General features: G+C 38.3%; 3 protein-coding genes, 2 long non-coding RNA genes and 1 pseudogene across 9 annotated transcripts; 3 read left to right on the top strand and 3 right to left on the bottom strand.

Annotated features, from left to right (window-relative positions):
* Positions 1-43,284: 43,284 nt before the first annotated feature.
* On the bottom strand, positions 43,285-46,174 carry LOC117274224 (uncharacterized). Its single transcript, XR_011412175.1, has 5 exons — positions 46,007-46,174; positions 45,856-45,925; positions 45,204-45,368; positions 44,402-44,463; positions 43,285-43,520 (listed from the first exon to the last, which is right to left on the bottom strand). It is a non-coding gene; the product is annotated as an uncharacterized lncRNA (long non-coding RNA).
* Positions 46,175-51,336: 5,162 nt separating this feature from the next.
* On the bottom strand, positions 51,337-58,243 carry LOC138900825 (uncharacterized). Of its 3 annotated transcripts, none has more exons than XR_011412138.1 (4): positions 57,797-58,243; positions 53,381-53,554; positions 52,581-52,744; positions 51,337-51,607 (listed from the first exon to the last, which is right to left on the bottom strand). XR_011412138.1 is itself a non-coding variant. In XM_070188449.1 (3 exons), the coding sequence occupies exon 1, from the start codon at positions 57,123-57,125 to the stop codon at positions 56,097-56,099; it is 1,029 nt and encodes a 342-aa protein (XP_070044550.1). In that variant the 5' UTR covers positions 57,126-57,386; the 3' UTR covers positions 51,337-51,607; positions 52,581-52,744; positions 53,381-56,096. The 3 variants fall into 3 exon arrangements, 1 of the variants encoding a protein (XP_070044550.1); XR_011412139.1 differs by having other exon boundaries at positions 53,381-53,551; XM_070188449.1 differs by lacking the exon at positions 57,797-58,243 and having other exon boundaries at positions 53,381-57,386.
* An 837-nt stretch (positions 58,244-59,080) lies between these two features.
* On the top strand, positions 59,081-112,683 carry LOC104093684 (class V chitinase-like; annotated as a pseudogene).
* On the bottom strand, positions 94,982-96,759 carry LOC104093300 (uncharacterized). Its single transcript, XR_011412239.1, has 4 exons — positions 96,591-96,759; positions 95,617-95,703; positions 95,327-95,394; positions 94,982-95,250 (listed from the first exon to the last, which is right to left on the bottom strand). It is a non-coding gene; the product is annotated as an uncharacterized lncRNA (long non-coding RNA).
* LOC138900774 (class V chitinase-like) lies at positions 107,141-110,207 on the top strand. 3 transcript variants are annotated; one of them, XM_070188327.1, is made up of 4 exons: positions 107,141-108,347; positions 108,908-109,075; positions 109,532-109,692; positions 109,784-110,207. In XM_070188327.1, exons 1-4 carry the CDS (start codon positions 107,177-107,179, stop codon positions 109,820-109,822), a joined length of 1,539 nt encoding a protein of 512 aa, XP_070044428.1. In that variant the 5' UTR covers positions 107,141-107,176; the 3' UTR covers positions 109,823-110,207. The 3 variants fall into 3 exon arrangements, with proteins under 3 accessions (XP_070044428.1, XP_070044429.1, XP_070044430.1); XM_070188328.1 differs by having other exon boundaries at positions 109,781-110,207; XM_070188329.1 differs by lacking the exons at positions 108,908-109,075; positions 109,532-109,692; positions 109,784-110,207 and adding an exon at positions 108,541-108,651.
* Positions 112,684-124,877: 12,194 nt separating the features above from the next.
* On the top strand, positions 124,878-125,462 carry LOC104100431 (uncharacterized). Its single transcript, XM_009607657.2, has one exon. It carries the CDS (start codon positions 124,878-124,880, stop codon positions 125,460-125,462), a length of 585 nt encoding a protein of 194 aa, XP_009605952.2.
* The last annotated feature ends 18,717 nt before the right edge of the window (positions 125,463-144,179 follow it).

The following is a 144,179-nucleotide window of genomic DNA, read 5'->3' as shown; positions in this document are numbered from 1 at the left end:
ACTGTAAAGAAGTGAATGAATATGAGACAAAGTAAATATATGAAACAAACAAGTATATAATACGTAGGACAATTTTCCTCTTTACAATTTACTCAAGCTCTCAACTAGCAAGTTTCCTCCGTAACCGGAGCATATGAATAGATATAGTAGATTTCATCAAAGAGGTTATCATATTCCAAACCAGGGAAAAACCCTCAGATACACTGGCTTCTTACCAAACGTTATGCACGATTCCATGAGGATAATAAATATATAGGAAATGCCAAGGCGTACATCCCGATCCAACATAAAAGTAAACTGTGCACTGCCGAGGGTCGAACGACGCGAACCATAGATGCATCTATTAACCTGCCGAGGCGAACTGCCCGCTCCCATGAAAGTGTGGTACATAAATCCTGCCGAGACGAACGGCCCAATCCTATAAGAGTGATAGAAGGAAATACCCCGCTCGCGAATCATAAGTGTGACGCGGTCAAATATAAATTTAAGGAATCTCCCCGCTCTCGGATCATACTTGGGACGCGGTCAAATATAGATTTAATATTAAGATGATATCTCTTTCTTGATTCTTTTAAAAAATATGGGAAATTCAGCTTGTAGCCTTTTAAGGAAATTACCCGCTCGCGAAACATACATGCGACGCGGTTACAAATAGATTTCTTAAGCTATTATAGCATTACTCAATCCTTTTTGAAATTCCAAAGTTCAAATGAAACCTTTTAAATCTTAAGTTCTTCAAATTTCCATTCTTTCAAGACAATTATTACTCAACCTCAATCTTGCTTTTTCTCAAGGCAAACAATAATGTAAATCGACAGCAATGTTAACAAGGCTTTATGTAAACCTAGACAACCCGGACATAGGCATAACTAGTAGCTACGTACAGACTCTCGTCATCTCTTGCATATGTAGCCTCCACAATTAGAAGCATATATTAATTTATTTCACCTATGGGGTTAATTCCCTCTTATAAGGTTAGAAAGGAGACTTACCTTGCTCCGAAGTTCCATAACCGGCTTCCGATCCCTTCAAACAACTTGAATCGATGCACAACGCTCCAAAACTAGCCAATGATTATGCAAACCCATTAATATATACTCAAATACTCAATATAATCTAATTTATAACAATTTCTAACCCCGATCGAAAAGTCGATAAAAATCACCCTCGGGCCCACGTGCCCGTATTTCAAACCATTTCGCATATAAACTTTACCCATAACCTCACGAACTCAAATATATATTTTATTCTCCATTTCATGCCCAATTTCGTGATCAAAATCCAAGAATACTAATTTCTAGGTTTCCTACAAAAACCCCATAATTTCTACAAATTTCCATGTCTAAATCCATATGTAAACCATGTATTTAACTCACAGTGCGCGGGAATTACTTACCTCATAATAGATGATGAAATCCCCTCTTCAAAAGCTCCAAATATCGCCCAACCAAAATGAAATGTGGAGGAAAATGGCCAAATTCCGTATATAAAACTTCACTGCCGAGGTCCGTCCTTCTTCACGATCGCGAAGGCCAAAGACACACTGCCCCCAATTTCCTCTTCACGTTCGCGTTCCTCATGATGTGTTCGCGAAGATTTTCGCCCTCACTACTTCGCGTTCGCATACCCAGCCTCGCGTTCGCGTAGGCCACACATCCTTCGGCTAGTCCTCTTTTCCTTCTACGCAATCGCGACTCCCCACTCGCATTTGCATAGGTTCCTCAAGTTCTTCACCGCGTTCGCGTCTCAACCTTCGCATTCACGAAGGCCAAATCCCAGCAGCCTCAAAGTTCCTCTTCGCGAACGCAGAACTCCTTTCGCGTTCGCGAAGAAGGAAACCAGATACCATATGCAGTAGCAGCATCATCAAATCATTCCGTTTTAGTTCGAAACCACCCCGAAACACACCCGAGGCCCCCGGGACCCCGTCCAATCATACTAACCAATCCCATAACATAATACGGACCTACTTGAGGCCTCAAATCGCACCCCATTCCAAGCTTAATAAACTTTAAAATTCAAATTTCTACAATTGATGCCGAAACCTATCAAATCACGTCCGATTGTCCTCAAATTTTGCACACAAGTCACATTTGATATTACGGACCTACTCCAACTTTCGGAATCGGATTTCGACCCCGATATCAAAAAGTCCACTTCCGGTCAAACTTCTCAAAAACCTTCAAATTTCTAGCTTTAGCCAAATGACTCCAAAACGACCTACGGACCTCAGAGTCCACTTTTGGATGCGCTCCCAATACCAGAATCACCATACGGAGCTATTCCAAGACTTGGAATCCCAAACGGATATTGATAACATCAAAATGCACTTTAACCCAAATTTATGAAATTCTTCTAAAATGCCAACTTCCACTATAGGCGCCGAAACGCTCCCGGGTCATCTAAAACTCGATCTGTACATACGCCCAAGTCCAAATTCATCATACGAACTTGTTGGAACCTTCAAATCCCGATTCTGAGATCGTTTACTCAAAAATCCAACCTTAATCAATTCCTCCAACTTAAAGCTTCCGAAATGAGAATTTTCTTTTCAAATCAACTCTGAACTTTTGAAATTTCAATTTCGACAACGCGTACAAGTCATAATACCTGAAATGAAGTTGCTCATGGCCTCAAACTGCTGAACAACGTGCTAGAGCTCAAAACGACCGGTCGGGTTGTTACAGCAGAAGTCTGCAAATGTAGAGCTTTCGTCACATCTACGAAGGTGCAGATGCGGACACTTCATTGCAGGAGCAGAATTGGACTATTGGCTAGGGTCGCAGTTGCGAAAATGTTTGTGCAGAAGCACGACCACAGAAGCGGGAAAACGATCGCAAAAGCGATGGAAGCTGAGTTTGGGCATGTTCGCAGAAGCGGAGGCTGGGCCGCATGTGTGAGTCCGCAGAATCGGAAACTGGTTCGCAAATGCGAACAAACGCTGGGCATAACCTATAATTTCAAAGCCTTGGTTCTTTTTCACATTCTCGGATTTTGGAGCTCCGTTTGGGCGACTTTCGAGAGGAATTTTTCCACACGACTTGTGGTAATTATTCTTGACTCACTTGTCATTATATTTTATGAATTAATCTTCATTTTTGGCATTGGATTATTGATTTGTAAAGAGAAATTTTAGGAATTGTTTATAGTTTCATAAAACAAATTTTTGAGATTTGAATGTCGATTCGGAGTCGGATTTGAGTGAAACTAGTATGGTTGGAGTCGTAACTGAATGAGTTATCGGATTTTATAGGTTTCGTCGGATTTCGAGACATGGGCCCCACAACCCACTTTTCGAGCGGAGTTAGGAAGTTTTATAAATTTTTAAATTGTAAGCATTGGAGTATATTTTGATTAATTTGCACATTGTTTGACCAGTTTCGAATCATTTGGCTTGGAATTGAGGATATAGGAAGGCGTTCGGAGGTTGATATACACGTAATGGAATTTTCGGTGTATTGTTTAGCTTGCTTGGCATCAGATTTGGCTTGTTCGAGGTAAGTAACATTTTAAACTTGATATTGAGGGTATTAAACCCTGAATTACGTGTTATGTGATTGATGTCGAGGTGGCGCGCATGCTAGCTGACGGGCGTGTGGGCATGCACCACGTGAGTTGTGATTTAGTCGATTCTGTGGAACTGTGTAGCTGTCTTATTTGTACATTTTTACTATACTCTATGCGTTGGGGCACTTGGGCTGAAAGAGCCCCTCCCGAGTCTGCACACCCACAGTGAGCGCAGTTGATATTATATTGAGGGATGAATCTTCCCCGGGCATGGATCTTGCCTAATTATTTATATTGAGGGGTGGATCTTCCCTGGGCTGGATTGACCCTATATAATACTGAGTGATTGCAAGATATATATATATATATATCACTCAGTATTGTACAGTACTGAACGACTGTGCGCGAGTTGTCATTTATATTGGGTTGGATTTGCCCTGTACAGTGCCGAATATTGAGCGTGATGAGTAAAAAAGCGAGATAGTGAGATTGAGTACTCTGAGAGTGTGAGTACATGAGTTCATCATTGTGCTGCATTGAATTAGACATGCATACTTGATATGTAGTCATAGAGAAGTATTTTTTCTCATGCCATATGATAATGGAATTCTTATCTGTTATTAAGGTTTTTGAGAAAAATCACAGATTTCAGACTTACTCATACTTTTGTTGATTTCGGCAAAAATTTTGAGTTTTACTGTTATACCTTAAAAGAAAACTTTTTTTTTTCGAAATTGTATGCGAGCTGAGCATTTATTTATTGAGTTATTCTTGTACTATCTTTATTATATTGTTATGAACTGTTGCTAATTATTGGAGTTGGACTCTGACCTTTGTCCCAGCTCGTCACTACTTTCAACCTAAGGTTAAGTTTGTTACTTATTGAGTACATGAAGTTGGTTTTACTCATACTACACATCTGCACCTTGCGTGTAGATGTTAGATGCTGATGTTGCTGAGCACGGCAGGAGCTGGATCTGAAGATGTACCAGCGTTCCAGTCATAGCTGCCTCTTGATCTTGGTAGTTTTAGTAATTCATATCTATTTATGTACATTCAGACAGATGATGTATTTATTTCATACTAGCTTTGTAAACTCTAAATCTTAGAAGCTCATTGTGATGACCCAAAAGGTCATCTTTAAATTTAATAATTATTTCTATGTTCTGAGACCTCAAATAGCACTATTCATCATTCCTCGACTTGTGTGCACAGTCCGTATAATATTTTGGAAAGTTTTTATATGAAACATTGATTAAAATGTGAAATAGAGCCTTAAAACTCAACTAAGTTGACTTTGGTCAATATTTTTAGCAAACAGACTCGGATCAATATTTTGATAGTTCCGGTAGGTCCATGTCGTGATTTGGGACTTGGGCATATGTCCGGAATTTAATTTGGAGGTCCCTAGCTCATGTTATGACCATTTAACGGAAACTAGAAATTTAAAGGGCTAAAGATTTTCAAAGTTTGACCACGGATTTGATTTTTTGATATCGGGGTCGAAATCTGATTCTGGAAGTTAAAATAGCTCTGTTATGTCATTTATGACTTGTGTACCGAATTTGAAGTCATTCCGGATTCGTTTAATACATTTTGGCACGAGTTTTGTAAATTAAAAAGTTTTAAACTCAAAAATTCGAATCAAGGTGAAAATTGTAATTTCAGCATTGTTTGACGTGATATGAGACCCCGAGTAAGTCTGTATTATGTTATGGTACTTTTTGGTATATCGGACGGCGTCCCGAGTACCCCGAGTGTGATTCGAATCGAAATCGAAACAAAAATTGGACTTAAACAAAATCTGGAACTTTGCTACTTCTGGTGCCTTCGTTTCTGTGAAGCCTTAGCCGCAAAAGCGAGAAATTCCTCGCAGAAGTGGCCTGGGAAAGCTGGGCAAAAAAGTCGCAGGTGCGGAAAATTAAATGCACCCGCGGAATGGAAGAAATTGGAATTTTTGTAATACTTTCCAAAAATGAAAAGTTAAGATTTGAAGGTCCATTTGATATCAGAATTTGATAATTTTTATATGGTTGGGCTCGTCTCGGAATAGGTGTTCGGATTTCGTAAGATTTTTTGAGATTCGAGACGTGGGCCCCACTGTTACATTTTAGATAAATTTCGGATTTTAGTCCGAAAAATTAGTAAATTCATATGGAATTAATTCCTACGATTTGTATTGAGTATATTGAATTGTTTATGACTAGATTTGAGGATTTCGAACACGAATTCGCGAAGCAAAGGTTTATTGGATTCTTAAATTTGGTTGCAAAGCAAAGTAAGTGTTGTGGTTAACCTTGACTTGAGGGAGTAGGACTTATTTATCTATTTACTACGTGATTTAATGTGCGGGTACAACGTATATGTGAGGTGACGAGTACTTATGCGTTGTGATTGAGTCAAAGCATATGGGTGGAATTTGTCTATCGAGAATAATTGCCTATCTAATTAAGATATTCCTGCATAAGTTTATTATTGATTATTTGATCATTATTCATTTAATTATTGTTGAATATTTTGGAAAGTGAAGTCGGTATTCTGGTACTGAATATATTGATAAGTTTATATCCCCATATTTAAATACTTTTCTGAATTTATATGATTATTTTCATGATAAGGAAGAGTATAAAAGCATGAAGGGTGATGTCGTGCCATTTTTATTATTTATACTATTATTGTCATGGTGAGAAAGAGTGTAAAAGCACGAAGGGTGTTGCCATGCCATTTGTGAGTGTAAAAGTACGAAGGGTGATGCCGTATCATTTTCAGAGAGTGTAAAAGCACGAAGGGTATTGCCGTGCCAAAAGAGAGTTAAAGCACGAAGGGTGATGACATGCCAATTATTATTATTTATTTATATCTTTATGGGAGGAATGAGAGTAAAAGCACGAAGGGTGGTGCCGTGCCATTTTTATATTATCAACTGCTCATTTTATTGTTGATGAATTAATTGGGTGCTACGTGACACCTCTCCTGCTGAAATTTCTATATCATTCCCCTTCGCATGTTCCCTCCCAAATTTATAAATTGTTATTTATTGTGTTATTGTTGTTTCATATTTGTATATACTTGTACAGGTTATTTACATACGTGTCTTGTCATAGACTCGTCACTACTTCATCGAGGTTAGGCTCAATACTTACGGAGTATATGGGGTCGGTTATACTCATACTATACTCTGCACATCTTGTGCAGATTTTGGAGTTGGTCCCAGCAGCGTACCATAGGCTTTCTCGGATTCAGCTACTCAGAGGAGACTTGAGGTATAACTGCACAGCGTCCGCAATTCAGAAGTCCCCTTCTATCTTATCTTAGCTGTGTATTATCTTCCAAACAGCTTGAATTTTATTCAGACCTTTATTTGTATTATCCTAGCAGCTCGTGCACTTGTGACACCAGATTCGGGGATGTATTTTTATGATTCGGTTGTTGTGGTCTTCTGCACTTTATTTCAGTAATTGACTCCGCTTAATTTAAATTGCTTAAAAATAATTAAGATTATTTTAATGTTGGCTTTCCTAGCAAGTGAAATGTTAGGCGCCATCACTGTTCTAAAGGTGGGAATTTCGGGTCGTGACAGTTGGTATCAGAGCACTAGGTTACTTAGGTCTCACGAGTCACGAGCAAGCTTAGTAGAGAATGAAGGATCGGTACGGAGACATCTGTACTTATCATTTAGAGGCTACGAAGTTTAGGAACAATATCACTTCTTTCTTATTCTGTTGTGCGATTTTATTCTATTATCAATGATTGAACCATTCTATTCTTATTCTCTTGCAGATGGTGAGAACACGTAATACATCTACCGATGGACAGGCACCAGAGCCCCCGATGACAACTATGACCAGGGGTAGAGGTCGAGGCCGAGGTCGTGGTAGAGGCTGGGGCAGAGGCAAAGGTAGAGCTCAGTCTAGAGCTCGAGCAGCAACACCTGTTGTAGAACCTCAGGTGAATCTTCATGAGGAGGTTCTAGTTCAGACTGTACCAGCTGGACCAGTTCAGGTCCCGGGAGGATTCATAGCTGCTCCAGTACTTCAGGATGCTCTAGTCTGTTTAGTAAGTCTTATGGAGGGCGTGGCCCAGAATGGTATGTTTCCAGTGGCACCAGCAGTCTCACAGGCTGGGGAAGGAGCACAAACTCCCACTACTCCCGCTTCGGAGTAGATGGCTCCCCAGTATCAGGCTCTAGCAGCCCCGTCAGTTGGAGTAGTTCAGCCAGTTGTTGCGGCACAGGCCGGTGATAGGCTCGCCATGTCTTATGTGACCTTATTGAGACTGGATAAGTTTACTAAGCTCTTTCCAGTTCACTTCAGTGGTACACCTTCTAAGGACCCACAGGATTATCTTGACTTCTACCATGAGGTGCTGCGGAACATGGGTATAGTTGAGACCAGCGGGGTCGATTGTTTTGTATTTTAAATAACGGCCGCCAAGTGGTGGTAGAGAGATTTTATGTTGACCAGACCAACTAGGTCACCTACACTGACTTGGGAGCAGCTCTCACCGCTTTTTCTATAGAAATTCCTCCCCATCACATTGAGAGAGGATTTCTGCAGGCAGTTTGAGTGTCTCCAACAGGACAGTATGATTGTTACTCAGTACGAGACCCGTTTTGTGGATCTAGCCCGTCATGCTCTCCTTTTACTTACTATTGAGGGAGAGAGAGTGAGGAGGTTTATTGAGGGACTTACTCACCCTATCAGGCTTCAGATGTCCATGGAGACCGTAAGTGAGATTTTCTTTCAGGCGGCTGCTAATGTTGCTAGGAGGATCGAGATAGTTATTGCACGGGAAAGAGGTCAGGGGTCTGATAAGAGGCCTCGGTAGTTTGGTGGGTTCAGTGGTACCTTGTCTGGAGGAAGGGGTAATTTTGGTAGGGGTCATCCTCCCCGGCTGTTTCATTCAGCGCTCCAGGCATCCTATAGTGCACCACCAGCTCCTATTAGTGCACCTCTGATCCAGGGTTTCCAAGCTGGTTACTCAGGTCGATAGGGACAATTTCAGGGTCAGCAGTCATAGTAACCAAGGTCCTGTTATACTTGTGGTGATCTAAGGCACAATGCTAGATTCTGCCCCAGGTCTCAGGGCAGCATGCAACAGCATGGTTCTCATGCTATGATTCCATCATCGGTTGCTTCACCGCCTGCTCAGCCAGATAGAGGTAGGGGTCAAGCAGCTAGAGGTGGAGGTCAGACCATTAGAGGTAGAGGTCATGCCGTTAGAGGTGGAGGCCAGCTATTAGAGGCCTTCCCAGGGACGCAGTTCAGAGTGGTGGGGCCCAACCCCGATTTTATGCTTTTCCAGCTATGCCTGAGGCCGAATCATTCAATTTCGTGATTACAGGTATTGTTCCAATTTTCCATAGAGATTCTTCAGTTCTATTTGATCTAGGATCTACTTATTCTTATGCGTCCTCTTATTTTGCTTCATATCTGGGGATGCCTCGTGATTCTCTGAGTGCTTATGTGTGTGTGTCCACTCCGGTGGGAGATTCTATTATGGTATATCATGTCTATCATTCGTGTGTGGTTACAATTGGGATTCTTGAGACTAGTGTGGATCTTCTACTTCTTGATATGGTAGATTTTGATGTCATCTTGGGTATGGATTGGCTGTCACCTTATCGTGCTATATTGGATTGTCATGCCAAGATGGTGACCCTATCCATGTCGGGGTTACCTCGATTAGAGTGGAAAGGAATTCCTGGTCATTCTACCAGCAGGGTTATATCTTACATGAAGGCTCAGTGTATGGTCGAGAAAGAGTGTCTAGCCTATTTGGATTATATTCGTGATTCCAGTGCGGATGTTCCTTCTATGGACTCAGTACCAGTTGTTCATGAAAATCCAGAAGTATTTCCTACAGATTTGCCGGGGATGACACTCGACAGAGATATAGACTTCTGTATTGATTTGGCTCCGGGCACTCAGCCCATTTCTATTCCACCATACCGTATGGCCCCGCCGGAACTGAAAGAAATGAAGAAGCAGTTACAAGACTTGCTTGATCAGGGATTTATTAGACCTAGTGTCTCGCCCTGGGGTGCACCAATGTTATTTGTAAAGAAGAAATATGGTTCAATGCGAATGTTTATAGATGATCGGCAGTTGAACAAGGCTACTATCAAGAACAAGTATCCACTACCAAGAATTAATGACTTATTCGATCAACTTCAGGGTGCCAAGGTGTTTTCAAAGATCGACTTGAGGTCTGATTACCATCAGTTAAATATTAGGGCATATGATGTCCCTAAGATAGCTTTTCGGACTCGATATGGTCATTACTAATTCCTAGTGATGTCATTTGGCCTGACAAATGCCCTAGCAACATTTATGGATTTGATGAATCGGGTGTTCAAGCTCTATTTGGATTCTTTTGCAGTTGTATTCATTGATGATATCTTGATTTACTCCAGTAATCGAGAGGAGCATGACCAGCATCTTCGAAGTATGCTTCAGACTTTGAAGAATAATCAGTTATATGCCAAATTTTCAAAATGTGTATTTTGGTTAGACTGAGTTGCCTTTTTGGGACATATTGTATCGGCAGAAGGCATAAAAATGGAACCTAAGAAGATTGAGGCTGTTTAGAATTGGCCTAGACCTACTTCAGTTACATAGATCCGGAGTTTCCTGGGTTTGGCAGGTTATTATCGTCGGTTCATGGAGGGGTTTTCATCTATAACAAGCTCATTGACCAGACTGACCCAGAAAGGTGTTCCATTCGGATGGTCTAACGAGTGTGAGTAGATCTTTTAAAAGCTCAAGACTACTTTCACTACTATGCCAGTGTTGGTATTACCCACAGGTTCAGGATCTTATACGATATATTGTGATGCATCTCGCGTTGGGCGTGGTGCAGTATTGATGCAAGATGGCAGGGTGATTGCATATGCGTTGTGGCAGTTGAAAGTTCACTAGAAGAATTATCTTGTTCATGACTTAGAATTGGCATCCATTGTTCATGCACTGATGATTTTGAGGCATTACCTTTATAGTGGCTCGTGTGAGGTATTTACTGATCAGTGTAGCTTACAATATCTGTTCAAATAAAAGGATCTCAATTTGAGGCCTAGAAGATGGTTGGAGCTGTTGAAGGACTATGATATCACTATTTTGTATCACCCCGGAAAGGCCAATGTGGTGGCCGATGCTTTGAGTAGAAAGCCTGTGAGTATGGGCAGTCTTGCATATATTCCGGTTAGTAAGAGACCGTTAGCGGCAGATGTTCAGACTTTGACAAATCAGTTCGTGAGGTTAGATGTTTCAGAGCCCAGTCGGGTTCTAACTTGCACAGTCACTCGGTCATCTTTATATGAACGTATCAAAGAGTGGCAATATGATGATCCTCATTTGCTTGTCCTTAAGGACATGGTGCAGCACGGTGATGCCAAACAGGTTGCTGTGGGGGAAGATGGAGTTCTACGGATGCATGGTCGTATTTGTGTGCCTAATGTGGATAGGCTTTGTGAATTAATTCTGGAAGAGGCCCATAGTTCCCGGTATTCTATTCATCCAGGTGCCGCCAAAATGTATCAAGATCTAAGGCAACATTATTGGTGGAGGAGAATGAAGAAGGATATAATTGAAAATGTAGCTCGGTGTCTAAATTGTCAACAAGTCAAGTACGAGCATCAGAGACCTGGTGGTTAGCTTCAAAAGTTAGAAATTCCTGAGTGGAAGTGGGAGCGTATTACTATGTATTTTGTTGTTGGACTCCCACAAACTCAGATAAAGATCAACGCAGTATGGGTCATTATGGACAGGTTGACCAAGTCAGCACATTTCATTCCAGTGACAGTTACCTATTCTTCAGAGTGGTTAGCTAAAATTTACATTCGTGAGATTGTCCGTCTTCACGGTGTGCCCGTGTCTATCATTTCTGATCGAGGTACGCAGTTCACTTCGCACTTCTAGAGGGTTGTACAGTGTGAGTTAGGCACGCAGGTTGAGTTGAGTACATCATTTCATCCACAGATAGACGGACAGTCAGAATACACTATTCATATATTGGAAGATATGCTTCGCACTTGTGTTATATACTTTGGAGGTTCTTGGGATCAATTCTTGCCACTTGCGGAGTTTGCCTATAATAATAGCTACCAGTAGATCATTCATATGGCTCTGTATGAAGCATTGTACATGAGGCGATGTCGTTCGCCAGTTGGCTGGATAAGCTCAAAATTATTCAGGATCGACTTCGCACAGCTCAGTCTAGGCAAAAGAGTTATGCCGATCGTAAGGTTCATGATATTGAATTCATGGTTGGAAAAAGAGTATTGCTCCGGGTTTCACCTATGAAAGGTGTAATGAGGTTTGGAAAGAAGGGCAAGTTGAGCCCTAGGTATATAGGACCCTTCGAAATTCTTAAAAGGGTGAGCGAAGTAGCCTACAGGCTTGCATTACCACCTAGTTTATCAGTGGTTCATAAGGTGTTCCATGTGTCTATGCTCCGAAAATATCATGGTGATCCGTCCCATGTGTTACATTTCAGCTTAGTCCAATTGGACAAGGATTTGACTTGCGAAGAGGAGCCAGTAGCTATTCTAGCACGGCAGGTCCGACAGTTGAGGTCTAAGCATTATCCATCAGTTCAGGTGCAATGGAGAGGTCAATCGATTGAGACAGCTACCTGGGAGTCCGATTCGGACATGCGGAGTAAATATCCACACCTTTTTACCAGCTCAGGTACTTCTAATTCCGTTTGAGGACGAATGTTTGTTTTAGAGGGGGAGAATATGATGACCCAAAAAGTCATCTGTAAATTTAATAATTATTTATGTGTTCCGAGACTTGAAACAGCATAATTCATCATTCCTCGACTTGCGTGCGCAATTCGTATAATTTTTTGTAAAGTTTTTATATGAAATATTGATTAAAATGTGAAATAGAACCTTAAAACTTAACTTAGTTGACTTTGGTCAACATTTTTAGCATACAGACCCGGATCAGTGTTTTAAAAATTTTGGTAGGTCCGTATCATGATTTGGGACTTGGGTGTATGCCCGAAATTTAATTTGGAGGTCCCTAGCTCAAGTTATGACAATTTAACGGAAACTAGAAATTTAAAGGTTAAAAATTTTCAAAGTTTGACCACGGATTTGACTTTTTGATATCGGGGTCGGAATCTGATTCTGGGAGTTGGAATAGCTCCGTTATTTCATTTATGACTTGTGTGCCAAATTTGAAGTCATTCCGGATTCGTTTAATACGTTTCGGCACGGGTTTTGTAAATTAAAAAGTTTGAAACTCAAAAATTCGAATCGAGGTGAAAATTGTAATTTCATCGTTGTTTGACGTGATATGAGAGCCCGAGTAAGTCTGTATTATGTTATAGGACTTGTTGTATATTCGGACGAGGTCCCAAGTACCCCGAGTGTGATTCGAATCGAAATCGGAATAAAATTTGGACTTAAACAAAATATGGAATTTTGCTGCTTCTAGTGCCTTCACTTCTGCGAAGCCTTGGCCGCAGAAGCTGGGCAAAACGCTGCAGGTGCGGAAAATTGAACGCACCCGCGCGTCCGCAGAAGCGGACTCGGCGATTGCAGAAGCGGATGGCAGAGCAGATGCGCATTTTCCTCCGCAGATGCAAGGCTTCGTCTGGCCAGGACTTCTTCGCAGAAGCGGCATTTTCAGTCACAAAAGCGCGCAGATAAGACAATTTCATCGCAGAAGCAGAAAATTGGAAGAAACATAAGAATCGAAAATGGCCATTTTTCTTCATTTCGTTTAGACTTATTAAACCTCGGTTTATGGGCGATTTGAAGGAGTTTTTCAAAGGTTCAAATTGGGTAAGTGTTCTATAACCAAAAGTGATTATATTTAATAAATCCATGTCTATATTCATCCTTTATTTCGGATTTATATGGAACAAATTGGAATTTTTGTAAAACTTTCCAAAAACGAAAATTTAAGTTTGAAGGTTCATTTGAAATCAGAATTTGATAATTTTTGTATGGTTGGACTCATCTCGGAACGGGTGTTCGAATTTCATAAGTTTTTTCAAGATTCGGGACATGGGCCCCATTGTCGATTTTTTAGATGGATTTCGGATTTTAATCCGAAAAATTAGTAAATTCATATGGAATTAATTCCTACGATTTGTATTGAGTATATTGAATTGTTTATGACTAGATGTGAGGATTTCGGACACGAATTCGGGAGGCAAATATTTATTGGATTCTTGAATTTGGTTGCAAAGCGAGGTAAGTATCGTGGTTAACCTTGACTTGAGGAAGTAGGACTTATTTGTATAATTTGCTACGTAATTTAATGTGCGGGTACAACGTATATGTGAGGTGACGAGTACTTATGTATTTTGGTTGAGTCAAAGCATGCGGGTGAAATTTGTTTATCAAGAATAATTGCATATTTAATTAAGATATTCATGCATAAGTTTATTATTGATTATTTGATCATTATTCAAGAAATTATTATTCATTTAATTATTGTTGAATATTTTGGAAGGTTAAGTCGGTATTCTGGAATTGAATTGATTGATAAGTGTATATCCCCTCATTTAAATACTTTTCCGAATTTATATTATTATTTTCATGGTAAGGAAGAGTGTAAAAGCACGAAAGGTAATGCCGTGCCATTTTTATTATTTATACTATTATTATCATGGTGAGAAAGAGTGTAAAAGCATGAAGGGTAATGCCGTATCATTTTCATAGAGTGTAAAAGCACGAAGGGTGATGCCATGCCAAAAGAGAGTTAAAGCACGAAGGGTAATTCCGTGCCAATTATTATTATTATTATTATTTTATCTATTTATGGGAGGAATGAGAGTAAAAGCACTAAGGGTGGTGCCGTGCCATTTTTATATTATCAACTGCTCATTTTATTATTGATGAATTAATTGGGTGCTACGTGACACCTCTCCTGCTGAAATTTCTATATCATTCCCCTTTGCATGTTACCTCCCAAATTTATAAATTATTATTTATTATGTTAGTCACGTCCCAAACTCAAGGAGCACGACCGGCGCTCAACCGAGTAAACCCGGCCGAGCAAGCCTGTTAGATTTTATTCTACCCAAACTCATTCATGAAATAAGAGGAGATGTACTCCATTAATCAAACATTAAGAAGATTTCATTAACAACCCCAATTTTCTAATTCCATTATTCAAAAGAGATTCATTTACGATTTCAAAAATATTACAAGTTCATAATTATAATGAAAAACATGTTTGCCAAATACCAGCATTTCTAGTTTAATTTCCCACATCAAAAACCACCCACAACTTGTCTATGGAGCCTCTAAGTACAATGGAAGAAAAATATGAAAAGCCGGTAACAAAGCCCCGACTATAACTCAACCACAAAGTACATGAGCAACAAAGGATGCATGGCCCCGAAATGGAGTGGGGATCACCAAGCCAGTTGAAGAGAGTGTACCGCTATCTCTGATCAATGCCGCCTTTTTGTAGAATCACCTGCATCCATTAAAGATGCAGCGCCCCCGGCAAAAGGGACGTTAGTACCGTCGAATTATACTAATATGTATAGCTAAAAATCCTCTTTCAAAATAGAATATCCATATAAGAAAAGGCAACATATAGAAACAAATAGTCACAATCAACAATATCCAAATGTCCAATTAAAATATAATAATTATCAAAATACGAACTTCATATATAATTTTTGGTTGGGAGATCACAATACCGATGTTCACAATACCAATGCTATCGTACTTTTAGCACGGAGTCCGATCACGACCCAATCGGCTAGGCTATCTCATTAGAGAATCAACCACAATTACTATCAATACCAATACCACCATAATTTTAGCACGGAGTCCGATCACGACCCGATCGGCTAGGCTATCTCATTAGAGAATCAACCACAATTATTATCAATACCAATACCACCGTAAGTTTAGCACGGAGTCTGATCACGACCCGATCGGCTAGGCTATATCATTAGAGAATCAACCACAATTATTATTAATACCAATACCACCGTAATTTTAGCACGGAGTCCGATCACGACCCTATCAACTAGGCTATCTCATTAGAGAATCAACCACAATTATTATCAATACCAATACCACCGTAATTTTAGCACAGAGTCCGATCACGACGCGATCGGCTAGACTATCTCATTAGAGAATTAACCACAATTATTATCAATACCAATACCACCGTAATTTTAGCACGGAGTCCGATCACGACCCGATCGGCTAGGTTGTCTTATTTGGAGACATCAACCAAAAACTTAATTTCAATTATAATTTCTAGCACAATCACCACCATGTGTGCGACATGGTGTCCGATCACGACCCGATCGGCTAGGTTGTCTTATTCGAGAAATCAACCCATTTATATCAATCAATCTTATCCCAATTAAGAGGAATAATTTTACCACATCAATCTCATCCCAAATAAGGGAAATAATGCACAAAAATAACATAGGTGCAAATGTATTTACCTCATCATCTTCCATATTTTATAAATCTCCACTAGTGTTTTCAATCAATAATAACAACAATATTTCCTTGGCTCTTTTGGCCATTCACAAGATTTTTCATTCAAGGCACGGTGGCCATATTTGTTATTCCACACTTTTATTTCTTCCCTCTCATATATCATCATCATAAATATCAACATACATATAATATTTCGGAAATCACAACTTTAAGTTCATTAGAAATGAAAAATTTAAGCACCATAGATTTCTTTCTGAGAAGTGGAGTAAAATGATTGACAATTGATGCGCAAGTTAAAATCATCAGCAAATAACACACCATTTATTCTTGACACATTTTTCCCCACAAAGGGAAATACACAATTTCCACTCACGAATATGTAAGAACGCAAAACACATTGAAAATACTTACAAATCATAACGCTGTTAAAACAGCCACATATGATCATGACTTGAGTTTATAGTCTTTTAGCCAATTCTATTTTCAAAATCAATTCGGAATAGTTGAATCAAAGCTCATTTCATAACATTTCTCACATCATTTCATTTCATTGGATTCATTGGCCACAAGTATAACTTTCACTTATATCAATCATCGCATTTCATACTTCTTTTACATCTTTATAGGTTATCAACAGTAAGACATTTCCAATCAAGGCTTTAGGTACACATATGAGCAATTAAGAGTCTTAAGCATATTGAGTTTTCTCATACAATTTGGAATCATAACCTTCATTTGAAACACAACTCAAAGACATAGCATTTTAATACACGTATCATTCGTGAACGCATTCCCAAAGGATAACATAATGTGTTAGGAACATTCGGAATATGTTTTGAATACTTAATTCTTGACAATTTGCTTATTCGGGACAATCAAATTTATTGGAAACAACTCGGAACATAGAATAAGGAACTTGAGACAACCATACTTGAAACTTATGAGAACATCATTGAATTAAATTCTAAGAAAGTAGTTTAGCCAACATACCTTGATGGAGCTCTTTAGTGCTACTAAAATCACCTACTACTCTTACAACTTCAATCTACATCAACATAATTCAATTGGACCAATATTAGTAACAAATCCCATAATAGGCCATTTAGGCATTTTATTAAATACCTAGTAGGCATGAATCTTTATATATCTTACCCATAGAATTAGTTCATCCAATTACTACCATTTACAAACAATTAATTCCACCATCATTCTTAAACAATTCATAACTTCCAACATAACATACATGACCATCCATCCACACCCAACCAATAAAATTCTATCAAATAATTACCTTTCAATTTCTACAATGGATATGTATTTAAATTGAGAACTTATGGCTTCCAATCACCATACCATAAGTTCCAATACTTAATTCATACTCATATTCCCATAATATATCCATACATGAAAGTCTAAGGGTATAGGATTACCTTTTGGAAGAAATCTTGCAAAACCCTCCTTTGAGTTCTTGAAGAACTTTCTTGAAGATCTATGTATTTTATGGAGGATTGTGTTAGTCTTAGGGTGGAATTGATGGAATGAAACATAACATTAGTTGGGATTACTCACCTTGAAGATGGGGGGAGTTGGAGGTCTTGAGAGAGTAGAGAAAAACCCCAAAGTTTGGCAAAGAAATGAGTATATAGCATTTCGGGCACCACAGGTAGCACCGAGGGCTCCCTGTGGCACTGGTTCCAGTAGCTGAAAGAAATCCCAGCGCCAGGGACAGCGCCCCGCGCTACCCTAGGCGCTGGCGACGGGAAATAATTTTTTCCGACAGGGGAATGGATATAATTCTCTCATACGATATCCGAATTCGACGATTCATTTTGCTATGGCTCCATAATTTCAATACGGATCTAACGCTTCAATCAAAACTGAATTTGGAGCTCATTTGATTAATGTGATACCACTTATACTCGAAGAAGCGACGTCATTGAAATACTTTTGATGTCCAAATAATGTGGTTCCACCCCTATAGGTCTCCTTTGATACTCGAATACGTTATTCCCGAATACCGTTATTGCACTTTAAAATATTAAATCATTAGGAAATTTTAAAGGGGCCTTACATTCTTCCCCGCTTAACATCATTCGTCCTCAAATGAGGGTCAAAGTCCGTCATTAGCATTCAGTATTGCCCAACTGTTAGTTCACACACACCAGGAGTTTCAAAATTTGGCTAACTCCCTAAATTTCCAAAAAATATTTTTCAGAGTCTCCCCTGTAACTGGGCCTATCCACCTGTCAGAGTAACACCAAAACAACTCCTAACAACACATCCACAATCTAATAAAGTACCACAATGCATATATCAATATCATTAATCTCAACATTACAAGCACTGCATTATCAAAATGATATCTGGACAGGAACTGCACATTTTTAAATTATAACACCTAGAAAGTAGCTTTCAAATCACAATCATTTGACTATACGCTCGAGTGAGAACATTTTATTTCATTAACACTTTTGGCCCTCAAGGTAGCCTTTTCGACTTACAGACTTCGCCATTACACATTAATGTAGGCAATCCCAACTTCCAGTATCATCTAACAAGGATGAAAATTAGGTACCTCTCATAATCTAACTATCGATTAACTTCACCTTCAATAACCTCAACCGGAACGGTATACAAAGGATTTCCAATTACTTCCTTAGACATAGGCCCATGAAACACCGGGTACATGGAGGACAATAATAGGAAAATATCATACTCATAGTTTGGCCTATTTCCTTCGAGATTTCATCAGGCCTAATGTGACTACACATACTTTAGCTTCCTTAACAATTCACCTAATATAATCATAGAGAAAATCTTGAGAATAACCTATTTACTTTCTTCAACTCTAGATCCCTATGCCAATCACCTAAACTAAACCTTTGGCGACCTCCAACAATTACTCTAAGGTATTCTAGCTTGAATATGACCATAAAACTTCCTATAACATATATTAGATCACGTGATGATGCTTCTTATTTTGCATGTTTGAACCTTGAACCCCCATAGGTTACTATAAATTGGAACAACGAGGTCCGAGATTGGGCTGGAATGTTTTTTTAAGATTCCATCAATGTGCTGAGCAGAGCATTTCAGGAGGTTATATTCTAAGAGACATGAAGGATACTACCAATAGTGTGAACATGGTTAGTCATTATGATGACATCATTGATTCAACACATGAGGCATGGAGTTGCCTAGTAGGCATTGATAATGTAGGGACCATGTTCATTATTCTGAGATTTAAAGAAATGAGTCATTTTAGACATGTGGCATATGGGAGGCATGGTCGGAAGGATAAAGACATTAGCGTCACTTATTCTTGGAAGACTATGAGTCATGATAAGGACAACAACAATTGTTTCATTCCTTATGTACCTTGTTTGGTAATAGTAGGCCTCAAAGTGAGATAGCCAAGTATGTGACACCAGTGGCCTCTTGGAATGTAGGGAAAATCAGTTTAACTCGAAATGAGAATATTTTGGCACCCCGAAGGTGATTCGGGTTTCAAAATGCATGAAAATGCATTATGCTCTTAACAGTAACTAGCATAAGGAATCTATGCCACAAGCCTATGAGGATGAAAAATAAAAGTTGAACACTTGTGAGATTATTATCTTTCTGATAGCTTAACCTTTCACAATAATTGATCCTGTATGAGAGGACTAGATATACAACAAACTTGTCTTTAAAATCAATATGCTCATCATATGTGCCAGAATCTGAAATATCCACCTGAAGTGGGGAGGAAAATTCTTTGTAAGGCTGCTTAACTTTCAACCACACACGAGTGAAATCATGTAGATAGGACATCTTAATGTTTGGATGAAATCATGTATTTGTTAGAGAGAATGAACACTTTGCTATGAGCTAGACATGTTTCTACCATAACAACTCTCAAGCTGCAATACCAGACCACTTCATGGGCAACTACAATACTAGGAACAAAATGCGTTACTCACTAAGGCATGATCTAGGTGGACATGAAAGTCATACTGAGATGGGCGAACAAAAGATCTTCCTGTGACGAATTTGTGAAAATCTCAAATTTCCTAGAAACTTTTATGCGGACAAGTGTCCCCTTTCAATTGACAGGTACACATATGATAGGTGTTGAGATATGCTCTCATGTTACTAGACAGTGAAAAGGATTCATGATAATATTCACAAAGGAGTGAAGTGATTGTTCAAACCATAGGAGCCACAAATATCGGAGAGAGAAAGAGTGGCTCAAGAAGGATCTCACCACTGGGTTGCTTTACATTGGATTTGATACCACATAGGTAAACTTTATGACGATGCATGCATAAGCACAAATGAGCAGATGTTATCCATTCGAATCAAAAGGTTCTGTAAGAAATTCATCAGGTATAGTCCCTTGTTGAGAATTTAGGGAAGCAAGTGGGAAGTATTAATCCTAGAGTTATAACTCAATTCAAGGACATAATTATAGAGCTCAATTCCTCAAGAGGTTGTAAATAAAAGAATTTGTGATAGAGTGGCTTCACGAATAATTTGTCTCGTTTAGAAAGCAAGTACATGCAATGTTTTGTGATTCAGTGTCTTGTTAACACCGTGTTTATGAATGCTCTTCAATATGGATGTTCATATACAACAAGGAAAATAATGTGGTGTTCATAATGATGTACTAAGGAATGACTTACTTGATGACTTTAGATTGACAGGGCAGTACCTTAATTGATGCCCCTCTACTCCACATCCAAAACATACATTAGTACTATAGTGACATACCCCCCGAATGACATCTCATACACTTCACACAACGAGGATGGGGTCCGCTAAACTAACTCGCCCCACTTACCTCATATTACCCTTTTTGCATACATCATAAGCATTCCCCTTAGTCTTCCTCCAAGCCTTCATGGCGAGAGTAACAATCTCTACAACAACTCATTGTATGAACTTTTGGAATTGCCCAAATCTACCACCCATAACACACTTCTGAGCATACTCAAAACATGACGCAAATTATTTACGCCCGCATATCGGGCAGACCGGGATGGGTGTATCCAACCAAAGGGCATTTGTTCTTCTTATGCCCCCTCCTTCCACCTCCATGAGATATTTCAAGAATCATCCAACATAAACCCGAGTGGCTCTTCTATCATATCAAACATTCTGGCTCATTGATGCCAATAATCCTCTTTCATTTCTTAGGGGCTCTTACCAGATTATCCGGTGGCACAGTAACATTAATAGGAACAACGACACTTCCCCTAGCAACTAGTTCTTCCAATACCTCTTCACTGCCTCGAACCCTTGGGTTACTCATATGGAAAATAAGACATGACGAGGAATTTAGCTTCCTATCTTGAACTCTATCGCACGATATGGAGTATCAAAGAAGTGTGACATTCCTAAATGTCCATGTAGCCTCCTCATTATAGATGTGGTCAACAACACACCGATAAGAAGGACTCTACCAGACACGACTCCGAGACATCCTAGGACACTTTAAAACCTTAGGCTCTCATAACAAGTTTGTCATGCCCCAAACTCAAGGAGTGCGACCGGCGCTCAACCGAGTAAACCCGGCCAAGCAAGCCTGTTAGATTTCATTCTACCCAAACTCATTCATGAAATAAGAGGAGATGTACTCCATTAATCAAACACTAAGAAGATTTCATTAATAACCCCAATTTTCCAATTCCATTATTCAAAAGAGATTCATTTATGATTTCCAAAATATTACAAGTTCATAATTATAATGAAAAACATGTTTGCCAAATACCAGCATTTCTAGTTCAATTTCTCACATCAAAAACTACCCACAACTTGTCTACGGAGCCTCTAAGTACAACGAAAGAGAAATATAGAAAAGACGGTAACAAGTCCCCGACTATACCTCAACCATAAAGTACATGAGAACCAAAAGAAACATGGCCCTGAAATGGAATAGGGCTCACCAAGCCAGCGGAAGAGAGTGTACCGCTATCACTGATCAATGCCGCCTGTTGTAGAACCAATTGCATCCATTAAAGATGCAGCGTCCCCGGCAAAAGGGACGTTAGTACCGTCAAATAGCACTAGTATGTATAGCTAAAAGTTCTCTTTCAAGATAGAATACCCATATAAGAAAAAGCAACACATAGAAACAACAAGTCACAATCAACAATATCCAAATGTCCAGTTAAAACATAATTCATACACAATTTTTTATTGGGAGATCATTAGCACCGATGTTCACAATACTGATGTTTATAATACCAATGCCACCATACTTTTAGCACGGAGTCTGATTACGACCCGATCGGCAAGGCTATCTCATTAGAGAATCAACCACAATTACTATCAATACCAATACCACCATAATTTTAGCACGAAGTACGATCACGACCCGATCGGCTAGGCTATCTCATTAGAGAATCAACCACAATTATTATCAATACCAATACCACCGTAATTTTACAATGAAGTCCGATCACGACCCGATTGGCTAGGCTATCTCATTAGAGAATCAACCACAATTATTATCAATACCAATACCACTGTAATTTTAGCACGGAGTCCGATCACGACCCTATCGGCTAGGCTATCTCATTAGTGAATCAGCCACAATTATTATCAATACCAAATACCACGGTAATCTTAGCACGGAGTCCGATCACGACCCGATCGGCTAGGTTATCTCATTAGAGAATCAACCACAATTATTAACAATACCAATACCACCGTAATTTTAGCACGGAGTCCGATCACGACCCGATCGGCTAGGCAGTCTTATTATGAGACATCAACCAAAATCTCAATTTCAATTATAATTTCCAGCACAATCGCTACCATGTGTGCGACATGGTGTCCGATCACGACCCGATCGACTAGGTTGTCTTATTCGAGACATCATCCCTTCTATATCAATCAATCTTATCCCAATTAAGAGGAATAATTTTATCACATCATTCGCATCCCAAATAAGGGGAATAATTCACAAAAATAACATAGGTGCAAATGTATTTACCTCATCATCTTCCACATTGTATAAATCTCCACTAGTATTTTCAACCAATAATAACAACAATATTTCCTTGGCTCTTTTGGCCATTCACAAGATTCTTTATTCAAGGCACGATGGCCATATTTGTTATTCCACACTTTTATTTCTTCCCTCTCATTTATCATCATCATAAATATCAACATACATATAATATTTCGGAAATCACAACTTTAAGTTCATTAGAAATGAACAATTTAAGCACCATAGATTTCTTTCTGAGAAGTGGAGTAAAATGATTGACAATTGATGCGCAAGTTAAAATCATCAGCAAATAACACACCATTTATTCTTGACACATTTTCCCCCACAAAGGGCAATACAAAATTTTCACTCACGAATATGTAAGAACGCAAAACACATTGAAAATACTCACAAATCATAACGTCTGTTAAAACAGCCACATATGAGCATGACTTGAGTTTATAGGCTTTTAGGCAATTTTATTTTCGAAGTCAATTCGGAATAGTTGAATCAAGGCTCATTTCATAACCTTTCTCACATCATTTCATTTCATTGGCTCCATTGACCACAAGTATAACTTTCACTTATATCAATCATCGCATTTCATACTTCTTCCACATCTTTATGGGTTATCAACAGTAAGACATTTCCAATCAAGGCTTTAGGTACACATATGAGCAATTAAGAGTCTTAAGCATATTGAGTTTTCTCACACAATTTGGAATCATAACCTTCAATTGAAACACAACTCAAAGATATAGCATTTTAATACATGTATCATTCTTGAACACATTCCCAAAGGATAACATAATGTGTTAGGAACATTCAGAACATGTTTTGAATACTTAATTCTTGACACTTTGCTTATTTGGGACATAGAATAAGGAACTTAAGACAACCATACTTGAAACTTATGAGAACATCATTGAATTCAATTTTAAGGAAGTAGTTTAGCCAACATACCTTGATGGAGCTCTTTAGTGCTACTAAAACCACCTACTGCTCTTAAAACTTTAATCTACATCAACATAATTCAATTGCACCAATATAAGTAACAAATTCCATAATTTAGGCCATTTAGGCATTTTATCAAACACCTAGTAGGCATGAATCTTTATATCTCTTACCCATAGAATTAGTCCATCCAACTACTATCATTTACCAACAATTTATCCCACCATCATTCTTAAATAATTCATAACTTCCAACATCACATACATGACCATCCATCCACACCCAACCAACAAACTTCCATCAAATAATCACCTTTCAATCTCTACAATGGATATGTATTTAAATTGGGAACTTATGGATTCCAATCACCATACCATAAGTTTCAATACTTAATTCATACTCATATTCCCATAATATATCCATACATATAAGTCTAAGGGTGTAGGATTACCTTTTGGAAGAAATCTTACAAAATCCTCCTTTGAGTTCTTGAAGAACTTTCTTGAAGATCTATGTATTTTATGGAGGATTGAGTTAGTCTTAGGGTGGAATTGATGGAATGAAACATAAAATTAGTAGGGAATACTCACCTTAAAGATGTGGGGAGTTGGAGGTCTTGAGAGAGTGAAGGAAAACCCCAAAGTTCGGCCAAGAAAAATGGTGTAAAATGAACCTCGAAATGAGTATATAGCATTTCGGGCGCCACAGGTGGCGCCTGGGGCTGCCTGTGGCGCTGGTTCCAGTAGCTGAAAGAAATCCCAGCGCCAGGGACAGCGCCCCATGCTACCCTGGGCGCTAGCGACGGGAAATGATTTTTCTCGACACGGAAATTTGCATAACTCTTTCATACGGTGTCCGAATTCGACGATTCCTTTTGCTATGGATCCATAATTTCAATACGGATCATCAATAAAAACTAAATTTGGAGCTCATTTGATTAATGTGATACCACTTATACTCGAAGAAGCGACACTGTTGAAATACTTTTGATGTCCAAATAATGTGGTTCCACCCCATAGGTCTCCTTTGATACTCGAATACGTTATTCCCGAATACCGTTGTCGCACTTTAAAATATTAAATCATCAAAAAATTTTAACGGGGCCTTACAATATTATTATTGTTTCGTATTTTTATATACTTGTACAGGTTATTTATGTACGTATCGTGTCATAGTCTCGTCACTACTTCGTCGAGGTTAGGCTCGACACTTACGGAGTACATGGGGTCGGTTGTACTCATACTACACTCTGCACTTCTTGTGCAGATTTTGGAGTTGGTCCTAGTGGCGTACCATAGACTTGCTCGGATTCAGCTACCCAGAGGAGACTTGAGGTATAACTGCACAGTGTCCGCAGTTCGGAAGTCCCCTTCTATCTTATCTTAGTTGTGTATTATCTTTCAAACAGCTTGAATTTTATTCAGACCTTTATTTGTATTATCCTAGTAGCTCGTGCACTTGTGACACCAGATTCGGAGATGTATTTTGATGATTCAGTTGTTGTGGTCTTCCGCACTTTATTTCAGTAATTGACACCACTTAATTTAAATTGCTTAAAAATGGTTAAGATTATTTTAACGTTGGCTTGCCTAGCAAGTGAAATGTTATGCGCCATCACGGTCCTGAAGGTGGAAATTTCGGGTCGTGACACTCATGATTTGTACTACCGGTCTTTAGGAATTCTTGTATAACAGTTCAGTTGTATTATCATTTTTTTCTCTTAATAAATATCATTTGAACGGGTTTGTTGTTAACTGAATTACCTAGCTGGTTGGGTTAGGTGCCATCATGGCTAGTTAAATTTTGGGTCGTGACACACACACACATATATATATATATATATATATATATATATATATATATATATATATATATATATATATATATATATATATATATTTCATCACCTTGTTTGCTACCTTATCCATGACTTTTCTTTCCCTCTTGCGTCTAGTATTGCTGACCACGCTTAAAAATATGGTCGGATATCTTTGCGTGTGATTCTTGGAGAGAATAACCTTATTTTGTTTGCGTTTTCAATTTTTATATGTACTTGGCTAGTTTTTGTAAGGCTATGATTAATGGCTAGAGATTGGTAAGTTAGGACTTATTTGGAACATTTCTGTAAGATTCCCTATTTTCTTTCAGAGAAATTACATAGTTGACCGCTCGGTTAACAGTATCCACATCTCCTATTCGTCGGGACGGAGCTAGAAACCTTAGTATGTGTTTGGCCTAATTTAGTAACTTTTGCTGAAAATATATATTTGTGTTAAGTTCATCAAATATGTATAAAGGGATCCCCTATCTCCAGCATTGTTCATTCTGTCAGCTGAGGTACTTTCCAGGTCTTTGAATAAGCTCTTTGAAGACAAGTCATTTGTGGGATTTGGAATGCCTAAGTGGTCTGATTCTTTAAACCACTTGGCATATGCTGATGATACGATAATCTTTGCATCTGCTCATCCTCCCTCTTTGAGCAAGATTATGGCAGTGTTGGGGAACTATGAGAAGATATCAGGTTAGATGATCAACAAAGATAAGAGTTCATACTACATGCATTCAAAGGTTGCTAATGGATTATTTCAGGCAGTTGGAGCTATTACAGGATTTGCAAGAGGTAAATTCCCCTTCACATATCTAGGGTGTCCTATTTTTTACACTAGAAGGAGGAAGGACTATTATGAGGATCTTATCAAGAAGGTGAAGGCTAAATTGCATTCACGAAAAGGAAAGTTGTTGTCATTTGGAGGTAAGGCAACACTCATCTCTAGTGTGTTGCAAAGTATACCAGTTCACATGTTATCAGTCCTTGATCCACCAAACAGCATCCTGGGGCATCTACATAAGACTTTTGCTACGTTCTTTTGGAGCACAAAGGAAGAAGGGAGAAGCAGACATTGGGCTTCATGGCAAAATCTTTGCCTTCCTAAAGAGGAAGGGGGCTAGGTTTTAGGTCCTTAAATGATGTCTCAAGGGATCTGTTTGCTAAACTATGGTGGAGGTTTAGGACCACAAAATCTTTGTGGTCTAATTTCATGTGTAATAAGTATTGCAAGAAGGAGCCACCAACAGTGGTGCATTTTAGGGGAGGGTCTCATGTTTGGAGACAAATACTGAATGCTAGGGAATAAGTAGAGCATGAGATCGTATGGGAATTGAAGAGTGAAACAACTAATATTTGGCATGAAAATTGGACTGGATTGGGTGCACTTTATCGTGTATTACCTGAAGACTTTCCAATCAATTAAGGTCTTCAAGAGGTGGCAGAACTGCGGCAAGGGGAAACATGGGATGATCAGCTACTAGATCAAACTTTCAATGAGGAAATTGCAGAACATATAAGGCTAAATGTGCACTATGAAGGTAGTGAGGGATATTGGGATAGGCCATACTGGATGTCAACTCCTTCAGGCAAGTTCAGTGTTAGCAGTGCTTGGCAAATATTAAGGCATAGGGCTGTTCCTAATAAGGAATTCAAGTTAATATGGATTAAAGGTTTGCCATTCAAGATATCCTTCTTCTTGTGGAGATTGTGGAGGCAGAAAATAGCCACCGATGACAGGTGGAGGAGGCAAGGGCAAATGGTGATGTCTAGGTGTTGGTGTTGTCAGTAGCCCCAAGAGGAATCCATTGAGCATATATTTGTCACAAGTCCTACTGCCTCTAAGGTATGGAACTTGTTCATGGGGGCTATTGGAATTTCTGTGCAATTGATTCAATTGAAGCAGATTATAAGGCATTGGTGGTATGCTCAGTGTTGTCCGAAATTAAAGCCACTATTTCAAGAAGTACCAGCTATCATCACTTAGGAGCTGTGCAAGAGAAGAAATGCAGGTAAACATGGTGGTTCAGTGTCCACAAATAGGGTGATTCATGAGATAAATAGGACATTGCATCAACTGACAAGGGTGAGGTATGCTTGGATCCCTAATATTCCATTGTTATGGCCAGACATGATTCAATACTTTGAAGGATATAAAACTATATTGATGACTACAAGAGTAACATGGCAGCTTCCTTGTCATGGTTGGTACGAATGTAATACTGATGGAGCTTCAAAGGGCAATCCTGAACCTAGCTCCCTAGGATTTTGTGTGAGGGATGATGAAGGTGATGTGGTGTATGCTAGGGCAGTAGACCTGGGAGTGACAACTAATGTGGTCGCTGAAGCTAAGGCTATTCTTCAAGGGTTGGAATATTGTGTGGAGCATAATTTTCACCCTCTCATACTGGAGACTGATTCATTGGTGATGAAGAAGGCGATAGAAGGGGAATAGGATCCTCCTTGGGTAATTGCACAGGATGTGAAGAAAATTATAGAGATGAAGGACAACTTCAATGTGATCTTTCAACATGTGTTCAGAGAAGGCAACTCAGTGGCGGATTTTATAGCTAACATTGTGTTCTCTTTTGCAGGTACATCTGAGTTTCATTCATTCTCTGAACTGCCTAGTGCGGGGAGGAGGTTGATCAATCTAGACAAATCTTAATCACCTAACCTTAGGATTAGGATAGCAAAGAGAAGAACCCCAGACTGATGGCTTCACAAAATTGGACTCTGCACAAACTGATATGTCCAAATGCTAAGGAAAATGTTGAACTCATCATATGGTATTTTTGGAGATTGTTGAATCATTTCTCAGTGGTATTAGCATGCTTTCATGCTCAATCTGAGTATGGTTTAGCAATGTTTAGAATGATGTCTACATTAAAGGTTCTAGTAGGGAAGGATCTGAGCTTACAAGATCACAAAAAGGAACAATTTCAAAGGTTGGCCTTTGCCTTGCAAAGCCTGCTTAAAGCAAGATCATTCCTGGCTTTTGCCTTGTAAAATAGCTCATGCCTGGATTTTGCCTTGTAAAGCCTGGCTAAAGCCAGCTCATGCCTGGCTTTTGCCTTGTAAAGCCTGCCTAAAGCCAGCTCACGCCTGGCCTTTGGCCTGCAAAGCATGCCTAAAGTCAGCTCAAGCCTGGCTTTTGCCTTGCAAAGCCTGTCTAAAGCCAGCGCATGCCTGGCCTTTGCCTTGTAAAGCCTGCCTAAAGCCAGCTCAAGCCTGGCGTTTGCCTTGCAAAGCCTGCCTAAAGCCAGGCTCCTCTTCTACACATTAATCTTGATGAGTGAGCACATGATTAATACTTGAACAAAATCAGTCCACTGCATATGGAGATCATATAGTAGCGACACTTGGAGGACGATGCTTACTTCAACTCTGTGGTGGAGATGTTTGAAATTCATTTTAGCCTATGGACAATATACCCTGGCCCCTGGTGAGAGCTTGTTAGGTGCTTCTTGGTATTTGCCAATGACAATTGGATTCACATACACTAATAGGAGAAGGAAGCATTCAACTTATCATGTTGTAATAGCTAGTTCATTAGATTTTAGCTTTTCTATCTTTTTTAATAGCTAGTAGCTTCATGCAACTTCTATTTTGGTTTGGACATCTTGTAAGCATTGGACCCATTTTGTATTTTATTTATATATTAGCCATTAGGCAAAAACTAATATGTATAAATATGAAATTTAGAGCCAGTTATTAATATTTTAAATCCTCGTTCTAAAATTCAGAACTCATAAAATTGTGCCTTATGTATAGATTATTTAATGTAATAAGTTTAAACTTTGTAAATTGCTGTAACGACCCGACCGGTCGTTTTGAGTGTATTAGCCCCTGATTCGCTGTTTACTGCTTTTCCCATACCTTTTCTGCTTATGTGACTTGCCATGAGGTTGTTGTTGTGGTTTGGAAGTGAATTGGGATACTTAGTCCCTAAAACAGAAGCTTAAGTCTTAGGATTTTGACTGTAGTTGGAACTGTGTGAAGACGACTCCGAAATAGAGTTTCATCGGTTCCGTAAGCTCTGTTGGGTGATTCTGGACTTATGAGCGTGTTCGGACTGTGAATTGGAGGTCCGTAGCTGATTTAGGCTTGAATTGGCAAAAATTGACTTTTTGGAGATTTTGACCGGTAGTGGACTTTTTGATATCGGGGTCGGAGTTTGATTCTGGAAGTTGGAGTAGGTCCATAGGGTTGAATATGACTTGTGTGCAAAATCTGGGGTCAATCGGACGTGGTTTGATAGTTTTCGGCATCGGTTGTAGAAATTGGAAGTTTCAAGTTCACTAAGTTTGAATCGGAGGGTGATTCATGTTTTTAGCATTGTTTGATGTGATTTGAGGGATCGACTAAGTACGAATGGTGTTTTAGAACTTGTTGAAATGTTTGGTTGAGGTCCCGGGGGCCTCAGGTGTGCTTCAGATGCTTAACGCATTGAATTTGGACTTATGCAAATTGCTGAAGTTTCTAGTTTCTGGTGTTTTTGCACTTGCGGAGGAGAGACTGCAGGTGCGAGATTGGCTGAAGTTTCTAGTTTCTAGTTTCTGGTGTTTTTGGTCAAGTTTGGTCTGTGGGCGCAGGTGCGAGATTGGCCCGTAAAAGCGGAGCCGCATCTGCCGAAGATGGTGCGCAGAAGCGGACAGTGCCTGGAGCGTGAGGATTGCAGAAGCGGACGATATCTGCAGGAGCGGGCGCGCAGGTGCGGCCCCTTGCTCGTAGATGTGGACCCAGCTTCCTTAAGTCATTTCTGCACCTGCGAGAGAAATTCTGTAGGTACGGCATCGCAGGTGCGACCGATGGTCCGCAGATGCGGAAATACCTGGGCAGAACCGTGATTTTTGGCCATTTTCTTCATTTTTGAGCTCGGGTTGACGATTTCTTGAGAGCATTTTAGAGGGATTTCACGAGGTAAGTCCCTTGTCCTTATTTTTGATCAATAATCTTGCTTGCCCATTTATTTTCCACCTAGCTAGTTTGTATTTAAGGTGGAATTTGGGAGTTTGAGGCTAGGGATTTGAAGAGTTTGATTTTGGGTTTTGAGTGGTCATTTGAGGTCGGATTTTGATAAAATTAGTATGGTTGGACTCGTGAGTGAACGGGCTATCGGATGTTTTAATTTTTATCCGATTCCGAGATATGGGCCCGAGTCGACTTTTTAGGACGAATTTCAAAATTTTTGTTAAAGTCTTGATTTCATTAATTAGATTAGTCTATTATAGTTATATTTATGATATATAATTATTTTTGGCTAGATTTTGGTAATTCGGAGTCAGATGATCGAGGAAGAGGCATTGTTACCGATTGATTGAGCTTGATTTGAGGTAAGTGGATTGCCTAACCTTGTGTGGTGGAAATCTCTTTAGGATTTAGTATTATTGTGATATGTGAGCACCGTGTACGTGAGGTGATAAGTACGTACACGGGCTATTTGTTATAAAACCCGATTTATTTTACTGAGTAGCAACCTGTTTTTTCTTTAATTTGAGTTATACCGTTTAAATGAGTATTAGTCTATTTTCATTCTTATTTAAGTTATTCCAATATGTGTAGTTATCATATTTAGTCTAATATCGCATGTCTACGTGCTTTAACTGCTTATTTGAACTCTGTGAAGCATGCCTAGTTCATTCCCTGCTTTTCCTTGTTCTTTATCAGTATAACTGTAGAGTTCTTGTTGATAACAGTTGTATTTATCAGTTTGAGTTGTATGTTTACTTTTGAGACTACGAGGCGGTTCCTCGGGAGTTCTCCCTACACATTTACTTTTGAGACTACGAGGCAGTTCCTCGGAATTTCTCCCTGCACATTTACTTTTGAGACTACGAGGCGGTTCCTCGGGAGTTCTCCTTGTAGATTTACTTTTGAGACTACGAGGCGGTACCTCGGGAGTTCTCCCTGCATATTTATTTTGGGACTACGGGATGGTATCTCAGGAGATCCCCTGCTGTTTACCCCTGTGTGTTGTACTACTGCCTTGTTGTGTTTCCTTTTGTTAAATTCCAGTCTCTTATTATACTGTACATTCTCTTGCCATATTTATTATTTACCAGTGGTCCTGACCTGATCTCGTCACTACTCGACCGAGGTTAGGCTTGGCACTTACTGGGTACCATTGTGGTGTACTCATGCTACTCTTCTGCACATATTTTTGTGTGCAGATCCAGGTACTTCTTATCAGTCCTGCTATTAGCTAAGAGTGCTTGCTGTTGTACGGAGACTTCAATGTACATCTGTCGCGTCCGCATACCTCGGAGTCCCCCTTTATTCTCTCCTATGTCATTTACCTTCCGTACTTCTTTTGTTAGACTCTGGTGTATAGAAATTCTAGTTTTCTTCTGTAGCTTATGACTTACGATGTTCCGAATTTTAGGAAGACTATGTATTTATAAAGTATTGGTTATTGTACATGCCGAGCAGCATTGTTACTAGTTACTCAATTATCCACTGCTGTTAGTTGCCAAGTTTTACTTTCGTGTTTTTGTTATTTTTTGAAATTTGTTAGGCTTACCTAGTGGTAGAGACTAAGTTTCGTCATGACATTATACGGAGACAGTTTGGGCCGTGGCAAGTTGGTATCGGAGCTCTAGATTCATAGGTGTCGTGAGTCATAAGTAAGTTTAGTAGAGTCTCGCAAATCGGTATAGAGACGTCTGTATTTAGCTTCGGAAGGCTATGGAACTATTAGGAAAATTTCACTTCTTTGATTCCTTGTCGTGCAAAATTATTGACTTCGAAATTCTAAACTTGAGTATTTTATTCTCTCACAGATGGTGAGGACACGTACAGGAGGATATGATGACCAGGAACCTGCACCCCCTGCTAGAGCAGTGAGAGGCGAAGGCTGGAGTAGAGGCCAAGGATATCCACATGGTGTAGCAAGAGCACCCGCACGAGCTACCACATAGGAGCCCCCAATAGCTCCAGCCGGAGGGCAAACACCTGAGATACTTGTTGCTTCACCAGCCCTCCAGGAGTCTGTAACCCAATTTCTGAGCATGCTCAGCACCTTAGCTCAGGCTGGATTGATTCCACTTGCTCCTTCCACATCTCAGGCCGGGGGAGGAGCATAGACTCCAGTCGCCGGTATTCCAGAGCAGCGGGTTTAGGTCGACCAGGTTCCAGAGATAATACTAATACAGCCGGTAGCCCTAGTTCAACTCGAAGTTAGGGCAGCAGTTTCTGAGGCAGAGCAGCTCAGACTTGAGAGGTATAAGAAGTATCACCCTCCTACCTTCAGCGGATTGGCGTCAGAGGATGCCCAGGGTTTTCTGGAGGAGTGTCACCGCATTCTCCGTACTATGGGTATAGCGGAGTCGAGTGGCGTTTCTTTTACTGCATTCCAGCTTAGAGGAGCAGCCTATTAGTGGTGGCATGCTTATGAGTTGAGTAGTCCAGCTGAGGCAACTTCACATTCATGGACTCCGTTCTCGGACATGTTTTTGAGAGAGTATGTCCCTCAGAGCCTCAGGGACGCATGGCGCGCGGAGTTTGAGCAGTTGCACCAGAGTGGTATGACTGTATTAGAGTATGCAGTCTGCTTCAATGATTTGGACCGACATGCACCAGCCTTGGTTTCCACAGTTCGAGAGAGGATTCGTCGGTTTATCGAGGGACTCCACCCCAGTATCAGGCTTAGCATGGCCCGAGAGTTTGAGATAGATATTTCTTACCAGAAGGTTGTGAGTATTGCTAGGAGATTAGAGGGTATGCTTTATTGAGAGATAGAGGAGAGGGAGTCCAAGAGCTCTCGAGAGTCTGGAACTTATAGTGGTACTCATGCCCCAGCTGCAGTTCACCATGGTAGGGGCTATGGGAGTCTCCTCGTTCATTCAGCTTTTCCAGCCGCCAGTGGTATTCCGATCCCTTCTAGGCCCCAGGAGCCTTATTATGCACCGCCAGTATCTAGTGCACCTCCTGCACGGGGTGCTTTTAGCGGTCAGCCCAGCAGACCTGGCCCGAGCTAGTCACAGCAGTCACGCCCTCCAAGGGCTTATTTTGAGTGTGGCGACACTCGCCATCTGGTGAGGGATTGCCTTAGCTTAGGAGGGGTGTACCTCCACAGACTTCTCAGACACCGCGTGCTTCACCGGGTCCTCAGGCTATGATTCCAGCACTAGCTACCGCCCCACTTGCTCAGCCATCTCTAGATATTATGCTCTTCCTACTCGTACAGATGCAGTTGCTTCCGACTCTATCATTATAGGTATTGTTCCGGTCTGTCATAGAGATGCATCGGTCTTATTTAATTCAGGCTCCACTTATTCCTATGTGTCCTCTTATTTTGTCCCGTATTTGGGCGTATCTCGGGATTCTTTGAGTTCCCCTATTTATGTGTCTATTCCTGTGGGAGATCCTCTTGTTGTGGACCGCGTGTATCGATCGTGTTAGATTGCTCTTAGTGGTTTTGAGACCAGAGCCGATTTGTTATTGCTCAGCATGGTAGACTTTGATATTATTTTGGGCATGGACTGGTTGTCTCCCCATTATGCTATTCTTGATTGTCCGCTAAGACCATGACGCTGGCTATGCCAGGATTACCGTGATTAGAGTGGAGAGGTACCTTAGAGTATACTCCCAGCAGAGTTATTTCATTTCTTAAAATTCAACGAATGGTTGAGAAGGGGTGCGATGCGTATCTAGCTTATATGAGAGATGTCAGTATTGATACCCCTACAATTGAGTCAGTCCCAGTAGTGAGCGATTTTCCGGATTTATTTCCAACTGATCTTCCGGGCATGCCGCCCGACAGAGATATTGATTTTGGTATTGATTTGTTATCGGGCACTTAGCCCATCTCTATTCCTCCATATCGTATGGCTCCTCCTGAAATGAAGGAGTTGAAGGAGCAGTTATAGGAGTTGCTTGATAAGGGCTTCATTCGGCCCAGTGTGTCACCTTGGGGTGCTACTATTTTATTTGTGAAGAAGAAGGATGGTTCTATGTAGATGTGTATTGATTACTTCTAGTTGAACAAAGTTACAATGAAGAACATGTATCCATTACCTTGTATTGATGACTTGTTTGATCAGTTTCAGGGTGCCAGGGTATTTTCCAAGATTGACTTCCATTCAGGCTATCATCAGTTGAAGATTCAGGAGCCAGATATTCTGAAGACTTCTTTCAGGACTCGGTACGGTCACTACGAGTTCCTTGTGATGTCATTTGGGCTGACCAATCCCCCAGCAGCTTTTATTCACTTGATGCACAGTGTGTTTCAGCCCTATCTTAACTTATTCGTCGTTGTATTTATTGACGACATTCTGGTGTACTCCTGGACTCGGGAGGATCATGAGCAACACCTGATGACTGTGCTTCAGACCCTGAGAGAAAAGAAGTTATATGCGAAATTTTTAAAGTGTGAGTTTTGGCTAGACTCAGTGGAATTCTTGGGTTATATAGTATCGAGTAATGGGATCCAGGTGGATCCAAAGAAGATTAAAGCAGTGCAGAGATGTCCCAGACCGTCCTCAGCTACAGAAATCTGGAGTTTTATTGGTTTGGCGGGGTATTATCGTCGATTTGTAGAGGGTTTCTCATCTATTGCAGCACCTATGAACAGGCTGACCCAGAAAGGTGCTCCGTTCAAGTGGACAGAGGAGTGTGAGGAGAGCTTTCATAAGCTTAAGACAGCTTTGACTATAGCCCCAGTATTGGTATTGCCTATAGGTTCGGGGTCTTATACTGTATACTATGATGTGTCGTGGATTGGTCTCAACGCGGTGTTGATGCAGGACGGTAGGGTAATTGCCTACGCGTCCAGACAGTTGAAGGTGCATGAAAAGAACTATCCTTTCTATGACCTTGAGTTAGCAGCTATTGTTCATGCCTTCAAGATTTGGCGGCACTATTTGTACGGTGTATGTTATAAGATTTACACCGATCATCGGAGTTTGCAGCATCTATTCAAGCAAAAGGATCTTAACTTGCGTCAGCGGAGGTAGTTAGAGCTGCTTAAGGATTATGATATCACTATTTTGTACCATCCCGAGAAGGCCAATGTAGTGGCCGATGCTTTGAGTCACCGGGCGGAGAGTTTGGGGAGCTTAGCATATCTACCAGTAGTAGAGAGGCCATTAGCGTTGGATATTCAGGCCTTAGCCAGCTAGTTTGTTAGATTGGATATTTCTGAGCCGAGTCGAGTATTGGCTTGTGTGGTCTGTCGGACTTCTCTTTATGATCATATCAGGGAGCGTCAGTATAATGACCCCCATCCGCTTGTCCTTAAGGACACGGTTCAGCACGGTGATGCTAAGGAGGTCACTATTAGAGATGATGGTGCATTGAGGATGCAGGGTAGGCTTTGTATGCCCAATATAGATGGGTTGCGTGAGTTGATTCTCTAGGAGGCTCACAGTTTGTGGTACTCCATTCATCCGGGTGTCGCGAAGATGTATCAGGACTTGAGACAACATTACTGGTGGAGAAGAATGAAGAAGGACATAGTGAAATATGTAGCTCGGTGTCTGAATTGCCAACAGGAAAATTATGAGCATCAGCGGCCAGGCGGATTGCTTCAAATTTTAGAGTTTACGGAGTGGAAATGGGAGCGTATCACTATGGATTTCGTTATTAGTCTTCCACGGACTCAGCGGAAGTTTGATGCATATTGGGTGATTGTGGATAGGCTGACCAAGTCAGCTCATTTCATTCCTGTGATGACTACCTATTCTTCCGAGCAGTTGACTTGAATTTATATCCGTAAGATTGTTAAGGCTTCATGGCATACCGGTATCTATCATCTCTGACCGGGGTACGCAGTTTACATCACCGTTCTGGAGGGCAGTACAACAAGAGTTGGGTACTCGGGTTGAGTTGAGCACAACATTTCACCCTCAAATGGACGGACAGTCCGAGCGCACTATTCAGATACTGGAGGATATGCTCTGTGCTTATGTGATAGATTTTGGGGTTGCTTGGGAGCAGTTCTTGCCACTTGCGGAGTTTGCTTACAATAACAGTTATCAGTCGAGCATTCAGATGGCACTGTATGAGGACTTATATAGGAGGTGGTGCCGGTCTCCAGTGGGTTGGTTTGACTGGGTGAGGCTAGGCTATTGGATACAGACTTGGTTCAGGATACCTTTGTAAAAGTTAAATTGATTCAGGATCGACTTCGTACAACCTAGTCCAGACAGAAGAGTTATGCGGATCGGAAGGTTCGTGATGTTGCATTCATGGTGAGAGAGCGGGTGCTGCTCCCGGTGTCACCCATGAAAGGCGTTATGAGGTTCGGAAAGAAGGGTAAGTTGATCCCAAAGTTTATCGGCCCATTTGAGGTGTTGTGGCGTGTTGGGGAGGTTGCTTATGAGCTTGCCTTGCCTCCCAGTCTAGCAGGAGTTCATCCAGTATTCCATGTCTCGATACTCCGGAAGTATCATGGCGATCTGTCCCATGTGTTGGATTTCAGCTCAATCCAGTTGGACAAGGATTTATCTTATGTTGAGGAGCCGGTGGCTATTTTGGATAGGCTGGTTCAAAAGTTAAGTTCAAAGAACATTGCTTCAGTGAAGGTTCAGTGGAAGGATCAGCCGGTCGAGGAGGCGACTTAGGAGACCGAGCATGATATGCGCAGCCGCTATCCTTATCTTTTCACCACTTCAGGTATGTCTTTATGCTCGTTCGAGGATGAACGATTGTTTTAAGATGGGGAGGATGTAATGATCCGGCCGGTCGTTTGGAGTGTATTAGCCCCGATCCGCTGTTTACTGCTTTCTCCGTACCTTTTCTGCTTAGGTAACTTGCCGGGAGGTTGTTGTTGTGGTTTCGGAGTGAATTGAGATACTTAGTCCCTAAAACGGAATCTTAAGTCTTAGAATTTTGACTGTAGTTGGAACTATGTGAAGACGAATCCGAAATGAAGCTTTGTTAGTTCCATTAGCTCCGTTGGGTGATTCTGGACTTAGGAGCCTGTCCGGACTGTGAATTGGAGGTCCGTAGCTGATTTAGGCTTGAATTGCCGAAAATCGAATTTTTGGAGATTTTGACCGGTAGTGGACTTTTTGATATCGGAGTCGGATTCCGATTCCGGAAGTTGGAGTAGGTCTGTATGGTTGAATATGACTTGTGTGCAAAATTTGGAGTCAATCGGACGTGGTTTGATAGTTTTCGGCATCGGTTGTAGAAATTGGAAGCTTCAAGTTCATTAAGTTTGAATCGGAGGGTGATTCGTGTTTTTAGCATTGCTTGATGTGATTTGAGGGCTCGACTAAGTTCGTATGGTATTTTAGGACTTGTTGGTATATTTTGTTGAGGTTTCGGGGGCCTCGGGTATGTTTCGGATGCTTAACGAATTGAATTTGGACTTATGCAAATTGCTGAATTTTCTAGTTTCTGGTGTTTTCGCACCTGCGGAGGGGAGACCGCAGGTGCGGACTCGCACGTGCGGAAGGAAGAGCACAGGTGCGGTTTGGTCAAGCTTGTTCTATGCGTGTAGATGCGAGATTGGCCCGCAGAAGCGGAGCCACATCTGCGGAAGATGGAGCGCAGAAGTGGGCGGGGCTTGGAGCGTGAGGTTCGCAGAAGCGGACGATATCCACAGGAGTGGGCGCGCAGGTGCGGCCCCTTTCTCGTAGATGCGGACCTAGCCTCCTTAAGTCATTTCCACACCTGCGAGAGAAATTCTGCAGGTGCAGCGTCGCACGTGCGACCAGTGGTCCATAGATGCGGAAATGCCTGGGCAAAACCTTTTTAAGCGAGGTTTTGAGATTTTTGGCCATTTTCTTCATTTTTGAGCTCGGATTGACGATTTCTTGAGAGCATTTTTGAGGGTTTTTGTGAGGTAAGTCCCTTGTGCTTATTTTTTATCAATAATCTTGCTTCCCCATTTATTTTTCACCTAGCTAGTGTGTATTTAAGGTGGAATTTGGGAGTTTGAGGCTAGGGATTTGAAGAGTTTGATTTTGGGTTTTGAGTGGTCATTTGAGATCGGATTTTGATAAAATTGGTATGGTTGGACTCTTGAGTGAATAGGCTTTTGAATTTTGTGATTTTTACCCGATTCCGAGATGTGGGCTCGAGTCAATGTTTTAGGATGAATTTTGGAATTTTTGTTAAAGTCTTGATTTCATTAAATAGATTAGTCTATTATAGTTGTATTTATGATATGTAATTAGTTTTGGATAGATTTGGGCCATTCGGAGTCGGATGATCGAGGAAGAGACATTGTTACCGATTGATTGAGCTTGGTTCGAGCTAAGTGGCTTGCCTAACCTTGTGTGGGGGAAATTCCCTTAGAATTTGGTACTGTTGTGATATGTGAGCGCCGTGTATGTGAGATGACGAGTACTTACACGGGCTATTTGTTGTAAAATCCGATTTATTTTACTGAGTAGCAACATGTTTTTTCTTTAATTTGAGTTATACCGTTTAAATGAGTATTAGTCTATTTTCATTCTTATTTGAGCTATTCCAATATGTGTAGTTATCCTGTTTAGTCTAATATCGCATGTCTACGTGCTTTAACTACTTATTTGAATTTTGTGAAGCATGCCTAGTTGATTCCCTGCTTTTTCTTGTTCTTTATCCGTATAAATGTAGAGATCTTGTTGTTAACTATTGTATTTGTCGGTTTGAATTGTGTGTTTACTTTTGAGACTATAAGGCGATTCCTCGGGAATTCTCCCTGCACATTTACTTTTGAGACTACGAGGCGGTTCCTCGGGAGTTCTCCCTGCACATTTACTTTTGAGACTACGAGGCGGTTCCTTGGGAGTTCTCCCTGTAGATTTACTTTTGAGACTACGAGGCGGTACCTCGGGAGTTCTCCCTGCATATTTATTTTGAGACTACGAGACGGTATCTCGGGAGATTCCCTACTGTTTACCCTTGTGTGTTGTACTACTGCCTTGTTATGTTTCCTTTTGTTATATTCCAGTCTCTTATTATATTGTACATTCTCCTGCCTTATTTATTATTTACCAGTGGGCCCGACCTGATCTCGTCACTACTCGACCAAGATTAGGCTTGGCACTTACTGGGTACCATTGTGGTGTACTCATGCTACTCTTCTGCACATATTTTTATGTGCAGATCCAGGTAATTTTTATCAACCTCGCTATTAGCTGAGAGTGCTTGCTGTTGTACGGAGACTTCAAGGTACATCTGCCGCGTCGGCATACCTCGGAGTCCCCCTCTATTCTCTCCTATGTCATTTACCTTCCGTACTTCTTTTGTTAGACTCTAGTGTATAGAGATTCTAGTTTCCTTCTGTAGTTTGTGACTTACGATGTTTCGAATTTTGGGAAGACTGTGTATTTATTTAGTATTGATTATTGTACATGCCGAGCGGCATTGTTACTAGTTACTCAGTTATCCACTGTTGTTAATTGCCAAATTTTACTTTCATTTTTTTGTTATTTTTCGAAATTTGTTAAGCTTACCTAGTCGTAGAGACTAGGTGTCGTCACGACATTATACGGAGGGAGTTTGGGTCGTGACAATTGCCATATAGAACTCATATTTTTCGTCATCATCATTACACAGGGCTTGTTGTTGGATTTAGTCAAATCATGAAAATGACCTGTTTCTTCCCATTAGTTTAGGTACCTAACAAATAGAGCTTTATAGCTTTTAAAATCGAATTATTTTGTAAATACTTTTCTCAAAAGTCATTTTACAAAAGTATTTTTTATGAGAAATAATTTGTATTTGATTAATTAATTTTAAATAAAATATTTTTAAACAGTAATTATTGTTTGGTCAAGCTTTTAAAAAGTATTTTTAATTATTATTCTTTTTAAAAGTATTTTTCAAAAAAAAAAGTTTTAATCTGTTTTTCAAAAATATTTTTTCACTTTTAAAAGTTTGGTCAAACACCTTAACTTTTAAAAATAAAATTGTAATAAAAATAATATTTTTAACAAAAAAAAAAAGCTTGCTAAACAAGTTATTAGTAGAAAAAGAAAGGCTACAAGACGTGGAGCTTCAAGCAAAGGTATAGATTCATAAATTAGTCACAACCGACATAAGATACCCTATTTCATAAGAAACCATGCAAGACCGGCAACAAAATTCTCAATTTTCCATCATAACGTGATAAAAAGGATAAGGCTAAGTGACTGGAATCCATCAATTTGGGCACGTGGAGTGACCGGAATCCACTAATTTGAGATTATATATTATCTGTGATCGAAAGCTGAGGGGTAGATTTGGATTTTTTTTTTCTCAAAAAATTTGGACACGTGGAGTGACTGAATTCCAATAATTTTATATTGGGGCTCCGTTAATAATTTTGGTGTAACTGGTAAAGTTGTTATCATGTGATCACTAAGTCACGAGTTCAAGCTGTGAAGACAGTTTCTTGCAGAAATGCAGAGTAAGATTGCGTACAATAGACTCTTATGATCCGGCCATTCTTCGTACCCGTGTATACCGAGAATTTAATATAATAGACCTTTATAATCCGATTATTTCCCGTACACGCTTAAAAATACAAACTAAAACTGCGTGCAATAACTTTCTTACTCTTTTTTCTCTTCTTTTGTTTCTTTTATGTGTCTTCTATATATGGAAGAAGGTGGTAAAAAAATGTGATTGGTATAGATGGATTTCATGAGATAAGGAATATTTTTAAGATGGTGGTCCGATTCTTGGAGAAAAAGGGATTTTGCCTATATCTAGAGTAATGATTTTTAGTTTTTGTTGAATAAGTGATGGGTAAGGAAAAGTCAGAAGAAAGGGAAAAAAAGAAAAAAAACAAAAAGAAAGGGAAGACAGAAAAAATGAGAAAGAAAATTAGCACCAAAAATAACATTAGAACAAGAAGCAAGAAACTAGGTACTCAGTGTTTCGAAACTAACATGAGTACCAAAAATACACGATGATATTTGTTTCATACATTACCGTTTGAAAATATTTTTGAAAATATTTGAAACTTTTAAGAACAAGGATGAACAATTATCTGAAATTAACAGATGCTAATGTTTGTTTCACTTTCCGAATTACCATTTTGACACAATTAGTGTTATTAGTATTTCGACACCTTTTTGAAAAATATTTTGTTGGTGAAATTTCTAAGAATTTTTAAAAATAATTTGTGTTTGATTAGTTTAGTTTTTACCCAAACAACAATGGGCTTTCTTTCTTTAGAATATATTTTTTAAATTTATGAAAAAAAACATTTTGTTTCTTTGGTCAACAAAATAACTTCACAGTAGGCAGGCATTTTCTTCTCCTTGATCTTATCACTTTAAGGGAGGAAAGAACTTTTGTGAAAATATGGATAAATTGTCTTCGAGAATAGACAAGTGAATAAATTTTGATTGCTATTAATAAAGAAACAATCTAATCCCCAAATCAAGACCTTAAAATTAAAAAATATAACTAAAATGAGAATTTGCTTAAATGAATTTTTATTAAACGAACCATTTTTTTAGGTGAAAGAAAGAAGAAGGATAATACCTAATTAAAGAGTTATTTTCGCTTGAGAAGCTAAAGACAAGAAAAGTAGAAGAATTCCTATATATATTCACTTAAATTCTTTATATCAATTTTAAATTAGATAAAGATGATAAAGCACGCTTCTATTACTTCCACAGCACTTGTACCAAACAACTAACAAAGAAAACTATGAATCCTTTATGCCAAGGAAAAAATAAATAAACTATTCTCCTTTATCTTCATCCTTCCCTTTGTTAAGAAAGAACTAGGAAGTTTTAAGTTAGCTCTTCACACAAAAGTAAAATGTCACTTTTCTTTCGCCAATGATCCTATTTATCTTTTTTCTTCCTTTTTTGTATTTTTCCTTCATTCTTTTCATTTAATTTGTATAATAATAGAAAAATGATCATTTTCTAACCTATTTATTACATCTCATTATATTTAATTCAGTTACAAAACAATTAATTAAAATACTCAGTAAATGAAATAGGCCTAATAAAGCTCAAGTAGCCGTTTGGTTTTCCTAAGGAATGCTCAAATGATTGCAAAAACGGATTATTAAGCTAGAAAATGGAAAGACACCGCTTAATTATTGAATTTGAAAAGGTTCTTCACAGCCTTGAAGTTAGATCTATATATATCTACAACTATATCCTTCAGCTTGCTTTGATATGTGTAAGTAAATTTCATGCCTTTTTGTTTTCAACTAAATGCTAATTATATATAGATTTGTTTTTGTTCCACTAAAAACAGTGGTAATCTCATGTTTTCTTATAGGTGCAAGATATGAATATATTTGTGCGGACGTCTTCTTAATTTAGTAGTTCACAACTCATGTGATTCAATTGTGCCACCATGGCATCTTTTATATACTTGATCAAATGCCGAGGCATTATTTGCAAGTGCAGTATAAGAAACTATCATGTCGAAACTATAGGTCCCTGGTAATTGTATTACCTTTTTTAAGAAAGAAAAAAAGAACACAATCAGCTCCTATAGTGATAGAGAGGTTAAATTTAGTTCATGTACTTATATCTTATACCATCTTGTGATCTTATAGCATAGAAATGAGTTGATCCTTTCATATTTTTCGCATACTAGAGGTTTAGTTTTATTTTATGAAAAGAACATTGTTATTATTTCATAAAACAACTTGCCTCTAAGGAATAACTTATAGGTAATATTTTCTCATTGTGATAATGCTGGTCAAGAACCAATCTTAAATTATGAATATGAGATTGTGATAAGATACAAATTATATACAGATATATTATTTGACCCTTGTTAAATTTTTATATGTTGTCGAGAAATTATATACATTTAATAGGGCCTTTAAATAAGGAAGAAAAAAATAACCAAGACTATTAAATAGCAAAATGAGAAGAGAAAACATACTGTGCTTGAAGATTGATGAGTAGCAATACTCTTGAGACCTGCAACAGATGTTAAACTTGTAACTGTTTGAATCTGCTTGGCCACTTAAAATAAATACTAAAAGTTATAACCGTTTGATTAGCAACGTTTCAGCAAAAGTAATAAATGATAATAATCAGTCATTTCTCCTAACTCAGGTTTGATGAAGATGTTTGGTGTTTGTGGTTAAGTAATGAGGTAAACAATTAAAGTTAGCTGGTAAAAAAGAGGAGAAAAATTCAAAAGGAGGAAAAAAAAAATCATTCTTAGCTTTTGAGTGATGCCAAGTCATCCTCTCAAAATGTTTTTAACTTAAATTCTAATCTATTTGGATTTAAAGATTATAAAAGATTTAAATACATTTCAATACTCGAGCATTAAAAATATTATTTTATAAATCCAATAAAAAAAATTATAACTGCGCGAAGTGCGGATCAATTCACTGGTATATGCTAATTCCGGAACCTTCTATTTTTCCTCTCCAAGTCAGGCCCAAAATCAGTGTGGACCCCTCTCCCCCGAGAAATGCCGTGTCTTTTCTTGCGTGTGTGTCACGACCCAATTTCACCTATAGGTCGTGATGGCGTCGGACACAGCTGTCAGACAAGCCAACAATAAATACTAAATAAATTCTCATTTTAATATTTTTGAAGTCATAGTTGTTCCCCTCAACTAAATAGCAGAAGATGACATTTACCAAATACGTACTAATATCTTTAAAAATTTTCAATACAATGCAACCCATAATCATCCCAAAACCCGGTGTCACAAGTGCATGAGCATTTACTAGGGAATTAAAATAAAATACAGCATCTGTGTAGAATACAAATTAGACAGAAAAATATAATAACTCTGAAGGAGACTCTATTAGCTGTGGATCGTAATATAGAATGCAGCTCACCTATGTCCCCATAATTATTAACCATACCTCTATGCCCACAAGGCCGCTATACATATATATACCTGTACAATAAAATGTGCAGCAAGTGCAGTATGAGTACGAAAATAACGTGTACCCAGTAAGTATCAAGCCTAATCTCGAAGAGGTAGAGACGAGATGGCCGACTATGACACTCACTATGAGTCAATAATATTAAATAATCATGAAAATAGAAATATTTATATCAACGTGATTCACAGAGTTAACAATAATTTTATTGTACCAGCAGAGGTAATTAAATTCCTTCAATTCCAATAATTCTCAATATATTAATTAAATTCCTTCAATTCAAATAATTTTTAATTTATTAATTAAATCCTTCAATTTCAATAAAAATTTCAATTTATCAAATAGCTTTACAAGCTGCAATTCAATTACAATAAATTTCCAAAGAAAGAAGGACATTTTCTTATGTACCTCCGGAAGGAGAGTATATTCATTATAAGATAAATTTGGGAGGATGAACAATTTCTTTAAACAGTTAATTAATTTAAATAGAAAATTAAGCATATGAAATTTTTATCTTTATTATATTTTCTAACAATTCACAATTTATATATCAAATAATAATATTAAATAAAGAATATAATTTACACAAGTAATTCATGCTTTGTGTCCTAAACTACCCAGACTTTAGCATTAATAGTAGCTACGCACGAACTCTCGTCACCTCATGCGTACGTAGCCCCCACAATTAACAACATTATTAATTTAATCACCTATGGGGTAATTTTCCCCTCACAAGATTAGACAAGAGACTTACCTCGCTCCGAAGTTCCATAGCCGGCTCCCAAGCCTTTCAAATAACTCGACTGATGCCCAACGCTCCAAAACTCGCTTTCGCTTTATTAACATTCACAAGCTTTTAATCCTCCTCTGATATCGTAACATTGAGTAAAATACTCATACGCCACCAACAAATTGATATCTACAATTACAATCCCAATTACAATCAAAATATGACTCAAAAATATTTATCAATATCCATTTATGGCTCTCAAGTTGGCTACAAGCCTCCAGCTAAAATCGTCTAATAGTTTCACTTACTAGCATATTCAACTCCACTCTTATCATTCAATACCCATTTGAAGTCATCAATGATATTACATTAATTCTCCAACACCGCCAAATTACTATTCATCGTCTTCCTTAACCAACATTTTTAAAACATTCAATTCGGTGATTACTTAGTTGAATACTTTCAACTAAGCTAGAATATGATTCCATGGGTTCATTGCATCCTTTAATTTTATTTTCTAAGAACACTATTTATCTTTCCTTCATTTTCTCAAGAACACTATTCATGCCATGAACTAGAGTTTATGAAATCAATTATCCAACCATAACAACTTGAAACAACTATTAGAATTACTCTCACCGACTCATAAGAAATGAGCTTGAAGCATTAGTATTACCTTCTTGAAGCTTTTTCTTGAAATTCCAATGTTTGGAAAATTTGGTGTTCTTGAACAACTTGAAAGATTTCTAGAGATTTCAAAGATTGAAGGATATTAATACTAGTGTTAATAAGATGTTATTAACTTAAAATATCCAAACAAAACTCACCTTGTATTCTTAAGTAGTCCCCAAGGTCGAATCCACCATGAAAGAACCAATCCCTAGCTCAAGAAAATCCCCAAAAATGGCTGCTGCCCATGACTGCCTTATAAAGGCACAGGTGCTTCAGCGAGTTGTACCTTGCGTTGTGCAGGTGGTACCTCGTATTACAAGTTTTGCCCTGCTGGACACCATTTACTAAAACGTCCATAAGTCCTTGTAGAAATATCCAAATGACGAACGGTCAAAAGCGTTAGAAACTAGACTCAAAGATCTTTCATTTGATAAGTTGTCCACCATATAAATCCTTATATATATATATATATATATATATATATATATATATATAGGCATGCTCGTCCAAAGTTAGGTTTTTGTGTGTACTTATTTGGAACTTTAGTCTATCATGCAATTTCCAACTTGATTAAGACTTAGGGCTCTCCTTAGACCCTACATCACTTATAATATGACTCGTTCACTTATTAACATACGAACCTGTTGGAACCTTAAAATTCCGATTCCGGGGTCGTTTTCTCAAAGTGTTGACCGAAGTCAAATTTGCCCTTTTAAGGCTAACTTAAGGAACCAAGTGTTCCGATTTCAACCCAAACACTTCCAAATCCCGAACCAACTATCCCCGCAAGTCATAAATTATTAAAAACATATTCGGGGAGTTTTATTTAGGGGAACGGGGTTCTAAAAGTCGAAACGACCAGTTGGGTCGTTACATTCTCTCCCACTTAAATATACGTTCGTCCTCGAACGTGCTAAGGAGTGTTCCGGAGTTATCCAAAATTATTGTTTAATACCTCATGCACCTACTCGTGCTACCACACCAGTTGAGCACATTAACTCGAGCCAATCTGAAAATTCTCCCCTTTATTTTGGAAAATAAGCCTTAGAGCCCAATTCTAACATCCAGAATTCTCCACCATGCCTGTTTCCAACCTATGAATGTCGTATCTATCATTACACGATGCACCAATACAGGGTTGCATACCTTTGTTGAATTTAGACCATGCACTGCATCATTCACATGACTATAATAACATCCTCCAATAACAATAGCTAAAATTCCACGAATCTGATGTTCACAGCACACCTCATGATACATATAAGTCATGTTCCAACTCTTGAAATGCTTCCACGATGGAAGAAATGTGTAGAAATTCATAACCAACTGCCGAGTCAACAATTATTGAGTTTCTCCTTCTGACAAGAATCATTACCTCATTATAACCAAATAATGGTATTTGCTCTTTATTACACTTCATATAATCCGATCGCACTAATCCCGAATCCAATAATCTCGTCTCACCAAGTATAAGCTGCTCAGGCAATAAACCACCTCAGACACGATCAAAAAGCCTCATATGACGCCACAATGAGCTAATAAGCTACGGACTTGATTGCGATACATAAGAAACACGAACTCTGGAAAGGATTTCTCGACCCACGTGACTAATTAGACAACTGAAAAGGTGTCATGAACCTTCCTCAGAAAATGGGACACAAAACACACAAAATAGAATATAGGGGACTGTACTCAACATCACACTGTTGCGGCATGCAACCCGATCCAAACAACATACCCGTGGCGGCGTGCCACCCAATCCGCACATAAAGAATCTATAAGGAAATACTTACCGAGCTAGAATGCTCATTACTACAAAATATCCGAATATCGGACACAAGTACGCTAAGTGCATAATACCATCCCTGGAAGGACCGACATCGCCATACGCTACAAAACTCAAGCACAACTAAGGTGCGACATATAATCTGAATCCCGAGAGCCATCCTGCTCACATAACACCATCGCTCTGTGGAACCTCAACACATAAGAAATTTATCAAGTCATTTCGTAACTCACACGGCACAATATAGTATTACATGAAATAACCGACGATGAAACGACATCCAACGTCCGAATACTCCTCCATAGGGAGCTTTTATGCTGAAATGAACACATCCGGCCTGATATAGAGCCCGTATTCATATTTAATTCCATCCACAGACCTTAAGCCGATTCTGAGGTCTAGGCTAATAACCTTTCAAGGATCCATAATAACCCTTTTTCCCATAACACACAAGAATAGCCGTCATAATCGGAACAAACTTTCACAGTCCACAACCAAATGAACCAAGCGCCCTCCAGGCATAAATTCTCGAATCAACGATATTACCACAATCTTCATACTTGGTTTCAATATTCACTCAATTAAGTGACTACACGTTACTCTTACACAATATTTCCGTGAGACATGCTCCCACGACCTTCCACACCAGGTACCAAGTCTGCACATTCATGCTACCGGTTAGACAAAATACTGTAAAGCATATCAAGAATCCACAAATCAATACACAAGGTCCCTTATACCTGACATCGACCTTAGATGATGCCAAAAACAATACCATCTTACTTTAAACATCTAAATCCCTTTCTTGCTCATCCGAGCTCATAACATCCTTGTCAACACCGAACTCTTAAATCCTCAACTTTCGAATCCCATGCTACTTAGTGCAATTAATCACGCCAATGTGCAAGAGTACAAGAATTTTATCATAACTCCCGAACCACTTAATAGGGTAAGCACTTCATCATATAGAAACCTTCTTCTTAACTCATTTCAAGAGAACCATTGCAACACGTGGCTGAATTCCTATATCCGTAGAAAATACCGACCTTAGGTAGTGGTTTAAACCACCATAACTCTTCTGGGATCCCTCTACACATAACATGTCATAATACTTGAATTTCTCCAAAATAAAATCAATTACGGCGATCGTCAAGCCTCGCACGTACCGCCACAAATCACATGCATAATTCAATGCGATGAAGGAACTGATCATTGCCACCATCGTGTCGATTCAACCATTGTTAGCCGATCCATTTTTTTTTCTCGATTTACTCTCAACTTGCCTTAGAAATAATAATAGCTTCATTCATTATATCACGAACTCAAATCCACACTCATCCAAAGTGACCTTATTTCACGAGACCACGCTATTTCAAAACCCACTAATTATCTCATATCCCTTCTTGTGCGCACTTTTTACATCTTCAACTAGTACACCCATTCTGATACTTCTTTTATGAATCTGAAGTTATTTTCTTCCGTTTTTTCTAATGCTACACCACAACCTGAAGATAACGTAGAGTACTCCAAGACCTGTTTAATAATCCGCTGTAAAAGCTCGATACTCAACCATACTATAGACTCGAGATCCTTAGACACCACACTTTAAATTTTTGAATCCACTAGGACCGTTATTGAGAGTCACTTGCTCTGACTTGTTCCCATACATGATCAACTCTAAGGCCTTGCTAGCACATGGACACTTTCTCAAGGAAACACCCGACTGTCTCACTCTCCCTGTGCATTACATCTACACGAAGCATAAACTCTGAGTCTTCCCACAAACCTGAATATGGATTGATAAGGCCAAATATGGCACACATTCCCCAAATCCTTTGCTCAAATTACCAGCGATGTTTTCTTTCCTTAGTCGTAATGATCCACCAATACACCGATAACCAGAAATCGCACAAGTTGACACTACACAATCCAATCATAGACAGTGGGTCTCTTCCACTTAGCTTGAAGCTACAATTACAAAATTCTGGAATCCACCGAGATTCTTTCTTCATCGTCGGCATGATCCTGCACACGCAACTTGCCAAATGTCTTGAAATTCTTCTATTAACCTTTAATAAACACTCCGAACCACTAGCCATATTTACATATTAAATTTCTTACCGGGTAGCTAGTAAAATTCTTCATAGAAGCTTCGTCAACACCACGCGACCGCTAACCTGCTCACATGAGATAAGCCATATGTGGAAATTACATGCTAACATATTCCAATGCCGCTGCATTGGGTGCAATTACTACAAAATCAGTAGATCACCCTGAGTCCGAGCTAATTCACCAGCTGCACCAGTCCGTTCACTCCTCATGGCCGTCAACTAGAGGTGCGACAATACATTATAATCCAAAGTCATGTTGTATCATTCTTCATATCAAGCAACTCCCTCCTGTTGTATCCAATATTCCTCAATATAGCAGTTCATATTACAACTTAAGTCCATAGACCTAGTCACTGTCCATTTTACATCCCAAATCACTCCAAACGTTCCTCAAGACATGTAATCATCCTACCACGTAACCCATGTGCTACCTTGCCACTCTCCCACTTTGGTCAACCATCTCCTTTAAGCAACTACTTTGCTTTTGTTTTCTTACACTTGGCATTTTCGGAACCTAACCACCGCAAGGCACCTTCCACATGTCCTTCCTCATCCTTCGTTGCCCAGTTGTTTCCTTAACTCATAATCCGTCTCTGTAGCACTTGAACCAATAGATCGTTACCATCTTTAAACCTTTCTGACGATCATCCTTCTCGAGACATCAATACTAGAAATGTTGCTTCGATCCTGAATCACTTCACATCGCGATCTCTAACGACTGCTTCCTCTATACCAATTCCTAACACCCCGTCATGAAGGTGAGTTAATGAAAATCATAACACTGGCGAACCTTAACGCATTTTACAAGGCGATGACACCACATCAAAATTGAGAACTCTACCACACTCGAAAATATCAAGCTTCGTTACTCCATCAACCCCAAACCTGAACATTCATAGTCCGATTGCCTTTTCTCTGCTAGAATTAAAACATGGAACCTCTGAATCATGTACTGAGAAAATCTTCTTTCAAATCGTTTACTGCCCCGACACATAGACGGATATTGTTTTTTTCCATTACATAAACACTGTGCGATAACAAAGCACGAATCGTCATAACAATTAATGCCAAATCTCAAAACCTTAAGTAGTACTGATACTTAATTTGAAATGACAGAGCGGCCTTTCGTAAGGCGATGACAATAGCCCAATTAATTACATAAGGAGAAGTGTTCGGTACTACATCTGTAGTACCATTAACAATTTCCTCGATACCCAATTTATAACAAGCGCTTCACATCGCATAAGATTGAGTAGGAAGGAAATAAAGGCATAAGCATCAAAGGAATCGAATCGCACGATGAGGAATCAAAAATGGAAGTATTCCTAACAGCCTTGTAGCCTCTCGAAGATAAGTACAGATGTCTCCGTACCGATCCGCAAGACTCTACTAGACTTGCTCATGACTTGTGAGACCTACATGAACCTAGTGCTCTGATACCATGTTGTCACGGTCCAATTTTACCTATAGGTCGTGATGATGTCGGACACCGCTGTCAGACAAGCCAATAATAAATACTAAATAAATTCTCATTTTAATATTTTTGAAGTCATAGTTGTTCCTCTCAATTCAATAGCAGAAGATGACATTTACCAAATACGTACTAATATCTTTAAAAATTTCCAATACAGTGCAACCCATAATCATCCAAAAATCCGGTGTCACAAGTGCATGAGCATTTACTAGAAAATTAAAATAAAATACAACATCTGTCTAGAATACAAATTAGACAGAAAAATATAATAACTCTGAAGGAGACTCTATTAGCTGCGGATCGTAATATAGAATGCAGCTCACCTATGTCCCCACAATTATTAACCACACCTCTGTGCCCACAAGGCCGCTATACATATATATACCTGCACAATAAAATGTGCAGCAAGTGCAGTATGAGTACAAAAACAATGTGTACCCAGTAAGTATCAAGCCTAATCTCGAAGAGGTAGAGACGAGATGGCCGACTATGACACTCACTATGGGTCAATAATATTAAATAATCATGAAAATAGAAATATTTATATCAACGTGATTCACAGAGTTAACAATAATTTTATTGTACCAGCAGAGGTAATTAAATTCCTTCAATTCCAATAATTCTCAATATATTAATTAAATTCCTTCAATTCAAATAATTTTTAATTTATTAATTAAATCCTTCAGTTTCAATAAAAATTCCAATTTGTCAAATAGCTTTACAAGCTGCAATTCAATTTCAATAAATTTCCAATTTATCAAATAGCTTTACAAGCTGCAATTCAATTTCAATAAATTTCCAGTTTATCAAATAGTTTTACAAGCTGTAATAAACTGTCCAAGTATCATGTAATTATTATTATTATTAAGCATGATTTTTGCCGAGGTCGTACGGCCCGATCCAGAGTTTCGTGTACACTGCCGAGGGACGTGCGACACGATCCATAGAAGCATCTATCCTGCCGAGGCGTTAGGCCCGCTCCACAAGAAAGGAAGATATTTTCTTATGTACCTCTGGAAGGAGAGTATATTTATTATAAGATAAATTCGGGAGGATGAACAATTTCTTTAAACAGTTAATTAATTTAAACAGAAAATTAAGCATATGAAATTTTCATCTTTATTATATTTCCTAACAATTCACAATTTATATATCAAATAATTCAATTAAATAAAGAATACAATTTACACAAGTAATTCATGCTGTGTGTCCTAAACTACCCGGACTTTAGCATTAATAGTAGCTACGCACGGACTCTCGTCACCTCGTGCGTACGTAGCCCCCACAATTAACAACCATTATTAATTTAATCACATATGGGGTAATTTCCCCCTCACAAGATTAGACAAGAGACTTACCTCGCTCCGAAGTTCCATAGCCGGCTCCCAAGCCTTTCAAATAACTCGACCGATGCCCAATGCTCCAAAACTCGCTTTCGCTTTATTAACATTCACAAGCTTTAATCCTCCTCCGGCATCGTAACATTGAGTAAAATACTCATACGCCACCAACAAATTGATATCTACAATTACAATCTCAATTACAATCAAAATATGACTCAAAAAAATTTATCAATATTCATTTATGGCTCTCAAGTTGGCTACAAGCCTCCAGCTCAAATCGTCTAATAGGTTCACTTACTAGCATATTCAACTCCACTCTTATCATTCAATACCCATTTGAAGTCATCAATGATATTACATTAATTCTCCAACACCGCCAAATTACTATTCATCGTCTTCCTTAACCAACATTTTCAAAAATTCAATTTGGTGATTAATTAGTTGAATACTTTCAACTAAGCTAGAATATGATTCCATAGGTTCATTGCATCCTTTAATTTCATTTCTAAGAACAATATTTATCTTTCCTTCATTTTCTCAAGAACACTATTCATGCCATGAACTAGAGTTTATGAAATTAATTATCCAACCATAACAACTTGAAACAACTATTAGAATTACTCTCACCGACTCATAAGAAATGAGCTTGAAGCATTAGTATTACCTTCTTGAAGCTTTTCCTTGAAATTCCAATGTTTGGAAAATTTGGTGTTCTTGAACAACTTGAAAGATTTTTAGGGATTTCAAAGATTGAAGGATATTGATACTAGTGTTAATAGGATATTATTAACTTAAAATATCCAAACAAAACTCACCTTATATTCTTAAGTAGTCCCCAAGGTCGAATCCACCATGAAAAAACCAATCCCTAGCTCAAGAAAATCCCCAAAAATTGCTGCTGCCCGTGACTGCCTTATAAAGGCACAGGTGCTTCAGCGAGTTGTTCCTTGCACTGTGCAGGTTGTACCTCGTATTACAAGTTTTGCCTGCTGGACACCATTTACTAAAACGTCCATAAGTCCTTGTAGAAATATCCAAATGACGAACGGTCGAAAGCGTTAGAAACCAGACTCGAAGATCTTTCATTTGATAGGTTTTACACTATATAAATCCTTATATATATAGGCAAGCACGTCTAAAGTTATGTTTTTGTGTGTACTTATTTGGAACTTTAGTCTATCATGTAATTTTCAACTTGATTAAGACTTAGGGCTCTCCTTAGACCCTACATCACTTATAATATGACTCGTTCACTTATTAACATACGAACCTGCTGGAACCTTAAAATCCCGATTCCGGGGTCGTTTTCTCAAAGTGTTGACCGAAGTCAAATTTGCCCTTTTAAGGCTAACTTAAGGAACCAAGTGTTCTGATTTCAACCCAAACACTTCTAAATCCTGAACCAACCATCCCCGCAAGTCATAAATTATTAAAAACACATTCGGGGAGTTTTATTTAGGGGAACGGGATTCTAAAAGTCGAAACGACCGGTTGGGTCGTTACAGTGTGTGTGCTCTTTGTATTTGTTACAAGGCAAATTGATAAGGTTTGTTAGAGGGAATATTTGGGAAAGTGAGGTGGTGATATTCTATTGGTAAAGTACAACAACAACAACAACAACAACAACAACAACAATAAAAAACCCAGTATGATCCCAACAGGTGGGGTCTGGGGAGGAAAGTCTGTACGCATACCTTACCCCTACCTAATGCAGGTAGAGAGGTTGTTTCCAATAGACCCTCGACTCAGGGAGGGCAAGAAGAAGAAGAGGAAAGCAATGAAGGAAGAAAGAAGGAAGAGAAAAGAAAAAGGGAGAGATAAAAGATAAGTAGTACCAAATAATAGCAATAGGGAATACAATACCTGAGGCAAACAAAATCACATAACGTAATGAAAATCTAAGAATATGAATGGACATGCATGCTACTAAGACTATCGGTGAACAACTAAAAACTACCCACTAACCTTGTACCTTAATCATCGACCTCCACACCCTTCTATCAAGGGTCATGTCCTCAGTGAGCTGAAGCAGCGCATGTCCTGTCTAATCACTTCTCCCCAGTACTTCTTAGGCCTACCTCGACCTCTTCTCAAACTCTCCATGGCCAACCTCTCACAGCTCCTGGAAAGAGCATCAATGCTTCTTCTCTTAACATGTCCGAACCATTTCAGCCTTGACTCCCGCATCTTGTCCTCCACAGAGGCTACTCTCACTCTGTCCCGGATAGCTTCATTCTTAATCATATCTCTCCTGGTATACACACACATCCATCTCAACGTTCTCATCTATGCTACTTTCATCTTCTGCACGTGGGAGTTCTTGACTGGCCAACACTCAGCCCCATACAACATAGCTGGTCGAACCACCACTCGATAAAACTTACCCATAAGTCTTGGCGACACATTCTTATCACATAAAACATCGGAAGCGAGCCTTCACTTCATCCATCCCGCTCCGATGCGATGTGCGACATCTTCGTCAATCTCCCCGTTACCCTGGATAATAGACCCAAGATACTTAAAACTCGCTCTCTTGGGGATAACTTGAGCATCAAGCTTAACCTCTACGTCTGCATCATGGGTCCCGTCACTGAATTTGCACTCCAAGTATTCTGTCTTGGTTCTACTCAATTTGAAATCTTTAGACTCCAAGGTCTGTCTCCAAACCTCCAACCTCGCGTTAACTCCGCTTCACGTCTCGTCAATCAACACTATATCATCGGCAAATAGCATACACCAAGGCACCTCCCCTTGGATGTGTCGCGACAGTACATCCATCGCCAAGGCAAATAACAAAGGGCTAAGAGTCGATCCCTGGTGCAACCCCATCACCACAGGGAAATACTTCAAGTAACCTCCCACAGTCCTCATCCGAGTCTTAGCATCATCATACATATCCTTAATCACCCTAATGTACGCTACCGGAATGTCGCTAACCTCCAAACATCTCCACAGTACCTCCCTCGGGACTTTATCGTACGCTTTCTCAAGGCCAATAAACACCATATGCAACTCCTTCTTCCTCTCCCTGTACTGCTCCACTAATCTTCTTACCAGATGAATCCCTTCCATAGTCGAACGCCCCGGCATGAATCCAAACTGATTCTCAAAAATAGACACGCACCTCCTCACCCTGGCCTCAACCACCCTCTCCCAGACCTTCATAGTGTGACTCAACAACTTGATACCCCTATAATTGTTGCAATTTTGGATATCGCCCTTGTTCTTGTAAAGCGGAACCATCGTACTCCGCCTCCATTCTTCGGGCATCTTCTTCGTCTTAAGAATAACATTAAACAGCCCAGTGAGCCACTCCGAACCTGCCCTCCCCGCGCTCTTCCAGAATTCCACCGGGATTTCGTCTGGCCCCGTCGCTCTGCCCCTGCACATCTTACGCATCACCCCTTCCACCTCCTCTACCGTAATCCGCCTACAGTACCCAAAATCCTGTCGACTCTCAGAGAGCTCCAACTCACCCATTACAATGCTTCTATCCCCCTCCTCATTCAACAGTTTATGGAAGTATGTCTGCTATTTTCTCCTAATAAGTGCCTCGTCCATCAACACTTTGCCATCCTCGTCCTTGATGCACTTGACTTGGTCTAAGTTACGGGTTTTCCTTTCCCTCACCTTGGCCAACCGGTATAACTTCTTGTCCCCGCCTCTTCCCCTGAGCTCATCATACAAAAGAGCAAACGACGCGTTCTTAGCTGTCATAACTGCTAACTTCGCATCTTTCTTTGCCTTTCTGTAACACTCCTGATATTTCCTTTTTTCCTCCTCGTTTGTACTCTCCACTAGCTTCAAATAAGCAACTTTCTTAGCTTCCACTTTACCTTGAACCTCTCCATTCCACCACCAGTCCCCTTTATGACCCCCAGGAGAGCCCTTCGTGACCCCTAAGACCTCTCTAGCAGCTACCCTAATGTAATTTGCAGTCTTGAACAACATACTAGACGCGTCCCCCCTACTCGTCCAGGCCCTCATAGCCAACAACTTCTCCCCTAAATCTTGAGCTTTGTCCTTGGTCAAGTTACCCCACTTGATCTTAGGTTGCTTGCACCCCTCCCTCTTCTTCCTACTCCTCTTAATCTCCAGGTCCATAACTAGGAGCCTATGTAGGGTCGTGAGGTGCTCACTTGGGATGACCTTGCAGTCAGTGCATAGACCTTTATCGCATTTCCTGCAGAGAAGATAATCAATCTGAGTCTTGCCCATTGAATTACGGAAAGTGACCAGGTGCTCTTCCATCTTCGGAAAACCCAAGTTAGCTATAACCAAATCAAAAGCTCTAGCAAAATCCAATAGTGAATTACCTCCCTCATTCCTATCCCCAAAACCGAACCTGCCATGCACATCATCATAACCCCCAGCACTAGCCCCAATATGGCCATTGAAATCTCCGCCAATGAACAACTTCTCTGTGTGCGTGATATTACGCACCATCTCGTCTAAATCCTCCCAGAATTGCTTATTGACCTCCTGGTCCAAACCTACCTGAGGAGCGTATGCACTAATCACGTTTACAGTAAACACACCAACTACCAGCTTAATACTCATCAACCTATCATTTACCCTCCTAACCGCGACCACGAGCTCCCTGAGGTCCCTGTCTACTAAAATACCTACCACATTCTTACCCTCAGCGCTTCCTGAGTACCATAGTTTAAACTTGTCTACATCTCGTGCCCTAGTACCCTTCCATCCAGTCTCCTAAACACACGCTATATTGGTCTTCCTCTTCTGAAGAATCTTACCTAACTCTATAGACTTCTCCGTCAACGTCCCAATGTTCCAAGACCCAACTCTCAGCCTAGAGGCTTTCTTACCCCCCCTCCCCTTCCCACCCTCGGACCCCTCCCCCAGACCCACCCGAGGACATGACCTTACTCTCACATCATTCACTACCGCCACTATAAGCTAAAGGTATTAGGTAAACACTACTACTAAGAACAAGTAGCGGGGACGAAGGACTACAAGCTACGAACCCGAGAACTAAGAACAACTCAAAGGAGCTACTACGCGAACAGTAATGCGAGCAGGCACTAGAACAATGAATCTACCACATCTAAGAAACTACCCCTATGCAAACACAGAATTAAAATGGATAGATGAAACCTTAAGCTTAAAACACTAGTAGAAAAGATAGAAAAAGCAAGCAATCCAATTAAAATTGCCGGCAAAGCAACAGTAAATAGATGTGCGCAAATACAATTCAAGAAAGATGGAACCTGGATCACAGTCGGGGATGTCCGGACGCGCTTCCAAATCTGCTGAATGATGCTGCCTCCCGAACCCGTGTGTAGGAAAGTTTCGACGATTTGTCAATTTCACCGGAAAGGTATCTCACAATGGCAGTCGAAAAATCTCTATTCGATAATCAGAACTTGACACGAGAACTTTTACAACTGGCTAAATAAAATCTCAACTTCGCCGGAATTGAGAAGTTCGTTCGCCGGAATCTCGCTCCCTGTCCTAAATTAACAGAAATCTCCACTGCAATACTCTGACGGAGGGTTCTTTATTTTTCCGGCCAAATGCAATTCAAATGTGAAAACCGAGCCAACCACATAATTTGTTAATCGTATTAACTAAAATATTCCTTGATTGCGAGATGTCTTTGAGAAACAAAGCCAAGAAGTCAGGGAACGAAACCAAATAACAAAACCACCGTGATGGGGCAGAAAAAAGAGAAACGGGGGACCACTTCTAATTTTCCTTTCTTGCCTTTGTTTGTTGCTTTTTCAATTTTTCTTTCTTTTCTTTTTTCCTAAAGATAAACCAAAAATACTAATTATCTAAATAATAGGAAATAACTAAAAATGAAGATAAAATAGCTAAATTAAAGAAATTGAATACTACTCAATACTTATTAAAGGCCTACAACTTTAAAACTAAGCTAAGTAAATATAAATATATTTTTGAAATCTTTCTTTTTTCTTTTGTAAAATGAAATAAAATTAACTAGACAAAATATCAATAAGCTAAAACAAAGGAAAATATTTTTGTAGTTTTTAATTTTTAAGATAAAATAAAGCAAAAGAGTCAAAATTAGTTAAAATAGCAAATTAGACCTAAAAGAAATATTTAAGAATTAAAAGTTACAAAATTTCAGGGAGGTTAAAAATTACATGTCTACAATGTTATGTTGGGGCTCCATTAATAAGTTTTGACGTAATTGGTAAAGTTGTTGTCATGTGACCACGAAGTCACGAGTTCAAGCCGTGAAAACAGCATTTGCATGCAGGGTAAGATTGCGTACAATAGACCCTTATGATCCGTCACTTTTCTGTATCCCACGTATAGCGGGAATTTAGTGCATCGGACTGACCTTTGCTCCGTAAATAACAAGAATAAATACAAGGAGATTTGCTAACAGCAAAAATATGGGATGATAAAATTGCACAATTCTGAAGGATACACAGGAATATTTTGACCTTTTCTCCTTTTAGAAACATCGAGAATTCAACCACTTTCTAATGGAGTAGTAAATGTTTAGCCGCCGGTAGACAGTAATCTTAACTCAAATTTTCGAACTTATATAATCTCGGGGTCACAAATTAAATAAGCTATCAACCTTCAATTTAATGGCTAATTCTGTCACTCTTTTTTCTATTATTTTCTCATGTTTCCTTCTCCGGCAACTAGTTTGCACAAATAGCCAAAATGTTATTAAGGGAGGGTACTGGTTTAAGAACAGTGGATTAGCATTAAACAACATAGACTCAACACTTTTCACTCATCTATTTTGTGCATTTGCTGATCTTAATCCACAATCAAATCAGTTAATCATTTCGCCAGAAAATCAAGATTCATTCAGCCAATTTACAAGTACAGTTCAAAGGAAAAATCCCTCAGTCAAGACTTTCTTGTCTATAGCTGGAGGAAGTGCTAATAAAACTGCCTATGGAATTATGGCTAGACAACCAAATTCAAGAAAAAGTTTTATTGATTCGTCAATAAGATTGGCTAGACAATTGGGATTTCATGGCCTTGATCTTGATTGGGAATCTCCATTATCAGCTACAGACATGACAAACATAGGTACTATTGACAAACATATTTTTTTTAAGCGTATAATTTGTATTTCTTTTTTATAATGTCGTGTCTATGCTTTTCCGAACCGAAGGTCTATCGCAAACAACTTCTATATCGTTACAAGGCAGAGGTAAAGCTATGTAGGCATTATCCTTTTCAAATCCCGCTTATATAATTATACCTAGTCTGTTGTTGTTGTTATTGATATTTGAACCCAATTGGACATTTCTGTTTTGATACCATATTAAATTGTGTGGTAATCTCATTTACTATTATAAATTAGTATACACATAACATATTTTAATTTATTTAATTATAATGTTTTTAACATGTCCTTCACGTGCATGCTAAATGTTTTTCATGGACAAGCATTTTGAAATTATATTTGGTAATGATTGAGACAGAGGCGAATCCATGATAAATTTGATGGTATCAATCTTAGTAGGGTTTGGACATAAAAATTATAATTTTGAAAAAAATTTAGTATTTGAGGTTAAGTTGAAAAATGGTACTTATTTGAAATTTAAAATTTAAAATTATGTTTGGACATGCATTTCACTAGAAAACATATTACATTTTTGTGAGTGAATTTTTTTTTTTTTTTTTGAAAATTTAGAAAAAGTGAATAAATTTCTAAATACTTGCAAAAAGACACATTTTTGAGAAAAGAAATTGAAAAAAGGGGAAAAGTTATGGACAAATGGGGCTAGTTATCTCACACTCAAAATTATATATAATTTATATAAAAAATGATAGGTTCCATTGAACCTGCTGATTATATGTTCCATCTGTCTGTTATGATATATATATATATATATATATATATATATATATATATATATATATATATATATATATATATATATATATAACCATGAATGTATGATCACTCAATCTAGTAGGCGTTTGGACATAAAAATTGTAATTTTGAAAAAGAGTAGTATTTGAGGTTAAGTTGAAAAATGATATTTATTTGAAATTTAAAATTATGTTTGGACATGCATTTCACTAGAAAAAATATTGTATTTTTGTGAGTGGAAAAAAAAAATTCTGAAAATTTTGAAAAAGTAAATAAATTTCTAAATACTTGCAAAAAGACACATTTTTTAGGGAATTTGTTTTTGAAAAAGCGGAAAAGTTATGGACAAATGGGGCTAGTTATCTCACACACTCAAAGTTATATATAATTTGTATAAAAAATGATAGGTTCCGTTGAACCTGCTGATTATATGTTCCATCTGTCTGTTATGACACCATATATATATATATATATATACACCATGAATGTATGATCACTCAATCTAACTAATAATATAAATTGTTGAAGAGTACACTTTTATTTATTTACTTACGTCTTAATTAAACAGGGACCCTTTTGAATGAGTGGCGCACCTCTATCAATATAGAGGCGAGAAATTCCGGCAGGGCGGCACTACTTCTCACGGCGGCGGTTTCCTACTCATCCCGAGTCAATGGATTGAACTACCCAGCTGAATCAGTGGCAAGAAACTTAGACTGGATTAACCTCATGGCATATGACTTCTATGCACCAAATTGGTCAGCATCACAAACCAATTCAGTTGCACAATTATTTGATCCTGTGAACCATATTAGTGGAAAGTGATGGAATTAATGCATGGATTCAAGCAGGTGTTCCAATACGAAAATTGGTTCTTGGAATTCCATTTTATGGCTATGCGTGGCAATTGGTTAACGCGAATATTCACGGTCTTAGAGCACCTGCTACTGGAAAATCAAATGTAGGTTCGGTCGATGGTGGGTCGATGACTTATAACAGCATTAGGGAGTATATAGTGCGCAGTCGCCCCACAACTGTGTATAATGCTACTATTGTTGGAGATTATTGTTACTCTGGAAGTAATTGGATTAGCTATGATGATATACAAAGTGTTAGAAATAAGGTTAATTATGTTAAAGATAGAGGATTGCTTGGTTATTTTGCATGGCACGTTGCAGGGGATCAAAATTGGGTACTTTCTCGTACAGGTTAGTAGTTTATTTACTTTTTATTTTATTTTGGTTTTTATATTTTTGTATGGATAACACGTAATCGAATTATTTGCTTTTATTAAAAAAAAAATGAAGTGTAAATAGGAAATTTTATTTATTACTAAGTAGTACCATGGCATAAATTAAATGTTCCATTGGGATCATTACTCCTAAAACTAAAATAGTTATTTGCAACATAACACGACATTTAAGTATTTTTGAGTAGTGGGAAAAAAAATTCAAACTTCTTTTTCTTTAGCATTTTTGTAGTTAATTGTCAAAACATCATTTTTATTGGTGCATATTTTCTCATTAAATTCTTAGGAATGCATGACTATTCTTTTTGGTCGATAGTCTTGTTAAATTTGATACATGATCAATGTTTTTAAATACCATAGTTCATATATTGGTACTTATCGAGTATAGAATAGAGTAACTTTTTTTTTTTCCTTATGAATAAAATACATCTATTCGAAAATAATCGATTGGACTAGAGCAGGGGCGGTCTTACCAATTTCGTGACCTAAAGGCAAACTTTATGAGGGGTCTTAACTTTTTTATTAATAAAAAAATATTTTATTTTTATTTGAAGTCTATTTTTCTAACTTTTTTAGATGCAAAATTATTATTCATTTTTATAATCAATTTCTCCCAATAAGTCTTTCTCAATTAACAATATGCATGGCTGATTCATTTAATATATTTGAGACATTGTTGATCTTAGGTAAGGTTTTATCATTTTTAATTTTGAAACACTTTTTTCTGTTGAAGCAACAATAATATGAGTTATTAAAATCATTCTATAAGTAATATAGGAATTTAAAAAATAATTAAATCTTTTTATTTGATTGAGTATATCAATTAAATTGTTATCTTCTAATTCTACTATTTTTCTTAATATTTTTAATGCAAAAAATAAATCTAAATTATCAATATCGGGTTGATTGTTATGATTTAAGGAGCATTCAAGATGAAGCCAATATGTTTTCAAATTTTCATCATCTAGTAATTTCAGTTTTTACCGCTAAATAAAAAATCAAAAATATTTTCATATGCCTCTAATTGTTCAAATCTATTTTAAAGTGAAAAAATAAACTTGTCTACTACTCTCTCCAATCCATAATAAATTACTTTTTTGGCTTTTATTTTGGTTCAAAATAAGTGTCGTTTTACATAATCGAGAAAGAATTAACTTTATTTTCCCAAAATTTGCCCTTATTTACATATCTCTGTGTGCCAAGTTAACAACATATAAATTTTAATTAAGGATAATTTAGTCAAAATACATTTTTATTTTATTAGTCAATATTTTCTTAAGGGGCACAACAAAGGTTAAAAAGTCATTTATTATGGACCCGAGGGAGTATGTATAAAAAGTAATCAACTCTAAAGGACTATTCGAGAGATTTTGAGATTTCACTATTAACATTCTCCTCAAATTGTTTCTTCCTATATATTACACGTTTCTTATGAAATTCGGGTTCAATATTAATTGCAAATACAATTTCCTTGGCAGAAATCAAAGCAGTTGCAAATTCTTCATCTCTATATTTGTTAAATAAAGAAATCACACTTTTTCACCACTAATCTTTTTTTGAAATTTATATATAGCCTATTATGTGTAAAACAAAATTAGGGCCTCCACAAATATGGGGCCTAAAGCAGTTGCTTTACCTGCTTTATGGACGGGCAGCCCCTGGAATAGAGGGATCCTGTCACGACCCAATTCACCTATAGGTCATGATGGCGCCCAACACTATAGCTAGGCAAGCCAGCTAATAAATTAAACATATATCAATGAAATTTCAATCCAAAAAAATAATAAGACACCAAATTCTACCAATGTATGTGCCAAGACCTGGTGTCACAAGTGTATGAGTATCTAGTAGATTATATAAAACTCCAAATACTGTCTGAAATAAAAATTGACAGAATAAAAATAATACAAGAAGAGACACTAGTAGTTGCATAACGGTCCAGAAAGGCAGCTCACCACTATGCCCCTGGATAGCGTGGGTGTAAGACGATAGGTCCCCCACTAGTACTTGCCTCAGGTCCTGCACAAGAAAAGTGCAGCAAGTGTAGTATGAGTACGTAAACAACGTGTACCAAGTAAGTATCAAGCCTAATCTCGAAGTGGTAGAGAGGAGATGGCCGACTTTGACACTCACTATGGGTCAATAATAATACTTGAAATAAAACTAGAATATTTAAATCAACATAATTAACAGAATTTACAATAATTTATTTAACGAGTAAAAATAATTAAATTCCTTCAAATGCAACAATTCTCAATATATTAATTAAATCCTTCAATTTCAATAAAAATTCTAATTTATCAAATAGCTTTACAAGCTGCAATTACTGTTCAAGTATCGTGTAGTTATTATTATTAATATTAAGTACGATTTCCGCCGAGGACGTACGGCCCGATCCAGAGTATCGTGTACACTGTCAAGGGATGTGCAGCACAATCCATAGATGCATCTATCCTGCCGAGGCGTTCGGCCCGATCCATAAGAAAGGAGGACATTTTCTTATGTACCTGCGGAATGAGAGTATTTATTGAAATATTTATTCGAGAAGATAACAATTTATTACAACAATTAATTAATCTAAACAAAATATTTAGCATATAAGAATTTCATCTTTTAATATCCTTATCTAACAATTCACAATATATATATATATATATATATATATATATATATATATATATATATATCAAATAATTTAATTAAGTAAAGACTACCATTTACACAAGTAATTCATGCTTTTGAGTCCTAAACTACCCGGACTTTAGCATTAATAATAGCTACGCACGGACTCTCGTCACCTCGTGCGTACGTAGCCCCCACAATTAACAATAATTATTTAATTTAATCACCTATGAGGTAATTTCCCCCTCACAAGATTAGACAAGAGACTTACCTTGTCTCAAAGTCCACTTTTCGATTATCGCGTCGCGTAAAATTCTCGATTCGATGCCGAAAAATCCGAAACTATCCAAATATTATACAAAATAATTAATATATGTTCAATAATTCGAAATTCATTTATTAAATAAATTACCCTATCCAAAATGATAAAATTCTTAAAACTCACCCACGGGCCCACGTGCTCGGATTCTGGAATTTTCGGATGAAAACGTTACTCATAATCTCAAGAACTTAAATATATAACTTCTATCCAATTCCATAACTATTTTCATGGTTAATATCCTATTTTTATAAAAATCTAGGTTTTTCATCTAAACCTTTGATTTTTAAAATTTACTAGTTGTAATCTACCCATAATCTATGTATTTAACTCAAGGGGTGTAGAATTAACTTACCTTCAAATTGCTAGTTGAACCCCCCCCCCCTCAAAAGCTCTGAAATCGCCCAAATGTGGAGAGAAAATGGGCAAAAATGGTGGATTCCCGTTCTTTTAAGCTTTCTGCCAAACAGGCCTTTCGCACCTGCGTAGGTTGGAACGCACCTGCGGAAAATCCTCGCAGGTGCGAGTTCCACCCGCCTGACCAATCCTCGCATCTGTGCGTCTAGCCTCGCACCTGCGTGTTCGCAGGTGCGCCCAATATTCCGCACCTGCGATGGCACGCCTCCATTCCTTTTCCGCTTCTGCGAAGAAATCTCGCATCTGCGAGTGTCGCTCCTACGGGCTTCTGTCGCATCTGCGAATGTCGCACCTTCGACTGGCCAAGCGCATGTGTGATTCTGACAGTAGTTGGGAGCTTCAGTTTTTGCTCCCAACTTCCAACTTGGTCCGAGCCTCGTCCGATTGACACTCAGGGCCCCCAGGACCCCGCCCGAACATACCAACAAGTTTGAAATCATAAAATAGACTCGCTCGAACTCTCGAAACGTGTAAAACAACATCAAATCTAAGAATCATACCCTAAACCAAATTGATTCAAACTTAAGAATTTCAAGTTCTTCAATTTACTTCCAATGCGCCGGAATATACTTAAACTACTCGAAATGACACGAAATTTTGCGTGCAAGTCTTAAATCACTATATGGAACTATTCCCAAACTCAAAATTCTAAACGGACTTCAATTCCTCAAAAACCTACTCCAAACCAAATTTAAAGAATTTTAAACCTTCAAATAGTTAATTTTTACTATTAAGCGTCAAAACACTCCCGGGTTATCCAAAACCTGATTCGGACATACGCCCAAGTCCAAAATCATCACACGAACCTATTGGAACCGTCAAATTCCGATTCTGGGGTCGTTTTCTCAAAATGTTGACTGAAGTCAAACTTGGCCATTTAAAGCCAACATAAGGAACCAAGTGTTCCGATTTCAACCCAAACACTTCCAAATCCCTAACCAACCATCCCCGCGAGTCATAAATTAATAAAAGCATATTCAGAGAGTTTTATTTTAAGGAACAGGTTTTTAAAAGTTAAAATGACCGATTGGGTCATTACAGATCCATATGATAGTCATATTATAGCATTTTCCTATGTTAATCTAATTAGCTTTCAGAGACGTTTACTTAGGTTTATATCGATCTTTTCTAAATCAAAACTTTATGATATTCAGAAAGTACTTGAAAAGTAAGGAAAGTTACTACTATTTAATTTTCTAATCTATACGAATGCCCTTAACAAAATGTCGTTCACCTTTTTTACCCTTTAAAAATAGGTTTCACATTGGACAAAGTGTCGCTTTCGTTCGCCTTAACAAAATGTCGTTCGCCTTAAACAAACGTTCATTCTCGAGCGGGTTTAGAATAATACTTAGAGTGCTAAATAAGTGTGGATATTTGCTCCGCATGTCCTCCTCGGCATCCCAAGTCGCTTCCTCGACTGGTTGGCCCCTCCACTGGACCTTTACTGCAGAAATTCTCTTGGACCTCAACTGGCGAACCTGTTTATCAACAATGGAAAATGGCTCTTCTTCATAACCCAAACTCTTATCTAGCTGAACTGTGTTGAAGTCCAACACATGTGACAGGACAGCATGATACTTCTAGAGCATAGATACATGGAAAACTGGATGAACTCTCGATAGACTGGGAGGCAATGCAAGCTCATAAGCAACCTCCCCAACTCGTCTCAACACCTCAAATGGGCCTATAAACATTGGGCTCAACCTGCCCTTCTTCCCGAATCTCATAATTCCCTTCGTCGGCGAAACCTTCAAGAGAACTTTTTCACCTACCATAAATGATAAATCACGCGCTTTCTGATCTGCGTAGCTCTTCTGTCTGGACTGTGCTGTACGAAGTCGCTCCTGAATCAACTTTACCTTTTCCAAGGCATCCCTCACCAAATCAGTACCATATAACTTAGCCTCACCGGGCTCAAACCACCCGATGGGCGAACAACATCGCCGACCATATAAAGCCTCAAATGGATCCATCTCAATGTTGGATTGGTAACTGTTATTATAAGCAAACTCGGCCAAAGGCAATAAACGATCCCACTGACTTCCAAAGTCAATCACTCATGCCTTGAGCATATCCTCCAAAATCTGAATTGTCCGCTCTGACTGTCCGTCGGTCTGCGGATGAAAAGCTGTACTGAGCTCTACACGGGTCCCCAACTCACTATATACTGCTCTCCAGAAATGTGAAGTAAACTGAGGACCTCTATCTGATATGATGGAAATTGGCACACCGTGCAATCGAACTATCTCCTGAATATAAATCTGGGCCAACCTCTCTGAAGTATACATAGTCACAATAGGAATAAAGTGTGCCGACTTGGTCAACCTGTCAACAATCACCCAAACTACATCAAACTTCCTCAAGGTCCGCGGCAACCCAACTACAAAGTCCATAGTAATTTGTTCCCATTTCCACTCTGGTATAGTTATCTGCTGAAGTAGGCCACCTGGCCTCTGGTGCTCATATTTAACTTGCTGGTAATTCAGACACCTAGCTACATGCTCGACTATGTCCTTTTTCATTCGCCGCCATCAATAATGCTGCCTTAGATCACGATACATCTTCATAGTACCCGGATGAATAGAGTACTTGGAACTGTGTGCCTCCTCTAGGATCTTTTTCCTCAGTCCATCCACATTAGGAACACATAGACGACCCTGGAGTCGCAGAACACCATCCGCACCAATAGTGACTGCTTTGGCACTACCTCGTAGTACCGTTTCACGAAGAACCATCAATTGTGAATGATCATACTGGCGAGCCTTGATATGCTCAAATAGTGAAGAATGGGCCACAACACATGCAAGAACTCGGCTGGGCTCTAAAATATCCAGCCGCACAAGTCTGTTGGCCAAGGATTGTATATCTAAATCTAATGGCCTCTTTTCTGCTGAAATGAAAGCCAAACTACCCATACTCTCCGCCTTTCTACTCAAGGCATCTGCAACCATATTTGTTTTCCCCAGATAATATAGGATAGTAATATCATAATCTTTCAGTAATTCTAGCCATCTGCACTGCCTCAAATTTAGGTCTCTCTGCTTGAACAAATCCTGCAAATTGCGATGATCAATATAAACTTCACATGACACCCCATAAAGATAATGCCTCCAAATCTTAAGAGCGTGAACAATCGCAACTAACTCCAAATCATGTACTGGATAATTCCTCTCGTGGGGCTTCAGCTGACGTGAAACATATGCAATAACTTGATTTTCCTAAATTAATATACAACCCAAACCAACACGTTAAGCGTCACAATACATTGTATACATCCCCGAACCGGAAGGCAACACTAACACTGGTGTTGTAGTCAAAGTTGTCTTGAGCTTCTGAAAGCTTGACTCACAATCATAGGACCATCGAAACTGAACGCCCTTCTGGGTTAATTTGGTCAAAGGCGCTGCAATAGATGAAAAACCTTCCACGAATCGACGATAATAACCTGCTAAACCTAGAAAACTCCTAATCTCAGTCGCCGAAGTGGGACGATGCCAATTCTGAACTGCCTCAATCTTTTTAGGATCAACTTTAATACCTTTGCCCGATATAATATGTCCCAAAAATGCTATAGACTCCAGCCAAAACTCACATTTAGAGAACTTAGCATATAGCTTTTGTTCCCGCAATGTCTGAAGCACTACTCTCATATGCTGCTCATGTTCCTCCTTACTGCGCAATTAGATCAATATGTCATCAATGAAGACAATGACAAACGAATCAATATATGGCCTGAATACCCTGTTCATCAGATCCATAAACACTGTCGGGGCATTAGTTAAACCGAAAGACATTACCAGAAACTCATAATGACCATATCTAGTATGGAAAGCAGTTTTCGGAACATCCGAATCCCGAATCTTCAACTGATGATACCCCGACCTCAAGTCGATATGAGAGAATACCCTAGCACCCTGTAACTGGTAAAATAGATCATCAATACGCGGCAACGGGTACTTGTTCTTAATAGTAACTTTGTTCAATTGGCGATAATTAATACACATTCGCATTGTGCCATCCTTCTTCTTCACAAATAATACTGGTGCACCCCAAGGCGATACACTCGGTCTGACGAACCCTTTGGCTAGTAACTCTTTAAGTTGTTCTTTCAACTCTTTCAATTCTTTTGGAGCCATGCGATACGGTGGGATAGATATAGGCTGAGTATTTGGAGCCAAGTCAATATAGAAATCAATATCACGATCAGGTGGCATACCTCAAAGATCTGAAGGAAGTACATCGGAGAACTCCCAAACTACAGGCACTGAATTAATAGTCGGAGTCTCTGCAGTAGTATCCCGAACATAGGCTAGATAAGCAAACAACCCTTCTCAACCATGTGTTGAGCCTTTATAAAAGAAATAACTCGATTAAATGAACTAACAAACGAACCCTTCCACTCCAGCCTAGGCAAATATGGAATAGCCAAGGTAACAGTTTTGGCATGACAATCTAGAATAGCATGATATGGACATAACCGGTCCATACCCAGAATAATTTCTAAATCGGTCATCTCGAGCAATAAGAGATCTGCTCTAGTTTCAAAACTACTGAATGTAATAATACAAGACCGGTAGATCCGGTTCACAATAACAGAATCGCCTACAGGAGTGGACACATAAACAGGAGTACTCAAGGACTCACGAGAAATACCCAGGAAATGAGCAAATAAAGATGACACATATGAATACGTAGATCCTGGATCAAATAATACTGAGGCATCTTTACCACAAACAGAAATAATACATGTAATCACAGCATCTGAGGCCTCTGCATTTGGTCTAGCCAGAAAAGCATAGAACCGAGCTGGAGCGCCAATTGGCTGGCCTCCACCTGGCTGACCTCCACATCTAGGACGGCCCCTACCCGCCTTTCCTCCACCTCTAGGTGGTCGGACGACTGGTGGAGCAACTGGTCCAGTAAGCATAGGCTGCTGACCCTGTTGTGCTGGTCTACCCCGAAGCCTGGGGCAAAATCTCCGCATGTGACTGGGATCCCCACAGTCGTAACAAATCTTCGGTGCGGTGGGCTGCTGACTAAGAGTCTGGCCATGGGGAACTGAATACCCACTGGGAGGGCCCTGAATAGCTGGTGGGCGATAAGAACTCTCTGGTATAGCACTGAGATAAGGTCGCATTGGAGCACCTCGAGGAGGTGATAGTGCTGGATATAGGGGCCTGCTAGACTGCCCCCTCATGAACTGACCTCTACCCCCAGACGGAGCACCTCTGAACTCTCCAGAGTACCTGAACCGCTTATCTCTCATAACCTACTCCCGGCTCCACTGACGTACACCCTTAATCCTCCGGGCTATCTCCATAACTAGTTCATAAGAAGTACCCATCTCAACCTCTCGAGCCATAGTGGCCTGAATGCCAGTATGTAACAGCTACAAACCTCCACACTCTCTCCGCCTCAGTAGGGAGTATCATAAGTGCATGGCGAGATAACTCAGAGAACCTCGCCTCATAATCGGTCACTGACATCTGACCCTGCTGGAGCGGCTCAAACTGAAAACGCAACTCTTCCCTTTGAGAGGGTGGAATATACCTATCCAAGAAAATACGAGTGAACTTGTCCCAAGTCATAGGAGGAGAATCTGTTGGTCTGCCAAGAACATAAGACTGCCACCATCTACGGGCTCTGCCCTCTAGCTAAAAAGTAGTAAAGTCTACCCCATGAGACTCCAATATCCTCATGTTGTACAGTCTATCCTTGCACCGATCAATGAAATCCTGAGGATCCTCGTGTCGCTCACCCCCAAAGACATGAGGATGTAGTCTAGTCCATCTGACCAATAGTTTCTGAGGATCAACAGCTACAGCTGGCCTGAGCTCCGCCCACGGGTAGTGCACTCTGGGTCTGATATACAGCAGCTGCCTGTCCATGAGCCTGCGCGGTAGGGGTCTGTGCTCCCCCACCCGCCTGAGATGTGGCTGGGTCTACCGGAAGTAAACCGGCCTTAGTCATAGTGTCCATGAATCGCAGCATACGACCCATAACATCCTGAAATCCTGGTACAAATGTGAAATCTACCGGAGCTGGCTCTGCCACAGGCACTTCACCCTGCTCCTCAATAATAGGATTCTCTGTTGGACCCACTGGCGGCATAACTGGAACAGTCCTGGGACGTCCTCACCGTCTACCACGGGCTGGAGCCCTCCCTCGGCCTCTGCCTCGACCTCTAGCAACTGGGGGAGTAGCTCTTCCCTGGTCTGGAACCCCATTCAAGCGCGTTCTCACCATCTGTGAGAGAATAAAAGAAGGATATTTAGTACTACATTAATTGCACGATGGAATATGAAGAAAGGTAGTTTCCTAACATTCTATAGCCTCTCGAAAATAAGTAGAGACGTCTCTGTACCGATCCGCAAAACTCTATTAGGCCTGCTCATAACTTGTGAGACCTATGTGAACCTAGTGCTCTGATACCATGTTGTCACGACCCAATTTCACCTATAAGTCGTGATGGCGCCCAACCCTATAGCTAGGCAAGCCAACTAATAAATTAAATATATATCGATGAAATTTTAATCCAAAAGAATAATAAGACACCAAATTCTACCAATGTGTGTGCCAATACCTGGTGTCACAAGTGTATGAGCATCTAGTAGATTATACAAAACTCCAAATACTGTCTGAAATAAAAATAGACAGAATAAAAATAATACAACAAGAGACACTAGTAGCTGTAGAATGGCTCAGAAAGGCAGCTCACCACTATTCCGCTAGATAACGTGGGTGTAAGACGATAGGTCCCCCACTAGTACTTACCTCAGGTCCTGCACAAGAAAAGTGCAGCAAGTGTAGTATGAGTACGTAAACAACGTGTACCCAGTAAGTATCAAGCCTAATCTCGAAGTGGTAGAGAGGAGATGACCGACTTTGACACTCACTATGGGTCAATAATAATAATTGAAATAAAACTAGAATATTTAAATCAGCATGATTAACAGAATTTATAATAATTTATTTAACCAGTAGAAATAATTAAATTTCTTCAAATGCAACAATTCTCAATATATTAATTAAATCCTTCAATTTCAATAAAAATTTCAATTTATCAAATAGATTTACAAGCTGCAATTACTGTTCAAGTATCGTGTAGTTAGTTTTATTAATATTAAGCACGATTTCTGCCGAGGACGTACGGCCCGATTCAGAGTGTCGTGTATACTGCCAAGGTACATGCGGCACGATCCATAGATGCATCTATCCTGTCGAGGCGTTCGGCCCGATCCACAAGAAAGGAGGATATTTTCTTATGTACCTCCGGAATGATAGTATTTATTGTAATATTATTCGAGAAGATAAAAATTTATTATAATAATTAATTAATCTAAACAAAATATTTAGCCTATGAGAATTTTATCTTTTAATATCCTTATCTAACAATTCACAATATATATATATATATATATATATATATATATATCAAATAGTGTAATTAAGTAAAGACTACCATTTACACAAGTAATTCATGCTTTTGAGTCCTAAACTACCCGGACTTTAGCATTAATAGTAGCTACGCACGGACTTTTATCATCTTGTGCGTACGTAGCCTCCACAATAAGCAATAATTATTTAATTTAATCACCTATGAGGTAATTTTCTCCTCACAAGATTAGACAAGAGACTTACCTTGTCTCAAAGTCCACTTTTCGATTATCGCTTCGCGTAAAATTCTCGATTCGATGCCGAAAAATCCGAAACTATCCAAATATTATACAAAATAATTAATATATGTTCAATAATTCGAAATTCATTTATTAAATAAATTACTCTATCCAAAATAGTAAAATTTTTAAAATTCACCCCCGGGCCCACGTGCTCGAATTCTGGAAATTTTCAGATGAAAACGTTACTCATAATCTAAAGAATTTAAATATATAATTTCTATCCAATTCCATCACTATTTTCATGGTTAAAATTCTATTCTTATAAAAATCTAGGTTTTTCTTCTAAACCTTTGATTTCTAATATTTACTAGTTGTAATCTACCCATAATCTATGTATTTAACTCAAGGGGTGTAGAATTAACTTACCTTCAAATTGTTAGTTGAAATCCCCCTCTCAAAAGTTCTGAAATCGCCCAAATGTGGAGAGAAAACGGGCAAAAATGGTGGATTCCCGTTCTTTTAAGCTTTCTGCCAAACAGGCCTTACACACGTGCGGAGGTTGGAACACACCTGCGGCTCCGCACCTGCGGAAAATCCTCGCAGGTGCGAGTTTCACTCGCTTGACCAATCCTTGCATCTGCGCGTCTAGCCTCGCACTTGCGCGTTCACAGGTGCGCCTAATATTCCGCACCTGCGATGACAGGCCTCCCATTCCTTTTCCGCTTCTGCGAAGAAATCCCGCAAGTTCTTCAATTTACTGCCTAAATATACTTAAACTACTCGGAATGACACGAAATTTTGCGTGCAAGTCTTAAATCACTATACGTAACTATTCCCAACCTCGAAATTCTAAACGGACTTCAATTACTCAAAAACCTACTCCAAACCAAATTTAAAGAATTTTAAACATTCAAATAGTTAATTTTTACTATTAAGCGTCAAAACGCTCTCGGGTTATCCAAAACCCGATTCGGACATACGCTCAAGTCCAAAATCATCATACGAACCTATTGGAACCGTCAAATCTCGATTCCGGGGTTGTTTTCTCAAAATGTTGACCGAAGTCAAACTTGGCCATTTAAAGCCAACTTAAGGAACCAAGTGTTCCGATTTCAACCCAAACACTTCTAAATCCCTAACCAACCATCCCCACGAGTCTTAAATTAATAAAAGTATGTTCGGGTAGTTTTATTTTAAGAAACGAGTTTCTAGAAGTTAAAATGACCGGTTGGATCATTACAGATCCATACGATAGTCATATTATAGCATTTTCCTATGCTAATCTAATTAGCTTTCACAGACGTTTACTTAGGTTTATATCGATCTTTTCTAAATCAAAACTTTATGATATTCAGAAAGTACTTGAAAAGTAAGGAAAGTTACTACTATTTAATTTTCTAATCTATACGAATGTCCTTAACAAAATGTCGTTCGTCTTTTTTACCCTTTAAAAATAGGTTTCACATTGAACAAACTTGTAATTATAATTTGCTTATTTTCCTAATACTTAGGAACTACTAAATTTTATTTATTAAATTCTTCCTTATTTGAACTATGTGGAAACTCCTAATATTTAGGAATCTAAAATTGAGTAAGATTTTACATATATAATTATTTTCTTATTTAAATTGTGTAAGTATAATGAAAACGTTATTTCAAAGTTTGTCTTCTTTTTTAATTCTTTGTAGACCGAACCACGTAACAATATCATCAAACATGTCAAATTTCAATTTATTTTGTCAATTTATTTTTTAAAATATGTGAGTATTTTTAACTCTGACTTTTCTCACGAGCACGAAGTGTTAAGGTGACTTAAAATTATTTATTTTGATTTAAATTATTTAATTGCTAATGATAGATAACACATACATCATATTATACATTAAACAATTTTTTCTATTTAATTATTTATTAACATTTATTACTTTAAAATTTACTACAAAAATTTACCATAATATAAGCTCCTAAAATTTACAAATTCAAAATCGAATGACATTTCAGCTTATATGAATCATTTTCTTATTTAAAAGAACATAATTTTTGAAACTTTGATATGAAACAATACTTGGGGAAAATTTTAATATTAAGAGAAAAAAGATGCTATAGAAGATAAGTTTGGTCAAAGACCAAAAAATTGAATATGGAGAAATCATCTATTCTTTAAAGTTTGATTTAGAGATAACTAGCAAGCTCAAAGATAAACTAAATTTAGAGCTCTTTTGTGAACGACAATAACAATTCAGTAATCACAACTATAAAAAGGTGTATTTGAAAATTTTTATATATTTATTAGACAAGAAAATAATTAAAATTATCTTATTAATTCTACTAATATTTAGATTTTAATTTAGTGAACTTCGAATGCAATTCGACTTATGTCCACTTAATTGTTTTTTGATAAAACAATAATGGACTATTTTCTTCGTATTCAAATTACTTATGGCATTCTTTTGTGATGCGAAGGAAGAAGCTATAGGTTAATCAAAATTGGATTAAATATATGTGTTGTTTGGATTTATATTTTATATCAATATTTTATTTTAGAGTTTCATCCTATTAGTTTTTGCATTATATGATTGGAAATTTTGTATGGTAAGACTTCTTCCTTTATTGATCCATAATATTAACATTATTCATTTTCAAGTACTTATACTTTTTAAATTTTTATTTATAACTCAATTATTTTATTTAATAATATTCTATTGATTTTTAATATATATATATATATATATATATATATATATATATATATATATATATATATATATATATATATATATATATATATATATATATACATACTCATTGATGTAGGTTCACGCGCAACGCGCGTACACTAAAGCTAGTTATATAAAATGAGATGAAGCAACACATTGGAAAACCTTAATAAGAATTCTTTTGTTTTATTTGGAAGAAACTGCAGGATTAAATAACAATATTATTGTTTTGGAATTATTAAATAATTGACTTTCTCAATTAATTTCAATTGCTTTATGTTCTTTGTTTTTACATTTACCCCAATTTTTTTTGCAGCTTCACAAACATGGGGAGTGTCATTTTAAGAAATGAAATGATGGATTACGTAATTATGTTTGTCAAGTACTACTATATAATAAGGTTACACATATGTGAACCATGACATAAATAATAAATTGTGTTCTCCAATTTTATTTTTCTACTAATAATATATTTCTTTGTTCCAAAATAGTTGATGCTTTTTGTTTTTCGATTTTACAAAAAATATTTTCAAATTAAATCTAAACACACACAGCTGGGCTTTTAATCAGATATATAACTGATTTTTCTAAATTAATTGCATAATGTTATAAGAAAATTGAATTATGGTGGATGTCTACTTTTCTCCATTATCTCCTTAACTCTCAATACTTTCTAATAATTATGGAGTTATGATTGTAACTCCATAACCTCCTCCATGATCTTCCTCTCAAATGCTTAATGACATGTTCAATGACATATTTTGCAACAGTGATCCTTAACTTTTCATTCCTATATAAAGGCTTTCTAATAGATAGGAATAAATATACACAATTGAAGAACAAATCTCTTCCTTCTCTCTATCTCCATTTCTTGTTAATGTTTTACTAAATTACTTTTATTTCATAACAACATTTCTTGTTCATGTTTTACTAAATTACTCTTATTTCATAACACGTTATCAGCACGAATTGCTCACAAAATATGAACACGAAGCGGATGAGCCTCTATTTATTTTTGTTTTGTCGCCGCTGGATTCCCCAAGGCAATCTAGTTTCATTCCCAGAAAAAATACAAAGATAACACACCTTATGGTGAGTTATGGTGATTAGTACAGTAAGTAAAGAATTATGAAATGGTTGAGCCATTAACTAAGGTTTGTATCTCTAACACTGAGGCTTCTTTTGCCATTGACGTTGTTGATGCCCTTTGTCATAGTATGAGTTTGCACTTATCATTTGTTAATACTTAAAGGAAATAATTTTCTCCATTTATGCTATATCCGGGACCAACTATAAGTTTCTTTAAAAATGACATTTGATTTACCAGTCACTTGTCACGATCCCAAATTCCCTCCGTAGGATGTCGTGATGGCACCTAATCTTTAAGACTAGGTAAGCATATCAATGCGGAATAATAATAAATATCTTAAATAAATAAACTACAATTCAAATAATTTCAACTCCCAAAATCCGGTAGAAATAAGTCACAAGCTTCTAAGAATTTATCCTCAATGTCTCTATATAACAGAGTCTAAAGAAAATAAGGAAGCAACATAACAAGAATAGAAAGGGACTCCGGAGTCTGCGGGCGCTGGCAGATATACCTCGAAGTCTTCTCGTACAGCTAGTTTACTGATGCCTGGTCTGATAAGATGTACCTGGATCTGCACAAAACGATATGCAGAAGCGTAGTATGAGTACACCACAGCGGTACCAAGTAAGTGACAAGCCTAACCTCGATAGAGTAGTGACGAGGTCAGGTCAGGCCCTACTAGAGAATAAATAATGACATGGTGAAAATGTTTAAATAATAAAATAAGATAAAATGACAATGGAAATGAATCAAGTAGTATGTCACATTTAATTACACCAAATAAATACATAAATACCTCGTGGAAACAAAACAAAATTTCGTTTCAACTTTAAGAAAGATCACAACAAAAATCAAAGGCAACTACGGCCATAAATCAATATCAACAAGGGCACTCCCGAGGTACCTCCTTGTAGTCCCAAATCATAAATAAATTCATAATATCTCATTTCCTTATCTCACCGCGGGAGCCTTCACAATTTATTTTAAAGAAAATATTTTTTTTTTCGAAATAACATCTCGCGTTTTAGCTATCCTTATCATACCGCATGACTTCTAGTAGTTCCCCCTACTAGCCACCCTTATCTCACCGCATGTGTTTCAATACCCAGACCTTATACCACCGCATGCGTATCAATATCATAATATATCACAATTTGCACCTCATGTGCTCAAATAATTTAACTTGCCAAAATAATTCAACAACAATATTTTTTCACAATAAAGAGCTCACGGCTCATGCCAAAATAAATCATCAATAATATTTTTCCAAAATAAAGATCTCACGATTCCATCACAATGAGTACGAAAATCTTACAAAAATATTCAGGAGTAAATAATTCAGGAAAATAATATTTCAAAATCTTTAATACGTTGCTTCAATATCAAGTTTAAAAATGTTAAATACTTCATATTAATAATATATAATTTTAAAAAAATCAACCTTCAAATAATACACAGAATAAAAGAAATCAAGTTTCAACTAAACAGGTAAAACAATTAGCAGGAAAAGGTCAAACAAAGTTGAAGTATATATCTCAGATCAATGATGAAGAATATAACAAGATAAAATAATTTAATAAATGCGCAACAGTGATCTACACAATTTAAAAATATAATCTTTCATATTTAGCCCGTGTACACACTCGTCACCTCGTGTACATGACTTTCAACACATTTCAATAATCACATCAATACCAATCATAGGGGAAATTTCCCCCACACAAGGTTAGACAGGTCACTTACCTCGACATGCTCCAATTTAACCAAGTAGTATGTTTTTTCCTCGATTTTTCGATTCCGATCGACTCGTATCTAGTCATAATTAATTCGATACAGTCAACAAAATTTATAGAATTAATTCTATAAGAAAATACTATATTTTTCAATAAAAATCCGAAATTAACTCAAAAATGGCCAGTGGGGCCCAAGTCTCGGAATCTGGCGAAAGTTACGAAATATGAATGCCCATTCAACCACGAGTCTAACCATACCAAAATGACTAAATTCCAATAACAGTTCGACCCTCAAATCCTCAAATCTATCAAGAGGGTTTTCAAATTTTTCCAAGTTAAATCATCAATTAAATGTTAAAAACAGTGATAGATTCGGGTAATCTAACAAAGATTGAGTTAAGAACACTTACCACAATGTTTTCTCTGAAAATCTCTCAAATATCGCCTCAATCAGAGCTCCAATTCATTAAAAATGGAAAATATTTCAGAACTTAAACATTCTGCCCAGACTTTTACTCATCGCGATCGCGAACATCCACACGCGATCGCGAAGCACAAATTACCACTGCCCAAATTAACTGTACGCGATCGCGTATATCCTCACGCGATTGCAGAGCATAGAATTCCCAGCTCTACGCGATCGCAGTCCTCTTCACGCGTTTGCGAGTCACAAGGTCTCAAAGCTACGCGATCGCATCACGCTTCACGTGATTGCGAAGCACAAAAATTAGCAACCCAAAATTAACCTTACGCGATCACAAAAAATGCTACGCGATCGCGATGCACAGCTTGCCAAACCTATGTGATCGCGGTTAACCTCACGCGATCGCGAAGAACAAAATTAACACTGCCTCAACTAAGCCTACGCGATCGCGGAGAAGGTTTAAAATACCAGAAATCAACAGCTACCAGTAGTGCCAAAATGAAGGAAAATACTCCGAATACCATCCGAAACATGCCCAAATCCCTCGGGACCTCAATCAAATATACCAACAAGGCTTAAAACATCATACGGACTTAGTCGAGTCTTCAAATCACATCCAACAACATTAAAAATACGAATCACACACAGATTTAAGCCTAATTTCACTACGGACTTTCAAATAAAATTCCGATCACGCTCCTAAGTCCATAATCACCATACGGAACTGTTGGAATCATCAAAATTCTATTCCGGGGTCGTTTGCACATAATTCGACATCCGGTCACTATTTGAACTTAAACTTTTTATTTTTTATTAAAATTCCATATCTCGGGCTAGGGACCTCGAAATTTGATTCCGGGCAAATGCCCAAGTCCCAAATCACGATACGGACCTACCAGAACTGTCAAAATACTAATCCGAGTCTGTTTGCTCAAAACGTTGACCAAGGTCAACTCAATTGAGTTTAAAAGCTCAAATTCACATTTTCTCCATTTTTCACATAAAAAAATTTTGGGAATTTTACGGACTGCGCACGCAAGTCGAGGAATGATAAATAGTACTTTACGAGGTCTTAGAACACATAATTAATTATTAAATTTAAAGATGACATTTTGGGTCATCACATTCTCCACCTCTAAAACAAACATTCGTCCTCGAACGGAGTTAGAAAAAGTACCTGAGCTGGTAAATAAGTGTGGATAACAGCAGCGCATATCATGCTCGGTCTCCCAAGTCGCCTCTTCGACCAGATGACCCCCTCCACTGAACCTTCATGGAAGTAATGTTCTTTGACCTCAGCTTTGAACCTGCCTATCCAAAATAGCCACGGGTTCCTCAATATAAGACAGATCCTTGTCCAACTGAACCAAACTGAAGTCTAACACATGAGACGGATCGCCGTGATATTTCCGAAGCATGAAAACATGGAATACTGGATGAACTGCAGAGAGACTAGGTGGTAGTGCAAGTTTGTAAGCCACCTCTCCAACTCTCTCAAGAATCTCAAAAGGCCCAATATACCTAGGGCTCAACTTGCCCTTCTTCCCGAACCTTATCACACCCTTCATAGGCGAAACCCGGAGCAATACCCGCTCACCAACCATGAAATCAACATCACGAACCTTCCGATCCGCATAACTATTCTGTCTAGATTGAGCTGTACGAAGCCGATCCTGAATCAACTTAACCTTTTCCAAGGCATCCTGAACCAAGTCTGTACCCAATAGTCTAGCCTCGCCCCGTTCGAACCAACCCACTGGAGACCGGCACCGCCTACCATACAAGGCCTCATACGGAGCCATCTGAATGCTTGACTGGTAACTGTTGTTGTAAGCAAACTACGCAAGTGGTAAGAACTGATCCCAAGCACCCCCAAAATCTATCACACACACACGAAAATATCCTCAAATATCTGAATAATGTGTTCGGACTGCCCGTCCGTCTGAGGGTGAAATATTGTACTCAACTCTACCCGAGTACCCAACTCACGTTGTACTACCCTCCAGAATTGTGATGTAAACTGCGTACCCCGGTCAGAGATGATAGATACCGGTACGCCGTGAAGTCTAACAATCTCGCGAATATATATTCGAGCCAACTACTCGGAAGAGTAGGTAGTCATCACAGGATTGAAATGAGCTGACTTGGTCAATCTATCCACAATCACCCAAGCTGCATTGAACTTCCTCTGAGTCCGTGGGATTGCAACAATAAAATCCATAGTGATCCTCTCCCATTTCCATTCTGGAATTTTAACTTCTGAAGCAATCCACCCGGTCGCTGATGCTCATATTTCACCTGTTGACAATTTAGACACCGAGCTACATACTCCATTATGTCTTTCTTCATCCGCCTCCACCAATAGTGTTGTCTCAAGTCCTGATACATCTTTGCAGCACCCAGATGAATGGAGTATCGCAAATTGTGAGACTCTTGAAGAATCAACTCGCACAAGCCATCTACATTGGGTACACATAGCATGCCCTACATCTGTAGTACACTGTCATCTCCAATAGTGACTTCCTTGGAATCACCGTGCTGAACTGTATCTTTAAGAATGAGCAAATGGGGGTCATCATACTGACGCTCCCTGATACAATCATAAAGAGAATACTGAGAAACCACACAAGCCAAAACTTGATTGGGCTCGGAAACATCCAATTTGACAAACTGGTTGGCCAAGGCCTGAACATCCAAGGCTAAAGGCCTCTCTGCTACCGGTAAATATGCTAAGCTGCCCAAACTCTTCGCCTTATGACTCAAGGCAGCGTCCACTACATTGGCCTTCCTAGGATGATAGAGAATGGTGATATCATAATCCTTAAGCAACTCCAACTATCTCCGCTGTCGCAAATTAAGATCCTTCTGTTTAAACAGATGTTGTAGACTTCGGTGATCAGTGTACAAATAATGCCGTCAAATAATGCCGCCAAATCTTTAAGGCATGAACAATAGCTGCTAACTCAAGGTTGTGTACATGATAATTCTTCCCATGCACCTTTAACTGTCTGGACGCGTAGGAAATCACCCTACCATCTTGCATCAACACTACGCCGAGATCAATATGCGACGTATCACAATACACAATATAAGACCCTGAACCTGTAGGTAATACCAACATTGGGGCTGTAGTCAAAGCTGTCTTGAGCTTTTGGAAGCTCTCCTTACATTCCTCGGTCCATATGAATGGAGCACCCTTCTGGGTCAATCTGGTCTTAATAGTTGTTCATAATCAATTACAGAATCGTCAATTAACTTCATGTTAACAAAAATCTCGTTTCAAACCTTCACAATACTGATAACGAGACACGAGGCATGAAGACCTCATAATTATTTACCCGAATTAATGAGTCACATTTTACGTCACCTGGGCGGGCACCTACCTCGTAGGTTAAAAATTAATAATTACAACACGAATTTGACAACTATGCACAGAGAATTTCATATAAGCATTTTCAAATAAGCCTAACAGGCATGACTTCCTATTAGTAGTATAGTACAAATTTAATTTCACAAGGGAGAACTTAAACACAAGAATCTTCCTTACAAAGATCTCGTCCTTATATAACTTCCACCGCAGCTCGTAGCCTGGCTTAAACATATCAATTTATATAAAAATATTAGGATCTCATCCTCAGTTCTGGATCACAAGTAATATGCACATCGTGCCAATCGAAAATTTTCATTTTCTCTTTTTAAATAATTTCGGTTATACCAAATCACAACACATAATGAACCCCACACCGGTATGGCATATAATTCACAATTTACAATTAATTATTCGGAATTTACATCAAAACTTATCGAAATGAGTAACAGAAAGCCACATTTAGCCTCACAGCTCTTATTAGTGACCAACACGAAATGATAGGTGTATTTATCTCCATAAAATCTCTAAACAGGGGTAAACACATAAGTAGATTATAGAATTATGAAGCTCACTCATAAGTGGAGCACAATAGGAGGACTCGTCTCGATACTCAGAACCGAATCAAGTTAAGGAGATTATTCCTTTATATTATATCAAGGTCGTACCTGTAACGACACCAACTGATGTAGCGACCTCCGCCATACCATAAAACAAATATATCAATGGCTGGGTCTCCACCTCTAGGACGCATTCTACCCGTCTGTCCTCCACCCCTAACTGGTCGTGTGGGTGATGTAGTAACTGCAATGGGGCACGTAGCCTGAGTGCTTTGATGAAATAAGTCTCTCCCAAGTTTGGGACAATTTTCTCATGATGTGCCTAGTATCACCGTATTCATAACAACCTCTTTGCGGGTTAGGCTGCTCGTATTGAGTCTGTGCCAGATAACTGGAATAACCATTGTAGGAACTCATGTCAGTGGCGCATTAAAAGAACTTACTGGAGCACCCCGAGTAATCCAATGTGAGTACTGGGCTGGCTGACTGTCCGAGCCCCCGCCATAATGATTTATACTTGCAGAGTAGAATCCACTGAATCCCCCAGAACCTGGAGACGTCTTGGTGTGATGACCCAAAAATGTCATCTTTAAATTTAATAAGTAATTATGTGTTCTAAAACCTTGAAAATCACCATTTATCATTCCTCGACTAGCGTGCGCAGTCCGTAAAATTTTTTGGAAAGTTTTTATGTGAAAAATAGATTAAAATGGGAAATAGAGCTTTAAAACTTAACTAAGTTGACTTTGGTCAATATTTTGAGCAAACGGATCCGGATCAGTATTTTGAAAATTCCGGTAGGTCTGTATCGTGATTTGAGACTTGGGCGTATGCCCGGAATCGAATTTCGAGGTCCCTAGCTCGAGATATGGAATTTTAATGAAAAATTAAAAGCTTGAAAGCTTAATGATTTCTAAGAAATTACTGATATTGAGTTTATTGACCTCGGGTCCGTATTTTGGTTTCGGAGCCCGGTATAGGTCCATTATAACATTTATGACCTGTCTGCTGAATTTAGTAAGAATCGGAGTTGATTTGACATGATTCGGACGTCCAATTGTACAAATATAAGTTTTAAAGTTTTCTTGAAAACTTCCTTTGATTTGGTGTCCGATTCGTAGTTCTAAATGTTATTTTGGCGATTTGATCGCGCGAGCAAGTTCGTATGATATTTTAGAACTTGTGTGCATATTTGGTTTGGAGCCCCGAGGGCTCGGGTGAGTTTCGGATAGACTACGGGATGATTTCGGACTTAGGAAATCGGGTTTTCTGCAGACTTCAGGCTTCTGGTGTGTTCTTCTTTGCGTTCGCGAAGGTACTCTCGCGAACGCGAAGAGCAAATTAGGCTGGCACATTTTGTGCTTCGCGTTCGCGACATAGTGACCACGTTCGTGAAGGCTTGAGGTTCAAAGCTTCGCCTTCGCGATAGAAGCCTCGCGTTCGCGAAGGGAAAGAGACTGGCCAAGAAAAAGGCATGCATCGCGTTCGCGAGATAGCCCTCGCGTTCACGAAGAGTAAAATTTGACAGCACATAATTGTGCTTCACGAACGCGAGGCACTGACCGCGTTCGCGAAGGGTAAAAATCCCAGAAACAGAACTTAAGTTCTGGAAATGGGGTTTCGACCCATTTTCAATTCTTTCCCATTTTTTAGCTCGGGTAAGGCGATTTTTGGGCGATTTTCACGGGAAAACATTGGGGTAAGTGTTCCTTATCCTATATTGATTATATTTCATGATTTCATACTCATTTATATCATGAATCCGTGAATTTATGGAAGAAAAATCAGATTTTTATAAAATCTTCCAAAAAAGAAAAATTAAGATTTGAAGGTCCATTTGATATCAGAATTAGACAAATTTGGTATGGTTGAACTCATATCGGAACGGGTGTTCGGATTTCATGAGTTTTTCCAGGATTTGAGATGTGAGTCCCACTGCTGAATATTTTAATGAATTTCGAATTTTTATCTGGAAAATTTGTAAATTCATATGGAATTAATTCCTATGATTAGTATTGAATATATTGAATTGTTTGTGAATAGATTTGAAGCTTTCGGAGGCAAATTTAAAAGGAAAAGCTGTGGTTGAATAATTGATTGGAATTTGCAAAGTGAGGTAAGTGTCGGGGTTAACCTTGACTTGAGGGAATAGAACCCTTAAATTGTTTGTTATGTGAATTTCATGTAAACGGCGTACAGGCGAGGTGACGAGTGTCTATACGTCGTCAAATTAATTGTTTGCCTGCTTACTTGAAAAATCATAAATTATTTTTAATCATAAATTAATTATTATAATAATTGTTTCTCTCTTATTCTTTACAAATATAAATTCTTGAATTCCTGCATTAATTATTACATGCTATTTGAATTATGTGCCTTAATTATTATTTGACATTTAACATAATAAATATTAAACTGCCTATTTGCTCCCTGATTTCCATAATAATTTGCTATTTGTCATTGTTTGCTTCATAATTAAACCATAATTATTGTATGCTTGTTGTCTCGTAATTTTATATTAATTGTTACATTTATTGGAAAAATTTCTTCTATAAGAATTGATAAATGAAAATGTTAGAGGAGCGGGTTGCACGCCGTAACATGATTGATTATAATAAATATATTGGAGGATCGAGTTGCACACCGCAACAGACTTATTAAAAGTCTATATTGGAGGATCGGGTTGCACGCCGCAACAGACTTATTAAAAGTCAATATTGGAGGATCGGGTTGCACGCCGCAATAGACTTGTTAAAAAGTTAATATTGGAGGACCGGTTTGCACGCCACAACAGACTTGATTAAAATGAATATGTTGGAGGAGCGGGTTGCACGCTGTAACAGAACTGAATGTGGATATATTGTGAGAGTGGGTTGCACGCTGCAACAGAAATAATGGAAATGATAATTGGTTATGACTGCTGAGTTGCCTTCAATTATTATAAATGAATTATCTGATTTATTCCTATTATTGTTGTTGTTACTAATATTGCGTACAAGTTAATGTAAGTGAACCGCCTTAGCCTCGTCACTACTTCGTCGAGGTTAGGCTCAGCACTTACCAGTACATGGGGTCGGTTGTACTGATACTACACTCTGCACTTTTTGTGCAGATTTTGGAGTTAGTCCCAGCGGCGTACCATAGACTTGCTCGGATTTTAGCTATCAGAGGAGACTTGAGGTATAACTGCATAGCGTCCGCAGTTTTGAAGTCCCCTTCTATTGTACTTTAGCTGTGTGTTTATTTCCAGATAGCTTTATTTTATTCAGGCCTTTATTTGTATTTATTCTAGAAGCTCGTGCACTTGTGACACCAATTCTGGGATGGTATTTAGACACCGTTATTATTATGGATTATTTCAAAATTGCTTTCGCATTTTCTTCCTTGTTATTAATAAATTTAAAAATTATTTTAAAAATGGATAATGTTATTCTAACATTGGCTTGCCTAGCAAGTGAAATGTTAGGCGCCATCACGGTCTGGAGGTGAGAATTTTGGGTCGTGACACTTGGTCTCCTTAGTTTCCTTTTTCCTCACCCCAAACACATTCTAATATCTTGGCAATTTGTACAACTAGCAGAAATGAAGTATCAACTTGTAGCTCCCGAGTCGTACAAAATTTTACGATCATAATTGAGTCCTTTAATGAGTTTGTAAACTTGCCCTCTGGCTGTAGGAAGCAAAGTAGGAGTATGACGGTCTAATTTATTGAACTTGATGGCATATTCTGACACTGTCAATGGTGACCTGACGCAACCGTTCAAACCCTATGCGCCACGCATTACGGAGAGTCCGGGAAACAAACTCTTTCAAAAGCATTACTGAGAACTGAGCCAAGTGGGCGGTGTGGCATTGGTTGGTCTGCCCTCTTCATAGGCTTGCCACGAACACCGGTGGAGAATTATCTCTCCCAAGGCAAATTTTTTCTTTTGTTATGCTGACTCAACACTGTTGAGCTGACCCATTTCTTAACATACTCTTCGATTCTTCTTTGGGGTAACCCTTACCCCTATTTATACACAAAGATCACAAAATTAGAGCTCCATACAGACAAATCTTGTCACGAACCACATAGTCCAGAATCTCATCAACAACTGTCCTTCCTCCGAAGCACCCCAAAATCTGCAACCGTGACGTCAACGCTGAGTAGACCTTCTGTAAATTTAGAGTTGTTTTTGTAACTCTTTTGTTACTGAAGTATAGGATTATTAAGGAGGCGGACATACTGCAAGTCCCAACCTTATCCTCTACAAAATCTCAGGCCTTAAATATATATAAATTTTAGGGAACCTTTCAGTACCACATATATACATTTTAGGCCAAAACTGATATAACACATGACCCCGCAATCTACCCATTGATAGTGGACTCCCCCCATTTGGCGTGAAGTCATAGGTCACAATATCCGATGATCCACAATAATAACCTTCACAGCTCGTATAAATCAACCAGACGCCAACGCCCGTTGCAACCCCTACATGATCCACTGGGTGATCTCTCAATACGTCCACATCTTCAATCGGAACCACACGTTGAGGCAATGTTTGAGCGTCTCTGGCTCCCTTGCAGTCCATCTGCAGCATCACGAACTGTCGACGTACAACTGATACTGAGTGCGCAATGTCATATACGAGTGGATACAAAAGAATATGAGATATATGTTTCAAGCTAAATCAATGTCGCACGATAAGGAATCAAAGAAGTGAATATTTTCCTAACAGTTCCATAGCCTCCTGAAGATAAGTACAAACGTCTCCGTACCGATCCGCAAGAATCTACTAAACCTGCTTATGACTCATAACACCTATGAACCTAGAGATCTGATACCAACTTATCACGACCCCAAATTCCCTCCGTAGGATGTCGTGATGGCACCTAGTCTCTAAGACTAGGTAAGTATATCAATGCGAAATAATAATAAATATCTGAAATAAATAAACTACAATTCAAACAATTTCAACTCCCAAAACCCAGTAGAAATAAGTCATAAGCTTCTAAGAATTTATCCTCAATGTCTTTATATAACAGAGTCTAAAGAAAATAAGGAAGCAACATAACAAGAATAGAATGGGACTCCGGAGTCTGCGGACGCTGGCAGATATACCTCGAAGTCTCCTCGTACAACTAGTTTACTAATGCCTGGTCTGATAAGATGTACCTGGATCTGCACAAAAAGATGTGCAGAAGCATAGTATAAGTACACCACAACGGTACCCGGTAAGTGCCAAGCCTAACCTCGGTAGAGTAGTGACGAGGTCAGGTCAAGGCCCTACTGGAGAATAAATAATGACATGGTGAAAATGTTTAAACAATATAATAAGATAAAATGACAATGAAAATGAATCAAGTAGTATGTCACATTTAATTACATCAAATAAATACATAAATACCTCATGGAAACAAAACAGAATTTCTTTTCAACTTTAAGAAAGATGACAACAAAAATCAAAGGCAACTACGGTCATAAATCAATATCAACAAGGGTACTCCCGAGGTAGCGCCTCGTAGTCCTAAATCATAAATAAATTCACAATATCTCATTTCCTTATCTCACCGAGGGAGCCTTCACAATTTATTTTAAAGAAAATATTTTTCCCGAAATAGTATCCCGCGTTTTAGCTATCCTTATCACACCACATGACTTCTAGTAGTTCCCCCTACTAGCCACGCGTATCAAGCCACCCTTATCTCACCGCATATGTATCAATACCCAGACCTTATACCGCCGCATTCGTATCAATATCACAATATATCACAATTTGCACCTTACGTGCTCAAATAATTTAACTTGCCAAAATAATTTAACAACAATATTTTTTCACAATAAAGAGCTCACGGCTCATGCCAAAATAAATCATCAATAATATTTTTTCATAATAAAGAGCTCACGGCTCCATCACAATGAGTACGGAAATCTTATAAAAATATTCAGGAGTAAATAATTCAGGAAAATAATATTTCAAAATCTTTAATACGTTGCTTCAATATCAAGTTTAAAAATGTCAGATACTTCATATTAATAATATATAATTTAAAGAAAATCAACCTTCAAATAATATACAGAATAAAAAAAATCAAGTTTCAACTAAACAGGTAAAATAATTAGCAGGAAAAGGTCAAACAAATTTGAAGTATACATCTCAGATCAATGATGAAGAATATAACAAGATAAGATAATTTAATAAATGCGCAACAGTGATCTACACAATTTAAAAATATAATCTTTCACATTTAGCCCGTGTACACAGTCGTCACCTCATATATATGACTTTCAACATATTTCAATAATCACATCAATACCAATCCTAGGGGAAATTTCCCCAACACAAGGTTAGACAAGTCACTTACCTCGACATGCTCCAATTTAACCAAGTAGTATGCTTCTTCCTCAATTTTCTAATTCTGGTCGACTCGTATCTAGTCATAATTAATTCGATACAGTCAACAAAATTTATAGAATTAATTCTGCAAGAAAATACTATATTTTTCAATAAAAATCTGAAATTAACTCAAAAATGGCATGTGGGCCCCACATCTCGGAATCCGGCGAAAGTTACGAAATATGAACGCTCATTCAACCACGAGTCTAACCATACCAAAATGACTAAATTCCAATAATAGTTCGACCCTCAAATCCTCAAATCTATCCAAGAGGGTTTTCAAATTTTTCCAACTTAAATCATCAATTAAATGTTAAAAACAATGATAGATTCGGGTAATCTAATAAATATTGAGTTAAGAACACTTATCCCAACGTTTTCTCTGAAAATCTCTCAAAAATCGCCTCAATCCGAGCTCCAATTCATAAAAAAATGGAAAAATGGGACTTTGTCCCATTTTCAGAACTTAAACATTCTGCCCAGGCTTTTACTCATCGCGATCGCGAACGTCCACACGCGATCGCGAAGCACAAATTACCACTTCCCAAATTAACTCTACGCGATCGCGTATTTCATCACGCAATTGCAGAGCACAGAATTCCTAGCTCTACGCGATCACAGTCCTCTTCACGCGTTCGCGAGTCATAAGGTCTCAAAGCTACGCGATCGCATCCCGCTTCATGCGATCGCGAATCACAAAACTTAGCAACCCTCAATTAACCTTACGCGATCGCAAACAAGGCCACGCGATCGCGATGTGCAGCTTGCCAAACCTACGTGATCGCGGTTGACTTCACGCGATCGCGAAGAACAAAATTAACACTGCCTCAACTAAGCCTACGCGATCGCGTCCCAATATTCGCGATCGCGAAGAAGGTTTAAAATACCAAAAATCAGCAATTACCAGCAGTGCCAAAATGAAGGAAAATACTCTGAATACTATCCGAAATATGCCCGAGCCCATCGGGACCTTAACAAAATATACCAACAAGTCCTAAAATATCATACGGACTTAACCGAGTCTTCAAATCACATCCAACAACACTAAAAACATGAATCACACATAGATTCAAGCCTAATTTCACTACGGACTTCCAAATAAAATTTCAATCATGCTCCTAAGTCTAAAATCACCATACGGAGCTGTTGGAATCATCAGAATTCTATTCCGAGGTTGTTTGCACATAATTCGATATTCGGTCACTATTTGAACTTAAACTTTTTATTTTTCATCAAAATTCCATATCTCGGGCTAGGGACCTTGGAATTTGATTCCGGGCATACGCTAAGTCCCAAATTACTATACGGACCTACCGGAACTGTCAAAATACTGATCCGAGTCCGTTTGCTCAAAACGTTGACCAAGGTCAACTCAGTTGAGTTTTAAAGCTCAAATTCACATTTTCTCCATTTTTCACATAAAAAATTTTCGGAAAATTTTACGGACTGTGCACGCAAGTCGAGGAATGATAAATAGTGCTTTACAAGGTCTTAGAACACAAAATTAATTATTAAATTTAAAGATGACATTTTGGGTCATCACATCATTCTAATTACCCCAACACATTAGTCATATGTGTATTTATAATTAATTGAATCACGTGTATTGATCCTAAAAATACTATAAAAATTATGTCCATACTCCCAAGTTAGTTCATTATTTTTATTGATGACCTTTCTTTAATTTGGTCATTATCTAGTAACTTGGGGAGAGTTCTAACTAGGAGTACTTTGATTGTTTTGTCATAAGATAGTATTTTCTCATTGACATGATAATATATGATGGAGATCTGCTAGTCTTAGTTAATGAATTTATAGAGTTTATGTTTTTCATAATTTAAAATGCTATGACTAATGTATTTCTTAAGCCATAAATGCAAGAAATGAAACGACATAATAAAAGATCTCCCGCCCAAAGTTCTCTATGTGTGTTACCTCCGAGAAGACCTTACTTGCGGGATTACGGTATGTATTCACAATTGTCCGCAAGGAAGTTGAACATGTATCCCGCTTATTCAATTTCATTTGACACGCTATTCATTATAATGTGTTATTATGCTAACAATGCTTGCTTTGCATTTGTTTTGAAGTAGTTAGTCTATCAGAGAAGAATTTGAGAGGATCTAAATCCTTAGTGACTAAAGATCCAATGAGCACTATTAATAGTATGTCCGAGAGGCTCGAGGAAGAGTCTCAGTGCAGTATGGCCTATTATATATGCCGTTGAGGTAAGATGGTGGGTTCTAGTCCCATCGCACCATAATAACAAAATGTTGGGTTCAAGTTCCAACATATTGAGACCTAACATGCTATTATGAGAACAAGACATCAGATATAAGTTCTGATGCACATGATGAGATAAGACGTTGGGTTTGAGTCCCGACGTATTATGGCTTAAAACGTCTTTATATGGGTAAGGCATTGGGTTTGAGTCCCAATGCACCATATTGATGATATAATGATGACTAAAGAAAAATAATGTATTTTTCATGAAAAAGCATGAAGCTTGTCCTACTTGATTTGCTCCATTTTTGAAGTGAATGTGATAGCAGTGCATGATAAGTCTAAATAAAGACAAGTGGTAGGCCAATAAATGTGGGCGTGCGAAAGACCAAAATAATAATAGTTATCATTATGGTAATTATAAAAATGGAGAACAAGGCAATGTTTACCATCAAATTGGTATGAAAAAAAAAAAAGTACAACGCTATGATTATACTCTATTCTTTGAAGAGAATGTGACTTGTGATAAACATTGAGAATGCAGACTCATTCCTGAAAGTGAATGTGAAGATATATATGTGATAAAGATTATGCATAATAATGTACTTATACATGGTTGAATAAATACTACAACTCACCTCTAAGGGAGGTTTGAGACAAAGAAAGATAATGAATATTACTATGTAGTTACATGAATATATCATTGGTCGCATATATGTGGAAAAACTTATTTTTTTGTCATGCCTTATAAAAGTTATTAAAAGCAAAATTAAAGCAAGAAATTATTTTGCTTATGATGATTTTCTTCACGCGCACATGCGATGCCCCTTCGCTTCTGCGCCTTCTCTGCCCGTTTCTGCGCTTCCGCAAGTGCGGGATTTTCTTCGCACCTGTGACCACTGCCCAGGCCTTTTCCCTTTCGCTTCTGCGGCCTAAATTTCGCATTTGCGATGTCGCATCTGCGATCTATTTCATCGCAGATGCGATGAAACCAGTGGCAGATTTCCAACACACCTTCAAGTTCAATTTTGGTCTATTTAACCATCCGAAACTCGCCCGAGGACTCCGGGACCTCAACCAATTATACCAACATGTTCCAAAATACAATACGAACTTAGTCGAGGCTTCAAACTACATCAAACAATGCCGAAATTACGAATCGCGCATCGAATCGAATTATAAGTTTTCAAATCTTTCAACTTCTATATTTTGCGCCGAAACGTATCAAATCAATCCGGAATGACTTCAAATTTTGCACACAAGTCATAATTGACGTAAGGGAGATATTCCCATTTCCGGAATCGAAATCCGACCTCGTTATCAAAATTTCACCCTTCGGTTGGACTTTTCCAAAAATCTTATATTTGTTTTCAACTTTCGCCAAAATATGTCGAATTGTCCTATGGAGTTCGAAATCTAAATCCGAACATACGCCTAAGTCCGAAATCATCATACGAAGCTATTACCATCATCGCAATTCCATTCCGGGGTCGTTTGTTCAAAAGTCAACTCCCCGGTCAACTCTTTCCATTTAAGCTTCAAAATGAGAATTTTTCTTTAAATTAAATTCCGAATCTTCCGAAAATCAAATTCGACCACACACGCGGGTCATAATACATATTGCAAAACTTCTCGAGACCTTAAGTCACTGAACGGGGCGTAATTTCTTAAAACGACAAGTCGAGTCGTTACAGTGGTATAGCCGCCTTAGTGAATATTTATTAAAGGAATGTTTTATAAATGATTCCATTTGTCCATGTGTTTTTGTAAAAAAAATAACAATATCGGAGTTTGTTGTACTTGCCGTATATGTTGATGACATAAACCTTATTGGAACTCCTACAGAACTCCAAAAGACAATTGATTATTTAAAAAAGGAATTCGAGATGAAAGATCTCGGAAAGACAAAATTATGTCTCAGTTTGCAAATTGAACATTTGGCAAACGAGATTTTTGTTCATCAATCTGCCTACATAGAAAAGGTATTGAAACAGTTTTACATGGATGGAGCACATCCATTAAGTACTCCGATGGTTGTTCGATCACTTGATGTGAATAAGGACCCGTTCCGACTTCAAGAAAAGAATGAAGAGCTTCTTGGTCCCGAAGTACCATATCTTAGTGCAATTGGTGCACTAATGTATCTTGCTAACACTACAAGGCCTGACATAACTTTTTCAGTTAATGTCTTAGCAAGATATAGCTTTGCTCCTACAATGAGACATTGGAATGGAATCAAACACATATTGCGGTACTTAAAAAGGACTACCGATATGGGCTTATTTAATGGCAATGATTGCAGTCCCGATCTTGTTGGTTATACCGATGTTGGGTATTTATCTGACCCACACAAGACTCGATATCAAACAGGCTATGTGGTTACATGTGGAGGCACTACAATATCTTGGCGATCGACTAAGCAATCAATCGTGGCTACTTCATCTAATCATGCTGAGATAATTGTTGTTCATGAAACAAGTCGAGAATGTATATGGTTGAGGTCTGCAAAACACCTTATTCGAGACAAATATAGTTTGAAGTGTGACAAACTACCCATAATTATGTATGAAGACAATGTAGCATGCATAGCTCAATTGAAGGGAGGATTCATAAAAGGAGATAGAACAAAGCACATTTCACCAAAGTTATTTTTTCACACATGATCTTTAAAAGAATTGTGATATCAGTGTGCAACAGATCCGTTCAAGTGATAATATGGATGATTTGTTCCCCAAATCTCTACCGACGTCAACCTTCAAGAAACTAGTATACAAGATTGGGATGCGAAGGCTCAATGATGTAAATTGATGCTCTCATCACGGGGAGTTAATACGCGGTGTACTCTTTTTTCCTTACAAGATTTTGTCCCACTGGGTTTTCCTTGCAAGGTTTTTAATGAGGCAACAAAAAAGCGTATTTCTAAACATGTGTACTCTTTTTCCTTCACTATGATTTTTTTTCTAATAAGGTTTTAACGAGGCACATTATCTATGGACATCCAAGAGGGAGTGTTATACGAAATATCAAATTATGGTGAATGTCTACTCTTCCTCCATGATATTCATCTCAAATGTTTAATGACATATTCAATGACATATTTTCTATGTTTAATGACATATTCAATGACATATTTTCTTCACTTAATGACATATTCAATGACATATTTTCTTCACTTTTTATGCCTATATAAAGGCTTTGTAATAGATAGGAACATACACACAATTGAAGATGAAATAAGAATATCTTTTCTCTTTCTCTATATATCTCTTAGCTTGTTTTTTCTTGTTCCATATTGTTATTTTGAGTTATATTTTATAACACTTTTTTATTAGTCAAAAAAAAGGGAAGAAAGGTTTGTCATGTCAAGGAACTCAATTAATGAGCCAATACCAATACATTTCCATTGAGAATCTATAATATTGCCTCCGGTCCATTTTAGTAGGCGTTTGGACACAAGAATTGTAAAATTTCAATATATGGGGGAAAAAAAATTCAAGTGAAAATGATATTTGGAATTTAGAGTTGTGTTTGGACATGAATATAATTTTGCGTTGTTTTTGAAGTTTTGAGGGTGATTTGAGTAAAAATTTTGAAAAATAACTTTTTGGAGTTTTACAAATTTTCGAAAATTTCCAAAATGATCTTAAATAAAAATTGAAAATTTTATGAACAAACGCTTATTTCGGAAAAAAAGTGAATTTTTTTGGGAAAAAGGAAAAATTTTCTTATGTCCAAACGGGCTCTTAGTTGATTTTTTTGACTGTTTTTAATGAATCCATCTTTTAGCATTGATTAATATGATTATATTAACCTTAATTTGTCCATTGAAAATATAACAAATACTTCTACCCTCTTTACTTCAAGGAAGGAGAGATTATTAGAAACGAGAACTGAGTCAAATGCTTGCTAATATACAATACATCCTACTTCAAACTGTCTTACATTATCAGCTCTGCAGTAATTGCAGTGCACTAAATTGAATAAATAAGTTATTGAGGTGCTAAACTATTCTCCTGCTTGTCGACAGCACAACCTTGAGGAAGAACTGTCCCACCAATTCTTGTTGGAGGCCAATACCGAAATATTGATCTGCCTATTATGTTCTTTGCAGGTAGCGGTCCCCTGTTTTAAATAAGATTGATAAATTAAGATGACTCATGTTTAATGAATCTAAGCAGTTTACGAGCGGACAACTCACCACACATGTGAATCATAGCTGTTATTCCGATTATCACCCATCACAAAAACTGAATTCTCAGGTACACGCTGCAGTACGACATGAATAAAAAACAGTAAGAACAGTAGGCGGTTCTTCTCGCGCTAAATGGAAATTAAACAACACACTTTGGCCAAAAAACTTTGATGGTTTTAGGCTTTTAGTATTAGTCAAATCTTCAATGAGCCAATACTTTTGCATGTTCAATAATTCATAAGGAGAAGAATGGGAGGGAAGCTGATTGCTGAGTTAGCTGAATTGGTAGAACATACCACTGGTGTCATTTCGTATTTTGGTGCCTCGAGAAGAAAATCTTCATTTCTCACAACCCCATTTACAATCAGCTTTCCTTCATGAACCTGCACTACCAAGAATAACCAAAATATTTCCTTTATATTACTGGCACAAGTGGGGTCTGGGGAGGGTGGGATGTACGCAACCTCACCCCTACCCTGGAAAGGGGGAGAGAGAGGATGTTTCCGATAGACTTGGCCTGAAGAAAAGATAAGAAGGAGCAGTGGCAACAAGTAATGACAACTCCCCTCAAACATTCCTTTTCCATAATAAACCAAAAGGAAACACAACTGATAGGCTAACTAGTACTAAATCTTTTACTCCCTCAAATTGAATCTCGAGTTTTGATTTGACAAAATCATTAAGAAGAAAGTGACAAGGTGAATAATTAAATGGGAAAGTAGGTTTTAAATTCTGAGTTATCTTTTGGTTGCTTAAGAAGGAAAAAAGAAAAGTTACATTGGAAAGTCTAAAAGAGGATTCTATATAGTTTCTTCTTTAAAGTACTCCTATTAATAGACTTTTCCATTGCAGTGAAGTAGACACTATCTGAGGTTGAGACAAGAAAAGAGAGGTGGACTTCGAAGTTGTGATTGAAATGGACAGGAGTAATAAGACACCAAAACCGCCGGGTTTACCCAGAAGTTCGAATTCTATGGTAGAGAACGCTGTAATAATAATTGGCCCATGAGACTCTTTTATGTATTGCAAAAGAACCTTGTTGGGGGTCAAAAGTGAATATCAATTTATATGCAAATTCACCAGGAATTCTCCTAAAAGAGCAAAGACTGGAATTCAGTTGCTTCTATATCCATTTAGGAGGGAAAACAAACTCAATGCAGCGGAACTAGTGGTGGCTATGAAATGCCAAGTGATCAATCATAATTAACCAGTTCAAGTTCACAGCAACTGAAAAATAGTATTTTCTGCTTCTATTATCTAGTGAACTCACCTCTACAATATCACCTTCCTTTGCAATAATCCTCTTAATAAAGACATTGTCATCTGTGTATCCTACTTCCTGAAGGACTGGAGGACTTTTGAATATTACTATGTCGTTGGGACAGGGCTTTCTGAAATAGTAACTGACCTGTAAGTCACAAGATCAACATAGTTACAAACAACAATGCTTTGAAATAATTGATCCGCCTTATTTTTCTAAATAATACACATGGAGCGAACACCATAGCACAAATAATAATAGAAAGGATTTCAGATGCAATTTGCAGGTAGCCATCTAAAACTATTCTGACACCTAGTAAAAGGTATTTTGATGCATTTACAACTGAAATAATAGCAAACTGACCGCTAACCACTACTATAAGTTTTACAATCCTAAAATCAAATTTAAAGTCAAACTACTCCACGTTTCAATGTTTATACTTACTGATACTGACATTTTTATTTCAAATGCAACATTAAGGCTCTCAGGAGGGAGCAACAACAAAAGCATAAATTCCGCAACCTTCCTATCCCCTATATTTCAATTTGTCTCCAAGATGAAACTTACCTAAAACAACTGTCAACAGTCAAATCAGAAAGAAATATTCAGCAAACAATGTTTCCAACCCAAGGGTGTGGCTTAATTGTCAGTGAAGTGCTGCAAACCTTGGAAACCAGAGGCGGATCCAGGATTTAAACTCTATGGGTTCAACTATAAATTTTTTAACATTGGACCCCTTATATTTTTAAAGTTATGGGTTCATGTCTATTATTTTTACAATTTTAATGACCTTTTACACGTAAATATTTACTCCGCGTCGAAAGTTATGGGTTCAATTGAATCCGTAAATACCACACTGCATCCGCCCATGTTGGAAACCAGGTTCAAATGATTGCAGAGACAAAAAAATACTAGGTGATTTCTTTCCATCTGCCTAACCTTAACCTGCAAAGTTAACCGATACTTGCAATTTGGGAGGTAGCAGGTGCCTAGTGAATATTCGAGGTGAGCACATGTTACGCAGAAGTGATTCCCGCAGAAGTGGAAAAGCTTCCGCAAATGCGATGGTCGACTGGGCAGTGGCCTTCGGAGAAGCGAGATTTCGCTCGCAAAAGCGAGCACGCAGGTGCGAAAATTAGTCCGCAGGTGCGAAACTGGGCAGAATGTTAAGGACCAAAAATGGTCATTTCGCCATTTTTCGATTTAGATTTTGGAGCTCGATTTTTGGGGGATTTTGGAGGAGTTCTTCAAGACGTTGACTTGGATAAGTGTTCTATATCCTAAAGTGATTATATTTCATGAATATATGATATATTCATCGTTTAGTTCGGATTTAAATGAAGGAAATAAAGATTTTTGTAAAAATATTCCAAAAACGAAAAAGATCTTGTAGTACAAAAGTAGTTAAGAGGTCTGAAAGAACTAATTTGTTACTACCCGGATGAATAAAATTGTTCATGACATTAATATTGTAGTAAGTCTCAAAAGAAATATTTTGATTTACAAATATATTAGCCAAAGTGGTTGGGATATTAAGATGATTATAAATGAAAAGAAGATTGAATATATTTATATTACTATAATCATACCGGGTAAATATGAAAGGTTACCTGATTTTTCTTCTATTTGTACTACACAAATGTATGCACGATGATGCAATCACATGCCACAAGTAATGTCACAACCCAATTTCACCTATAGGTCATGATGGCGCCCAACATAACAGTTAGGCAAGCCAACTAATAAATTAAACATATATCAATAAAATTTAAATCCAAAAAAAATAATAAGATACCAAATTCTACCAATGTGTGTACCAAGACCTGGTGTCATAAGTGTATGAGCATCTAGTAGATTATACAAAACTCCAAATACTGTCTGAAATAAAAATAGATAGAATTAAGAATACAAGAAGAGGCATTGGTAGCTGCAGGACGGCTCAGAAAGGCAGCTCACCACTACGCCCCTGGATAACGAGGATGTGCGATGATAGATTCTCTACTAGTATCTGTCTCAGATCTTGCACAAAAAGTGTAGCAAGTGTAGCATGAGTACGTAAACAACGTGTACCCAGTAAGTATCAAGCCTAAACTTGAAGTGGTAGAGACGAGATGACCGACTTTGACACTCACTAAGGGTCAACAGAAATAAATGAAATAAATTATAATTATTCAAATCAGCATGATTCACAGAGTTAACAATAATTTTATTCAATTAGCAGAAATAATAAAAATCCTTCAAATGCAACAATTTTTAATTTATCAAATAGCTTTACAAGCTGTAATAAACTGTCCAAGTATCGTGTAATTTTTATTATTATTAAGCACGATTTCTGCCGAGGTCATACGGCCCGATCCAGAGTTTCGTGTACACTGCCGAGGGACGTGCAACACGATCCATAGATGCATCTATCCTTCCGAGGCATTCGGCCCGCTCCACAAGAAAGGAGGACATTTTCTTATGTACCTCCGGAATGAGAGTATATTTATTATAAGATAAATTTAGGAGGAAGAACAATTTCTCTTAACAATTAATCAATTTAAACAGAAATTCAAGCATATGAGATTTTCATCCTTTAATATTTTTATCTAATAATTCACAACATATATATAAATATATCAAATAATTTAATTAAGTAAAAACTACCATTTACACAAGTAATTCATGCTTTTGAGTCCTAAACTACCTGGACTTTAGCATTAATAGTAGCTACGCACGGACTCTCGTCACCTCGTACGTACGTAGCCCCCACAATTAGCAACAATTATTCAAGTTAATCACCTATGAGGTAATTTCTCCCTCACAAGATTAGACAAGAGACTTACCTCGTCTTGTCCAATTTAATCCACTAGTATGTCTTTCCTCGATTATCCAACTTCGATTGGCTCGAATCTAACCAAAAATAATTCGATACAATCGCTAAAATTTATAGGAATCAATTCTATAAGGAAATACTACATTTTCAATAAAAATCCCGAAATTAATTAAAAATTCGTTCGTGGGGCCCACATCTTGAAATCCGGCAAAAGTTATGAAATCTGACAACTCATTCAATTACGAGTCCAACCATACTAGTTTCACTCAAATCCGACTCCGAATCGATACCGAAATCACAAAAATTCGTTTCTAAAAATTTTCCAAATTTAAATCTCAAAACACTAATTAAATGGTGAAAACAATGATATATTTGTATATATAGACTAAATCCGAATTAGAATCACTTACACCCAATATCTTTCCTTGAAAATCTATCCAAAATCGCCTCTGCTCAAGCTCCAATTTGTTAAAAATGGCGAATGGGACGAATGCCCTCTTTTATAATTCTGCCCAGGCAGCCTTCGGAACTGGGCCTCGATCGTGGCTTCGATCATGGCCCTCGAGCCTAGGCCTCGATCGTGGCTTCGATCACAGGCTCGAGCCTAGACCTCAGTCATGGCCTTGATTATGGCATCGAGCCTGGTCCTTCGATCATAGCCTCGATCATGGCATCGAGCCTGAGCCTTCGATTGTGACCCTCGATCTTGGGTCTCGATCCTGGCCCTCGAGCATTGCCTTCGATCATGGCCCTCGAGCTGGACCTTCGATCATGGCTTCGATACACAAGCTCGAGCCTGAGCCTCGTCAACCCTGGGCTCGATACCTGGGCTCGATATCTGGGCTCGATACCTGTCACGACCCAAAATACCACCACAGGCGTCGTGATGGCACCTAATCTCTAAGACTAGGTAAGCCGATTTTCATTACATTTCGAAGCCATCTTTTTTTTTAACTAATAACGGAAATAATTACAATATACAACCTCCCAAGACTGGTAGTACTGAGTCACGAACTCTAACTGGATACATAGAATGATCACGAGGACCGAATATACAATATTGTTTGATTACAAGTTAACAGTACAATGAAATGAAAAGACTCCAAGAGACTGCAACGACCAAGCAGCTCTACCTTGAATCCTTACAATCCCGCTTTAATTTCGCTCAAGTCCGTTATCTTCAAAACCTGGCTCTGCACAAAAATATGCAGAAGTGTAGTATGAGTACGCCACGGTCTGTACCCAATAAGTATCAAGATTAACCTCAATGGAATAGAGACGAGGTACAATCAAGACACTCACTAGTCTAATAGCATGTGCAATATAATGTACAAGATAGTAGGAAACATATAACAATAAGGATATCATAAAACAATCAGTGATATACACAGCAAAATAACATAACACCATTTAATATCGCTCAACAAATAATAATACAAGTACACCCAATTAAATCAAATTCTTCAAATATTTGTCCTTCGCATATAATTCTACCAAATACTCTCTTTCAAATATAATTTTTCTCAAATAAATATCTTTCAAATATAATTCTTTCATAATAAAAATCCTTCCAAATAAATATTTTGAATAACATTCTTCAATTAAAAAGTCACCATGTGACACCTCATTTCATAATCATAAAAAATGCGGGTCTCAGCCCATTTTTTTCATATCTCCACGACACTTCATGCCCATAATTAAATCATCATATTTTTCCGGCACATCGTGCCCTCATTTCATATCTCAACTGCACGGACAATTCACGTGCCAAATATCATTATTATTTAATCACAATACCTCGTGCCCACATTTCATATCACAACCACGCGGACAATTCACATGCCAATATCCTCAATGTATATAAGATCCACATGATCAATTTATTTCCACTAAAGTGATTTTAAAAGTTTTTAAATCAAGTAAGAAATCAACAAAGAATTGAATTTATTTTTAGAAATCATTTGGGTGAAGAAAATAACTTTGCACTTATATCAAAGCTTCAGATAAACTACTGGTTTGGTTGTAAAACTATTTGATTTAAAATATAATAATAATTTCTTTTATTTAAATCATCTCAATCATCGAAAATCAGTAAGAAAAATCAGAAATACACTTCTTCAGAGTCTCGTGCTAAAAAGCCAAAGTCAACACAATACAACTAGGAGCACAAAACACATAATAATAAAGTCAACTAGTACATCACGAAAGAAGACAAGAATTTACATATTAAATGAAACAAAATCACCCAAGGCAAGAACATGAATAAAGAAATATCAACAGGGCACTCCCGAGGTACCGCCTCGTAGTCCCAAATCATAAATAAATTCACAATATCTCATTTACTTATATCACCACGGGAGCCTTCACATTTAATTTTAAAGAAATCATTTTCCCGAAATAGCATCCCGCGTTTTAGCCACCCTTATCACACCGCATGGCTTCTAGTAGTTCCCCTACTAGCCACGCGTTTCAAGCCATCCTTATCTCACCGCATGCGTTTCAACACCCTGATCTTATATCACCGCATGACTTCTAGTAGTTCCCCTACTAGCCACGCATTTCAAGCCACCCTTATCACACTGCATGCGTATCAATATCACAATATTTCACAAATAGCACCTCAAGTGCTCAAACATCACATCATAATATAACTTGCACCTCAAGTGCCCAAATATTACAGCATTTCACAAATTGCACATCAAGTGCTCAAATCTTACAACATATTACAGATTGCACATCAAATGCTCAAATCTTACAACATATCACAAATTGCACATCAGGTGCTCAAATCTTACAACATATCACAAATTGCACATCAAGTGCTCAAATCTTACAACATATCACAAATTGCACATCAAGTGCCCAAATATTACAACTTGCCACAGAAATCAACAATATATTATTTTCCACAATAAGGAGTCCATGGCTCGACCATAAGGTGCACAACACCCAAAAACAATCAATAGAGATAGAAATTACTCAACATAAAGCAAAGTCTTCATTAAATTCAAATTTTTAATAATTATATAAACACTTCTTCTTAAGCTCATTTAATTAATTATTTGAAGATGGAAAATCCATAATAAAATTAAATTCCAATAATTATCAAACCAATAAATTAACGGAATTACATAAATAATCAAGTAACAATCACATCAAATTGTCATATAACAACAGATTCAACAACAAGGATTTAGGCACGACAAATTGATGATTAAATATATACCAACAATTATCCAATTTACCACACAATATACTCAAGACTTTAACTCAATAAAATTTACACATATAAGCCTGAGTACGTGCTCGTCACCTCGCGTACACGGCTTTTCACATTTCACAAATGGCACATAAGACTCGATGCCTAAGGGGTAATTCCCCCACTCGAGGTTAAGCAAGACACTTACCTTTCTGAAGTTAGGCCGATATTCCAAAATCGCCTTCTTGCTCGAATTGACCTCCGGACCGCTCAAATCTACCCAAATTAATTGCATAACTTCATTAAAATTCGTCGGAAATAATTTTGAATAATAATATGTCGACTTAAAAATTTATTCCAAAAAGTCAACAAAAGTCAACGCGGGGCCCGCCCCTCGGAACCCGACATAATTTTCATGAAATCCTAACACTCATTCCGATACGAGTTCAACCATACAAATTTTATCGAATTCCAATAACAACTCGACTTCCAAATCTTAAATTTTTGTTTTTGAAAGATTTTTCAAAAATCTTGATTTTCCTCCATTAAATCCGAATTAAATGATAGATTCAAAGACATAATCATGGAAATTAATCAAAGCTGGATAAGAATCACTTACCCCAAACACCCATGAAAGAATCTCCACAAATCGCCTTTTACCGAGCTCCCAATTTGATTTTGAGTTATGAACTCAAACCCCCATTTTTGGGACTTTTAATTCTGCTTAGATATACCTTCTTCGCGTTCGCGAAGGCCAAAAACCCAGCTGCCTCAAATCCTTCTTCGCGTTCGCGTGACCAAAGTCGCATTCGCGAAGACCAACTATTCTTGCCCCATCATTTCCTCTTCGCATTCGCGACCTTCTTGTCGCGTTCGCGATGACCAGCTGACCAGCTCTTTCGCGTTCGCGTTCGCGAAGGTCACACGGACCTCAGCCCTAACTCTTCCTTTCTTCTTCACGTTCGCGTTGCCTTGGATGCGTTCGCGAAGGCTTTCCATGCTCCTTCTTCGCGTTCGTGAAGGACAAACCATCAGCCCCTCAAATTCCTCTTCGCGAACGCAGGACTCCCTTCGCGTTCGCGAAGAAGGAAGCCAGACTTCAGCAACAACAGTCCAAACAGCTCCAATTTGGTTCGAAACCACCCCGAAATACACCTGAGCCCCTCGGGACCTTGTCCAATCATACCAACCTGTCCCATAACATAACACGGACCTGCTTGAAACCTCAAATCATATTAAACAATATCGAAATCATGAATCGCACCCTAATTCAAACTTAGCAAACTTTGAAACTTCAACTTCTACCATCGATGCCGAAACCTATCAAATTTCGTCCGATTGACCTTAAATTTTGCACACAAGTCACATTCGATATTATGGACCTACTCCAACTTTTGAAATCGGATTTCGACCCCGATATCAAAAAGTTAACCCCCGTTCAAACTTTCCAAACTTTTGAGTTTCGCCATTTCAAGCTTAATTCCACTACGGACCTCCAAATAATTTTTCGAACACGCTTCTAAGTCCAAAATCATCATACAGAGTTAACGGAACCGATAGAACTACATTCCGGAGTCATCTTCATGCAGTTCTGACTACGGTCAAAATCCTAAGACTTAAACTTTCTTTTTAGGGACCAAGTGTCCCAAATCACTTTGAATCATCCGGTAACTGAATTCAACCACACACGCAAGTCAATACGCATAATACGAAGCTGCTCCGGGCCTTATGCCGCCGAATGGGACTTAAATTCTTGAAACGACAAGTCGGGTCGTTACAGTCTATTCTCCATTATCTCCATAACTCCCAATACTTTCTAATAATTATGGAGTTATGATTGTAACTCCATAACCCCCTCCACGATCTTCCTCTCAAATGCTTAATGACATATTCAATGACATATTTTGCAATAGTGATCCTTCACTTTTCATGCCTATATAAAGGCCTTATAATAGATAGGAATAGATATACACAATTGAAGAAGAAATCTCTTCCTTCTCTCTATCTCCATTTCTTGTTAATGTTTTACTAAATTACTTTTATTTCATAACAACATTTCTTGTTCATATTTTACTAAATTGTTTTTATTTCATAACACATAACAACATTTAAATGATATATGCCCATTGGATTGTTTGCAATAATAATATATCAAAGTCAACTGCACCATCGTCAATGGAAAGTTTAATAATTGAAAAATAAGTTGAGGTAAAAAGAAAATATTTGAGAAAGGACTTAATATTTAAATCACAAATTTGTCACTTTTAGCTGTCTATTATTTGGAAAAGAATTTACTTACCTTTACAGAATTGTTCAAATAATATAATTTACTTTAGTCAAGTCCTCTCTTATAGTTGCATTGACTTAGCATAGCATGCGCTACGGCAGCTAAAGTTTGACTAAAACAGCCATTAATGGAAAATAAAGAAAACGCGGCCGACATATTTCGCCCTTTCGGACGTGAAAGTCTGATTTTTTATTTTATTTTATTAATGTCCCGATTAATTAGAATTTACATCGCTTAAGCTCATTAAAGGGGAAGCGTTTCATACTAGAATTTTTTCACAACTAGCACTCAAACTTCATACTTCTAGTTAAGGATAGAGGTATCATATCCGGAAAATAACACTATATAGTCACTCTCAAAATAATAACGGAAATAATATACTCCTATTATATATATATATATATATATATATATATATATATATATATATATATATATATATATATATATAAAATATACAAATTTTGCATACTTTTACGGCTATCGGATATAAATAATTTTGATTGCAGGCTAAAAGTGATCTTTGTTCTCATCATATCCATCACACCACAACTCTTATTTATGTTAAAGCAATATATACATATAAGAGGAAAAAAACAATGTATACACACAAGTTTAACTTTTATATGCTGAAAATAAATTTTACACTATTATATCACTTAATGCATAAATATAGTCAACAATCTTTAATAAATGAAGATCAAACCAGCAACCTAAAAATTATGTAAGTAAATCACTAACTTGTACAATAGGTTAATATTCGCATAAAATGTACATTTTCATTCTCATACAAAGTAAAGTATTTTGTCAAATAGCCATAGGTCTCCAATGAATTATGCTGAAAATAGTACTCTTTTACCAACTTGCTCTCTTTTATATTCTCCAAGCTAAGTATGATATTGTCAACTACACCTTGATGTATATTCCTTCTAAATTTTGATTATCTATCTTTTCGATAAAATATCAAGTGTTGCTTTAACGAGAATTTTTTACATTATCACGTCACTAAGATGCATAGGCGTATCTAGTATAGAAGTTACGGGTTCAACTTAACACATCGTTTCTGCTCATACTTTGTATTTTTACCCAAAAAATTATTAAATATATATAAATAATAAATTTTGAACCCATTAAATTAGATGAGATGTAGTAGATTTGTGAATCTGAACCCATAAAGTTTAAATCGTGGATCCGCCTATGCTCATATGATATTTATAGGTAAACCTCCTTAAAATATACTCCATTCGTTCACTTTTACTGGTCTAGTATTCTAAAAATAGATTTTCACTTTTACTTGTCACTTTTCGCATATCAAGAGAATGACAAATTTTTTTCATGTTATACCCATAGTATTAATTACTCATTTCAAATTATTTTTTCAAATCCACTAAAAATATGCATCAATTAATATGTGTATCATGGTAAATTATGCACATAATTTATTATTTTTTAAGGAGTGTGCAAAATCCATAGTGGACAATTAAAGTGAACGAAGGAAGTATATATATATGTGAAAATCCACTAAAATTTTAATATAATTGTATTTAAACCCATAATTTTGAAAGTACTTAGGATTTAGTGCTAGAACCTTAAATGTAGAACCCATCAAGTTTGTATGTTGAGTTGTCACTGCACAACAATCTATAATAAGTGAAACTAAGTGCATAATGCATCCCGTATTTACATAGGATGCGGGAAAAGGGCGCACCTCAAAGGGTGTGATGTAGACAGTCCATCCTAATGCAAGTATTAGTGGTTGCTTCCACAACTCGAATTCGTGACCTAGATGTCACACGAATACAACTCTACCATTGCTCCAAGGCTCCCCTTCCTATAACAAGTGAATATATTTACCTAAAAGACAAAGCATGTATTTTGTTACAGCGGTTTAAATATATTACACTAATACTATTTACCTAAGAGATAAAACATGCATTTTCTTATGACAGTTTAAATTACACTTATAATATAAAATTACTATTAGTGGGTTGCTCTAGTGGTGAGCACCATCCACTTCCAACCAAGAGGTTGTGAGTTCGAGTCACCCCAAGAGCAAGGTGGGGAGTTCTTGAAGGGAGGGAGCCGAGGGTCTATCGGAATTAAACAGCATCTCTACCCCAGGGTAGGGGTAAGGTCTGCATACACACTACCATCCCCAGACCCCTAGTGGGATTATACTGAATTGTTATTGTTGTAGTATAAAATTACTCATATTATCAACGACTCATGTATATAATTGTATATAAGTTAAGCTTTTCTAGTGAGTTAATGTAGCTCATTCTTCTAGCTCTTCAATGGCATTCAAAAACATTATCATTCTTTTCTTCTTCCACACAATTTTCCAATCTCAACTACACAATTCCATAGCAGCAGAAACTTGGATAAAAGCTGGTTATTATCAAGCTAATGATATATCTTACTCTCCAAATATCCAAAGCATCAATTCAACTCTTTACACTCACCTCATCTATGGCTTTGCTAATATTGACTTCAATACATCAACAGACCAAATGATTGTCTCAATATCAGATGATGAACAATTGAAAAACTTCAATAACATAGTCAAGAAAAAGAATCCATCTCTTAAGACTCTCTTATCAATTGGTGGAAAAGACCAATCTTCTTATGACTCAGGTATTTACTTATTAATGTCAAGTACCTATTTTTCTGGAAGAAAATTCTTTATTGAATCTTCCATCAAAATCGCTCGTCTTTACGGATTTGATGGACTAGATTTTTGTTGGATTTCACCTAGTTCGTCACAAGAAATGACGAATTTGGGTACCCTTTTGGATGATTGGAGAATTGCTATTGATTTCGAGTCCAAAAACTCGAAAAAATCACAACTTTTATTGACCATGGCTGTTCAATACACACCCTGGATTCAAGATTTGAGTTTCCCAATTGAGTCAATGAGGAAATATTTGGATTGGGTACATGTTTTTGCCTTTGATTATTATAATCCAGAGTCAACAAATAATACATCTCCAGTTGCAGCATTATACGATTCGAATAGTGATTTGAACACTGATTATGGTATAAATGCATGGATTAAATCAGGTTTTCCAACTCAAAAACTTGTTTTGGGATTTCCCTTTTATGGTTATGTATGGACATTGGCTAGTCCTAAAGATAATAAAATTGGCGCGACAGGAACAGGACCAGGGCCTAAAGATTATTCGTTTGGTGCTGAAGCTGAAAATGAGCCGTTTTCGAGTATAAGTAGTTGGTTAAGATTCAATGATATTAAGAGAGGTATGATAAAATATCGTGCTAATAATGCATCGTATAATGCAACTTATGTGATGAATTATGTCTCTGTTGAGACAAGTTGGGTTGGTTTTGATGATGTTGAGGCAGTGAAAACCAAAGTTGCATATGCAAAAGAGAAGCATTTGAGAGGCTATGTGGCATGGCAAGTCTCATATGATTGGAATTCTGCACTTTCTCAGGCTGCTGCAGGAGGTAATAATCAATTATGACATTCTTCTTTTGCACATTTAGTGTACCCGGAATACACTGGCCGATTAATCCAGATTAAATATGAATCTAGTAAATCAACTAAGGGGAAACCAAGAATTTTGCTAAGACCGTTCAAGATTTCATATTTAAGGGAAGCCTTGGAGGAACAATAATGTTATTTCTATGTCACCTCTAGGTCACGGGTTCGAACCGTGGAGGCAGCCACTAATGTTTGCATTAGGGTAGACTGTCTATATCAGACCCCTTGGGTGCGGCCCTTCCCGGACTCTACGTGAATGCAGGATGCCTTGTGCAGCGCACTGCTTTTTTTTGTTCAAGATTTCATATATATGTATAAAAAATAATATTTAACTTATATATACAGTATAATTTTTTGGCGAAGGGTGTCAACTAATCACCATTCGCTGGTTGTAGCTCCGCCCTTGTGTAAAACGCTCCTTATCAAGACGCTCTTCGGGCTCGGATAATCACATTATTTATTTGTTATTCAATTCTTGCTTTATATATGAATGAATGTCTTTACAATTTGTTTACATTTTTAGAAGTTGAAGATATCCAAGAAGGAGTAATTGATCAACCAGGAATGCACAAGAAGAAAAAATTCAATCGAGTGATTTTCATTTTGATTCCAGTTGGAGCAGTATTGATCTTGTTGTTGCTTGTCTTTACACTGTGGTGTCTTAGAAGGAGACGACTATTGAAGTTCCAAGGTAATTCTTTACTTTTGTTTTGGAACCCACAGCCGCGGCCCTTCGGGTATACACAGTGTAAACTCTGCTTTTGTATAATAGCACCCAAACTACATAGTTAATTTTATTCTAATGGAAACTTGGATTTATTGTAGGAGTATTCACTTTTTGCTCGCGCCATAAGTTATTTGTCTTTGGTAGTCGAAAAATTGTATAAAATTTATATATAACATACAAAATGTGTGTATATATATATATTTGAATATTATTTTGAGATCGGTTATACAATGTCATTTTCTCTTTATGGTATTACACCAACTTCCAAGTAATTATAATTATTGTAAACTCTCTCAATTTTTATTTTTTTTAATATTTGTTGGCATCGTTACATTGTAGATGCATAAGGGGTCTTTTTCATTTTCTTCTCTTTACATTTCTTTTTATGTCGGTGTTTAACCGAATATTAATTGGAAATAGGAAGAATTCCAAGGAACAAAATTGGAAGCAAAAATGAAGATAGAAGAGGTGGAGAGAGCAGCAGCTTGCATGTATTCACTTTTGAAGAGATGAAGGCAGCCACAAATAATTTTTCAGCTGACAATGAGCTTGGCCGAGGTGGATATGGACCTGTTTACAAGGTAATTAACATTTTGACATATTTTTCAAGATTTGACTTGTTAAATAGCGAGTATTGAGGCGTGATTATTATTGTTATTATTATTGTAGTAGCTATGCTTAACCCTCAGGCTATATGCAGCACGAAGCTAGATAGAGGAAAGGGTTCAATCGAGTTTCCTTCATTAAAAAATAATACCGTACAAATATTGCAAAACAATAAAAACGACAGCTCGATGTACAAAGTATTTTACATTCATCCAGGGTCCTAGGAAGGGTCGCACCATAGGAGTATAATGTAGACACCTATGCTAATGTAAGCATTAATGGCTGCTTCCACACGGCTCGAACCTGTAACTTGTACATCATACTGAGACAACTTTAATTGTTGCCGGAAAACAATCTTTTTAGTTATAAATAATTTTTGTAATCCCTTTAACATTAGGAAATACTCCGATAGCCAAGAGCGTTCAAAATTTATTTTTAAGTCATATATATGTTCAAATGTCAAGTATGATATTTTACTATTTTTACTAAATTCTTTTGGATAAATTTCGGATTCCGCCACCAGATCTGTGAAGCTTAGGGATCCGGACCGAGCAGGTCCCACATTGGCTGAGCCAATTCATGGTCAGCTCGGCCAGCTTGTCACGTTTAAACTAGCAGCATGTTGAGCCTGTAGTCAACTTCTTCATAAAAGCAACTAATCAAATTGTTTTATAGGTATTACTTTTTTAATTCTAAAAAGGCAAGTTCTTCTCCCTTTAACCTCCTGATTTACCGGTTTTAGAAAGGGTCAATGATCATTGTTCCCATTCCCAAAAATTAAAACTTAATAAGTTAATTATATATATACTAGTTTTAGGGTACGCGTGTTGCGCGTATATCTTCACTGTAAATGTAGACTTTTTTGAAACTACATAAATATTATCAAAGAATATACTTGAGTTAGAAAAATATAAAGAAAAAATCAAGTCCTGAAAATGATAGATTCTGTTATTATTAAACTAACTCAGCCTACCTCATAAAAGTAGTCATTATGTTATCCAAAATTCAACCCGCATTCGCACAAGAGATATAAGTACCAATAGAATACTATGGTGTCACATTTCTTCCGTAACAAATGATCAAATATTTATTATATATTTTTATCATAAATTTTCAGAGAATCATCTAATTAACACAAATTTTTAAAAAATATATCTTTCTTTTAAAAATTCAGAATAAAGTGGTTGGTCATATAATTTTTTTTTTAAAAAAAGGATAATTAAGTGACAATATAAAGTCTGGAAGTGACTAATATTGAGGGAATATTTTATAACAAATTACTAATGTATAAAAAATTACAGAGGGCTATTTGTTGGAATTGATGAAAAAAGAAAATAATATATTTAATATCAACTAATTTTGAATCCATTTTGTCTTCTATACTTTTATTCTTGTTTCTTCTAGTTTAAAATTTTAATCAAGTCAACTTTACTAATATACTGAAATCGGTTTTGATCTATTTTTTGATTTCTTTCATCACTAGTGGTCTATTTATGGAAACACATTTATGTAGCCGACAAAAAGTCATGTCAGCTTGAATGTTTTTTACTTTATGATGAATTTGAAAAAGAATTGAATTAGATTTTATTGCTAATTAATTACTTCAAGTACTTTATTTTTTCTCAAAATAACATAAGTTATTTTTGTTGATTCAAATTCGTCATGGTAGCTCATAATAAATTTAAATGTTTGATTATTATTATATTTTAATTCAATAAGAATCTTTCATCAAGAATCACTATATGAGAGGAATAAAATTTAAAAATCGAGTTCACTTTAGAAATCACAATTACTGTAGTTAAAAATTCATTTATATTCATCTAAATGTATCATTAATTAAAAACTAAAATATCTCTTAAATTATCTTGTTGGAATAATTGATAAAATATGTGTTTATTAATGATTTGCTCAACATTCCAATTAATTGTACTTCATTTATAAATTTTGAAAGTTAATAATATAATATAAATATTATTTTTAGTAAATAGTCATGTGTATTTTAAAATATTTTAATCTAAAAATAATTGTATATAAATGAAAACATAAGAAAGTTGTTAAAATGTGGACTGCTATTATCTAAGAACACGTATGTCCTCTCTTTAAACTTTTTATTCTTTCCTTTATGTATTTTGTTTATCATTTATATATAATTTTAAGTGTAAGATTTACATAATGCAAACTCTAAATAGTAGGACTTTCTGAAGAGTTCAAAAAAGATTTTTTTTAATTTTAATTAAATTTCAAACTCCTTAATATTAGGAAAATAATTAAATAAATACTCAATAAAATATTTTTATATTAATTAACACATATTTAAGGGACTACAAATTTTGTTTTTATTTATAAATATCAAGGTTTAGATGAGATAAATAGTCGTTAGTTTTAAGTTCTAAAAGGTAAGCATTTATTCATTGATAGTAGTATTTTATTGGTACCGTTGAATTAATGTAATAGATAGTGTATCTCTTGTTAATGAAAGGTAGGGGAGAAAAACACAGTAAACGTATGTTGTTGATTTTTTTTCTTTCTTTTTAATGATTTATATAAGGTAAAAGTTTAATTATTAAGTCCTAAATATTAGGATTCTTACATAGTTTAAATAAGGAAGCATTTAATACACAAAATATAATTAACTTTCAAGTCCTATATATTTGTAAAATAATTTAAATGACTATTTTATCCAGTATAAAATTAATTTTAAAGGGTAAAAAAGGCGAACGATATTTCGCTAAAGGCCTTCATACGCAATTGTGACTTTCTAGTGAGCAAATAAAGTTTAAATTGTAGTTTTTTTTTCTTCTGTAGTTGAAATACATTTATCAATATTTATAAAAATGTTAAGGATATTTTATTAATCCAATTAGGGAAAGTTGAGAAATGGGCAAGAAATAGCTGTGAAAAGGCTCTCAGAAACTTCTACTCAAGGATTGGAAGAGTTTGAAAATGAGGTTATCCTTACAGCAAAATTACAACATATAAATCTTGTAAAAGTTGTGGGTTTTTGCATTGAAAGAAAAGAGAAGATGTTGATCTACGAATACATGCCCAACAAGAGCTTGGACTACTACATTTATAGTAAGTTATTCCTTATATATATATATATATATATATATATATATATATATATATATATATATGTGTGTGTGTATATATTTCCAGCTTTATACTATTACGTCATTTAAAAGATAATTGCAGTTGAAGGTTAAATTGCCCTAATATTAAATAATTGTTAAGTTGTTAGCTGATATAAGTGCTACACCCTATATTATCACTCACCCCCGCCAGAAATTACTTACATCTCCGATAGCCGAAAAAGTATATAAAACTTGTATAATTTTTGTATATAACATACATAACATATATATACAAAAAATATACAAATTTCATACATTTTTCGGCTATTATTTTTACAGCGGCTATATAGTGTCATTTTTACTTTATTTTATGTGACACTCTTTCTTTTATAGTTTTTTTTAAAAAATGACACATTTCTATATTTATGACTATTAGTTTTAAACGTTTTCGTTTTTTCTTAAATGTTACGTACGTCAAGTCAAACTATGCCACATAAAATGAAGGAGCGGGAAAGTAGTATACATCAACTAATATTGTTACTCATTTTTTAATTTACTAATAAGAAATTCTTTTTCCCATGCATTATTCTAATTTTTTTCCATCAACTTGATTTTTCATATAGATCAAGTCAGAAGATTACTTCTAAATTGGGAAAAACGAGTTCAAGTAATTGAAGGCATTATTCAAGGGCTCCTATATCTCCAAGAATACTCAAGATTAACAATTATTCATAGGGATTTGAAAGCCAGCAATATTTTATTGGATATAGATATGAAACCAAAGATCTCTGACTTTGGAATGGCAAGAATATTTAAGAAGGATGAAGTTGAAGCAAATACCCTACGAGTAGTTGGAACAATGTAAGTAATATATATATATTTAGAGTTTAATTTATATACACTGACTATATTAAAAAAAAAAAAATACACTATCAAGTTATATTTATTTGTCGTAGAAAGGCAACCTGACTTAGTTTCAATTTATGAAAAGTTACTTATAAATATCTTTTGGGTGATTTGAATATATTGTATAAATTTCTTAAACTATCGTTAGACTCATTTATTCATATGTATATCTTAGCAAAAAGCATTCTTATGAATTATGATTATATTCTTAATTTACCATATCTATATTTTCAATGAATTGCAGGGGTTATATTCCACCTGAATATGTGGAACAAGGCATCTATTCAACAAAATCTGATGTTTTCAGCTTTGGAGTACTTTTTCTTCAAATCATAAGTGGAAAGAAGAATACATGCCTACACGGTCCAGATGAAAACTTGAACCTTCTTGAATATGTGAGTTGTGATTATAATTTCAATATATGTTTACTAAGTATTTAATTAGGGTTTAACTTATTTACTCCGATATTGTAAAAGAATTTTACACTATCTAACATATTTTAACCTATTTGTAGCAAGTTGTATGTTTTATATAGTTACATGTTGCTATGTTTTAGATGACCTAAGAGTATAAAAAAAAACTCTACACTGTCACTGTATCACAAATAAACTCATATAATAAAGAGCTTAACTTTTATATGCTGATAATATAAGAGAATTTTTATACAATCATGTCATCTAAAATAGGACAACAAATAACCACTCATATTAATTAAGTGAGATTTGTAACTGAAAAGTACGATAGGTAATATCTATTAGAACAGATAAAAGTATATTGATACTATAAAAATACTTTACACTACCAGTGTATATATGTTAAATCTTGAGTCGAGAGTCTATCGTGAACAATCTCTCTACCTTCACAAGATAAGGGTAAGGTCTGTGTATACACTATCCTTCCCAGATCTCACTTGTGAAAATACACCTGGTATGTTATTGTTGTTATAATTCTGTATTGCTGTAATAAACAATTAAACTTTCTGAAAAAATAAAACAGAAAGTTAGTAATACTTGTTTAACGAAATAAATTCTGGAAAAAGCAGTATAAGAATAAATCGAGCTCACTGAATACACAGTGTGTCCTTAAGGAAATTATTCCCCTCAAGTACCCGAGGTGCTGGAATATATCCTCCCAGGATAGAACGATTTAATTCACCGGAATGTTGGTAAAAAAACGCCGGTGAACAGCGAGCCACTCGAAGGCTGTAAAACACACTGGAATTTTTGTGCAGAAGAAGAAGCGCAGAAAATTTCGTAAGAAAAGATTCTGGGATTCAAACTCTATTTATAGAGTTGCTGGCATTGTTTCTGAAAAGGTTTGCAACCTTTCAGAAACAGTCATGGCTGTTGGAACAGGGTTATTTGAAATATTGCGGGAAAATATATTTAAAATAATCCGGGAAAGAAAACGGGCCTGACCGAACCGGGTCGCGGGTCATGAATTATTCCGGATTGAATTTTTCGTTAATTATTTAATTAATTAAATAAATAATTGAAAGAAATTTTATCCAAAAAGATTAATCAATCAATCGATCTTTGACCGAAGCCGAAGTCGAGCGAGCGACGACGACGACGGAGCAAGGCTTGCCTTCTTCTTAACTCTTTAAGAGATAGAAGAAGATCAATTATATATATACCCATCAAAAGCCTTTTCTTCCTCCGATATGGGACAATGTCCCTTTGCCAAGAGAAACTCAAATATTTCATTTTCCCTCTATTTCTCATTCACCCTCTTTAAGCTACACAAGCTTAAAATTCCAACAATCCCCCACATGAATAGGGAATGGCTATAAAATAAAGGAATGCACAGACGCGTGTGTGTTTTACATGCAAGAATTAATTGCATCTGGATAAGTAGATTTCCCTTTGAACTTTCCGTAGTGAACTTATATCGGATATACTCGGTCAAATGGTAGATTTGATATCTTTGAACCGTCGATCTTTGTTGTATACCTAGACAACATAAGTCACACAATCAATCCTTAACCATCTATGGTTATCACGGTTGTGTTCGTTTCAGCCATGAACACCGCCTGGTTTCATGAGTGCTTAGAGAATGGGCCTTTAATTTCATTCCCCTTGAAGCGGCTTACACTTCACACTTATATAGATGATTTCTAAACGTATAATCCTGTAGACACACTATCTGGTCATATCCTGCCAGACTTAGCAAATCATTAAAAACCTTTAAGCTTTGTTAACTCATCAAAAAGCCTTAATGCTTTACCTCGATTTCTGAACATTGTCTTCATCACGAGAATGGGTTGAGTTATTTGACAATATTGAACCGTCATTCATAACTTTGTTTGATCTCTTTGAACCTAGTTCGTGGGATCTCCAGTCTACTAGGTAGAGTTACCGTCATGATGACTTGTCCTAAACCTTAACCCCATTTCCTTTGATGATCTTTCAACTGCCTCTCTAGATAGGCCTTTTGTAAGTGGATCTGACACGTTATCTCTTGACTTTATGTATTCAATTGTGATAACACCACTAGAAAGTAGTTGTCTAACGGTATTGTGTCTCTATCGTATATGACGAGATTTTTCGTTATACATAACGCTCCCTGCCCTGCCTATTACTGCTTAACTATCACAATGTATACAAATAGGTGCCAAACGTTTGGGCCAAAATGGAATATCTTCCAAGAAATTCCGGAGCCATTCAACTTCTTCACCGGCCTTATCTAAAGCTATGAATTCAGATTCTATTGTAGAACGGGCGATGCACGTTTGTTTGGATGATTTCCAAGACACTGCTCCATCCCCAATTGTGAAAACATATCTACTCGTGGATTTAACTTCAGATGATCCAGTGATCCAATTTGTATCACTATATCCCTCGATCACGGAGGGTTATTTGTTATAATGCAAAGCGTAATTTTGGGTATGTTTGAGATATCCCAAAACTCGTTTCATTCCCATCCAATGTATGTGATTGGGATTACTTATAAACCGACTCAGTTTACTAATAGCACATGCTATATCTGGTCGTGTATAATTCATGATATACATCAGACTTCCCAATACTCTTGCATAATCCAGTTGTGAATCACTTTCACCTTCATTCTTTTGAAGTGCATAACTCACGTCAATTGGAGTCTTGGCAATTTTGAAATCCAAATACTTGAACTTGTCAAGTACCTTTTCAATGTAGTGAGACTGTGATAATGCTAGACCTTGTAGAGTCTTGTGAATTCTGATTCCTAAGATCATATCAGCAACTCCTAAGTCTTTCATATCGAATTTGCTAGCGAACATGCGCTTAGTAGCATTTATATCTGCCATGTTTTTGCTCATTATCGACATGTCATCAACATATAAACAAACAATGACTTCATGACCTGGAGTGTTTTTAATATAAACACATTTGTCACACTCGTTGATTTTAAACCAACTTGCCAACATTGTTTGGTCAAATTTGGCATGCCATTATTTGGGTGCTTGTTTAAGTCCATAAAGCGACTTAACAAGTTTGCACACTTTCTTTTCTTTACCAGTTACCACAAAACCCGCAGGTTATTCTATGTAAATCTCTTCCTCTAATTCTCCATTTAAGAAAGTTATTTTAATATCCATTTGATGGATTTCAAGACCATACACGACCGCTAGTGCCACTAACACCCTAATAGATGTTATCCTCGTTACTGGCGAGTAAGTGTCAAAGTAATCAAGGCCTTCCTTTTGTCTATAACCTTTGACAATAAGTCTTGCCTTATATTTGTCAATAGTGCCATCAGCTTTCACTTTCCGTTTAAAGATCCATTTCGAACCTAAAGGCTTATTTCCTGCAGGAAGATCTACCAATTTCCATGTATGGTTATCCAAAATTGATTGAATCTCACTATTGTTTGCCTCTTTCCAAAACGCTGAATCAGAAGATGACATAGCTGCTTTAAAAGTTTGAGGCTCATTTTCAAGCAAGAATGTCACAAAATCTGGTCCAAAGGAAGTAGATGTTCTTTGACGTTTGCTACGCCTTGGATCTTCTATACTTGGAGTATTTTCCTTTGGTTCTTCCCGAGGTCGTTTAGGTCTTTCACTTAACGACTCACATTCAGTTTTATACGGATAGATGCTTTCAAAGAATTCAACATTATCTGATTCCATTACCGTATTAACGTAAATTTCGGGATTATCGGATTTATGAACCAAAAACCGACATGCTTTACTGTTTGTAGCATATCCAATGAAAACGCAATCAACAGTTTTTGGTCCGATTTTAACCATATTAGGTAAAGAAACTTGTACCTTTGCTAGACACCCCCACACTTTGAAATATTTCAAGTTGGGTTTTCTTCCTTTCCATTTTTCATATGGAATAGATTGCGTTTTGCTGTGGGGTACTCTGTTGAGTATTCGGTTAGCTGTAAGGATAGCTTCATTTCATTCCAAGGGAAACTCAAATATTTTATTTTTTCTCCATTTCTCATTCACCCTCTTTAAGCTACACAAGCTTAAAATCCCAACAGTATTTAATTAAATTTATTTTAACTTTTTCTTTTATAATCCAGGCATTTGAGATGTGGAGAGATGGAAATGGTATGGAGTTTATGGATCCATCACTTGATGATACAACCTCATCTTGTAAACTATTGAAATGCATGCAAATTGCCCTATTATGTGTCCAAAAAAATCCATTGGATAGGCCTACAATGTTAAAAGTTTCGTATTTATTAAAGGATGTGAATTTAGCTATGAATTCTCCCAAAAGGCCTGCATTTTCTTCAAGGGAAGATGAAGAAGTTGGTAATCCAAATGGCTCAGTACAGGAAATTGGAGAAGTTGACACTGCAACAATTACACAATTGTTTGCACGATAATGTTACTCTTTGTAATTCAATGAATCACTTGAAAAATTGTAAGAAAGATGTTCCATTAATTATATTAATTTCAATTTCTTTTTCAATTCTTCGCTCTGTGTCCTAGTTGGTAGAATTTTATGAATCTGGGATTCAAATTAACTCTTGATATGAAGTTATATACACGCTGACAGCAGTGGCGGCGGTTCCAGGATATTCACCAAATGGTGGTTCAAAAAATAAAAAAACTTAAATATGCAGAGAAGTCAAAGGCATTCAATATATATATATATATATATACACACACTCTCGGCGAAGGGAGTTCGGATGAACCCTCTTCCGCCCACCTAGCTCCGCCACTTGCTGACAGTACAAAGTAATTTAACATTATTTATAGCAGGTTTTTCCTTTATTTTCAATTTATTAAATCGATTATCATGTTTGATGTGAAGAGGTAGTTGTTATATATATATATATATAATGTAATCTGATCTCTCGGCGAAGGGAGTTCGGATGAACCCTCTTCCGCCCACCTAACTCCTCCACTGGCCGACGGTATAAAAAAATTTTAACATTATATATAGCAAGTTTTTCCTTTATTTTCAACTTATTAAATCGATTATCATGTTTGATGTGAAGAGGTAGTTGTTATTGTAAGTTAATTTTATCAAATGCTGGAAAAAATATATACGCGTACATTGTCCATGCATAGAAATAATTAAACTCGTTCAATTACTATAGCAGTGACAACTAAACTGGTAGACTTGACTTTTAATTAGCCAACTTGTTACAGTGTTACATGAACATGTATACCTGTCGGGAATATTTTTCCTTCCATCTAATACGCGATATTAGTCAACTGTTAGTGTGTATAGTATGTACTTAGTAAGAAGGGAAAAATCAGAAAATAGAGAGACAGAGATGGAAATTCGTATATATACCTGACCTTGAAACTTATTTTCTATTATTTTCTGAATCTGGAACCAATATTATATAGGGTAAAATATGTTATGTTAAGTGGTTGTACAAGAGAGTGACATGTGGAACCGTAGGCGGATGATAGTTAAAACCGAAGACAACTGTTCTATTTGTCACCGGAAAGAATAACGCTCATAAAGATGCAATAAATACCTGTCGCCCGGTAGCATTTAATGGAGAATATTCCACAGCATTTAGTATACTGCCCGTTACAAAGAATTTGTCAGTTATGCTCACTGTTACACATTCTTCGATGGCCCTCATAATTGACATTAAAGAAGGGCATGATCCTAGGACTTTGTTCCCTAGGTGCAACTATAAATTGTGAGCTCTGTTATCATTGTAAAGGACACGAATTTTCTCGCAAACTTATGCTATAATCAATTCAAAGCTTTATAAAATTTTATCTTTTTAATTCTTGATTTCATTAGTATTGTGCCCGGAAGCCCTGCTCTCGGAATGACTGTTTTTACTATTTTGTCTTCATTTCAAGGCTAAGTATTATGTATTTCTTTAATTATTTTATTATTCAGGATCAAATAATTCACTTGTCTAGAAACCATGTATAAATTCAACTGTACCGTTTTATGGGTAAACAGTTTGGAACCTAGACAACCGTGTAATTAAGTTGTTCCTTCCCTCTTTTACTAACGTGTTTTGATTATTTGTCTTAGCAAAAAATCGCAGATAATGGTGTTAACAACATACACAATCTTGAGGCCCAAGGACACCAGCCTCATCATGAGGATTCAGTGAGTGACGCCCGCAATGAGGGGAACGATGCTACGCCGGTCCACGAGAGGCGGTACTTGCGACATGTTCGGGAGGCGACTCTCGATGATGCTGAAGAGGAGCATGTTGTTGAAGCGGTAAGGGTCCTGCAAGAGCAACAAGCGATCATTCTAGGCCATCTCACACGACATGATAAGGTTATGACAGAGTTGAAGCAGGCGTTGTCGAGGACTTCCAATAATGCGAATGGACGAGGTCCAGTTTGTCCCGATGCTCCCGAGAATCAAACAATGCAGAGGGTAGACAACAACACCCTGAGGGGCGAGGTTGGCTCCGATGGGGCTGGGAGGGGAGCTGATTCGGCCTCAACAATGAGAAGGATCAATTCAAGAGAGAACTCTTACGTTTTATGAAGGAAGTGAACACCCGCATGGACAAAATCCTGGGTGCGCCACCGGTGCTGAAAGGGCCGGACTCAAAGAAGTATACTCAGCTGCCGTACAAACCAAGCGCGGTACCAGAATTAATCTCGGAGCGATTTAAAATGCCCGAGGTGTCGAAGTATGATGGGACTTCAGACCCTCAAGAGCATATTACCACCTATACAACGGCGGTAAAGGGGAATGATTTAGCTCCCCGCGGGATTGAATTTGTTTTGTTGAAGAAATTCGGAGAGACTCTCACGAGGAGAGACTTGATGTGGTATTCGCTGTTACCCGAGCATTCCATAGATTCCTTTGAGATGCTCGCGGACTATTTTATTAAGGCCCATGCTGGGCCCAGAAAGATACAGGCCCGAAAGGCCTACATATTCAGAATTGCACAAGGAGAGTCTGAGTTGCTACGGAAATTCGTCATCGGGTTCCAAAAGGAGAGGATGTTGCTCTCGGATGTTCCGGATGAATGGGCGGCTGGAGCATTCACCAAGGGTCTGAATCTGAGAAGCTCTGACGCTTCCCGGAAATTGAAGGAAAGCTTGCTTGAGTTCCAAGTGACGACTTGAGTGGATGTCCACAACCGGAACGAGCCTAAGATAAGGATTGAAGATGATCAGATTGGCTTCACGTCGTCGGCAAAAGGACGGGAGAAGAGTAAAGAAAAATCAAAAGATGATTTCGACAAATATAGGCGGTCTTCGAGGGGTCAATTTTTGCCCTACGAATAGGCCGAAGGATGCGACAGAGGTTTTCCGTCGGCAGACAGGTTCGTTACCGACAGAAGAACTGATCGCGATCAGAACAACAGATCCTTGCAGGACAAAGAAACATCAGGTACACGGGATCCTTCCTACCCCAGGCTGTCAGAATACAAATTCAACGTCAGTATAGTGGAGTTGGTATCAGCTATGGGAAACACTAGAGAAGCATGGTTCCCTAAGCTGATGAGGTCCGATCCCAGCCAAAGGGATCCCAATTTGTCGTGCGAGTACCACAGCACGAATGGCCACCGGACTGGGGATTGCCGACATCTGCGTGAAGAAGTGGAGACACTATTGAAAAATAGCCATCTCAAGGAATTCTTAAGTGACTGGGCCAAGAATAATTATGGTCGCAACTGTGATAATGCGGAGCCCTCGAAAGCAGGAGAAGATCCCCCGCGCTAGAAGATCAACATGATCTTCGGGGGGAATGAGATCAACGGGGTCACCTTCTCGGCAGAAAAAAAGACGAAGATATCAATAACCCATAGCAAGAGACTCCGGGAAGTCGCTCAAGACGACACCACTTTCACGGAGGAGGACTATTTCCATCGCACAACGATGCACTGGTAAATTCTTTAAATGTACTAGATTGAAAAATCAAACGTGTTCTGGTGGATCCAGGAAGTTCAGCCAATATCATACAATGGAGGGTATTGGAATAAGCCAAACTCACCGGAAGCATCATTCTGGCCACAAAATAGTGTATATATGTTAAATCTTGAGCCAAGAGTCTATCGTGAACAATCTCTCTACCTCCACAAGATAAGGGTAAGGTCTGTGTATACACTATCATTTCCAGATCTCACTTGTGAAAATACACCGAGTATGTTATTGTTGTATTTAATTAAATTTATTTTAACTTTTTCTTTTATAATCCAGGCATTTGAGATGTGGAGAGATGGAAATGGTATGGAGTTTATGGATCCATCACTTGATGATACAACCTCATCTTGTAAACTATTGAAATGCATGCAAATTGCCCTATTATGTGTCCAAAAAAATCCATTGGATAGGCCTACAATGTTAGAAGTTTCGTATTTATTAAAGGATCTGAATTTAGCTATGAATTCTCCCAAAAGGCCTGCATTTTCTTCAAGGGAAGATGAAGAAGTTGGTAATCCAAATGGCTCAGTACAGGAAATTGGAGAAGTTGACACTGCAACAATTACACAATTGTTTGCACGATAATGTTACTCTTTGTAATTCAATGAATCACTTGAAAAATTGTAAGAAAGATGTTCCATTAATTATATTAATTTCAATTTCTTTTTCAATTCTTCGCTCTGTGTCCTAGTTGGTAGGATTTTATGAATCTGGGATTCAAATTAACTCTTGATATGAAGTTATATACACGCTGACAGCAGTGGCAGCGGTTCCAGGTTATTCACCAAAAGGTGGTTCAAAAAATAAAAAAACTTAAATAAGCAGAGAAGTCAAAGGCATTCAACATCCCATATATATATATATATATATATTAACCCTCTTCCGCCCACCTAGCTCCATCACTGGCTGACAGTATAGAGTAATTTAACATTATTTTATAGCAGGTTTTTCCTTTATTTTCAATTTATTAAATTGATTATCATGTTTTATATATATATATATATATATATATATATATATATATAATATAATGTAATCTCTCGGCGAAGGGAGTTTGGATGAACCATTTTCCGCCCACCTAGCTCCACCACTGGCTGACAGTATAAAATATTTTAACATTATTTATAGTAGGTTTATCCTTTATGTTTAGTTTATTAAATCGATTATCATGTGTTTGATGTGAAGAGGTAATTGTTATTGTAAGTTAATTTTATCTGATGGTGAAAAAAATATATACGTACACTGTCCACGCATAGAACTAATTAAACTCCTTCAATTACTATAGTAGTGACAACTAAACTGGTAGACTTGACTTTTAATTAGCCAACTTGTTCAGTGTTACATGAACATGTATAGCTGTCGGGAATATTTTTCCTTCCATCTAATACGCGATATTAGTCAACTGTTAGTGTGTATAGTATGTACTTAGTAAGAAGGGAAAAATCAGAAAATAGAGAAAGACAGTTGAAAAAATAGAGAGACAGAGATGGAAAATCATTCACAAAAAATTGTGTATTGTGGAAAAGGAATTAATTCGTATATATACCTGACCTTGAAACTTATTTTCTATTATTTACTGAATCTGGAAGCAATAATATATAGGGTAAAATATGTTATGCTAAGTGGTTGCATAAGAGAGTGACACGTGGAGTCGAATGCGGAGGATAGTTAAAACCGAAGACAATCGTTCCATTTGTCATCGGAAAGAATGACGCTCATAAAGATGCAATAAATACCTGCCGCCCGGTAGCATTTAATGGAGAATATTCCACAGCATTTAGTACGTTGTCCGTTACAAAGAATTTGTCAGTTATGCTCATCGTTACACATTCTTCAATGGCCCTCATAATTGACATTAAAGAAGGTCATTATTCTAGGACCTTGTTCCCTAGTTGCAGCTATAAATTGTAAGCTTTATTATCATTGTAAATACATGAATTTTCTGGAAAACTTATGCTATAATCAATTCAAAGCTTTATACAATTTTATCTTCTTAATCCTTGATTTCATTACTATTGTGGTCGAAAGCCCTACTCCCGGAATTATTGTTTCTGCTATTTTGTCTTCATTTCAAGGCTAAGTATTGCGTATTTTGTCAATTATTTTATTATTTAGGATCAAATAATTCAAGTGTTTAGAAACCACGTATAAATTCAACTGTACCGTTTTATGCATAAATAATTTGGTGCCCACCGTAGGGCCTAGATAGTCGTGTAATTAAGTTGATCCTTCTCTTTTTTACTAACGTGTTTTGATTATTTGTCATCGTAAAAAATGGCAGATAATGGTATTTACAACACACAATCTTGAAGCCAAAGGAGACCAACCTCATCATGAGGATTCAGTCAGTGACACCCGCAATGAAGGGAATGATGCTACGCCGGTCCACGACAGGAGGCACCCGCGACATGTTCGGGAGGCGACTCCCGATGATGCTGAAGAGGAGCATGTTGTTGAAGCGGTAAGGGTCCTGCAAGAGCAACAAGCGGTCATTCTAGGCCATCTCACACGTCAGGATAAGGTTATGACGAAGTTGAAGCAGGCATTCTCGGGGGCTTCCAATAATGCGAATGGACAAGGTCCAGGTCCTCCCGATGCTCCAGCGAATCAAACAACGCCAGAGGGTAGACAACAATACCCCGAGGGGCGAGGTTGGCTCCGATGGGGCTAGGGGAGCGGATTCGGCCCTAACAACGAGAACGATCCCTTCAAGAGCGAACTCTTACGGTTTATGAGGGAAGTGAACATCCGCATGGACCAAATCCTGGGTACGCCACAAGTGATAAAAGGGCCGGTCTCAAAGAAGTATACTCAGCTGCCGTACAAACCAAGCGCGGCACCAGAATTAATCTCGAAGAGATTTAAAATGCCCGACGTGCCGAAGTATGATGGAACTTCAGACCCTCAGGAACATATTACCACCTATACAACGACAGTAAAGGGGAACGATTTAGCTCCCCACGAGATTGAATTTGTTTTGCTGAAGAAATTCAGAGAGACTCTCATGAGGAGAGCCTTGACGTGGTATTCGTTGTTACCCGAGCATTCCGTAGATTCCTTTGAGATGCTCGCAGACTCTTTTATTAAGGCCCATACCGGGGCCAGAAAGGTGCAGGCCCGAAAGGCCGACATATTTAGAATTGCACAAGGAGATCCCGAGTTGCTGCGGGAATTCGTCATCCGGTTCCAAAAGGAGAGAATGTTGCTCCTGGTTGTTCCAGATGAATGGGCGGCTCGAGCATTTACCAAGGGTCTGAATCTGAGAAGTTCTGACGCTTCCCAAAAATTGAAGGAGAGCTTGCTTGAGTTCCAAGTAATGACTTGGACGGATGTACACAACTGGTACGAGTCTAAGATAAGGATTGAAAATGATCAGATTGGCTTCCCGTCGTCAGCAAAAGGACGGGAGAAGAGTAAAGAAAAATCAAAAGACAATTTCGACAAAGATTGACGGTCTTTGAGGGGTCAGTTTTTTGCCTATGAACGGGCCAAAGGATGCGGCAGAGGTTTTCGGTCGGCAGATAGGTTCGTTACCGACAGAAGAACTGATCGCAGTCAGAACAACAGATCCTTGCAGGACAAAGAAGCGTCAAGTACATGGGATCCTTCCTACCCCAGGCTGTCAGAATACAAATTCAATGGCAGTGTAGTGGAGTTGGTACCAACTATGAGAAACATTAAAGAAGCATGGTTCCCGAAGTCGATGAGGTCCGATCCGAGCCAGAGGGATCCAAATTTGTGGTGCGAGTACCACAGTACGAATGGCCACTGGACTAGGGACTGCCGACATCTACGTGAAGAAGTAGCGACATTATTGAAAAATGGCCATCTCAGGGAATTCTTAAGTGATCGGGCCAAGAATAATTATGGCCGCAACTGTGATAACGCGGAGCCCTCGAAAGCAGGAGAAGATCCCCCGCTCCAGAAGATCAACATGATCTTCGGGGGGAACGAGATCAACGGGGTCACCTTCTCGGCAACAAAAAAGACGAAGGTATCAATAACCCATAGCAAGAGACTCCGAGAAGTAACTGAAGACGGCATCACTTTCACAGAGGAGGACGCAGATGGATTGTTGCTACCGCACAAAGATGCACTGGTAATTTCTTTAAAGGTTCTAGATTTCAAAATCAAACGTGTTCTGGTATATCCAGGAAGTGTAGCCAATATTATACAATGGAGGGTATTAGAACAAGCCAAACTCACCGGAAGCATCATTCCGGCCACAAAACTCCTTGTCGGGTTCAACTTCGCAAGCGTAACAACCCGAGGAGAGATCATGCTGCCCTCGAACGCCGAAGAAGTGATGAAGACGGCTCTGTTTGAAGTTGTGGACGGTGAAATGGGTTATAATATTATTTTGGGAAAACCGTGGTTGCACGAGATGAGAGACGTACCATCAACGTATCATCAGTTGCTGAAATTCCCAACACCCGGAGGAATCAAATAGATAAGAGGCGACCAACCAGCGGCAAGGGAGATGAATGAGATTTCGGTCTCCAGTAGCAAAAGGAAGGAGCATGAGGCATAAAAATTACAGGAACCGGTGCCTGCTCCCGAATCGACTGAAGTTAGCCAGGGAGAGAGGCGTCGAAATCTTATCAGGTGCCGAGATATTTCTAGGTACCAGAAGAGACGGATGCTACAAAATCCACAGCAGAAGAGCTCGAGCAAGTTGCATTGTTTAAAAAGTTCTTGGAGAGGAAATTCCACTTGGGGACAAGATTGTACCCCGAGCTCAGGTTTGGCTTTATTGAATTTCTTAAATATAATGCCGATTGTTTTGCGTGGTCGTATGCGGATATGACAGGTATACCAACGGAAGTGGCCGTACACAAGCTAAGCTTGGATCCCAACATCCCTCCGGTAAGACAAAAGAAACGCCCTATTGCGGAGGCCAGAAATAAATTCGTCAAAGAAGAGGTAACTCGCCTACTTGATACCGGTTCAATCCGAAAGGTAAAGTATCCAGACTGGCTATCTAATGTAGTAGTAGTTCCTAAGAAAAATAATAAATTCCGCATATGTGTAGATTATAAGGACTTGAATAAGACGTGCTCAATAGACTTGTTCCCATTGCCAAACATCGATCAAATGATTGATGCGACGGACGGGCACGAGTTAATGCGTTTCCTTGATGCTTATTCCAGGTACAACCAAATTAAGATGAACCCGGAGGATCAGGAAAAAACTTCGTTCATAACGAATTTCGGCACATATTTCTATAATGTGATGCCCTTAGGGCTAAAGATCGCTGGAGTCACTTATCAACGGCTCATAAACAATATGTTTGAAAAACAAATAGGGAAGACTATGGAAGTTTATATAGACTATATGCTCATTAAGTCATTGAACGCAGGTGATAATATTAAGTATCTGTAAGAAACTTTTGACATCCTAAGGAAGCATAACATGGAGCTTAACCTTGAGAAGTGCGTGCTCGGGGTCAGCTCCGGCAAGTTTCTAGGATTTCTGATATTACAAAGGAGGATTGAGGTAAACCACGATAAGATCAAAGCCATCGAAGACATCCCGGACCATCTATCAAGCGTGAAAGAAGTTCAAAGGCTCACACGAAGATTGGTCGCTTTAAGCAGGTTTATTTCCCGGTCATTAGAAAAATGCCATTGTTTCTTCATGCTGCTCAAAAAGAAAAACAACTTCGAATGGACCCAGGAATGCCAGCATGCTTTGAGAGATTTGAAAAGGTACTTGTCAAGCCCTCCGTTACTATCAAAACCAAAGGAAGGTGAAACACTCTTAGTTTACCTCGTAGTCTCGGAGGTAGCGGTAAGCGCAGTTTTAGTCTGTGAGGACGAAGGTACGCAATCTCCCATTTATTGCGTTAGTAGAAATTTTATGGAAGCAGAAACTCGCTACCCATATTTGGAGAAGTTGGCTTTCGTGGTCGCCGCTCGGAAGCTGAGGCCTTACTTCCAATGTCACCCGATAGCTGTGGTGACCACCTTTCCCCTACGGAACATCTTCTACAAACTCGAATGCTTGGGTAGATTGGCCAAATGGGTCATCGAAATGAGTGAATTTGACATAGAGTATAAATCGAGGACTGCGATTAAGTCACAAGTTTTGGCTGACTTTGTGGCCGATTTCAGTCTGGGATTGCTGCCTATGGCAACCAAGGAAGCAGTCATGGTGTCAGAATCGACATCGGGAGTTTGGACCTTATTTATGGAATGAACTTCCAACATAAAGGGGTCCGGGCTTGGCATAGTGTTAACCACGCCTTCGGGAGAAACCCTAAAGCATGCCATAAAAACGGTCCATTTAACTAACAACGAAGCAGAGTATGAAGCTTTGATTACAGGACTCGAACTGGCCCGGGGACTAGATTCTGAGGTCATAGAAATCAAATGCAACTCCCAACTGGTGGTAAATCAGGTCTACGGGATCTTTGAAACCAAAGAGGAGCGCATGCAATAATACGTAGTGAAGGTCCATGCTCTGCTGGCTTGATTTTGGGAGTGGTCGATTACTCACATCCCGAGGGAAGAAAATGCAGAAGCAGATGCATTAGCTAACCTCGGTTCATCAACAGAAATGACGGGATCGAATTCCGGGATGGTAGTACAACTCATGCACTCAGTCCTGGACGCAGATAGCTATTATGAGGTAAATACGACTAATTTGGTCTGGGACTGGAGGAATGAGATCATAGATTATCTTGAGCACGGGAAGTTTCCCGAAGACTCCAAGGAGTCCCGGGCACTACGCGCCAAAGCAGCACAATATAACTTCAAAGGAGTCCAACTATACAGGAATTCTTTCCAAGGCCCACTGGCCCGATGCTTGGGAGTGTCCGAAGCTAATTATGTTATGTGAGAAGTCCACGAAGGAATATGTGGAAATTATTCAGGCATAGACTCCTTAGTGCTAAAATTGGTAAGGGCGGGATATTATTGGCCTCGAATGGAACAAGACGCCAAAGCTTTCGTGCAAATATGCGATTAGTGCCAACGCTACGCACCATTGGTACATCAACTAGCAGAACCATTACATTATGTTTTATCTCCATGGTCATTCATGAAGTGTGGAATGGATATCGTCGGACCACTGTCGCCGGCCCCTGGTAAGGTAAGGTTTCTTTTAATTTTAACTGACTATTTTTCTAAGTGGATTGAAGCGGGTCCTTATCAGAAGATTGGTGAACGTGAAGTGGGATTTCTTGTGGGAGAACATAATTTGCAGATTTGGAATACCAAAAGAGATAGCATGCGATAACGGGCCACAATTTATAGGCGCAAAGATCAAAAAGTTCGTTGAAGATTTGAAAATCTAGAGAATCACATCTTCACCCTATCATCCGAGCGCAAATGGTCAAGCGGAATCGACAAACAAAGTGATTATACAAAATCTCAAGAAAAGGTTGGTAGCGGCTAAAGGTAAATGGACTAAGGAACAACCTGGATTGCGATGGGCGTAACGTCTAAATCGAGCACAGGAGAAACTCTTTTTTCCCTCGTGTACGGAGCAGAAGCCTTAATCCCTTTGGAAGTAGGAGAGCCTACCTTGAGATATTTCTAGGCAAGTGAAGAGACAAACAACGAAGCAATGTTAGTCAACTTGGAGCTACTCGATTAGCGCAGGGACTTGGCACATATAAGAATGGCAACCCAGAAGCAGATAATGGAAAGATATTATAATCGAAGAGCCAACCTCTATTATTTTAAAGTGGGAGACTTGGTTCTAAGAAAAATAACTTAAAACACCTGAGAACTCAATGCAGGGAAGCTAGGTCTAACTTGGGAAGGCCCCTACCAGGTCTTAGCTCTCACCGGGAAAGGTTCATACGAGTTGGAGAATCAGGATGGGGAAAAGTTGCCAAGCAACTGCAATGTGGCACACCTCAAGAGATATTATTGCTGTTGTACTGAAAGTATGTGCTGCACTCTTTTTCCATTCGTCCAGGTTTTTTTCGGGAAAGGTATTTAATGAGGCAGCAACGAAAAGCATACTACAAAGAAAGTTTCAACAGCAACAATAAGACCTTTAATAGAAGGGTACACAAGCGAAGAACCACTATGGGGCAGTTAGATAATCTTTGGCTCGATAGCAAAATTCCCACTGGGAAAGTGAGTTTGCTATCAAGCAAAGGTTACCCGACTGTTCAGAAGTGCAAACTACTAAAGGATTGTTAGATAGTCTTTTGCTCGATAGCATAAATTCCTAAAGGGAAGCGAAGTTTGTTACCGAGCTGAAGATTGTCTAGCAATTCATTAGTGGGGTCCTCGAAGGTGCAAGACTTCCAGTGTTCCAATTCGCATCCTTTGCATTTGAACACTATGGGGGAATGATATGAGGATACGACAACAATGACTGCCTCGTTGACCGGAGCATGAAAACAGGAAACATAGTTATATCATCGGGACCGAGGACTGCACGGCCAGCCCCGTAAGAACCAAGTTGTATGAGTTAGCCACAAGAAATGGCAATTTTTTTAGCATAACGAATTCTTATGTACTTTTTGAAAAAGGAAGAAATAAAGTAAAGTCCTTTTATTTTCCATCTTGTTTCTTGTCTGACAGATGAATTGATTTTATCATTTGAAAGTTAAACAAGTACTTCAAATGTTAGTGCCATAATGAATAGGAGACATCCTTTTCAAGAGCACCGTAAACATAATAGGGCCCTCTCTTATGAAAATCCTCACGATAAAGAGTTAATTTCAGAAGAACTTGTGCCCAAAATCCAAATGCTTTCGGAAAAAAATACACCCAAGGCCTTACACAATAAGACGCAAACAGTAAAACTTACGCAGAACACTTAAGCAAAAAAGAATGCAAAGATTAAAACTTGCATAAATGTTCAAATGAAAGAAAGATTCATGTAATACTTGAGAAAAAGGTGTATTTATTCACAATAAACGTTCTGAAGTGGCACCGATACAAAAGTTAGAAAAAGAAAGGAAAATCTAAATTGCTGCATCTCCGGAACCCGGAGGAAGAAAAGTGTATGTGCCCCCAGGGGAAGTGGGTAGATCCGCCGATGGCTCAACATCTTGGCCCTCATCAGTTTGGCAATAAACATCTTTGACTTCCATTTTCTCTTCAGTTCTCGAAGTTTCGGAACTAGAACCAGAAGAACTGGAAGCATCAGGCCCCACCGGGAGACCCCTTTTATCAGTTGACTCAAACTCACGGGCCCTAGCTATTTCGACATCAAATTCAATGATACCCGCTTTAGCCTCTTCCAAGGTTTTTCTCCTCATGCTGTACATAATATAAGTTTTCTCAACAACGAGGGAAGCCTCTTGGTGCTTAAGTTCTTCTTTGAGTTGCGTAACCTCGGCAGAAAGGTTTTCCCCGGCGGATCTAATGGATTTAAGGCTAACATCGAGGTCACGGACAGTTGAGCTAAAAATCCTATTATGCTCAATAGTCTTCCTATACTTCTCCTCCAATTGGGCATGTTTCACCCCCGCAACTGCAAGCTCTTCAGTTTTGGAGTTCAGAGATGCCTCTAAGTTGGTCAATCTTTCAGTGGAGGTAGCCTCGCGATCGGTTACAGCAAGAACGACACTATAGACTTTAGCCCATTTGTCCATGGCTTTATTAAATTTAACCCTCAGTGGGCCAATCTATTGGCTAAGGGTTTTCACTTCTTGCTCGCTTTGCTACAAACGAGCCTCCAACACAATGACCTTAGTAGCTTTGGCTTCCAATTCTGAGAGGCGAGCAGCAGTTTGCTCTTGCTCGGCCAAAAGTTGATTCCATGCAAGGTAAGTTCTTCTTTTCCCTAATCAACCTATGGATACCATCGGAAGCAAGAAAATTGGCCTACAAAACAAAAAAGGCAAACTCGGGATATTTTCAGGCAAAAATAGAAGAAATAACAAAAGAAGTGAATAATGTACCGCTACAGAGTTGTGCATGGCGTTGTTCAACAAACACTCTCCCGAGAGAGCCTGTATCTTTTTCCAGTCATTTTCTGAAGCCAAAGGCTTCATATAGTTAGCAAGTTCCACCGGCCGGGATAGCAAATTGCATCCGGTGGAGACCAAGAGAGTAATGCTCATTTTCCTTTGCGGATGAATTCCTTCCAAACCCGAGCTATCTGAGGGGGAGAGCATAGTTTTACCCCAAATTCCCATAAACTGGGGACTGGGGGAAAAGAACACCCTCTTCTCCAGCAGATGTGGCCAGTGGAGATGATATAGCAGTTGCTGGTAGATAGTTGGTGAATGTGGAGATGATGTAGCAGTTGTTGGTGTCAGTGAAGATAGAGATGAAACTGATGGTGTTGAAGGGAGAGAAGCAGCCGCGACAAACACAGTGTTGGTTGTTGGTTGCTCGTCAACCGAAGAAGGAAGGGACCCGGTACTTAGCCCCAAAATACCGGGCGCAACGACTGGGATCTGGAAGTGGGAGTTGGCATTTTCCACCATTTAATAGTCCTCCCAGAACGCTGAGACATCGTCCTCAGTTGGTGTAACTAACTCAATAAATTGAGCGGTCTGTTGAGTTGAGGAAGGTTGTCGTCTTCTATGTAAAGAAGCTCCCTCCTTGCTAGCTTCTCCATCATCGTCAATCATCATGGTATATATGGCCGGCCCGGATGGAGGGCTCGTCACCACAACTTCCGGAGACTACTCGAGGGCAGCATTCTTCGCCCTCTTATTCTTTCCCCCAGCCGCGGAGGAACGCCTTTTTTTGGTTGCTTGTTCTTTGTACGGGGAGTCCGAAAAGAAGCACTTGCACCAGAACCAGGCCCGAAGATGCCTGTCTCTGAAAAAGCTTTCTGCAACTAGGGTTGGGCATAAAATCCGAAAAATTAAATTCTGAACCGAACCGAACCGAACCGAATTAATTTGGTATTTCGGTTTTGATTTTTTCGGTATTTCAGTACATAAATTATGGTATTTTGGTAGTTCGGTACGGTATACGGTATTGGATATTTAAAATTTTGGTATTTCGGTATACCAAAATATTTAGTCCAAACCCAACTTTATTTTTATTTTCCATCCCAATAATCCTAAGCCCACACCCCAATACCCCTATTTCCCTAATCCCTTAGAGGCTTAGAGGGACTTACGGGCAGCATCAACTCTTTCCTCATTTTCCTTTCTATTTTCTAACCTAAACTTCTCTCAAAAATTTTAACTTTGCTTGGTTGCTGCTGATTCACGAGTCACGACTACAATAGCTTCACGACCTCGGCGATGGTGACTCATCTCCTCGGTGACTGCTTGTTTGCTCATTATTGACCTTCATTCAGGTTCATAACTTCTTCATTCTTCATTGTTGACCTTCATTCATGCGAGCTATAATTTTTTGAATTAAACCCAAGCTACTCTGCTAAGTGAACACTGTCCGGCTATAATCTGTTCTAGAAAGGGTTAACTTGTTTTTAAAATAAAGCATTTTTCCTTTGTTTACTCTGGTATGGAGACACTGTCAACTTTTTGAACTGGAACTTGTAGCTTTTCTTTTACAATCCTAAGCTTAATAAAAGACGGAGGATGACTGATGCTTGATGTAGCGGTTGGTTATATCAAGGAATCTTTTGGAGAAAGAACTTCCTATCTAGAATGGAACATTACTTGATTATGGTTTTGATTGAAGGAACTATGTTACTGGGCACTTCATTTTAAGGCCAGCAGTGGCTTTTCCAACTGTGTTACTGGAACATTGCAATTTTGGTTTTTAGCACATCGTGTACAAACGTCCAGTTGACTGTCTACTCCATCTATATCATCTATTCTGTTAATGTATCAAACCGAAACCGTGCCGAACCAAAGTAAGAAATACTGAACCATACCGAACTACTTTGGTACGGTATTTGGTATACACAATTTATAAATCGAATACCGAAATATCGAACCTAAGTTTTTAAATACCTAATCGAAATGCTGAATGCCCACCCCTATCTGCAACAGCCTCTCCACATCAGCAAGATCGGCCAAAATGTCCTCCTTGGGGACGACAACTGAGCCCTAGGGTAGACCTATATTCAACAAGAGAGAAGAGTCAGATAACTTTATCATAAGAAAAGGTAAGGACACGATGAATTAAACTTACCATGATCTTTGGCCTTCCACCTATATTTCAGGGATAACTCTTTCCACGAGCGGGTTTCGGGCGTAGTAACATCCAAAAAATTTTGAACCCATTGGTCCAAGCCCTCAACCCTAGGGGGAACCTACTGAGTCGCTGAGGTAGGTAAAGGAAGAAAAGTTAAGAATAACGAGAAAAGGATCTTTAACAACAGTAGAAGCAAATTGTATATTTATGAGTGCAGTTCCACAATTCCGGGAAGGAAGGTGTTGAGTCTGGGATGATGTCACTGGTGGCAACGGAGACAAACCGTTTCATCCACCCACGATTATTATCATCATCCATACTGGATAGCAATGCATGGTGGCATTACTTGTTGAAGTTGATCATCCCCCCACGGAATATCATGGGGGAATAAAGGTTCATCACATGAGCCAAAGATAGCTCCTCCCCATTTCCTGGTACAAATGCCGAAAGCAAGCAATTATCCTCCACACAGAGGGACTCACCTGTACCAAACACACTTGATAGCGGAGGCAAAACTCCTCAATGACAGAGTCAAGCTCTCAACTCAAAGAAAATATCCCCAAAGTGAAGGGATATGTATAGAAGTACGTAAAACCTTTCTTGGGTAAGGTTACCCGCTATGCCAGGTCAGGAGCGATGATTTCTAAATCCTGGCAACGACAATCTTCTTTCACATCAGGAATGCTGGAAGGACGGATGGAAGAAGGATATCTGCTAACGGCCCATGTATGAGGGCTAATAAAAGGAAATTTTCTTCAAAGTCTTTTTTTGTAACAAGACTTCTAGAGATAATGGTGCTCACTATTAGAGGAGTGGCATCCTCGGCTTTGTTTTTGTTCGTTGAGGAACTGGTATTTTTTGAAGAAGAAGTCATTATATGTTATGGAAAAAGGAAAAGTGTTTCTCTTTTGAAAGGAGTTAAAGAAAGGTTGAAGAAAATAGTACAAGTTGAATGAAGAGAGTTTGGTGAATTATGGAGTATGAATGAAGGAGGTTAATGCGTATAAATAAAGGGGGGGTTTTTTGGCTAAATCCGTGGCCATGATTACCTCGATAACCGGCAAAGGTTATGTTGAATCGTAGGATGACGCATGTTCGGGGGGTTAAATGCGGAGAGACGTGCGTCTAATCAATCATCAAAGCTTTTCAGAGGGAATAAGAGTAATTCCCGCCAAAAAGAATGTTTCTGCCAACTTCCCGGTGATACAAAGTTATGTCACCAGAAAGCAGGGAGACTATATATATAGGGTAAAATATGCTATGTTAAGTGGTTGCATAAGAGAGTGACATGTGGAGCCGAAAGCGGATGATAGTTAAAATCGAAGATAATTGTTCCATTTGTTAACAGAAAGAATGACGCTCATAAAGATGCAATAAATACCTGTCGCCCGGTAGCATTTAATGGAGAATATTTCACATCATTTAGTACATTGCCCGTTACAATGAATTTGTCGTTTATGCTCATCATTACACAATTTTAAATGGCCCTTATAATTGACATTAAAGAAGGGCATGATCCTAGGACCTTGTTCTCTAGGTGCAGCTATAAATTGTCTTTGTTATCATTGTAAATGACACGAATTTTCTAGTAAACTTATGTTATAATCAATTCAAAGTTTTATACAATTTTATCTTCTTAATCTTTGAGTTCATTATTGTTGTGCCCGGAAACCCTACTCCCGAAATTACTATTTCTGCTATTTTGTCTTTATTTCAAGGCTAAGTATTGCATATTTTTCAATTATTTTATTATTTAAGGATCAAATTAATTTATTTATCTAGAAATCACGTATAAATTCAACTGTGTCATTTTACGGGTAAACAAATACATATATTATAACGACCCAGCCGGTCGTTTTGAATATTATAACCCCGTTCCCCCATTTATTACTCAATTTATGCCTTGTAATTGATTTATGACTTATCGGGTTAGTTGGTTCAGGTCCGGAAGGAATTCAGAATGAAATGAGACACTTAGTCTCACAATTGAAAATTTTAAGTTAGAAAAGTGGATCGGATATGGACCTATGTGTAAATGACCTCGAATTTGAATTTTGATGATTCCAATAGCTCCGTATGGTGATTTTGGACTTAGGAGCGTGTCCGGAAAATTTTTTGGAGGTCCGTAGAGGAATTAGGCTTGAAATGCCGAAAGTTGAATTTTTGGAAAGTTTGACCAAGGGGTTGACTTTTTGATATCGGGGTCAAAATCCGATTCTGAAAATTTTAATAGGTCTGTTATATCATTTATGACTTGTGTGCAAAATTTGAGGTCAATCGGACGTGATTTGATAGGTTTCGGCGTCATTTGTAGAAATTAGAAATTTCAAAGTTTATTACGCTTGAATTGTGGTGTAATTCATGGGTTTAGTATTTTTTGAGGTGATTTGAGGATTCAAATAAGTTCGTATGATATTTTAGGACTTGTTGGTATATTTGGTCGAGGTCCCGAGGGCCTCGGGTGAGTTTCGGATGGTTAACGGATCAATAATTGAACTACTACAGCTGCTGCAATTTCCTTTTGTTAGAAATTTCTTCTGCCAGAATCGAACCCAGAGAATCGAGCCCAAATAAATCGAGCCCAGGGTCGAAGGCCACGATTGAAGGCAGGGTCGAGGATCATGATTGAAGCCATGATCGACCCCAGGGTAGAGGGCCACGATCGAAGGCAGGGTCGAGGATCAGGATCGAAGCCACGATCGAGCTCAGGGTCGAGGGCCACGATCGAAGACCGGGGTCGAAGACATGATCGAAGGCTAGGGTCGAGGGCCAGGATCGAGGGTCAGAATCGAGGCCCAGGATCGAGGATCTCGATCGAAGGCCAAGATCGAGGCAGAACCGAGGCAGTTAGGGACTTCGTCCCATTCGCTATTTTTGACAAATTTGAGCTTGAGGAGAGGCGATTTTTGATAGATTTTCAAGGAAAACATGAGTTAAGTCCCTTGTAATCATTTCTACTCCATAATATTATATTATCATCGAATAATCCGACTAGATTACATGATTTTGAGGTGTAAATCGGAGATTGGAACTTAGAAATTTGGAAATAAGATTTGTAGATTTGAGGGTCGAGTTGGGGTCGGATTTTGATAAAATTGTATGGTTAGACTCGTGGTTGAATGTGCTTTCGGATTTTGTAACTTCTGTCGAGTTCTGAGACATGGGCCCCATGGGCGATGTTTGAGCTAAATTTCGGATTTTTATGGAAAATTAGTATTTTCTTATGGAATTAATTCCAATAAATTTTATTGACTGAAAAGAATTATTCGTGACTAGATTTGAGGCATTCAGAGGCCGATTTTCAAGGCAAAGGCATAGCAGAGTAAAGAATTTCACGTTTTGAGGTAAGTAATAGTTTTAAATCTGGTCCTGAGGGTATGAAACCCCGGAATTTTGTGTCATGTGATTATTTTGGAGGTGACGCACATGCTAGGTGATGGCGTGTGGGCATGCACCGATGGAATTGTGACTTGGTCCATCCCGTGAAACTGTAAAGTTAAATAATTTGTTGTTAGCTATATGCTCTTTATGTGTTGAAGAAATTTGACTATAAATCATGTTAGAAATCATGCTTAGGCTATGTGATAGTATTGTTGGGACTCATAGAGGGCACAAACTTATTGAATTAATTGCTAATTTCTATCTTGTGCTCAGTCATGATTTTACTTGCGTATCATACCTCAGTCTTTCTTGATATTTGTTGATGCATTATGTTATCTTTGTTTGGGCTGATCTTTGTGATTTCTGAGAGCCCGAGAGACTAGAGAGGTTGAGGACTGAGTAAGGCCGAGGGCCTGTCGGTGAGATAAGGATATTATGGCACGTGAGTTGTACGTGCAAGATATTATAACATGTGAGTTGTCTATGCAACACGTGAGTTGTCCGTGCAAATTATGGCGCTTGGTCTATAGGAGCCCCTCCGGAGTCTGTACACCCCCAGCGAGCGCGAGTACCCATTGAGTGTGAGTGCTGAGGCTTGAGAGCCGAGTGGTTGAGCTGTTGTGATGAGTTGAGTGACTGTCGCCTGAGACGTTGTACTTGCTTTGCATTTCTTATTGCACTTGATTGCTATCTGTCATTATCGTGAAATCTCTGAAATATTTTTATATCCGGATTACATGAAATTGAACTGTATAAAATTGATTTGACTTAAACTGCCGGATTTGGAAGCATGTCTATTCTTTGCTGGAGATACTGAAAATAAACTATAACTGTGTAGCTCGTCATTATCTTCAGTTCCTTAGTTATTATTGTTACTTGCTGAGTTGATTGTACTCATACTACACCTTGCACTTCGTGTGTAGATCCAGGTGTTCCCGGACAAAGCGGGTGTTGATCATTTCACGCAGTTGATTTTTTGGAGATTTTGAGGTAGCTGCTGTATTCCGCAGACCTTGGCTCTCCTTCCCTATCTCCATGTTTTACTATATTTGGTCTCAGACTATTATAGATCGTATTTTCTAGACTTGTATTTATATTAGATGCTCATGTACTCCGTGACACCAGGTTTTGGGGAGTGTTCATGTCAGTATTTGTGAGATTTTGTTTTGTATTAAATTATTGTATTTTCAAACTTAAGAGAAATTATGGTTTATCGAGATTATCGGCTTGCCTAGTATCGAGATAGGAGCCATCATGACAGGTTGGGATTTTGGGTCGTGATAAGTTGGTATCAGAGCCTAGGTTACATAGGTCTCACGAGTCATGAGCAGGTTTAGTAGAGTCTTGCGGATCGATACGGAGACGTTTGTACTTATCTTCGAGAGGTTGCAGAACCCTTAGTAAAATTTCACTTTCTTGTATTCTGTTGTGTAAATTTGTTGATTCTGGAAACTAAATTTCTTCTATTCTATTCTCTCACAAATGGTGAGGACACATACTACCGGATCGGACGGTCGGCCACCAGTGCCACCAGTTAGGGCTCCGAGAGGCTGGGGCCGTGGTAGAGGCCGGGATCGAGGTAGAGGTCGACGTGTAGCTCATACCACAGTTGAGCTAGCACCTGTAGTACCACCAGTTACTCTAGCTCAAGAGCAGACTCCGGATATAGCTGAGCCGACAAGATCAGCTCGGGTATCAGTTGTGCCCATTGAGATTCCAGGTCTTCAGGAGACTTTGGCCCAAATATTGGCAGCGTGCACTGGTCTTGCTCAGGTGGTTTCGGCTCAGGCCGCACCTGCCACTTCTCAGGCCGGGGGAGGTACTCATACCCCTGTTGCACATACTCCAGACCAGGTAGTACAGGGACTTCAGACACCGGGGGCACTACCAGCCCAGCCGGTTGCAGCTGCTCAGGCCCTGGTAGTTCCTGTTATGGCAAATGATGAGCAGAGAAGACTTGAGAGATTTGAGAGGCTTCGACCTCCACCATTTAGCGGTGCTGAGTTAGAGGATGCCTAGGGTTTTCGGGATAAGTGTCAGCGGATGCTTCGGACAACGGGTATTCTAGAGACCAGTAGGGTCTCATTCACTACTTTTCAGTTTACTGGAACTGCCTTCAGATGGTAGGAGTCTTACGAGAGGTGTAGGCCAGTCGGTGCAGCACCCCTTACTTGGCAGCAGTTCTCCGATCTATTCCTGGAGAAGTTCGTGCCTCAATCCCGCAGAGAGGAGCTGCGCAGGCAGTTTGAGCAGCTTCGTCAGAGTGATATGTCCATGACACAATATGAGATGAGATTTTCAGAATTGGTCCGTCATGCTATCTGGTTGATTCCCACAGACAGGGAAAGGATCAGGAGATTCATAGATGGCCTCACTTTTCAGCTACGATTACTCATGACTAGAGAGAGAGTGTCTGGTGCTACTTTCGACGAGGTTGTCGACATTGCTCATCAAATTGAGATGGTTCGCAGCCAGGAACGGGTTGAGAGGGAGGCTAAGAGGCCTCGTGGTTCCGGTAATTTCAGCGGTGTTCCTTCAAGGGTCAGTTTTACCACGGTAGGGGCCGTTTTTATAGACACGCTCAGGCGGGTCGTCCAGCTCATCGTGGTGCATCAGGTAGCCACGGTTCTTACAGTGCTCACTCAGGCTAGTCTTCATTCAGTGCACCACCAGTGCATAGTTCTCATCATGCCTCGTCTTCTCAGGCTTCTACAAGTAATTCTTCGGGTTATCAGGAGCAGCAGTTCCGTCAGAGGAGGGGTTGTTTCGAGTGCGGAGAATTGGGTCATTTTAAGAGAGATTGTCCTAGGTTGTTGAGTGGGGCTCCACAGCAGAGTTCTCGACCAACAGCACCAGCACCAGTAGTTACACCACCCGCCCAGCCAGCTCGGGGTGGGGGTCAGGCAGCTAAGGGTTGCCCAAGAGGGGGAGGCCGATCAGGTGGCGGGCAGGCTCGATTTTATGCCTTTCCTGCCAGGCCAGATGTTGTTGCTTCAGATGCAGTGATCACAGGTATTATTTTAGTGTGCCACAGGGAGGCTTCTATATTATTTTACCCTGGTTCCACTTATTCATATGTATCATCATATTTTGCTCATTATCTGGATATGCCCTGTCAGTCCTTAGTTTCACCTGTTTGTGTATCTACACCGGTGGGCGATATTATTACTGTGGATCGTGTTTATCGGTCGTGTGTGGTAACTATTGGTGAACTGAAGACCAGAGTTGATCTCTTATTACTTAGTATAGTTGATTTAGATATAATCCTGGGTATGGATTGGTTGCCTCCATGTCATGCTATTCTGGATTGTCACGCAAAAATCTTGACGTTGACGATGACGGGGTTGCCAAAGGTTGAATGGAGAGGTTCTCTAGATTTTGTTCCTAGCAGGGTAATTTCTTATTTGAAGGCCCAACATATGGTTGAAACAGGATGTCTGTCATATTTGGCCTTTGTGAGAGATGTTGATGCTGATACTCCTATTATTGATTCAGTACCGGTCGTGCGACACTTTCCGAATGTATTTCCTGCAGACCTGCCGGGTATGCCACCCGATAGGGATATTTATTTTGGTATTGACTTGGTGCAGGGCACTCAGCATATTTCTATTCCTCCGTATCATATGGTACCAGCTGAGTTAAAAGAATTGAAGGAGCAACTTCAGGAACTCCTTGAAAAGGGATTTATTAGGCCTAGTGTGTTACCTTGGGGTGCACCAGTTCTGTTTGTGAAAAAGAAAGATGGTACTATGCAGATGTACATCGATTATAGGCAGTTGAACAAAGTTACAATCAAAAATAAATATCCTTTGCCACGTATTGATGATTTATTTGACCAGCTTCAGGGAGCGAGGGTGTTCTCCAAAATTGATTTGAGATTTGGGTATCACCAGTTGAAGATTTGGGATTCGGATATTCTAAAGACGGAATTCAGTACTCGTTATGGCCACTATGAATTTCTTGTGATGTCTTTTGGACTAACCAATGCCCCAGCAGCATTTATGCATTTGATGAATAGTGTATTCCAGCCATATCTTGATTTATTTGTAGTGGTATTTATTGATGATATTCTGGTGTACTCACGTAGCTAGGAAGATCATGCACAACACTTGGGTATTGTATTACAGAGGCTGAGAGGAGAAACTTTATGCCAAATTCTCTAAGTGTGAGTTCTGGCTTAGTTCAGTGGCATTCTTGGGACATATAGTGTCCAGTGAAGGAATTAAGGTGGATCCGAAGAAAATAGAGGCAGTTCAGAATTGGCCCAGACCATCTTTAGTTACTGAGATTCAGAGTTTTCTCGGCTTGGCCGGATATTATCGTCGCTTCGTGGAGGGATTCTCGTCTATTGCATCGCCTATGACTAAATTGGCCCAGAAAGGTGCTCCGTTCAGGTGGTCGGATGAGTGTGAAGAGAGCTTTCAGAAGCTCAAAACAGCTTTGACTACAGCTCCAGTATTGGTGTTGCCTACAGGTTCAGAGTCTTATACTGTGTATTGTGACGCGTCGCGTAGTGGTCTCGGCGCAGTGCTGATGCAAGATGGTAGAGTGATTGCCTATGCATTCAGACAGTTAAAGGTACATGAGAAGAATTATCAGTCCACGATCTTGAATTAGCAGCTATTGTTCATGCCTTGAAAATTTGGCGGCATTACTTGTACGGTGTCCAATGTGAAGTATATACCGATCATCGGAGTCTACAACATTTGTTTAAATATAAGGATCTTAACTTGCGGCAGCGAAGGTGGTTGGAGTTGCTTAAGGATTATGAACTTGCTTTGCCACCTAGTCTATAAGGTGTTCATCCAGTGTTCCATGTATCCATGCTCCGAAAGAATGTATGGGATCCGTCTCATATTCTGAATTTCAGTACGGTACAATTGGGCAGTAATTTGACTTATATTATGGAGCCGGTGGCTATTTTAGATCGGTAGGTTCGAAAGCTGAGGTCAAAGAGCATATCATCAGTGAAGGTGCATTGGAGAGGCCAGCCAGTCGGAGAAGCTACTTGGGAGATTGAGCAGGAGATGCGGAGCAAATATCCACACTTATTTGAGACTCCATGTATTATTCTAAACCCGTTCGAGGACGAACGTTTGTTTAAGAGGGGGAGAATGTAACGACCCAGCCGGTCGTTTTGAATATTATAACCCCGTTTCCCCATTTATTGCTGAATTTATGCCTTGCAATTGATTTATGACTTATCGGGTTAGTTGGTTCGGGTCCGGAAGGAATTCAGATTGAAATGAGACACTTAGTCTCATAATTGAAAATTTTAAGTTAGAAAAGTGGACCGGATATGGACCTATGTGTAAACGACCTCGGATTTAAATTTTGATGATTTCAATAGCTCCGTATGATGATTTTGGACTTAGGAGCGTGTCCGGAAATATTTTTGGAGGTCCGTAGAGGAATTAGGCTTGAAATGCCGAAAGTTGAATTTTTAAAAAGTTTGACCGAGGGTTAACTTTTGATATTGGGGTCGAAATCCGATTCTGAAAATTTTAATATGTCTGTTATATCATTTATGACTTGTGTGCAAAATTTGAGGTCAATCGGACGTGATTTGAGAGGTTTCGGCGTTATTTGTAGAAATTAGAAATTTCAAAGTTTATTAGGCTTGAATTGTGGTGTAATTCATAGGTTTAGCATTGTTTGAGGTGATTTGAGGATTCGACTAAGTTCGTATGATATTTTAGGACTTGTTGGTATATTTGGTCGAGGTCCCGAGGGCCTCGGGTGAGTTTCGGATGGTTAACGGATCAATAATTAAACTACAACAGTTGCTGCAATTTCCTTCTGTTGGAAATTTCTTCTGCCAGAATCGAGCCCAAATAAATCGAGCCCAGGGTCGAGGGCCACGATCGAAGGCAGGTCGAGGATCAGGATTGAAGCCATGAACGACCCCAGGGTCGAGGGCCACGATCGAAGGTAGGATCGAGGATCAGGATCGAAGCCACGATCGAGCTCAGGGTCGAGGGCCACGATCGAAAATCGGGGTCGAAGACATGATAGAAGGCCAGGGTCGAGGGCCATGATCGAGGGCCAGGATCGAGGGTCAGAATCGAGGCCCAGGATCGAGGATCTCGATCGAAGGCCAAGATCGAGGCAGAACCGAGGCAGTCTCGGCAGAATTATAAAGCAAGGACTTCGTCCCATTCGCCATTTTTGACAAATTTGAGCTTGAGGAGAGGCGAGTTTTGATAGATTTTTAAGGAAAACTTGAGGTAAGTCCCTTGTAATCATTTCTATTCCATAATATTATATTATCATCGAATAATCCGACTAGATTACATGATTTTGAGGTGTAAATCGGAGATTGGAACTTAGAAATTTGGAAATAAGATTTGTAGATTTGAGGGTCGAGTTGGGGTCGAATTTTGATAAAATTAGTATGGTTAGACTCATGGTTGAATGTGCTTTCAGATTTTGTAACTTTTGTCGAGTTCTGAGACGTGAGCCCCACGGACAATTTTTGAGCTAAATTTTGGATTTTTATGGAAAATTAGTATTTTCTTATGGAATTAATTCCAATAAATTTTATTGACTGAAAAGAATTATTCGTGACTAGATTCAAGACATTCGGAGGCCGATTTGCAAGGCAAAGGCGTAGCAGAGTAAAGAATTTCACATTTTGAGATAAGTAACAGTTTTAAATCCGGTCCTGACGGTATGAAACCCCAAAATTTTGTGTCATATGACTGTTTTGGAGGTGACGCACATGCGAGGTGACGGGCGTGTGGGCATGC

This window comes from Nicotiana tomentosiformis, chromosome 11 (assembly GCF_000390325.3).
Source record: "Nicotiana tomentosiformis chromosome 11, ASM39032v3, whole genome shotgun sequence".
Taxonomy (NCBI): Eukaryota; Viridiplantae; Streptophyta; class Magnoliopsida; order Solanales; family Solanaceae; genus Nicotiana; species Nicotiana tomentosiformis.
Note: the sequence above shows the minus strand (reverse complement) of the source record. Positions and strands in the feature narration are given on the sequence as shown.

Excerpts from the sequence above, each read along its gene's own strand:
- LOC138900774 (XM_070188327.1), top strand. The coding sequence starts at position 107,177 with ATGGCATTCAAAAACATTATCATTCTTTTCTTCTTCCACACAATTTTC. Across the intron at positions 108,348-108,907 it reads TTCTCAGGCTGCTGCAGGAG|AAGTTGAAGATATCCAAGAA; the intron begins GTAATAATCAAT and ends TTACATTTTTAG. Across the intron at positions 109,693-109,783 it reads GATATGGACCTGTTTACAAG|CTATGCTTAACCCTCAGGCT; the intron begins GTAATTAACATT and ends TTATTGTAGTAG.
- LOC104100431 (XM_009607657.2), top strand. The coding sequence starts at position 124,878 with ATGCCCGACGTGCCGAAGTATGATGGAACTTCAGACCCTCAGGAACAT.
- LOC138900825 (XM_070188449.1), bottom strand. The coding sequence starts at position 57,125 with ATGAGTATTAAGCTGGTAGTTGGTGTGTTTACTGTAAACGTGATTAGT.